At 44.7% G+C, this 117,334-nt stretch overlaps 2 protein-coding genes across 3 annotated transcripts; one reads left to right on the top strand and one right to left on the bottom strand.

Moving 5' to 3' along the window:
• Positions 1-19,926: 19,926 nt before the first annotated feature.
• On the bottom strand, positions 19,927-70,992 carry RPRD1B (regulation of nuclear pre-mRNA domain containing 1B). Its single transcript, XM_008698111.2, has 7 exons — positions 70,439-70,992; positions 65,622-65,751; positions 58,076-58,209; positions 49,889-50,001; positions 48,012-48,138; positions 42,345-42,520; positions 19,927-22,594 (listed from the first exon to the last, which is right to left on the bottom strand). The coding sequence occupies exons 1-7, from the start codon at positions 70,587-70,589 to the stop codon at positions 22,445-22,447; spliced, it is 981 nt and encodes a 326-aa protein (XP_008696333.1). The 5' UTR covers positions 70,590-70,992; the 3' UTR covers positions 19,927-22,444.
• Positions 70,993-71,070: 78 nt separating this feature from the next.
• On the top strand, positions 71,071-115,701 carry TTI1 (TELO2 interacting protein 1). 2 transcript variants are annotated; one of them, XR_005836935.1, is made up of 8 exons: positions 71,071-71,128; positions 87,485-89,820; positions 94,318-94,527; positions 97,460-97,608; positions 100,403-100,543; positions 102,461-102,744; positions 103,033-103,120; positions 114,967-115,021. XR_005836935.1 is itself a non-coding variant. In XM_008698112.2 (8 exons), the coding sequence occupies exons 2-8, from the start codon at positions 87,519-87,521 to the stop codon at positions 115,148-115,150; spliced, it is 3,279 nt and encodes a 1,092-aa protein (XP_008696334.2). In that variant the 5' UTR covers positions 71,071-71,128; positions 87,485-87,518; the 3' UTR covers positions 115,151-115,701. The 2 variants fall into 2 exon arrangements, 1 of the variants encoding a protein (XP_008696334.2); XM_008698112.2 differs by having other exon boundaries at positions 102,540-102,744; positions 114,967-115,701.
• Positions 115,702-117,334: the final 1,633 nt, after the last annotated feature.

Genomic DNA, 117,334 nt, shown 5'->3' with positions numbered 1-117,334 from the left:
TTGCAGATCGTCTGGGCTCACCAGCGGCAGGCCACGGTTCGTCAATATCCTTTCAAGATGGCAGAGGAGACGACTCTCCAAACATGGCTCTCGGCCACTGCTCTGTGTCAAGATGGACACCGGAGGCTTGGAGGGAAATCTCAGTTTCTCTCCATGCCATTAGTCAGTCCCAACTCCACCCCAGCTCCTTCCAAAGTCATCCTGGAGTAGACAGACAGACAGACAGAAGGACCAAGGAGAAATACCGTGCAGGCCAGTTGAAACAAATCTGCTTTCACTTGGTCAGTTAACTCCTCTTACAGATGGGAAAACTGAGGCACAGGTGAGTCAAGGCCAGGCCCACGGTCCCAGAGCCAATGACTGAAGCCCAGCCTGTCCTCTTTCCACTCTTTCTGAATGAGCCTAAGTTCCTACTATGTGCCCAGCCTGTGGCGCTCCCCAGAAGGGATGAGAGATGTCTTGGGACCAACGGTGGGCCGCCCACCTGGGAGTCCGGGGCCTGTGTCCCATCTCCCCCCTTTCTCATGCTGTGTGACTTTGAGGAAGCCACTCGCCCTTTCCAGACCTCTGTCGCACTGGGGCTGCCAATTGCTGCCCTGTTACCGAACCCAGAGCTGTGGTTATGGAAGGGAACAGGCCTTGTATACTGTGAAGGGCTGGGGACACAGAAGCCAACAGGCGCTCTGGCCCCAAGTCTGAGAAAGGTGAGAGCAGGGTAGGTGGCCGAGGCTCATGTGTTCAGTCAGTGCTTGCTGCAGGTGAGCAGGGAGGGGATGAGGGTAGACCGGGGGAAGACTGTGGCCTGGAGCCACTGAATGGGTGTGAGATCCGTCGAGGAGAATCAATCACTCAGCATCTTCTTTGCTCCTGCTCTGTGCCAGGTGCTGCACTCGGCCTGGGGACATGGCAGGGACCATGGCAGACGTGTCCTGTGGAGTACTCAAGCAGATCGTCAGCGTGAGGTGAGGTGTGCCAGGAGAGAACCAAGGCTCATGATAATGGGGGCCATCGTGACCATCTTACAGACAAGGGTGCCAGGCGCCCTTTCGAGTGCATTAACTTGCTGGGTCCTCATGACGCCCCACCACGTGGGAGCCAGCATGGCCTACTTCACTCTACAGGTGAGAAAACTGGAGCCCAGAGAGGTTGTGTGATGTGTCCGAGCTCACACAGCTAGACGACGGTGGAGCCAAGAGGTCAGCCCAGGCAGGCTGGGTCCACGGTGACTGCTCGTCATCTGTCTCAGGACGTGACCCTACAAAATGGGGGTAGAAAAGGCCTCCTGAGAAGCTGACGTGGAAGCTGTGACCCCAGAGAGGAGCAGTCAGGCCAGTAGAAGGAGACGGGCGGGGGCCAGAGGTCCTTTCCCGGGAAGCTGGGGACGCCCGAGCTCTGGGCCCCTCGCTCACGGGGGCCTGTTCACCAAAAGCGGTCGCGCAGCTGTTGAGCAGTCCGGGCAGGGAGGGGAGCCAGGTTGCATCAGGAAGCACTTCAGTGTAAGCATTTCTGGGAAACAGCCTCAAAAATATCTCACGAGAAAGGAATCCGAAGCTTGAAAGTCTACAGAAACTTGTTATGATTTCTTTTCACATTCTTAATAAATAATCACTTTAGTACCCGACGTTGTATCCAAAATGCTATTTTATATTTTTTTCTCTTCAAGATAGTCCCCTAAAAGAAAAATGAAGACCACAATGTGGTAACACAGGCTACTCAGCAGAATGGCTAGAATGAAAGAGGCCATGTGTAGATAATCTCTCTTTCTGTCTGTATCACACACACACACACACACACACACACACACACACACACAGTGTCCGGGAAGGTCTGGAACAAGACCTTTCCTATGTGGCCGGGAGAGGACTGAAAATCGGTAGGACCCCTTTGGGACACGATTTGCGGTATTTCCTAAAGCCAAACATTCATCTGTCCCACTGAGGTGGCAGTTCTTCTCAGGGATGTTTACCCAACAGAAATGAGTCCATGCGTCCTCCAAAAGACACGCGCAAGAACGGCTTATACCCCCAAAGCCGAAAACAACCTAAAGGCCCAAGCCCGGTGGGACAGACGTCTAAGCGGCAGGGCAGGGGCTCTAAGTGCTCGCACGGGGATGAGAAAAGACCACATCTGGCCGCAGGCACGCGTTCGCTTGACTCTCACAGACGTGCCAAGCCAAAGGTGCCAGACACAAGGTACCCACTGAATGATCACATTCATGTGAAGTGCAACGCAGGCAAGACTCCTCTCTAATGTAAGAAGTGGTTGCCGTTGGGGGATGGCTGATAAACGAGAAGCGGCCCCGGAGACAGGTGTCTGGGCCTCGGTAACGGTCTGATTCTTGAGTTCGGTGTTGGTTTATGTGGACGTGTTCAGTTTGGGGGAATTCATCGAGTCGTACACTTATTATGTGTAACTTTTCTATATGTGTGTGATATTTAATGACACACACACATACCCCCCCACACACAATGGTAAAAGCTTCAAGGCCCTTAAAACTGGCACCTGCCCTTGAGACCAGAGAAGGATTTTATCCCCCGGCAGCCATTGCCCCTGGAGGGTTGTGAGCAATGGATGGTCATGACCTCTTGGATGCTTTAGGAAGCTCCCTCCAGCTACTCGGGAGGGAGGGGGAGCACCAGGGTGGAGATTTAGTGGGGGATGTGGAGTGGTCCAGGGAAGGGGGAAGGGCAGAGGAGTCTTCCTTGGTGGGACCTCAAGGGCAAGGCAGGCATCGGGGAGGGGGACGTGGGTGGAGGGATTGTTTGGGCCAAGGGGAGACTGGACTTAAACAGGGACAACCGGTGTGGGGGGCTGAGGGGTAGAAGGAGGTCTGGTCTTGGTGACTTCACCGAGAACCGGGTATCCTGGCACCAGCAGGCCAGGCTCCACCTGGAAGCCAACTCCCCCTTCATTCCTTCCCAGGCCTGGCCAGCCCTGCTCACGCAAGCTCTAAGGGGCCCACAGCCAGCTCCTGGCAGCCGCTCAGACCCTTATAGTCCTGACAGTTTGTTTCTCTTCAGCATGACTCTGGTTTTTCTTTTTTCTTTTTTCTTTTTTTCCTGTTTTATCGATCCAAGCCTTCATGAGGGCCTCCTCAGGGCAGACCTCAAGCTTGACAATATTATATCTCGTGTCATCGAGGCCCCGGCTGGTCCTGGTGAAGTGGGTGGCACTAACCCATTTTATGGGTAAGGATAGTGAGGCTTGATGAGGTGAAGTGACTTGGGGCAAGACCACCCACCTGATAAGGAGCAAAGCTAGATTTACAATGACGTCAATAGCAGCTGCCATCTCTTAGTGCTAAATGGGGCCAGACCTATGCCAAGCACCGTGCATGCGTTCACTCATCCAGTCCCACAATGACGCAGCGGAGGAAGCTGCAATTATGATCAGCCCCTTCAAAAACCTGTTTATGGAAATCTTGCACACGTGTGCAGAAAAGTACACAAATCCTAATAGCCCGATGGGTTTCCACAAACTGAACCACCCAAGGGACCAGCACCTAGGTGAACAAAATAGAACACCTGACACAACACCAGAAACACAAGTGATATATTTATACAGATAAATTGGACTTCATAAACATTTAATACTTTGGTGTTTCAAAGGACACCAGCAAGAAGGTGAAAAGACAACATGTAAGTTGGGGAAAATATTTGAAATCATATAACTCATGACAGTCTAGTAGCCAGAATATGTAAAGAACTCTTGCAACTCAACAATAAAAAGTCAAAGAACCCAATTTAAGAATAGGCAAGGGATTTAAGTAGGCATTTCTCAGAAGAAGATCTACAAATGGCCAATAAGCATAGGAAGAGAGGCTCGACATCATTAGCCACTGGGAATCGAAAATCGAAATCACAGAGATGCCCCTTCACACCCACCGGATGGCTGTGATCAACAAGACAGATGTGAGAGAGGATGCAGAGAAACTGGTGCTCTCAGAGGCGGCTGCTGGAAAGGAGATGGTGCAGCTACCTTGGAAAATAGTGTCACCGTTCTTCAAAAGGTTAAACATGGTTACCATTTGACTCATTCATTCCACTCCTAGTGGAATCAGAAAATAGAAACATACCTGCACACAAAAGCTGAACAAAGATACTTACAGCGGCATTATTCACAGTAGCTAGAAAGTAGAAATAACCTAAATGCCCATCCACTCATGAATGGTTAATCAAATGTGGGGCATTCCTGTAATGGAATATTACTCAGTAACAGAAGGGGATGCGGTGTCACTATGTACTACAACATGAATGCACCTGCCAGGCTTTGCGCCTACGTGAAAGAAGCCAGTCATAAGAGATTAGATATCGGATGATTCCATTTATACAAAATGTCCAGAACAGACAAATAGAAAGTTAGATCAGGGGCTGTCTACGGCCAGGGGTGGGCCAAGGAGGGGGTGGGGTCAAGAGGATAGGGAGTGACTGCTAATGAGTACTTTCTTTTTGGAGATGATGAAAATGTTCTAAAATTAGGTTATGGTGATGGTTGCACAACTCTTAGATATACTTTAAAACCACTGAATTGTACACTTTAAGTGGATGGACTTTCTGGTATATAAATTATATCTCGATAAAGCTGTTTAAACATAAAAAGATCTTCCATGCCTTTGTTCATGCTGCTCCCATGCCTGAGTTGTTCTTACCTTCTTCTATTTCTCTGAACTTCCAAAAATAACTGGGTTCTGAGGCCCAATTCAAATGCCATCCCAAAGATTGCCTGGGTCCATTCCCATCAGACATAATTTCTCTCTCCTCAGAACTCTTGTGGCAACTCACATCATTCACTCAGTGATGATTTATAAAGGCACATATCAGGTGTCTGGCACTTATTATCTTCCACGTGATTATTTAAGTACCCATGTCATCTCTGCTACTATACTGTAACCTTTCGGAGAGAGGAGACTGTATCTTGTTCCCTTCTATGAACTCAGAACCCAGCCATGTGACTGGCACACATGAAAGGTACGTGGAATTCATTCTAAATTTCCCTTTCCTCCCATCACCCTTCCCACTAGGAAACATAAGGATATAAAATGATGGAAAGTAAAAAGATGGAATAAAATATAGCTTGCAAAGGAATTGTGGCATGACTATATTAATATAAAATAAAAGAAGCTTTGTCATTGAAAGTATTACCAGAGATCAGAAGGGCACCGTATGATAAAAAATGTTTTAGTAAACTCTTTTAATTTTATAAACACCTAATGACATAGTTGAAAATGGGCAAAAGAGAAATTGACAGAACTATTAGAAAAATTCAAATCCAAGTCATAATGGAAGATTCAATGTATCTCTCTCAGAATTTGGCCGGACATGGAGGCAAAAAGTCAGTATAGGGATAGGTTATGCAACAGTGACAAAAAAAAAAATTCCCAAAGTCTTGGTGGCTTAATACAACAAAGGTTTATGTCTTACTCACATAGAGTGCAGTAGTGAGACAATTCCTAGGGCAGTTCTCCTCCATGCAGTTACCTAGGGACCCAGGCATCTCTCACCACATGCCCCTGTCTTCTCAGTGTGCTTCTAAAGAAGAAAAAAACGTGGAGGTAGCACACTGTCTCTTAAGTGCCTTGGCCCGGAAGTTAAACATATCACTTCCATTCACATCTCTTTAGCTAGAACTGGTCACATGGCCTCTCTTGTCTCCAAGGGTATGGAAAAGTGTAGTCTGCCTATATCCACCCCCAAAAGAGAAGAATCAGGTAGGAACGAGCATTAACAGTTTTTACTCAAAGGACTGAAATAAATGACATGTACAGATAACTTCATCCAACACCTTATTTTCAAACACATAAGACAATTTACAAAATTTGACTATGACCTGAGCTATAAAGCCAGTCTCACCAAATTCCAAAGAACCAAAACTACACAGAGCATATTATCTAAACTGCTACTCCTTATAACGAAGGTATAAATCAATAATGAGATAATTAGAAATTTTCTACATGCTAGGAAATTCAAAAATAGACTTCTAAATAACCTATGGGTTAAAAGAAGAACTGATAGAGGAAGCTAGAAAATATTTTTAATCAATTGATAATGAAGAAAATTCATATCAAAATTTGTAGGTGTGGGTAAATCAGTATGTAGAGGGAAACTTATAGTCTTAAGTGCATATGTCAGAGAAGTTGAAAACTGATAAACACTCATGCCAAGATATGGGAAAAAGAATCTCAAAACAAATCTAATAAAAGTAGGAGAAAGTAAATGATAAAAGCAAGAACAGAAATTAATAACATAAGAAAGCAAAGATTAAAACAGAGCTAATCCAACAAAGCCAAAGTTGGTTCTTTGAAAAGACAGTCAAATTGATAAACCCCTGACTGAAACTGGTCTAGAGAAAAACATATATGGCCCCTCAAAACACCAATATTAGGAATAAAAAGTGAGCCATCACTACAGATACTGCCACCATTAAAGGATAAAAGAGGATGTTTTGAGCAACATTGAATCAATACATTTGAAAATTTAAATGAAAAGGACAACATCCTAGAAAGGCATAATATACCAATTTTGACTTGAGACAACATAGGAAACCTACATAATCCTCTGACAGTTAAGGATATTGAATCCATTGTTAAACCTTTTCCATACAGAAAACTTCAGCTCTAGATGGCTTTACTGACAAGTTCTACCCAACATTCAAAGAAGAAACTGTTTTTGTCTTTGATGATCTCTTCCAGAGAGTGGAGAAAGAGTGAGTAATCTCCAGTTCGTTTTATGAGGCTAACATAACCTGCACACCAAGACAGGACAGAGATATGGCAAGAAAGGAAAATTACAGGCCAATTTAACTCGTAGCTAGAAATGAAAAATCATGGATAAACTGTTAGCCACAAAAATCCATCAATACACAAAAGGATATCACAACCGAAACAGACTAATCCCAGGAATACAAGGTCAGTTTAACATTAGAAAATCCACTAAGGTTGGGGCACCTGGGTGGCTCAGTCAGTTAATTGGCTGACTCTTGATTTCAGCTCAGGTCATGATCTTAGGGTTGTGAGAGTCTCTCTCTCTCCCCCTCTGCCCCTCCCCTCCCCACTTGTGCTTGCTCTCTCTCTCAAAACAAAACAAAACAAAACAAAACAAAACAAAACAAAACAAAACAGCAGAAAGAAAAGAACAAGAAAATCCATTAAATGAAATGGAATTCAGGCTAATTCAGCACATAAACTAATTAAAGGACAAAACCTACATGCAGAAAACCATTTGATAAAAATTTAACACTTATTCATGATTTAAAACTAACAAAAAATAATCTAGGAAATTATAAACAGAAAGGAATTTCCATCATTGATAAAGATGTCTGCAGCTAACATGGTAAAATACAGCAAGTTTTCCCTTTGGAGATCAGAGACAAGTCAAGATGCCCATTATACCCATTTACTCAACAGTTATTTACTGGGGGTCTTAGCCGCTGCAGTAAGGCAAGAAAAAGAAATGAAAGAGGTAAGATGTGGAGAAAAAAACAAAACTGTCATCTTTCCAAAGTAACATAATTATGTATAGAGAAACTTCAAAATATGCAACTATGTCATTTAAATTGACAAGAAAATTTAGCATTTTTATTGGATTCAAAATAAATATATTAAAAGTATGTTTTTATGTAACAACCCACTGAATTATTGAATGAAGCTGTTGGGGGAAGGTTTGTTTTTGCAGGGCAAGGTCTTCTGAGCACTGAGAGCTGAACCCGTGGGAACAGGTACCTGCGTGAGCTCCCCCCTACTGGAAGGGTTCCAGCAGGAACAGGATGGGCCGTGTCCAGGGGTGCTGGGGAAAGAACCTGGGCTCAGGGTGAGAGGTTTGTCCCTTGCCAGTCTGGGCCTCAGCTCTTTGAACAGCCAGTCCCGGAAGGCAGCCTGTCTTCTCTCTTTTGGCTCCTCTCTATGTCAGCTTAATCCCTTTGGTAAATTGGGTAAAATGAACCAGGATTTACGGCTCCGGGAAATATGTGTAGCAGTTTCTAATCTTATTGCTGTCCACTCCCTCCTCCTAGGCTCTGCTTTCAGAGAAAACCCACAACGGTTATTTCTCGCCCTCTTCCCCCTGTCCCTGCTGCACCAGACTTCTCTTCCTACTTCGAGTCCTCAGTTCAGACCACGCATCCTGAAACACCATGCTACCTGGTTTGTGAAATGCAATTTCACATGGTCCCTTGACGGCACAACCCGGGAGAGGAGAGCTGCTTTCGCTGGAGTTGGATGGGGCCCTGCCTCCTTGGCTCTCCCACCTTACTCCCCGAAGCAGCTCCCCCAACCACTGAGGCGCCAAATCCCTCCTCATCACAGAGCCACCAGAGAGACACAGTGGGTAAGCACACACTTCGGAGTCAGACGCTCTTGTGTTTTCCTGCTACGTGACCTTGGACCTTGGTTCTCTCCCCTGCAACGGGGCGGAGCTCATAGGCAGTCTCACTTTGGCAGGGTTACTGAGAGGGTGAAACGAGGTGATGGCTATAAGGGCTCGTCCCCCAGGAGGTGCTTCGTACACCCATGTAGGTATTGGCCATCTCTGGGATTTGGGGGAGTCCCTCGGCACCTCTCTCTGGACTCAACATAGCAGCCCCGGGGCCATGAAATCCGGGAGGCAGCGTGGTGTGGGAGTGGAGGCAGTGTCCCCCCACTGGGGACACGGCCACAAGGCCCCACTGGCTCTACTTGCAGCTGGCACGTCATGGGCAGATGCAGGGAAGTGAGGCTGTTCATAAATCTGTCCATTTCCAGGACGCCTCCCCTCGAGGGCCCCTGTTATGACAGGCACCGCAGGACGGCGGAGGCCCAGCTGGCTGCAGACCCAAATGTTGGCTGGGCCACTAGATAACTCTGTAATGAACTGTCCCTCAAGCCGGAGGCCTTAACCTTGCTGCTGGCCTGGAGGCCTGGGCTCTGTGGTTAACCCTTCCCTTCCCAGCCCCGAGGAAGCCGAGGGTGCAGCCTGTGTCAGGGAGAGCTGTATTCATCACCTACGGCTGCGCCTAACACATGACCCTGAAATTCAGCAGCTGGAAATAACACGATTATTAACTCTCAGTTTCTGTGGGTCAGGAATCTGCAAGTGGCTTAACGGGGTGGCTGTGACTCGAGGTTTTCCATGAGGCTGCCGTCGCGGTGTCAGCCTTGGTGGCGGTCATCTCAAGGCTTGACTGGGGGTGATCAGATTCCAAACTCACTTAGACAGCTTATGGCAGGCCTCCGAAGATCCACTTCCAAGTGCACTCGCACGGGCCTCTCCCCAGCTCGAGCCATGGAGAGACCGAGAGAGAGCACCAAACAGAGGTCACCGCCCTTTTATAACCCAGCCTCCTCTCCCGTCACCTCTGACATAGTCTTTTGGCTACAAGGCACTAAGTGCAGCCCACAATCAAGAGGGAAAAGCACAAAGTTGTGAAAACCCAGAAGCGGGGGGTCGCTGGGAGCCGTCCCAGAGGCTGCCTACGTCACGGGCTGCTGCTGGGACACGCACGTAGATCTGAGGCCCGCTGGCCTTCAGGTGCACCTGCTCGCACCGCGGGAGTCGGTCCCAACTCTCCTTCCATCTTGCACCAAGGCCGGAGGATTCCAAATCCTAACGCGCCCTCAAGCCTGACCTCTCCCTCTCGTTCAGCTGGCATGGTTCCGGGCAGGCCCCCGTCGTGTCTCCCCAGGATGTTGTCCCTCCGTCACACCACCCCACTGGTCCCTTGAATCTCTTCTGCTCCCCTCAGTCCCCACTCGTCCCTCCCACCATCTCCTGTCTCTTCCCAATAGTACTCAGAGAAGTCTTTTCCAAACGCAGATCAGACTCTGTCTTTCCTTGCTGGAAATCCTCCAGAGGCTTCCCCCATGCTCAGCACCAGCATCCAAGTCTTCTCTAAGGATGACAAGACTGCAGGGTCTGGCTCACCCCGAACCTCGACAGCCTCAGCTCCCAGCAGTGCTGGCTCCTTCCGGTGCCTCTGGTCACAGGCTTTGCACACACTGTTCCTCTTCCAGCAGCGCTTTTCTCGTCCCCTTCGCCTCGTTCACCCCTCAGCACCCTCTAGATCTTGGCTCGAGTCACTTCCTCGAGGAAGCTGTCCCCATCCCGGATGACTAGGTTCCGGTCTCCGGTGGAAAACTTGCGCCCTTCTCACGGTGCTCTGCTAGGCACACTGTTCCCTTACCCGGCTGGTCGTTGTCAGGCCCCCGAGACGGTAGGCGGCATAAGGACAGGTTTGGCTGGCTGCATCCATCATGCCTGTCACCACTGGGTGCTTAAGTAAGAGCTGTCAAATTAAAAAAAAAAAAGAAAGTCTTCGTGCAGATGATAAAACTACGACTTTGCGACATAATTCGTCAGAACTATCGAACTCCGGGGCTCAAAGGGGGCTCAGAAACCAGCCAGCCAACCTCCTCATTTTGAAAGAGGAAACTGAGGCTCAGAGACAGGGAAGGTCTTCTCAGGTCAGAGTGAGTGAGAGCAGAGAGCAGAAGCCAGACCTCTGACGTGACCCTCCGCCTGCCATTCTCCATCTGTCACGGAAGCCCCACTTGCCTCTATCACCAGCCAAACTCACCACCGGTGCTTCGTGAGAGTCAACTGATCACCTCCATCAGCCCTACGCCCTTGGCACAAAGACTGGAAGCTTCTGGCAAAGCCTCCTCTGGGGTAAATTCTTTTCTTAGCTTGAACTCCTTCAAGATGCACCACCAGTCCCGAGGATGGCCATTTCATCCCAAATGAACCACAAGACCTATTCTTTTTTTTTTTTTTTTAAAGATTTTATTTATTTATTCGACAGAGATAGAGACAGCCAGCGAGAGAGGGAACACAAGCAGGGGGAGCGGGAGAGGAAGAAGCAGGCTCATAGCTGAAGAGCCTGACGTGGGGCTCGATCCCATAACGCCGGGATCACGCCCTGAGCCGAAGGCAGGCGCTCAACCGCTGTGCCACCCAGGCGCCCCAACACAAGACCTACTCTTGAAGATTCTCCTTTTGGGTTCCTCCCAGGAACCTGAGACCATTTGAATTATCGGGGACCTGAGATGCTCTGGGCCAATTCCAGAAGGGGAAACTGAGGCCAGAGAAGGCCCAAGACTTTCCCAAGGTCACACAGTGAAGTAGCAGCAGGGCGGGGACCCAGACCTGGGCCTCCTCGCTCTCAGGCCAGCGCTCCTGTCTCCACAGTGGGATCAACTTGAAGGCACCTGCAGGCTCCGACCTCACGCCTACAGATGCTTCTCAGAACAAGGATTCTTTCTCGGCCTGTGGTCAGCTGTGCAGACTCCGGTCACCGGTCTTTAGCAGAGAATAACTCTCTACTTGCAAAAGTGGCCAACACACTGGCATTCTAAAACAAACAAACATTCCGAAACAAAATGATACCGCAAACAAACCGGTATGGCGAAAATGAAACACACTGGCAATTAAAAAAAAAAATCTCCAACTGGCATTCAAATTAGTTGCCAACATTTAAAAATGGAGAGATTTTTACAGACAAATCCAGGTTTCTACCCTCTCCTAGAAAAATCAGACAATCTGGCCGTCGTGGCACTGCCTCCCAGCCTGCTGACCCTCGGCTCACCTGCCCAGCCGTTATCACACACGCCCGTCCGTGGCTGGCCACATTTCTTCCCTTCCACTGCCCTCCAAGGCCTTGAATGCATTCAAGTTTACCGCCTTTCTGCTGTGGGGTTCGAGAACCCCCTCTGTGAGTATTGCCCACGTAAGTGGTCACATAGACACAGTTTGATGCCTCTGGAGACAGAGGGGTCACTACCAGTCTGTTGCATGGCTGGTCGAAGAGCCCTAGTGGGAGCGAGAGCTTGATTTGAACCATGGCCCATTTGAATCCGTGTTTAACAGGTCACGCTATAATTTAATACCAGAGCCTAATAAATTTTTAAGTGCCTCATGACCAGGATTCTCCGTGCTTGTTTTGGCCGAGGCATATAAGAAAGCCACTCTTCGGAATGACTTCACAGACTTCCAGGCCATTGAAAAAAAAGTCCAGATGCCACTGGATTATGTGCAAACACGGGGCCAGGTGTGGACGTCCCTTCTGAAGTTTCAAGGGCAGCCACCGGCAATATCAAAAGAGGGTTTGAAGGTCCATCTTTGGGTTCTTGAGCAATGGCAGCTCTCAAAGCGCCTTTCTATGACCCTGCCAGGAGCTGGAACCACCACCCCCGTGTTTCATAATCCATGGAGGAGGGGGGCTTCATACAGCAATGTGAGGCCACCGGGCACTTCATTAGGAGGCAAGGAATCTGGGCCGACGCTCTTCGTAGAGTTCTTGGCAAGCTTCAAATTTTGCAACTTTAGAATAGCACGCTTATCCATAGTCAAATCTCAAAGCCAACAGAAATACTAGAGTCTGGGACTATTAGATCGGGGCGGGGCCATGTATGTCTCATCTCGAATGACTCTCTACCTTCATTGAGAAGTGCCCGACAGAACCCCAGACAAGAAGGGTCAGCCAGCCGTGGCGGGGCAACCAGTCTTCTTGATGATGGGTCAGAAGTTCTCTCCATTCAAAAGTCCATCTCTTGTCGCCAGGTTGTACCCTCAAAGTCAGAACCATGTTTATGCCTGTATTCATCGACAGCCCTTGAGGACCACCACGCTTGCCCTCCCCTCATCTGCAAGCTAAATCGTCCCAGGTCATCCACTCCTCCCTGGGAGGTCAAGGCCTGCCCACCCTCCTGCTGTTGACCAGCGTCCCCCCCCGCCTTAGCATCCTTTTTCACAACAGCTGTGGCTTTAAGGAGGCGCAGTTCCTGCTCCAGGACCTCCAGAGAGAGAAAGGCTGAGTCCAGCTGTGCCTCATCCCAGGCTCGCGGGCCCAGAGTTTGTAGGGGTTGTTTCATATCAGCACACAGCTTTTATTTATTTAACACATACTCCTGTCGCTCGGCTGACTTTAGCAATATCGATTCATTAAACTGCCATAAACATCTGAGATCGAGTCTATTATCATCCTGAGGATACAGATGATGAAATCAGGATATCAAGATGCAGGGGGAAGTGAAGTCACTCGGTCAGGGTGCCAGGGAGCTGAGGAGACTGGGCCTCGACTCAGACCACTGGAGCCGTGCTGCCTTCCTTCCCTGCGGCTGTCATGTCGAACGTGGGGAGGAAGGCCTCTGGGGAGAACTGGAAACACTGTCTTCCGGATAAGTCAGACTTGCCCTGGGATGTGAAGTGACTTGTCTCAAGTTGGGATTTCACCCAGTTCCAAATTCAGGGCTCTTTGCTCCAGCCTGGAGCACGCTGAGTGGCCTCACCAGGTTTAAGTGAAGTGGAATCCTCCAGGGTAACAATACTACAAAGAACCTATCGAGGGAAGTGAAACTCGCTCTAACCTGGCTTCGAGTCCACACCCACCTCCGAGAGGCCACCATAACCCAGTGAGGCCCTGGGCCAGGGAGGAATACCCAACGCAGGCATCTGATATTTTGGAAGAGTGCATTTTAGGAACGACATGGAGACCTCATTAATTCACGACGCAGCAATCCAGAAGTCATCATGGTCTATGCTAGGCCGATGCGCACAGTACATCAGTCCAGAGATGGGATAAAGAACGCTGGTACCCGGTGCTGGGCACATCACCTCGTCTGGAAGTATCTTGCCCCCTCCGCTGGGCTTGACGTATACTCGTTCGTTCTGCCTGAAGCACGGGCATCATATGGCAGGCACCTGGCTGCTGTCTGCTCCCGGTGGGAGGGAACAGGGTCCTCTGCCTGCAGCACAAGAGGGGAACATGCAGACCGTCCCCGTGGTGGCTGCGGGATGAGAACCGTGGGCCGTGGGGTACTGATGCTGTTGTCATACACCGTTGCTCTTTTGTATGTTATAAACCCCCAATACGTTATTATCTCTGTTTCAACAATTCTCTTTTAAAGATATTTAAATCAAAAGAAAACATGATGCACTCCCCCATGCAGTTTTCAGTGTTCTTCCCTCCCTTCTGGAGATCCAGATTTCCAGCGGATATCATGTGTCTTCTGTCTGACGTTGCTGAGGTCTAGTGGTGACTAATTCTTTCAGCTTTTGTCGCACTGAAAATGTTTTTACTTCGCTTTTATTTTTGAAAGACGCTTTTGCTAAATACAGAATTCTAGTTTGACAGGAGACCTCCCCCCATGGGATGTCATGGGCATTCTCTTCTGGCTGGCGTAGTGTCTGAGGAGAAGTCGCTGTCACTCGGGCCTCCGTTACTCTGCGTTTTCTGGTTTTTACCCCGGCCCAGCACCTTGACTCTGATGTGCGCTGGCACGTGCGGCTTCTTCAGGGTTGTTCTCCCTGACGTGCTCAGCGGGATCAATTGCTTTACAATTCTCATCATAGCTGGGGAACGGCCCTTATTCCTTCAGCTATGTTTTCTCCTCCCCTCTTTCCTTTCCTTCTGATACGGATTTTTGGCAGTCGGTGTTGTCCCGTGGGCTGTTCCGTTTCTTTCTTTTCTGGTATTTTCTCTCTGTGCTTCGTTCTGAATCACTGCTATTTCTGTGTCTTTAATTTCACTCACACTTTTCTTCTGCAGCATCCAGTCTGCGGTTAATCCCACCCTGGCTTGGTTTAGTTTCCGATACTGTATTTTTCATCTCTGGAAATTTGATTTGGGTTTTAAAAATATATGTCCTACGTCTTTCCTCATTATGTTCATATTCTCCTTTATATCCTTGAGCATTTATCACGTTACCAACAGCTGTTTCAGATCTCTGTCAACCACGTCCTTTGTCCGGGCCATTCTGGATCTATTGGTTTATTTTTCTTCTGACTCTGGTCATATTTTTTCTGCCTCTTTGCATGTGTGGTGATTTTTTTTTTTTTTTTTTGGATGCCAAAGAGGACCTTTTACACTGTTGAGTGCTAGGTTTTGTTGTATTTCTTTAAACAGAGCTGGACTTTGTTTTGCCTAGTGGTTCAGTTACAGACCAGCTTGAGGCTTACTATTAAGCTTTATTTATGGTTGGCTGAAAGCAGCCTTCCCTCTAGTCCTAATTTAGTCCAACTACAAAGGCATGACCTTTCTGAGGATGCTGTCCAATGCTCTGTTATGATGAGGCCTCTCTGCTCTGGCTAGCAGAAGCTTGCAGCTATTCCCGGACCTCTGTGAGCAGCGGGAACTAGCGAGGCTGTTGCTTTCTGTTTGTTCTTCCCTTGGTCACACCAACTTTCATCCCACGCCTCCTGCGCAGATCTCACCTAAGGGGTCAAGGGAACGCTCTGCGGATTTTCGGGGCGCAGTGGCTGTGCAGCTACCCCTGTTACTTCTCCCCGCAAATTCCACGCACCGCAACCTTCCTGAACTCTGACGTCTGTCTCCTCAATTCAGTGACACAGGGGGCCTCCGGCTCCCCCGTCTGCACTGTAGATTGGGAATACCCTCAGTGAGTAAGATGGGGCAATCACCTCCCTTATCTGTTTCCCTTCTCTCGGGAACTCACAGTTCTGTGCTTCCTGATGTCCAATGTCTGAAAACATTTGTTTTACATATTTGAATGCTTTTTCACTTGTTTACATGGCGGAGGGTAATTCCCATAGCACTTACTCCTTCAGAGGTGGGACTGAAAATCTCTACCCTAGTTGTTTTCATTTGGGGTTAAACTTCAAAATATCATTTCACTAACAGATGGTGACTTCACTAAAGTTTGCTAGAGACCTTTAAGAAAATTGTGTTTGGAGTTAATTCATGAATATTCTTGAGTTTTACAACTCTACCAGGGAGCCAGGCTCTGTCAAGAATTTATGAAAAGCTGAGCTGGGAAGAGATCTTCAAGGTTAACAAGAGTTGATCAAGAGACAGCCCACTACTTAAGGTAACTCAAAAAGGATCAAAGACCTATATAAAAGCGCTAAAAGTATAAAATTGCAGAAGGAAATATAGCAGTAATTCCTCATGACCTTAGATTTAGCAACGTTTACTTAGATGTGACATCAAAAGCACAAGATGCAAAAGGAAAGATAATGGAATGCATCAAAATTATAAACTTATGTATATTAAAGGATGCTATCAAGAGAGTGAAAAGATGCCTACAAGATGGGAGAAAATATTTATGAATCATGTATCTGATAAGGGCCTAATATCTAGAATATATGAAGAACTCTTAAAACCCACCAACAGAGACAACCCAATTCAAAAATGTGCAAAGGGGGCACCTGGGTGGCTCAGTCTGTTAAGCATCTGCCTTCAGCTCAGGTCATGAGCTCAGGGATCCTGGGATTGAGCCCTGTGTTGGGCTCCCCGCTCATCGGGGAGTCTGCTTGTCTCTCTGCCCCTCCCACCACTTGTGCTCACTCTTTCTCAAATAATCTTTAAAGGAAAATGGGCAAAGGACTTGAATAGACACTTGTCCAAAGAAGGCACATGAAAAGATGCTCACTGCCATCAGCCAGTAGGAAAATGCAAATACCTACCACAATGGTCACTATTATGGGTTGAATTGTGCCCCCTCCTAAAAAACGATAGGTTACAAGCCTAAGTCCCAGTATCTGTGACTGTGACCTTATTTAAAAATAAGGCCTTTGCAGGTTTAATCAAGTTGAGGTCATCAGGGTGGGCCCTCAAAAGAGGTAAATTTGGACAAAGACATAGGGGGAATATGGCCCTGTGAAGACACAGGCAGAGATGAGTTATGTTGCCACGGGCCAGGGAATGCCTGGAGCTACCAGAAGCTGGAAGAGGCAAGGAAGGAGCCTCTCCTAGAGGACTTGGAAGGAGGAGTGTGGGCCTGCAAACATCTCACAACTGTGAGACAATAAATTTGTTGTTTTAAGCCACCTGGTTTCTGGTACTTCTTTGTGGAGCCCTGGGACACAAATACAGCTATAAGTTTTAAAATGGAAAATAAAGTGTTGGCAAGGGTGATGGTTAATTTTATGTGTCAACTGGGCTAGGCCACAAAGCCCAGCTTTTGGTCAAGCATTTTTCTGGATATTTCTGCGAAGGTGCTTTTAGGATGAGATTAACATTTAAATTGAAGGATCAGATGACCCTCTACATGGGTGGGCCTCATCCAATCAGTAGAAGGACTTAAAACAGACTGACATCCCCCTTCAGCAAGAAATGCCACCAGCGGACTGTCTTTGGACTCAAATGCAAATCTTTCTTGGGTTTCCAGCTGCTGGCCTACCCTACAGATTTTGGACTTACCAAGCCCCCGCAATTGCATTTCTCTCCATATTCACACCTCCAGCTCTTAGCTTTCTCCTCCTTAGCACTACACCTTGAGGAGGGCCCTTGCCTCTTGGTTAGGATCTGAGATGACCCCGTGCCAGTTCTCTTGCATACAGCCCACATCCGGTCCTTGGGAGACGGACATCCCTTGACTGACAAACTAGAAAAGGCTGCACCCAACCCAGCCACCTCTCCCTTGCTCCATCATCAAAGCACCTTGCTACTGGCATCCCATCCTTTGGATTTTTTCCAGACAGGGGTCTGTCCTGTGCACTGGATTGTCACCCTACAGGAGACACGTATTAAGCTCTACTGAAGCCCTCTCCCTAGTCTGAAGGTAAGGGGCAGCTGGGATCCGCTCCTGTCCCTTGGGGGACTCCAAACACCGATGGATCTCTTCAAAGAAACCTGCACCCCAAGTCCCCCCACCTTCAACTCTAACTCCTGACTCTTTTATACCTTCCATGTGAGTGAGAAAGTTTAAGTGGGCTACAGGTGTTTTACCATCTCCACTGTAAACCCAGCATATGGTACAGGCACATGGCATCTATCACTGCCTTCCAAAACACATCTACTTTAACATCTCGTTGTATGAGCGTTTAAATGCCTACATTCATTATTGAATCTAGTACAGCTACTGTCGAACCCCTACTTTATCCCAGACATGGCACTAGGCCCTTTTTAAAAACTCCTCCTTTAAAGTTATTAATAGGTATGTTTGTGACCACTTTACAATTCTATAACTAAGAATTCATCCAGATAACTGGCATTTAAAAATCTACGGAGTGCATTGTGCGGGCACTTAAGTAAGATTCTCAGTAGGAGGAAATCCTCTGAAAACCTGGGTGTATTAAACTTTGGATCTGGAAAGAACTTCAGTTACTTAGTCAACCCCCGCCCTCCCCCCATTCGTTCCATTTAAGCAGCAGCTAAGGTCTCTAAAGGCTGAGGGACTCGGCCAAGGTCATCACAGTGAGAGGAGATCAGATGTGGGTCATCACTTGCCACAGCTGTCTCCTATTTATTAGATATTAAATACTAGATAAACTCTGATTCGTACTAATTTTCATGTTTATCCAACCAGTGGTAGAAATTTTAATGCAAAATAACTATTTCAGAGTCTAAAAAATTGAACCAACTGGGCTTTCAACACTGCATGAAGCTATGTGAATCCCAATCTACTGTACAGGAGAATAATGGATTCTTAATTGAATCTGTGCCTTAGAGTGGAAGAATGATTTTTAAATGAAAAACCCCACGAAGGTGGTGATGAGAAATGAGTTTATCCAGATGGATGATTCTGGCAGAAAGTAAGACAGCAAACCAGGCTGGAAAATAGCTTTTTCTTAAAAGATCTCCAATATGCCAAATGCAGATTAATTTGCGCTCAGTGAACGGTGTTTACTCTCATCCTCCTAGTCCTGGACCTGTGTCTTGTGTTCTGATCCTTGTAGACTACAATCTCCAGGGTTCCATTTACGCTCCCTTCTTTTTTTAAAGTAACTATATACAGCACGATGGTGGTATCATTAACCTATCTAACAAGTGTTCCTAGGAACCTAGGATTTGCCATTCAGCGTTCTCAGGCTTTAGTCCTGCATTCTTCTCCCGCAACACAACCACTATAAGCTTTTAGGGCTGGCAGAGAACCCAGAAATAATTTTGTCCAATACCACGTTTCAGAGGTAAGAAAACTGAGGCCCAGAGAGGGAAGTACCTGGCCCAAGAAGGTCACACGGAGAGTTAACGACTCTAATCACAAAAGTGAAGCATTTTGACAGATTCATGAACTCCTAGGCAGTTTCATCTTCAGCTTTGAAGACCTCGCAGTCATATTTTGTAGCCTGCAGTGCTAATTAAACCCGAGGAATTATGGACTTACTATTTATAGGTAGGAGTGGAGGCATTAAGTAGGCCATGAAACCTGGGGCCACAGGAGAGTCTGTCTCCTGAGATTCACATATCACATTCAACCTTTATATTTTAAGGCAGAACTTCAGCAACACATAGTTTCGACTCCCCTGATTCTGGACTTGGCCTTGAGCTGCACTTCAGTCTTGAAGGACCACAGCTACTGTAGTCTTTTTGCATTCCGAGATGGGGAACCCCACTTTTCCTGGCAAATATTGCCAGCACCCAGTGGGAAGGGTAAAATCAGCCTTCCAAAAGGCTGTATTTCAAACTGTTTTTCTATTATTTCAAGTTCTCACCAACAATGCTTAGCCAGTATGCCTTCATTGAGAGTGAAAGGAAAAGAGAAAGGAAACCTACAAAAAAAAAAAAAAGGTTTTTAAAAGACATACCACTTGGATTTATTATCCTCTCACATTTTTCTTCTTTTTAACTGTTCAGAGTGGCTTTCACTGGATTGCCAAAATCAAATCTCTCTCCGGAGACCCAGCAGGGTGAACAAAAGCGCTGAAATCAAAGAATTTCCAAGTCTGAATCCGTCAGAGACTGTGGTACTGGGGAAAAAGTCATTCAACCTCTCTCCATCGGTTCCCACTTCTGTACAATGAGGATAAAACTATGGAGGCACCTCTCCGGGGCACTGTGTGGATTGGCTAATTAAAGCTAATTAAGCCCCTGGAAAGAACTAGAAAATACTATGTAAGTGCCGAGTATTTATGGGCCACTAACAGTCCCAAAACTCCTAAGGGACAAGATACTGTGCAGACAGCACAATCTCTATTGGTGATTACTAATCATCCACTGCTTACAAAGAAAGCATCGGGTGTTCTGTAACAAGGCAGGGAAAAGAAACATCACACGATGTCGTTCAACAACACCATCTTTATTCAAAAATATATATCTATGAGACATTTCAGAATATACTGCTGCCGCCAATGACAGCCTATGCTTCTAAATAAAGTCCTAAATTAATATACAAATTTAAGCTTTAAAAATATTCTTTAAGAAAAAAAACAAAACAAAACAAAGAAGAATGAAGACTTTCTGAGGAATATGACCTAAAGGCAAGGTCCTTTGAGGCCTATGGATGCCCTAAATAAAGAAAAAACACAAAACAAAAACCACCCACCCCACCCCACCAGATCACCTCATACATACAAGGAGAAGAAAGGTTCATTTAAATTAAACAAATGAAGTAATAAGCACACTTGGGGAGGATATGGGGAGAATTAAGATTTAAAAAACAAAAGCATTTCATTAAAAAACAGAACAAAACAAAAAACCCCCAAAACTAACTTCCTCATAGGAAGTCCACTAGTAACAGGTGTTAGGAGGCCAACACACTCATTTACATAATTGCTACAGTTTCATTTTTTTTGCTCTTGCTGTAATAATTATGCACCAATTGCTGGTCAAACGCAATCTGATAAAAAATAGCAGTGGGTGAAATCCGTCATGTTAGAACATTTTCATCTAGCTGGTCAGAGCAAATATCTACTATACCCTTTTGATTCGTGGCTAGTAAAAGTTTGCTTCCTCGGTGAAAGCACAGAGAATGTCCAAGATGGGTCTGTTCCAAAACAAGCTCGCCCGCAGGACTAGAGCAGCACAGCATGGGGGGGGGGGGGGGGGGGCGTGTGCACAAACAGTGAAGACGAGAACTGATCCTGCGATTTTAGTAAAGTCACCTACTGCCCTATGGCCTCTGGGAAGAAAAACTTTATAGTTAGAGACTCATTAATTTAATAATGACAGGACAACAGGCAGTGTCAATAAGCAAACAACACACAGTCCGTATTCAAATCCGAAAAAGAGCTTAAATGCTACTATCTTCTACACAGAGTTAAACTGAACACCTGCTACGACTTTTCATCCCTCTCACTTCATGGCAGGCAGGAGAGCTTCTTAAAGGAAAGCCTGCCACACGTTTAAAACACAGGCTATGTTCCAACATGTTTAACATGTAAAATTACAAGTAATTGGCTTTTTGGTAATCCTGAAAATAATGACTCAAAATAATGGAGATTCTGAAGCCCCCACCACTGAATTCCTTTTTATAGCTTCTGGATTTCAGCCTCTGGGCTCTGACTCCTATTATACCATTGGGGCAAACTGTTTTCTGCCCTTTCCAATGTCAAAAATAAGCCTGCCAAATCAGAATGATTTACAGTTAGCAGGCCTAACCTTCACTAAAAGCAAGGTAAAAATCCTAAGTACATTATATAGTCATAATGTCAGCTGGCATGATAATGGAATTAAAACCCAAAATTAAAATCCCTGACTGCCCCCCTTCCTCCGCCCGAGACCAGCTCTTCAGTAACAGCCGATTGGAGTACTCCTCCCCCTCTGGGCACAAGGACACGTGCAGCGGCCAGTGGCGTAAACAGACAAACATGCACAGAGTGTCGTATTCGCAAGGGAGATATTCGAGTTTACTCACCATACTGTAGACACGCGCCCAGTGAAGGAAATGTTAGTGTGAGCCCTGCTCCCCAAAAGACATGGGCTGAAACAGCAACACCTGTGCAGAGCCCAGACTCTTAGTAAGCCTTTAGCTTTTGGGGTCCACCAGTGCCATTTCTAACAACTGCTTTCACAACGGATTAGGGCCAAAAGATCAGGTTTTTAGGAACGTTTTCTCTGACAGTGGGTGCTTGGGAAGGTTGTTTGTAGGGACCTGAAGCAAATTACTTACGTTTAACTCATGCCTGTGATCCCGGTTATTCTCGTTTCTGAACTGTGACTTTGTCCCGGATCAGCTTTAAATCCTATTGCTAGATTCCCCAGTCTGCTTACAACACAAACGCACCTCACCTCTGACTACACATCACGAGAAGTAAGGGAAAGGAAGGATGAGATTTGGCAAACTCTTTACGGCAAAGCTGCTGGACAGTCGTGCCTCCAACCTTCGGGGTAGATGGCAGCCAGGAAAGTCAATGACTCCAGAGCGAGTCCTTCAGTGAAGGCCTGTACTGAACTTGAACAAGCCCAGCTCAGAAAACAGAAGCTGCTTTCATGACACAATGCTGTCATAAGCGACAAGATTCTTCTGAAAGCTTCCAGAAGTGCACATGATTTTCATAACTTCTTGGGTGTAAAGAGAAAGCTAAGAATGGAAAACCGACAGGGGCATGAAAAAATGCAGTGGGAGAGTTTGTATTCCTTCCACATACGAATCTAAACCGGACTCCACTTGCCACTGTTCTGAATTGTGCTCAAAAAGAGAGGACGGAAAGGAGAATCAGAGTCCGTGGTTCGTTCTTGAGGTTGCGGGACCGGGATGAAGGAGGGACAAAACCAGGGGCCACAAGGTTATTTCCAACCATGACTTGCCCTCTTCTTTCTGCTGGTAGAGATGGGAATCTGGGGCATGACACCTGTCCTAGTCAGTTGAAAACAGGTCACCAGCAGAGGGCAGGGGGGCCAAGCCTCCTGTGACGTTGGGCAGCAATGAGAGGTCTGGCAAGCTCTGAATATGGGACTTCAGTTCCTTGCGGACCTGGGTTACCCGAGCAAGCTTCTGTTTATATTCCTACAGAGACAAAGAGAAGACAATGCAGTTAAGTCTGTGTGTGCTGATGGTCAGGCTTAAGGAGCCAGTACAGATACTCTCAGCTTCTTGCTCTACGTTCTCCCCACCAGACCGCCCCTTCCCCCTTCAGCTAAACTACAGTGCTTGGGTTCTCAAAAGGAAAAAAAAAAAAAACTTGACATAAAAAAGGAAAGCAGAGTTCAATACTGGCAACAGTGAATTAAACGGTATTTAACTTCACACTTGAGATCTGGAAGTAAAAGCAGTGATATTTTGTATTTGCATTCTCCTACGTGGTTCTCATCTATTTCAAAACCCCTTGTAAAATAAAATACAGATGCTCAGGCTTTCCAATTATCCTGAGGGCTCCACCTAGACATGCCTGGAAAAATCACTATAAAGCTCTACCTTCTGAGTTAAACTGAGAGTAATCCAGATCTATCACCTATCACCACCACCAAGCACCGCAGAAGCTCGAAACCCCCACTGCCACTACCTGCATCCAGGACTTCCTCATTCCACACCTGAGCAACTGTAGCGAGGCCTGGAGGAGGTTTTCCAGGAGGCTCCCCGAAACACGCCAGCTTTCCAGAAGCCCAGCTTTCATCAAGCTACTTCCTTGAGAAAGTGAAGCGTGGCACTGCTCTCTCTGTGACTGCTCAGAGTTCTAGATCTGCTAAGATTAGCTCCTGCCCAAATGTATTTCCCGCAGCTTCCCAGCCCCATATGCCCAGGCCACTGCCTGTGTGTGCCATTGGTTTGGGATTCCCCTCAAGCCTGGAGGCGATCTTTCTTCTCCTGGTCTCAGTGATGTTCTGCCTCCCTGTCTCTCCAGGAAAAGCTTTTCTCCTCATCCAGAAGACTGGTCCCCACCCCCACCCGTTCTGGACCTTCCTGCGCACTGAGGTGCACCTGAGCCCCTAACAGGCTGCTCTGAGGTGCTCTCTTCATACATGTTAGACTTCTTTGCTCCTCTCAAATATGACTTCCCTGATGACAGGAACTTGGTATACTATTTTCTTTCCTCCCAGCAAAAGGCACCCTTAGTTAATCTGTATGGGATAACAACCCTGGGCCTTGTGAGGTCTGTTTATGGCCCTCCTTGGGGCTGTTTTTTTTCCCTCTAGCTGTGTCACCCTCAGTCTTCCTGCAAAGACAGAAAGTTCCCGAGGATGGATCCCTGCTGACTAAAGCCTCTCCTGCAGGAATGTAACAGAAAGCACTGGGCTATGAGTCAAAGACCTGGGTTAGTTTTGGCTCTGGCTCTAACTTGCTACGTGACTGTGGGTGTGGTCCCTCTCTTCCTTTGTCCTCACCTTCCTTATCTGAAAATGAAGGAACTGGCCCACTCCTAAGATTGTTCTTCAAATTCTAGATTCCTTTGTACCAGACACCTTCTACACACTAGAGAGGCAGAGAGTTTGAGGGCATATACTTAAGCACTGCTGGGAAGAGTGATAAGACAGGAAAGAGGTTAAATGAAAAACACTTAGTTCAAGCTGTTAAGACAAAGTCCAAGAAAGGAGGGAGAGAAGAGATATGGAAGTCTGGGCTGGGAGGCTCTGTGCCCACATTAGTGCCGGCAGTCAAGACTTCTACCTGAAATGAGAGCTCCTCGCACAAGCCATTGGATGAAGAGACAGGAAGAAAGTAAGCTTGGGTTCCTGGGTTCCTGGTAACCCATTTCTGTCCTTTTGTAGACTTAACACAACTAAAATAATGACTTATGTGAATTATAAATAACAACTCCCCCATCAAACTAATGAGCTTCAGGAGGCTAAGACTGGACCCATCTGCTTTACCCATCATCCACCATGACCAGCAGTGCCCTGGAAACCGTAGGTGTCCAACAGTTGCCCAATAAATTAACAATACATAAAACAAAACATTACAAGCACAACACATTAAGGAATCAGCTTTCATTTTGAAACTGAAAACTAATTTCAGATCTGAGGATCTAAAATGTCAAGGTTCCCTGCCCTTCCCTCTGCAAACATTTTTCTTCTTTGGTTTTGCATACTTCAAGGGAAATTAATAGAGAATACCAATTCTCTATTACTGAACATGGATTCATTTAATGAACTTCTCCCGAATTCTATATACAAAAAGGGTAAAACAGTGACTGAATAGTTATCCCTTGCTCCCTGCCCAAATTCTCTGACCAAAGCTGATAGACGAAAGCCACTCTGACTTGGCGCCATCACTCTTAAAGAGGACTTTAAGCAAAGGAATTCCTTACGAACAGTCTGAAGACCATGAAGTCTCTAATGAGCGGATCTGGAGTCAGAATCCAAGGCTCTGCACTCTTTTTTTTTTTTTTTTAAAGATTTTATTTATTTATTTGACAGAGACAGAGACAGCCAGCGAGAGAGGGAACACAAGCAGGGGGAGTGGGAGAGGAAGAAGCAGGCCCACAGCGGAGGAGCCTGATATGGGGCTCAATCCCACAACACTGGCATCACGCCCTGAGCCGAAGGCAGACGCCCAACCGCTGTGCCACCCAGGTGCCCCAAGGCTCTGCACTCTTGAGTGACCCTCACACTAACTTAGCAAGTCCATCTGAGTTTAAAAGGGAAAGCAGGTGATCTCATTAGATACCACCTTAAGTTCAAATAATCCTCTCCCAGGCAATCTTTAAAAAACAAACAAACAAACCAACAAACACATGCACACACCAAAACAAACAAACCAACAAAAAAACATTTGTTCCTGTTTGGAGGTAGGGAGGTTGGGAGGTGGTATCGAATCATGCTTCGACTGCTACTACATTCTAAGTATCATCAAAGAAACTTCATTTTAATGAAAGGAAACATGTCCCCCATTGGGCCACCTGAAAGCTGACGAATCCCGTACACACCTCCTCATGCCACTGGGTTACTCCTTCCACAGGGATTTCTACTTTCAGAACAGGCGCATGAGCCTAGGAGGGGGGCAGCACCACAGAAAGGACAAGTGGGACTGCCAAGGATAAAGATGGAAAAGCAGAGAGTTTACATTAGCAGCCAGAACAATGAAATACTACTGAGGTATAAATCTAACAAAGTATGTACAAGACCCATATGAGGAAAACGGTAAGACTCTGATACAAATAAGAACTAAATAAATGGGAGATAGTCCATGTTCATGAATCGGAAGGCTCAATATTGTAAAGATGTCAGTTCTTCCCAACTTGATCTATAGATTCAATGCAGTCCCAATCAAAAGCACAGCAAGTTATTCTGTAAATAGAGACAAAGGGCTTCTAAAATTTATATGGAGAGGCGAAAGACTCCAAATAGTTAACACAATATTGAAAGAGAAGAAGAACAAAGTCTGACACTATTCGACTCCAAGACTTACTATGAAGCTACAGGAATCAAGACAATGTGATACTGGCCAGGGAACAGACAAACAGATCAATGCAGCAGAACAGAGAGTCCAGAAATACACCCACATAAATACAGTCAACTGATCTCTGACAAAGGAGCGAAGGCAATACAGTGGAGTATTTTCAACAGAAAAGTTGGATCAACTGGACACCCACATGCAAAAAAACAAATCTAGACATAGATCTTACACCCTTTACAAAAATTAACTCAAAATAATCACAGACCTAAATGGAAAACACAAAACTATGAAATTCCTAGAGGACAGCAGAAGTAAATCTAGATGATCTTTGGTTTGGTGATGACTTTTCGGATACAATACCCAAGTCCCGACCCATGAAGGAACACCTAAGCTAGACGGCGCTAAAAGGAAAATTTTTCTGCTCTGCGAAAGACACTGACTATCAACAGGATGAAAAGACAAGACACAGACCAGGAGAGAATGTTTGTAAAAGATGACATGTGTTATCAGAGAAATGCAGATTAAAACGAGATACCACCACACATCTATTAGAATGACCAAAATCTGGGAACACGAACACCACCAAATGCCGACAAGGATGTGGTGCAAGAGGAACTCTCATACATTCTGGTGGGAATGCGAAATGGTACAACTATTCTGGAAGACAGTTTGGTGGTTTCTTACAAAACTAAACATACTCTTCCCATATGATCCAGCAATCATGCTCATTGGTATTTATCCAAAGGATTTAAAAACTTACGCCACACAAAAACTTACGCTTGAATGTTTACAGTAACATTATTCATAATTGCCAAAACTTGGGAGCAACCACGAAGCCCTTTAGTAGGTGAACCGACTGATAAACTTTGGTATTTCCAAGCAACAGTTATGCAGCATTAAAGAGAAGAGAGATATCAAGTCATGAAAAGACATGGAGAAATAACAAATGTATATTACTAAGTGAGAGAAGCTAACCCGAGAAGGCCACATGCTATATGAGCTCAACTATATGACATTCTGGAGAAGCAATACTATGGAGACAGGAGTTGCGGGGATGAAATAGGCTGAGCACAGAGGATTTTTAGGGTAGTGAAAATACGATAACGATGGGACACATGCCATCATACATTTGCCCAAACCCACAGAACGTACACCACCAAGAGTGAGCCCTACCGTATGGACGCTGGGAGAGCAGGACGTGTCAAGGCAGGTTCATCAATGGTAACAAATGCACCACGCTGGCAGGGGAAGTTGGCGGTGGGGGAGCAGGGGGCATATAGGAAATCTCTGTACCTTCCTCTTATTTTGCTGTGGACCTAAAGCTGCCCTAAAGAATAAGCTAAGAGGTCTAAATGCAACAGCAAGGGTGACTCTGAACATCCAAAGACAGGTAAAGATTGCCTTGGAAACTGTTAGAACACGCGGCTGGCTTAGCGGAGACAGCTAAATGACCTAGCTTACTGCTCTGAGGAGAAATAAGCAGGTAAGAATTCATGGCAAACTCTGATTAGGTCAAACTGGACAGTAATAGTAATTTTATAGTCCCCTATACTAGTAACAGACTCTGATCTCCCACCCTTTTTTTAAATAGATTCAGTCTTTTCCCAAATAAAGTCATCTATAATCGTCACCATGGACGAACAAGAAAATCTCTCTTGAATCCTAACAAAACTATCCTCCCAACACAACTCCAGCTCTCACTTGCCTCCACTTCTCCCGCTCCCAGGCTCCCCCGGTTGGGCAGCGGCACTTCCTCACTAGCTGCCTTTCCACAGTTTTTCTCTTTGGTTCTAACAAGTAGAGGAGACAGACCACGAAAACCCAAGAATCTTTCTTTTCAACCTACCAATCTGTCTTCTGACAAAAGTTCGGTCCGCAAGCTCTGCTGCTACAAGGTTACGAATTGTGCCCTCAGCAGAAATCCAGCTTCTTTTCATGGTATCACTAAAACCAATGTGATGAGACCCATTCAGTCTTCTGACTCATGTAAGCACACTACATCCCACAACCTCTTTAGTACACCAAGTACCACTCAGCTAGAGAAATGATGTGGCAAGGTGGTCACATGCTCCTTGTTTAAAATACCTTACACTTGGGTGCAATAGAGGACTAAGCCTTTTCTCTAGCACTCACGCCACCCTGCCTGGAACAGGAACGCGAGAGATCGGGCCGGACCTGCACAATTTCTATCAGGATGACAGGGCGGCAGCGCTCCTGCTCACTGGGCCTTCTCCCTCTCTTTCTTTCTTTCTCTCGATCATAATTCACCGTGGCTCTTTTTTGTACTCTTGGACTTCAGATACTTGCCATGCCCCCACTCTTATCTTTAACCAGAGGAGACAAGGCAAATCCAAGTGGTCCTGTGGCTCTTCCTTTCCTGCTCATGCATAATTTGTATTGGGGTGGGGGCAGAGGTGAGGGGCTGAGCTACCATTCGGCTGCATACACCTACCGCAGCAAAGCCTACCTCTCCCACGAGAGACTGAGGGGAGCCGTGAAACAGGGGAGGGTTCTACCAGACTTGCGGCTGCTCCCCTCTGTGTCAGGATCCTCGAGGAGGGGAGGGGAAGTGGGCACCTGTGATAAAGTGCCTGGGTTTATTTGACTGCCAAGAAATGTTTAAAACGCAGAGGGTGAGGCCCAGTGTGCAGTTCTGAGATAATGCCTAGGATTTATGCTCCTGGCAAAGCTCTGGAATCCTGCCTCACAGATTCTCTGAACTTGGAGCAGAAAACGTGTCCAACACCCCCTGCTTCCTGTGGATCCAGCAGACACTGTGCGAACACAGACCATCATGGAGCACTAAGACAACCGGCTGAAGGGAGCGAGGCTTCCACATTCTTTGCCTTTTTTGGTTACGAGCAGTAGGCCAGACCTGACATGCTGCAGATGAGCTCTGAGATAAGAGGGTTAGAAATGACAGGGACTGACATTGCGGTGACCTTTCTATAGGAATTTCATTTTCAAAACAAACAAAATTATAAGCTTCTCCTCTAACCAACTCTGTAAGAAATACTAATCAAATGTAAACATTGTCAAATCTACCTTTTTCTGGCTAGGAACTATTTATGTAAGAAAAATTATGTTAGAAAGAACATCATAGGCAGGGGCTTGATTTGATGAGACAAGATTTCCAGTAACAAGACCCATGTTTTCCTTTATCTTGCCCCGTTGTGCTATAGGACATATGGTATATAAAAATCACCCACTGCTCGGCTACTCCCAATTAAGAGTCATAAAGGGTTATTATGCACGAAGCAGTTTATGAAGGACCCTGTTTTAAAGGTGACCTGCCATACTGAATTTAAGTCAAAGAACTGCTTAATCGCATGAAGACTGAGAGCCAAGCAGAAAGGAGAAGCTGACCCTCACCCTAAAATTATTTAACACGCCCAGTCAGTCCCCTTCATCCTGCCAGGAGGCTTATTACTTCTTGCCACTAAAGATCAGAGGATTTACACTTAGAAATCACAGCCTCTACTTAAACCACAATTAATTCACTTCTCTTTCTTTTGTTTTTTAGGGAAAATATATAAATCTTCTGACTGAAAATAAGAATGCCACTTTTAACTTCTCTTCAAGAATCTATGCAGGAACAAAAAACCATAACTGATCTGTACCTCTCCCCCAGCAGCTCTGTGCTCCCATGTGACTCAGTGGCAGCTGCAACATTTCAAAATGATATACTCTACGGTGTCACAGCAGGGCTGGAGCTGCTGAGTAAGATGCTGGGAAGACACAAGAAAAGGAGGAAGCTGTGGCCCCAGCGCCAGTGCTCCGGACCTCTCGGCTCCATTACTAAACCGTAAGTAAGGTAAACAAAAAGTATTTCCCAGAAGGGAAAATGACAAAATGGCTACAATTAGAGGAATGTTCTCAGAGCGATCCAACCCATCCACTGGAGGAGTCCAATGGGAAGGGGCTTTGTAAGCTCGGAATTGTACCACAAAGTGTCTTTAGGATACTTCTTTCTCCCCAGCAGACCCTCTACACAAAAGGTTTAAGGGAGCTTCTACTGCAGCAGCAAAAACTCTGACAGGGATTTGTAGAAGCAAGAGAAGAGGGAAAAAAAAAATAGTGTCTATATATAATTAAATTAATAAAAATGAAACTAACAAAAAAAGTCAATTTTAGGACCGGACAAATTTTCCAACTTTAATGTAATCATAAAGCTAAATATTTACAATTTAACAGATGTCCATAAAATGCTTTTATTTTGGGGCACCTGGGTGGCTCAGTCGGTTTAGTGTCTGACTCTTGATCTCGGCTCAGGTCATGAGTTCAAGACCCACATTGAGGGGCGCCTGGGTGGCACAGCGGTTAAGCGTCTGCCTTCGGCTCAGGGCGTGATCCTGGCGTTATGGGATCGAGCTCCACATCAGGCTCTTCTGCTATAAGCCTGCTTCTTCCTCTCCCACTCCCCCTGCTTGTGTTCCCTCTCTCGCTGGCTGTCTCTATCTCTGTTGAATAAATAAATAAAATCTTAAAAAAAAAAAAAAAAAAAAAAAAAGACCCACATTGGGCAGAAAGAAAGAGAGAGAGATTTATTTTAAGAATGCACCTGGGTCTTCCAAAAAAAAAAAAAGGGGGGGGGAGGGAGAGAGGGAGAGAGAGGGAGAGAGAGAGAGAGAGAGAGAGATTTATTTTGAAAATGCACCTGGGTCCTCCAAAAATCCTTACATTTATGTCACGGATCCCTAATTATATAAAACCAGGTAAAACCATGATACTAGTACAATAAGAGCTATTTACTATTTATAGTTAAGTTTTTTTCTTAGGGGCACCTGGGTGGCTCAGTCAGTTAAGTGTCCGACTTTTGATTTCAGCTCAGGTCATGATCTCGGGGTTGTGAGATTGAACCCCACATCTGCCTCCAAGCAGAGAGTGGAGCCTGCTTAGGATTCTTTCTCTCCCTCTCCTTCTGCCCCTCCCCTCCAGTCACACACTCTCTCTAAAAAATAAATGTTTGGGGGGCACCTGGGTGGCTCAGTCGCACACTCTCTCTAAAAAATAAGTAAGTGTTTGGGGGGGCGCCTGGGTGGCTCAGTCGCTAAGCATCTGCCTTCGGCTCAGGTCATGATCCCAGGGTCCTGGGATCGAGCCCTGCATGGGGCTCCCTGCTCAGCGGGAAGCCTGCTTCTCCCTCTCCCACTCCCCCTGCTGGTGTTTCCTCTCTTGCTGTGTCTCTCTCTGTCCAATAAATAAATAAAATCTTAAAAATAAATAAATAAACAAACAAATAAATAAATAAATGTATGTTTGGGTTTTTTAAAAGTCAAATGTCTAAGTTATATGCAAATAACAAAGCCCCCACAAACTGGCTTCCTTAACAACCATTTTCATGGAAAACCAGGTTATCAATATGCAGACAAACATCAGAGATGCAGGCCTTCCAATGGTTTCTCCTTCTGTGCCAAATGCTGACAGAGTCAAGCCTTCCTGGAGGGCAGTTAAGAAGCAAAGTGTAGAAAGGTAAAGGGCAGTTTCCACACGGAATAGTTTTAGGCGATATTTATTATCATTTTAAGTGCCAGTGGGTCTGCCTGGGGCAAGGCAGCCTGTAGGTTACTGCACTGCATCTGGATACAGCTTTCTCCACAACCAATAAAAAGACCAATTTCTTTCCATAAGCCAAAAAAAAAAGGAGGGAAATAACATTTCCTGGCTCCTCCCAAAAACCGAGGGTATATTGCATCTCTCCCACCAGGAGGAGGTTGCTGTGATAGAAAATAAGGAGTCAGAAAATTCAAGTTCAAATCCTACTCTACCACTTGCCTGTGGTGCACCATATGACTTCACCTTGCTGAGCTAAGCCTCCTTACATTTAGGATGGGAATGGGAACCATGCCCACACCGTGGGGTGATGCCAGATCTGAATGAGACCAGGCACGTGCTAAACTGTTCAATGTGAAGCAGCAGATCTGAGCGGGAAAAGCATCATCACCACTCCCATGTTTATTGTGTTATAAGCAATCCTTAGTCTTCCTGATCTACGTGTTAGAAAAGGCATGCAGAATTGAAGAAAAAGACAAGGGTTAACGGGATAAAAGATCCATATTCCTTATAAGCCATCTGAGTATGTCCTGAAAATTTAGCACCTTTACTAGAAGTTGGTTTGAGCAAATGAAAGAGCCTCCGGGGGCACCTGGGTGGCTCAGTAAGTTAGGCATCTGACTGCGGCTCAGGTCATGATCTTGGGGTCCTGGGATTGAGCCCCACATTGAGCTGCTCCATGCTCAGCAGGGAGTCTGCTTTTCCTTCTCTTCCCCGTGCTCTAATAAATAAATATAATCTTTAAAAAAAAGAAAAAAAAAAGCCTCCAACCTCCAAGACTGTGGGGGAAAAAGTCACAGATTTTTATAACTAGGTAATACCACAGTCCAGTCCCATCAACCTAAAGGCCAAGAGAGAGGAAAAAATGTGTCTAAGCAGTAAAGCCTAGATCTCATGGGAGCATCACTATGAAAGGAATCCCCCCCCAGCAAGATATAGCCTGACTTAGCCTAGATATGAACTGAGCTGCAACCGTACCTGCCACCTGAGATTAGGACACAGTACCAACCAAGCACTAGGATAGGGTTGGGGATGACAGAGTGACAATCCAGACAGGATTTTATGGTCTGGTCAGGGAAATAACGAAATCATCCATCAACAGAATAACAAACCATGTGGTGCTCTGAAGGAAAAAATAGGGAGATAGGACAGTATTTATGGGGGGAAGAGGGCAGAAACCTGGTTTTATGGGGTGGAGATGGGGGTGGGGTCTCGGGGAAATACTGTTTGACATGGAATAGAAATGACGAAACAGGAATCAACAGGGTAAGAGTAACCAGTGGGAAGGAAAGGGGGCAGAGTGTTCTAAGCAGGGGGCGCAGGACATGTAAAGCTGGTGGGAGAAAAGGCCAGCACAGACAAGATGCAATGCAACGTGTTAAGAGAGATGGCTGCTGAGGTCAGCAGGGGCAAGCCATGGGGTGAGGCATGGAGCATGTGGTGGGAATATGCAAGGATTTGGGCTTATATTTCAGGAGCCAGAGGAAGCCATTTAAATGTTTTCACAGGGGAATGACCTGCTCAGAGCTACATTTTGAAAAAAATCACAGGGCTGCCATGTGAAAAATAAGTTACAGAACACAGGAACAAATCCAGGTGGGTCTGCAAAGAGTGAGCAGGGGAGAAGTAGTAGCAGGGGGACTAAGGTGGTAGGCGTGGAGACAGGGAGGAAGAGAAGGGGACAGATTCAAGAAAAACTGAGATGAAAACCACCAGGGCTTGCTGACCACGCCGACGGGGCAGTGGGGCTATGGGAAGCTGTCTGGCAGAGGTACGGCCCGGGGGCTGAGGGAAAGATGGCGACAAGAGGAGGCTGAGAGGTGGGATGAACAGGGAGTGACACTGGATGAGCTCTGGCGTCCGCTTTTGACAAAGAGCAACGCAGGGAAAGAGAAGGAAAGGAAAGGTTAGAAGAAGAGGACTGTTTTGGCCATATGACATTCGAGGTGTCTGTGGAATTAAGATATATGGGTCTGAAGCACAAGAAAGGGTCTGGGCTAAAGATCTAGATTTAAGCCACGAGCACGCAGGTGGTAGCTGAAGCCACTCTGAGTGTGTCACAAGAGGACAGAATCAGAAAAAGGCTAAAGGTATACCAACACTAACAGGGTGGGGATGGAGAAAAGCTTACTAAGAACACACAAAAAAATAAGACTGGAACAGAAACCAGAGAAGAAAAACACATAAAGGGTAACGAATAGTATAAAGCGGTATAGAGAGGGCCAAAAAGAGCAAAGGAAACAAAAGACGGGCGGGGGTGGGGAGAGGGATATGTATCTTGGGTTTGAGTTTGGACCAGTGGCAGGGGACTGGGAAGACAGCCACTTCAGTAGAATGTAGATATGCATGCCAAGCTGCAGTGGGTTCAGAAGTAAAGGCAGAGAGGGAAAATGGGGTTGTTACAAAGGGACAGTGGGAGTGTGCTCATATTAAGAGAGGCACATTAGAGGGGCAAAGTATGCCACCTGCAGAGAATGGCACCTACGGCCAGTCTACTGGAGGATTCTTCCACAGAAAGGAGAATAAAGTGCCCCTGAAGGGCCCGTGCGATAAGGAAAGGCAGACTCTAACAGCTTCAGGTCAGACAAGTGTTAGAGCCTGTTTGCCCCAGCTGAGGGTAACGTTGCTGTTTTATAAATGACAAACCACAGCAAAGATAAAAGTCTGCAAGGACCACTGGCCTCAACAGAGAAAGCCTGGAATGGGGACTAGAGATCCTCATCACTGAATCGTAACTGGGGTAAATGATATCCATGGGAATAACTCCCAGCAAGTCTATGCCTCACGGAACAGAAACACGATGGGCAAAATAAAAGGACCCAGAAAAGGACCCAAATACATCATACCAGACACTTTGAAGAAAGAGTGGACTGAGTCCATTAACCACTATCCAAACCCCAAGAATGCTCAGAAGGCTGCTGGTAAATTTTTGTTGAGTTTAAAACTGCAAAGTTACTCTGCTTAAAGTTCTCCAAGTACCTAATGACTGGATTAAGCAAGAGAGTTGTCCACACTTTTTCCTAAAGATGTTTAAGGATTCTGAATAAGGGAGAAACAAATAAGGAGGCCTGCAAAGTCATAATGACAGCTGGTCCCTTCACCTCTCCACAGGAGGCACGCCACACCCTTGGGAGCTCATGGGCTTTGTTTGCAATGGTTTCTTTCTGATTCCTGATTACAACCACGAACACTTTTGCTATCATCACAGGAAAAGACTTTCTAATCTTAATTCAAGCCCTAAATCTCATAGAGATAAAAACAAAAGTCAGAAATGGAATTTCCAAGATTGCAAAGTATGACACAATCCAATTTTACTTTCTACGAAAATTGCAACTTGACGTGAAGAAGGCCTACCTTAACAGCAGTAGGAATATTCCTAAAGACTAAAATAGATGTCTGCTCAAAATGACATGTATCCACTGGGTCAGATATTTAGACGCTAGAGCTCAAATTTCTGTAATCTGAACCTGCTCTCCAAATGATGCTCACTCAAGTCAGTGTTATAATAAGAAGGAACCGCTATTTCCCACGGCTGTCTCAAATGTAAACAGAACTTCAAACCCAGAAGAGAGCCCCATTTGTCCAATTACACTATTCAATGCTCATTTCTTCACAAAACAATGATTAATCCTTAACTTGGGGATGGATATCTGAATGTTCTACCTGTCTATCTCCAAAACTCTATGAAGTGCCAGACTGCTGAAGATGCTTTGGAAGAGCAAGAACTCCTATAGCAGGAAGGCACATAAACTTAGCACACTTAAAGACACGCAGGCATCTACACGTACACACGGAATCCATTTTTCGAAACTTACAGGAAGGAAATAACCCAATAATGGAAGGTAGCCCAAAGTAAAAAAAAAAAAAAAAACCCAAAAAACAAAACATAAATGCTCAATAACAATAATTATTGATTATCCAACTACAGGTATTCAAGCAACCATTTAAAATGTTTACATAGCTTTCTGTTAATAATGGAAAACGATCACATAAAGTTAAAAAAAAAAAGCATGACAGAAAATTGTCTACACATTACGATCACTTTAATTTTAAAATTGTAGAAAAAAGGGGGCCGGGATGGCTCAGTTGGTTAGGCGTCTAACTCCTGGTCTTGGCCTGGGTCATGGTCTCAGGGTTGTGGGATCAGGCCCCGTGTGAGGCTCTGCACTTGGCTCGGAGTCTGCTCGGCCCTCTCCCTCTGCTCCTTCCCTGGCTCACTCTCTTTTTCTCTCTCAAATCTCAAATAAATAAATACAATCTTTTAAAATAAAAAATAAAAAATAAATAAATAAATAAATAAAATTGAGGAAAAAATAAAGGAAACGTACCAAAATCAAAAGTTCTCTCAGTGGTGAGATAATAATTTTTTAATACTTATTTTCTAAGTTTCCCTATGATGTGTTTGTAATCAGAAAACCAGAAATAAAGAACTATTAGTTGAATAAGAATGAATGTTCTGGCAGGCAAGCAGTGACAAGGAGCCCAGATGCTGTTTTGACTTAACATGTATAGGTACTTTGTAAATATGAAAAATTAGTGCTACAAACACCAGCTAAAACTCAGTGGAGCTATTTTGGAAGACAGGAGGAATCGCCAAAAGTTGGGCTATAAATACAGAAACGATGCTAAGACTAAATGTATGGAATTCTAACTGGGAGAGCTTTGAAATCATGTTACTTCTTTAATGTGAAGTCTCAAATGTTGGTGAACCATGCCCTTAGGTCACCAAGTATGTGAAGTACATTATAATGATTATAATGTGGCATTTCTCCCCCTGGGATGAAAAGAGATGAACAAATACCAAGGTTTTCACATTGTAACAACAACAACAACAACAACAACAAAATGCACACATGAGCACCCCCACACACACACATGTGCACACACGCATCCTCACAGATAAGAGCTCCAGCTGCAAATCTAACCTGAGAGTAAGGGTTGGCAGCAACTGAAAAGAATGGAAGGACTTCAAGGACACAGCCTCTAACCTGCAAATTACTTGCAGAACCATACAACTCAAGAGAAGTCCCCACTTACTGGAAGGATACTTTGTAGGGGGAGGCTCCCATATCAAAGCAGGGATGAAAGAGCAGGGGGCAAGCCATGAGCTGCTGTGTAGGGAAGGATGTGAGTGCAAACCCTCCATGGGGTCACGTGAGCAGTGTAAGCAGACTGACCTTTTCAACAATGGCTGGAACAGCCCATGGTGCTGATAGCACTGCTACTCTAGGGAGGAAAAGAGTTATCTGCTAAAAGGAAGGGCAGTGAGTGTAGAGGACTGTGAGCAGGTGTGGCCAGGCCAGGCAGGGCTATGAGAGGCAGTCTAGGCAGAGCCTCTAAGCTCCCAGGGGAACACTAGATGATGACTAGAGTCAGGCGTCAGGAGATTAGGGTTCTGGTTCTCACCGACTTCCTCTGTGACCTTGAACTGCTCATAGACACTCTGAGCTTTGTTTTCTCATCTAAAATGAGGATTAGATCACCTGCTCCCATCTGCCCTTATTGGAATGGACAATGAGATACTGGCTTTGAACATCATGGGAAAAAGAAGAATTTACTCCAAAGTTGACAAAAAATGGAGCTATCTCCACCTATTGCCTATCCCATTATTGAAATAAATGCATTTAGCCATCTGCACCCCGCAGGGAGGGGGCCGATGCTGCCAAAAACAACAGACGGCCATCAGTTTGGTTTAGTACCTCCTTAGCTACAGCCAAAGAATTTCTCAAGTTGTTATAACCCAACTGCAAACAGAAATATGAAGAGTCACAAGGCAATGTTAGATCCTGTACCATTTCCCCCTTCCAGCTGTACTGTCTGAAGTAGAAGGCTCTACTTCTGAGTATTCATTACGGCCAAGGAGGAGGTGCCAAGCTGGGGAGAAACAGCAGCAGCCCCAAGTTCAATGAGCCAATCACCCCCACCCCCTAGAGCATGCATAGTCCGAGCCAGGAGGGTATTTAGAACCTCGGTGGCAGAATCAGCTCTCTCAAACCTTACAAAGGTTTTCTCAGAGGCCACTCTGAAATGCTTCATGCAACTATTTTAATCCCCCTACATATGATGGCATTTTTCTAAAACAAGGTTCTTGAGGATTGCTGAAATGATTCAACTTTGGCTACTCTTCTGTGTAGGATGTCTTCCGGCTGTTGACCTGATGGAATCAAATTTAAAATAAAACAACAAAGGAAAAACGCAAACCTGGTGGAAAGTTACCAGATGTCTGCCCTGGATTCTATTCCTGGTCTGTGGCAAACTCCCTTCTCTGGGTCTGAGTTTCTTCACCAATTTGGAAGTCAGACTCCATGATGTCTAAGATTCCGTCCAGCTCGGTAGTACTGTTAATGACTTACCCACACATCCAGGCCTCAACGTGCCACTTCATTTTGAGTGAAGAGTGAAGCTGGCTGTCACGGCTGTGCCTTGGTGGCTTTGCTGAACACACATGCATCTGTATGCACGCTTTATAAACCTGGAGGCACACACACCTACTAAAGGGCGGCGCACACTACTGCCCACTCCTGTGGTCACTGATATTCGTGGCACCTAAACAGGGCCTTTGTAATGTCAAATGCACCAGTAAGCAGGCCTCTGACATGCATTTTTAAATTCTGCAGCAGAAATTTTAAAAGATCTAAGGAAACAGAAAGAAATCTTGCGTTCATGGACTGGAAGACTTAAGACTGTTAAAATGGCAATAGTTCCCAAAGCAACCTAGAGATTCAGTGTGATTCCTATGACAGTTCCAATGACCTTTTTTTTTTTTTCTTTCCCTCAGAAATGACAACCAAACACCATGCTGTGAATGAAAATAACTGATATGGTAGTAAAACAGTGAGTACCTGCTCCTTTTTGATTTTTACTCCGGTGTTTGGACAAATAGGTTTGTATTCCCTCTGTCCCGTCCCTTTCCCTCTCCCCCTCATCAGTGATGCCCTGATCACTCAAATGAAGATACCCACATCATGCTTTATCCAACCTGACAAGGCAGGAACTCCATCCAACCCGTCTGACATGGCTTGTGAGCTTCTACCAGACAACCGGGGTAGTCACCTCTATCTACCAGAAACAAACCCTCCCTTTGCTCTAAGAACTGAAGTTTGGAGGCTTTTCTGGTACCTTTGGCCTCTACCTTTTCGAATTAACCTTCTTCTGTACCCTCCACACTTCTTAACCACCTCCAGGCTACCATTTGTGCTTCCTTCCACATGCCCTCTTTCCCATTTCTAGGTTTTCTCATGTTTGTGACAAAAGCATTGCAAATAGATTGGAAGCAGCCCCCTTCTAACCCTGCCTGGAGTTTAAGGGAAAGGTGGTAGGCCAATGTCACCATAACATCCAGAAACAGAAGCAAAAAACAAAAGAACAGGTAAAAAAACAAAATAAAACAAAAAAACCCCCCATCATCTCAAAATGAATCATGATTCTACTTAAAGGGGAAAAAAGCACAAATGAGAAAACCCATAGGAGTTTCTATCAAAAAGTCACCTTTCTTTACCACAAATTAAATCAGATCTGTCAAACCACTTTTCATGCAACTTAAAAAGAAAAAAAAAAAAAAAACACCTGTCTTTATAGAAAAAGATTGCATTGACTGATGGAATTTCATGCACAGAACAAATATTTACTGAGAAACAATTATGTTCCTGGCACTGCAAGAGCAAAAGACCACGTAGGCCAGCAGACTTCAGAAGACCTGCCGAAGGGTATTACAGGGTTCAGAAACTGCCCACGTGTTTAATAATTCTCTCACATTGTAAATAAACTTCTGACCAAATTAGTGTAATATTAACATGTTAATTTTCTCCTGGTCTATTTCAACTTCGACACAGTGAGCTAGGATGTTCCCTTTACTTCTTTCTCATATTCTAACTCTCCGTTCGCTGCTGTTTCTCCCCAAACAGAGGGTAAGCTCCTTGAGCATGTCTTGCTCATCTTTGGACATCTTCTGACTGGCACGGGCTGTGCTGACTTTATCATGAATAAACAAGCAGCTCCTTAAAGAGCACAGAGCCTGGTTCCCATTGGAGGACTGTGACACTTCCCTCCCACCCCTTCTATTTTTTGTCTTTTTTCACACATTTGTCTGCTCCGGTCTGCTTTCCCATTTATAAACATATTTCTCTTCTTCAACTGTGATTTCCTTTTACAAAAAGCCTTCACTGCCTTCCAGGAAGTTTGGATTTGACCTTAAACCACAATCGGAGTGGCCAACTGCCTCCTTAATCTATATTACGTATAATCCCCTGGTTTGGTTTTATGTTCACTGATGCTCTTTATGCCACAATGACTTCCTTGAAGGCAGAAACACAATCTCTCTGTGAGCCGTAACTGCCCCCTCCTATATGCCAGCATCTCAATCATCCTTGGCTCCGAATCATCACATTCCCTACCCCAAAGCTTAGGAGCCACCCAGAAATCTAACGTAAGATTCTTAAGAGAAAGACAAAAAGGTATGCTTGTTACTTGAAGGAAGAGGTGACCTTAAAAAAAAGGGGGGGGGGGACCTCGTTGTTAACAAATTAGAACTTTGGGAAGAAAACAGGCTCTCAAGCAAATCATTACATTTCCAGAGTTCTAAGAATTCCATATTCATACATTAAAGGCAATGAAGGGATTAAAAAATAAAAGCAGATTTCATTTACATTCTGATATGGCATTTTTAAAACAAGGACTAGCAGTGTTAAAAAAGTGAATGTTAAAAAGATAGGTATACTTGATGCACAGCCCTCGTCAAGAAGAGACTGTGAGCATTTAGAAGAATTCATACTGGCTCATGTAATTCATCATCTTTCAAGAGGCATATACTTTGCAAGTTTTGCCATCACCTTAAGGGTATGGTGGAGTAACACCAGTCTGTTATGGAATGTGAGAGAAAAATCATAAATTCGAGAGAGCAGACTATTCACATTTTTAGCAAACATGGATAAAGAAAAAAACTAAAGCCAGCTCTCAACATCTTACGTCGTATCTAGTCTTTTAATTTTTTAAATATGCAAATTTAGCTTCATTTTTACAGTGAATGGATTTGTTCAAGTGGTCAAGTGACATTGTATGAGAAAAGAAAGGACCTTTTAGCTCAGAATCTGTACTTTCTAGTGATGGGAGTCTCCTGCTCTGATTCTGAAGCAATGGAACCCCAATGCCCAGATGAGCAGAGGAATTTGGGCTGGAAAGCTACAGCACAGATCCAAATCTCTGATCCATCTCTGCTTAATGACCTTTCCTGGCATCTCACAAACCACTGGTTCTACAGAAACCAGAATGATCCCCCAAGAAACATAAGGAGTCAAGTGCAACTGTGAGGAAGGGAAATAAACAAAGAGTTAATCCACTCTACCAACCCAATCTCCTTCTCAAAGACTCTGTCCTCTATGGTAGCTTGCCACGTTCCACCCAACAACAGCTGCTCATGATAATCAATGTCTGACAGATCAGAGAAAGCCCTTAATGTGTCGCCAAGGGGCAGTTCAACAGATGGCATGGTGACTTACAACCAGAATCATTAATTACACTCTCTTATTAGTCCCGGGGCACAGTGCTGAAAATGCTTCCTCAGTGAAAGATGAGCATTTCAGATAAATGACCGTCTGGTACTGCCTGTGAAACTCCCTTTAGGATTTCTGGTCAGTGTCGATTTCTAAATCTAAGCCATACTACTTTCACAACCGGATCCCATCTTCCACTTCCAGGACGGCTTATGAAGTTCCCCCAACCACTACCCAGCCCTGCTCCCGTAATCACTGCAGGTAAGGATAGAGTCAAAAGTGCCCATCATTCACTGCCCTCTTCAAGTCAGCGACTGTGTGGAAAGGCAAACATGATAATCTTAGCCACAGGATTAGCTCCGTTTCCCCTCCCTCTGTGTCAGAGAACATGTTTCTTTTTTTTTTTTTTTTAAGATTTTATTTATTTATGCGACAGAGATAGAGACAGCCAGCGAGAGAGGGAACACAAGCAGGGGCAGTGGGAGAGGAAGAAGCAGTCTCATAGCAGAGGAGCCTGATGTGGGGCTCGATCCCATAATGCCGGGATCACGCCCTGAGCCGAAGGCAGACGCTTAACCGCTGTGCCACCCAGGCGCCCCAGAGAACATGTTTCTTGAGTGCTGGGGTGGGGAGGGGAACTATCCCCTCCCTCCCTTACCTACTCTGGTGCTTCCTGTGATATATAACTGACTGTCTGACTCAAAACTGCCCTCACCTCTGAAGCCGCTAACAGCTTAGGGCAAGCAAAGGTTCCCAAATGTCCACACTGCTGGCTGTGTTACGCAAGCACTGATGTTAAACCACTGTGTACTTAATTAAGAAGCCAAATAAATGCATGGCTAGGAACTAGTTCTAAAGCCCCTCCCAAAGGCATTCATTCAGACTAATGTCAACTCAGGGTAGAAAGTAGTTCCTTCTCAACAGTTTGAGAACTGGACTCCATAAACATTAGTGTGAAATTTTAGAACTGATTGCAGACAGAGCTTAGACGCAGACTACTTACTGGCCTTAACCATGGATACAAGTCAGAAATAAATCTCAAAATAATCTAAAAGAAAGACAATGTTAAGTATTTTCCAAATACCACCAAATACACATGCTTCAGTTCTGTCACCCACCTGTTCTTTTTGTACCTCAACTTACAATTAAGATCCTAAATGCTTTAAGGTTTCATTGTTTCTTACATTCCGGTTTGTTCTTTCTTGGACACACAAAAACAGGACTTCCATTTTTACCTTGGTTCAAATGATCACAGTATCTGATGGATGTTCTCAATCTCATCAGACAAAAAAATGTGTTAATGAAAGCATAAAGAAACCTCCTACTGTGGACTATAGGAAGGGAAATGTGGGCAGTCTGGGTCTGCCTCACCATGTACTCACTTCTAGTTTTTTCTCCTTTTCTGACAAAACATCTTTCTGGTTCTGGGTGTACTCCACCAGCATCCGAGCCAGCTGGCGCCGGTCTTCCAGTTCTGCCGCCAGACGCCCGTTATATTCTGCTAGTAACAGACATGCTTCATCTACTGTTTTTGAAAGACGTTCAGCTGCCTCTTTGTCTATGTACAAATGAGAACAAAAAACAGAGACAATATAGAAATCACACAGGCATGATTGCAAACATTTCTGGGGGAGGTTCGCAGTTTCTCTCTCAATGCACAGAGTCCAAGTATAAGCCAGAACCTGTAGACGAACAATGGACTGGCTGACAGAGAAATCCAAAGGCACTCACTCCTGTTAATAAGAAAGGACACCTCTGAATTGCCTGAAGTGAGGCAATTGTACAAGGAGGGGAATCTTGCAAAGGATTTCTAAATGCCTATTCCTGCAAAAGCTCTACAAATAAAGCAAACAGAGATACTTAAGGTCGGATGTGAAATAATTTTTCTGTGCCTTTGAGAATTTTGAAAGCGCTTTCGTATTATTTTAAGTATTCTTTGCACGGTCTTCTGAAATACAAAAGCAAGCACTCATTTCTTGGGTGTGGAAACTAAGACCAAATAAAAGCTATAGGACAGGTTCAATACCATGTGGTTAGCAGAGGAGTTGGGACTCAAAACCATGTCTCTAAAACGGACCTTATAACAGGACTGATACCATGGCAGCCTTGAACCTGGGTAGGAGCTCTCTTCTTCCATTCAACAAAATATAGGGTCTGATGAGAACAGACTTCTTCCAAATTCTTTAAGCATGACCCATGGTAAGAAATACACTTTATGCAAACACATAAAAAGAAATGGAAGTTTCATAAAACAATACTAATCCTTTCTATGTGCAAAGCGTTCCATCTTCTATTCTGGGTTTGTTTGTTTGTTTGTTTATTAATTAAATAAATAAATTTTGGTCATTACCTACCAGACTGATTTCCCATCCAATTAGTGGGTTGTAACTCACTGTTTGGGAAAAAAAACTGTGAAGTATCAAAGTATAAGAAAGGATATCCTTGGGGGGGGGCGCCTGGGTGGCACAGTGGTTAAGCGTCTGCCTTCGGCTCAGGGCGTGATACCGGCGTTATGGGATCGAGCCCCACATCAGGCTCCCCTGCTATGAGCCTGCTTCTTCCTCTCCCACTGCCCCTGCTTGTGTTCCCTCTCTCACTGGCTGTCTCTATCTCTGTCAAATAAATAAATAAAATCTTTAAAAAAAAAAAAGAAAGGATATCCTTGGAAAAGAGGAGATGAACAAGGCTCAACGTGAGGAAATGAGGGGAAGCGACAAAAGGACGAACTGTGTTAGAAAAGAACTGATAAAATTAATTTCATGTGGGTCTGGTGAAATTAGAGCTCTAATATGTATATAGCATTTTCAAAAAGGCCTTTAAGGGTCAAGAGATCACTGCTTTGAAGCCAAGAGCAAGGGCATCCCATTCCCTCTTGTTCACTCCAAGATTCTGCGGCTGTGACTGTCCCTTGTGCTTCCCCACACCTCTCAACTTCTTTCTCTTCCTCCGCCAACACTGTCATCAGCATACAAACATGCTGCTCTACCTTCTGCCCCCATGTCACTCTCTAGCTATTGCCCCATTTCCTTGCCTCCTTTACAGAACTCCTCAGAAGAGCTGACCATTCTCCCGGTACCCACCTCTTTTCCTACCACTGTCACTTAACCCACTCCAATCAGACTGCTATGCCCCAAACCTTCCAGTTAGTTGAATAAATATGTGGACTCCTATTATTCCCAACACCATTCTAGACTCTCAGAGCAGCAGGGAACACAAAGGACAAAAACTCTCTGCCCCCAGGAGTTTACATTCTCAGGTAAGAAGAGAAACAATATGCTACATTTTACTTGTTTATCAGATGAAGATCAGAATTCTAGAGAAAAAAAGGCAGAGGAGAAAGCATGGGACATTCAGAGGGAGAATGTGGTGGTCAGGGTAGGCTTCACTGAGGTGGTATATAAACCGAGGTGTGGAAAAAGTGTGAGAACAAGCCACATGAATGTCACTATCTGGGGAAGATCGTTCCAAGCAAAGGGAACGGCAAGTGCAAAGCCGTAGAAGGGGAAAGTGCCTGGTAAGGAGCCCATAGAACTGGAGTGCTCTGAGCAGAGGGCACATGGTCCAACTTCCATTTGAACAGATCACTCGGGTTACTCTAGTTATGTGGAGGACAGAGTGATGGCTGGGAGTGGGAGATAAGGAGGAAGCAAGGAGACCAAAGGGAAATGACTGCAATAATCCCAGTGAAGATGTTGGTGACTTGCACCAGGTAGTAGCAGTGGAAGTGGTGACAATATCAGATACTGGGGTCAGATACGGGTTTCGGTCCTGATCAACAGGAATGATGAGGGGTCATCTACTGGTAAGGGGAAGACCGTGAGAGCAATGAATTTTGGAGAGAAGATGACAAGTTTGGTTTGAGACAGGTCAAGTCTGAAATGGTTTTGAGACAGCCAACAAGTAACACTAAGCAGAAGGCTGGATGTATGGGTCTCAAGTTCAAGTGACAAGTCAATACTAGAAACATAAATTAGGGAATCATTAGCCTAAAAATTGTTATTCAAAGTCATCAAACTGGATAAGAGGAACTGTCAGTGAAACTACTAGAGAAGAGCGCTAAATACTCAACATTAAGAGGTAAAAGGAGTGAAAAAACCCGCAAGGAGACTAAAGCACCACAGCTAGAGGGAGGAGAGGAAAGCTAGGATAGAGTCCTACTTTCCTGCTGCTGCTGCTGCTGCAACAAATTTACCACCAATTCAGTGGCTGAAATTAACACAAATGTATTATCTTAGTATTTATTATCATGGCCTCCTCCACTATCTTCAAAATGTACCTCTCCAAAGACTGTTTCCAGGGTCCTATCTCCTCCTCTGACTACTACCCTCCGGCCTCCTCTCAGAAGGACCCTGTGACTAGATGGGACCCACCTGAATCATGCAGGATACTCCTCCCCCACCTCAAGATCCATAACTTCATTGCATCTGTAAGGTCCCTTCTGCTGTGTAAGATCACATATTTACAGGTTCTGGGGATTAGGACACGATGTCTGGGTGGGTAAGGGGTATTACTATTCTGTCTACTGCACCAAATCAGAAGAAATGACCAACTGGGCCAAATGTTACTAATATCAAGTTACGATGACCACAAGTGAAGATTGGGCAAAAATTGACCACTGAATTTAGCAACATGGAAGTCATCAACAACACTGATAAGAGCAGCTTCAGTAAAGTGGAACCAAAAGAAAATGGGAAGAGGGGAAAGGGAGACAAATGAGCACAGGCAATCTATTTATGTTTTATTACAAAGAACAGAGAAATAAGGCAGTAACTAGAGGAACATACGGGTCAAGAAAAAAAGTTTTTCCCACATGGAAAAAAGTACACGTTTTTATGCTGTGCAGAATGAGCCAGTAGAGGGAAAAAATGGACAATTGTTGGAGCAATGTCCTTGAGTAGTGAGAAGGAACAGGGCTAACGAACAGGTAGGGAGCTGATTTAGAAAACGGTACGTTCACCACAGAAGTAGGAAGAAAAGTCAGCCTCTGTGTGTTATTCGTTTTTCCCAGCCACACTCAGCTGTGCAGGTCCAGGAAAGAACAGAGGAAAAGCTGGATTTAGGAATGGTGGCCGAGAGGGGGAAAGGAATTGTTATTAAATGGGTATAAAGTTTTAGTTTCGCAACGAAAAGAGTTTTGGAAACTGGTTGTGCAATAATGTGAATGTACTTAGTGCTTCTGAAAGTACGCTTAAAAATGGTTAAGATCATAAATTAGGTGTATTTTATTGCAATTAAAAATCAAAATGAATTTTTTATTAATTTTAAAAAAGTGGGGTGCTCATGTGGCTCAGTTAGTTAAGGTCCGACTCTTGATTTAGGTCATGATCTCAGGGTCACAGGATCGAGCCTGATGTCGGGCTCAGCGGGAAATCTGCTCAAAATTCTCTCTCCTTCTTCCTCTGTGCCCCCTACCCTGCACTCTCTTTCTAATGCAAATAAATAAATATATCTTAAAAAAAAAAAAGGCTATGAGACATGAGACCTTTAGGTCAGTGAAAAGAGAAAAATAAAATCACATACACTGCTAGCTTTATGTTAATTTGCTCCCAATTTTTACAGACTATGATTCTGATAGTAGCAATAAATGAGTTGATCATTGTAATAACCTCAAAAGTTGGACTTAGCCAAGAGAAAAGCTGGGGTTTTGCCAGAAGACTACAGTGAAGAGGAAAGAGAAAAACAGACTGAGGGTGTATGTAAGGGAGTGATTATAAAGACTCTGTGCAAAGTAGAGAAGAAAGTAAGGCCAGAGGGGAGTGGAGGCTGAGAAAAGGTGGAAGGATTAACAGACTGTTAGATCTAGTAGGGTCCAAGTGCTGGAGCTGGGGAGGTAGGAGTGAGCCCAAATGCTGCCTGTAGGATTTAGACAGCCTCCACGTTGAGTCCTGCAGCTAAGCACGCTCCCAACCTGCAGTCTTTATTTGGACTGTACCCTCTGCCTGGGTGGCACTTCCTTCCCTCAGATATCCTCATGGCTTGCTTCCTAATCTTGGGGGGCCTCTGATCAAAGGTCATCAGAAAGGTTTTCCCCAAACACCTTTAAAATACAGGTGTGCCTCGGAGATACTGCAGGTTCAGTTCCAGACCACTGCAATAAAGCAAATTTCGCAATAAAGGAGTCAAATAAGTTTTTTGGTTTCCCAATGCATACAGAAGCTATGGTTACACTATATTGTTCTACTAAGGGTGGGAGAACATTACGTCTAAAAAGAACTGTATACGCTGTAATCAAAAAATACTTTGTTGCCAAAAAATGCTGTCACCTGAACTTTCAGTGAGTCCTAATCACTGATCACAGGTCATCGTAACAAATATAATAGAAAGTTTGACATACTGCAAGAATTACCAAAATGGGACACAGAGACATGAAGTGAGCAAATGCTGTGAGGAAAATGGAGCTGATAGTCTTGCCTGAAGACACCTAACCTCTCAAAGACTCAATTTCCTTCTATGCAATATGGGGATATAGTCAGTGATCTCAAAAGGTTATCAGGAAGAGTAGAAGTATCTGGCACAGAGCATTCTCTATAAATACTAGCTCGTGCTTCACTCCTTCCTTGCAGTTTCCATGCATAAAACAGGAATAATGTTCTGTGTCCCTCCCTGTTTAACTGGAGGTGATCATCAAGAGGGCATGATGACATGACTAACAATACGCACCTGGCGTCCTTGGCATCAAAGGCACTATCGTCTATGCGGTATGTCTGGGTACGGCGTGTAAATCACACAACACTGAATCATCATTTTTTTTAGTAAGAGGAGCATGAATTTAATGTCTTCTCTCCTGCCCCCCACATTGCATACACAATGTGCCCTGCGTTTTCAACAGACCTTACTTAAGAGTGCCATAGGCTGTGGCATGCCGGCATTTCTGCATAGTTCCTAGAATCACCATTGAAGCATGGACTGTCTCAACAGCTTTGCTGTTTGCAAAACCCAATACCACATTGAAGAAGTCTGTATCTGCAGACGTAAGCATGTCCTAGGGTTTGATGCATTAGAGAAATGTCCCACTTCCCTCACCTTTCACCCAAACTCTACCTTCTCACCTGTTATTTTTTCCAACAGAGAAACATCTTGCACTTCCTGGGGCAAAGAAGCAATCTTCTGCCGGACAGTAGCATCCCCTGATGCAGCATTTTCCAGGTCCTGCAAAGCTTTGATCAGTTCCTCAGTCTGTACAATGAAAGCACAAACAACACTGTCCATTAAGACATATGGAATTTAAAGAAAGTTAGCCAGAATTAAATGAGGTGGAGGAAAATTCTAAAAATGATCACTCCTGACATTTACAAAAACATTGCCCTAAATACCAGAGCCTATACTGAGGTTAGTGATTGGATTAGATGATGGATTCTAAGAGAATGTACAAAGTTAATTTTTCTAAGTCAATAGCAGAACATGGAGAAATTCTACATAACCTGAAAAAAAAAAAACTTTTTAAAAGAGCACGTTTTTGGCTCTTAAAAAAAGGAGCCTGGTTCATATCGCTTAGTATAGCATAAAGGCACATGTTTCAGATGTTGAACAACTGTGTGCTGACTGATTAAATGAAACGACACTGCCTACTTCAAGTCTCCCCTGGATTTGCTTTACCAAATGAGTGTCACAAAGATGACAGTTTCCATTTTGGGAGCCACTCTCCAAATTAAATGTGTCAAACTCATTAATTACAAACAAAGGGGAAAAAGACGAGGACAAGAGCAAACCAAGAATGCATACTTTGTACACTAAAAAGGGTAATTTCAAATCATCACAAAATGGGATGCCTGGGTAGCTCAGTCAGTTAAGCCTCTCCCTTCAGCTCATCATTATCCCAGGGTCCTGGGATCAAGTCCCACAACGGGCTCATTGCTCAGTGGGGAGTCTGCTTCTCCCTCTGCCTGCCCCTCCCCCTGCTTGTGCTCGCTTGCTCTCTCTCTAAAATAAATAAATAAAATCTAAAAAAAAAAAAAAAAAATCATCAGAAAACAACAAATACTGACAGGTTCACCAGTCCATAATGACCCAGGAGTAACTGGCAATGCAGACAGTAGTTCAGTTATCCTAAAAGTGAATAATTTAGGCTGGCCTCTTAGAAGTTTTTAAATACAAAGCTATATGGCCTAATACTGTTTTCACTTAACCCACCATCTAATTCAACATTTAAAAGTAACACAAACCAGACATGTTTCCTATTTACACGGGCCTTAGCCACACCCATGTAAAATAAGGTAAAACTGTTTTAGGCAAAATGAGAGGGCATGTAACTCAGTAATGAGCACGGTCTCTGAGGTTAGTCAGGCCCAGATTCCAATTAAGACACTGGGCAAGTTACTTAATCCCTCTTTGAGCCTCACTTTCTTTAACGGTGAGTAAAGTAAATAAAGTAAATTAGTTAAGTAAATAAACAGCAAAAATTAATCAATCACACAGAGCTCACGAGCTAATTTATATGAAGAGCTAAACAACGCATATAATTAAAAACTCAGCTCCATTTTAATATGTAAATAGGTGAGAGTGTAGCAAATTTGCTATTGCCAAACAGACTATCCTAGAAACTAATGAGTTGTCTGTTTATATAAAATAACCACGCTATCTATAGAAGAAAAGCCATGGCAGAGGACATTCAAATGTCTTTGTAGCATTATCTTCTCTTTCACAAAAATCTACTTTTTGAGAATATTTTCAAGTCCTAGGAGTGAAACAAAGCCAAGTCCAAATACTATTTAACACATAAATCCATCCGGACTCACGGCATGCAAAGACAAAGGCAAGCCTGCTATCTGGCAAGCTTCACTGGGTGGATCTTGCACCCAGCGCCCTAAGAGCTGCCCTCCGGTGATTCCGTACTATTGGTCCCTGGCGCCACCCTGTGGCCATAATCTTCAACTAGCGCTCCCTCCACCAAGCCACTGTGTCCTACTCTCTGGGAGTCCTGACATACCAAGAGGGGACCTGCAGAAGGATCTTGGGGAGAGTAGCTTCCAGGGTAGTCATCATCCTCCTCCTCTTGTATCTGCTGAAAAGTTCGCTTCAGAGATTTCTTCTCCTCTGTTGCTAGAGGGAAGAAAAAGGGCACAAATTTGGGTCACGAGAGACTGTGTAGGTAAGAGTCAAAATGCTGTGCACAATGGGTCACATGCAAAAAAAGGGCAAAAGGGGTGTACATTTCCAAAGATGGCTTAACGTTAACCTATATGCTAGTTATTTTAAACTGGTGGTCATTCCCTATATTACTGAAGAGTCAAAAATGGTCTCAGGTCTGTCATCTCAGATTGACTCATTGGAAAAATACTACCAAAAACAAGCACCTAAAAATGAAACTTACCAAACTAAACACATTTAATTAAAAAGGCTATCTCTTAAAAATAAAAGTTCACAAGAGAAGCAAAGTGGTAAGAAACCCATGACACAATATAATGAAGCAAGCCAATGTATGGGAGGGTTTGCAGAAAATACACAGCATATAAAATAATTACACTTTGTAGAATAATTTCAAAAAATAAGAACAGGTATTCCTCGCTATTCTAAAGCTTGCTTTTATGAAAGACCTACAGTAATAGTACCTGTTTTTACTAACCAAAAGAAATTCAAAGAGGATTTTCACTTTCACAAAGAAAGGCACAAAGTGAAAATAGTGGTCAGCATGTGTTTCGCAGGGAGTGGTTACAGAGACAGCATGCACCCCATGCAGCCAGAGCGGCCCTGCCAAGCTCCTTCCCAGCGACCACACTCAGCCTCTCAGCATCAAGCCACCAGAGCTTTGAGCTCTATCTATGAGCATCTGTGCTTTATCTCGATTTATTCTGTGCATCTGTTAGCAAGATGTGGCCTAAGGTATCAGAAAAGCCTGAGAGAGGTTATTTTTGGGGTCTGGGAATGCTCAAAAATTTTTCCATATAAATTAATGGTAACTGCTTCTTCACTTTCTGCCATTCCAGTTCAGGAGATGTTTCATAGGAACAGTCTAATTTCAGACAGGGAAAACGTGTAGAAGAGAGAAACCTATCAATAAAATTGTGTCAGTTCACACACAAAATTCTACACATCTTGTCCTTTAAACCCTCCCTTTAGAAACAAAACAAACCTTTACTTTACCTTCAAATTAAAAATAACCATTGCTGAGAAATATCACTGATACAACTGAGAGAAGTTACTTAAGTCACTATTTTAAAATTAACCACTTTTGAGGCAAATGAGTTACATTTATTATCTGGATTGTATGCTTTTAAATGGCTATGATAAATGTGCCCATTCCAAAATCATTCCCTTTGTATCAAACTGGACGATACAAAATAAATGCCAAACATCTTCAGGCTTGGAGAGTAAGGAAATGATGGTAACATGTGCCAGGCACGGCAACAGTTTCTGTACATTTAGTCCTTCAGGCAACTCTCCAGCTTGCAGGTGAGAAAATGGAGGCCCCGAGAAGTTCAATACTGGTCTGAAGGTAGGACTTTAAAAAATCTGTGCTGTTCCCACTGTAGTCAAATTCCTCAGCAGCACACACTCTCTCATCTGTCAAAGGGGGGTCACCACGCACCTGCCTCAGAACTCTGTGAGTTATACACAGAATAACGTACACTTCTTGTTTAATTAAACATCTTCTCCTGGAACCAAGGATGTAGTTCCTGTTCCTACCTTACACATTAACTGACCAAACTATGCTTGACGTGAAAGCCAAGTCAGTATCGTGGGTTTTATTTTTTCTTAACGCTTTTGTTCCTCTGTTCTACTAAATAAAGAAAACCAGCAACATTTGCATCAAGGCAGCCCTCACTCTGCAAGAGTCTATCATGCACAGATTTGTTACCAAGGTTTAAACACCACCAGTCCCCACTCCCTGTCCCCGACACCAGGGTTCAAACTTCAGTTACTGTGGCATATTCACTCTGAGTAACTGCATAAAGAACAAACTTCGCTGCTAACTTCAGTCCACAAATCACTGTGTAAATAACAGAATGCATCATGATCAGTGACCACATCACTTCTTTCAGGTCACTGGTTGGTCACTGCACAGCTGTTATTTCAGTTCACACACAAATAGCAAAGTGTTTGGTTGTGTTGTCTCCCGGGGATCAAATTCACATGACATTTCATAAAAATGAATAATCAAAACAGGGAACTGACTGAAAATGACGAAGATGAAAGAACAGCCCAGAAACTAAAACTAAAGCTCATGCTAGAAGCGAACGGAACGTAAAGGGAGCTGCAGAAGACACAGCTGGCCAAAGGGACAATGGCACTGCCACACCCTTCCAGAAACTCTAGGTCTGCAGCCGGAATCACCTGGTGAAAGCCAACTTATCAACATAAGTGAAGAAATCGGTTGTGATGACAAGGACGACCGTGTCCCAGAGGAAGCGATGCTGACGAAACTCTTCATCTCATAGGAACTTTCCAACATACCTCACGACACAGAGAACACTAAGGGTAAACTGCCGAAAGCCGATCCAAACTTTGAGGATGCTTGCTCCATACCATGGATTACTCAAGAAGGCAAGCTCTGGTCAAACCCCTCTTGTGAAGTTCATTACAAAGAAAGAGAACCCTTTAATTCTCAATGTTTCTAATGTTTTATGTTCTAGCATGCTAGGTAACTATTAGCGTTACTGTCTTTTTTGTTCCCTATAGATTTGGAATCAACAGTGAGTTTTCAATTCTTTGATAAAAAAATTTTAAAAGTCATAGAATAATCATAACTTTTCCCCTTGATATAAAGATCACTTTGCATGGTTGCGGCTTACAGTCATTTTTACTGTCCTGCACTATGCAAAACAAGGACTGTTATATTTGTAAAACAGAAAAATCTAACAGTATATAATTTACATATGAACAATCTAACAGTACTTAGCACACACTAGCTGCCTAATTAATGTGCAGTGTGTGGTATGACCCTCATAGACACTTAGTCACCACAAAGCATCAAAGTGGCCATGCGTTAGGAGTAACCACTAAAATATAAGCACATAAGCGAAAAAATTTTAATATTTTTTGTTCACTTCCAAGCACCTAGAACAGTGCTCGGTGAAATAACTGAATACACTAAAGAAGGTAGAAAAATTACAAAACTTGAATCCTTCAGTTTTAAACTCTCATACACAAGTTATTATATATAAAAACCACACACCACTTAATACCTCAGGACCCTCAGAATCACTGAATCTGGATAGTGGAAGGCCTTAGAGAGACCTGCATCTTTGCTTTCCCCACCTCATTTTTTTGAGTATACCCAGGCCCACAGGCTGTGGTTTGTCCAAAGTCAAGGAGCTCATCAGTGTATGTCTGGGCCCGAGAGCCAAAGTACTCCTGCCCCCTAAACTGGAGTACTTTCTACGACTTCATACTGGCGCTCAGTCATAGCCTTACAAGACTGAAATCAAACTAATGAAAATAATTGCAGGCCCATTTCTGTCCTTTGCCATCCTGATGGAAGAGGGTGTAATAAGAGATAACCACTGTCATCCTACTTCAGTTCTCGCCTACTTCCACTTGGAGAACCCAAAGGAAATGAATTATTCATCATTTTCTCCATAAGGCTCCTCCTTTCCTGAGCTACCTATTTACACTATGGACACTTCCACTGGCCCCATCTTCCAAGTACAATGCCGTGGAGACCACCAGAATCACTTCTTAAGTCCCAACTTCCAGCAGATTCTACACGTCTGAGATGTATCTTACAGATTTCTCCTTTCTGTTCCTTCCCATTGCCTCCTACCAGAAACGTGCCCTTTTCCATGCCTTATGCAGACCACTGTCCCAACTGGTCTCCCTGCCTCTAGTCGATCCTTTTCCAACTTAGACTACACTCTTAAGAAATGAATCGCCCACTGTGCCTCTACTCAAAAACCTGGAATGGCCTCTAATGATCTGACAGTGTTCACCTAAGCTCAAAGCCTACCCGTGGTAAGGGCAGCAGCATCCTGAGCCTTCACCTCCCTCTACTCCCGCAACGCCAGCCCTTGCTGTGCTGTATGGCCGCCAGCAGGCACAGGCCTCACTTCTCTGATAGAAACATTACCTTATTTCTTTATATCCCTATAATACCTAGGAAAGTATCAACAGACTGAGTTGGAAACTTCTTGAAAGCAGAGGTGGCACAGAGCTTGGAAGACGCTAGCTCTGTACCAAAAATGACCAAATGCCTCTGTTTACACAAACAGGACAGCCTGCTCTGTTAATTGTCCCCTGACTCATCTGTACAAAGTTAGCAATTATAATGCCCAGCATTCTCCATCTAGTCAGGCAGCTATTAAAAATAGCCTCAGAAATCTGTCGGTCCCACTCCTATTACTGAATTTAAGACAAGGCACCCTCCCAGTATCAATTCGGCTTCTGACCATAGCATTTATACTTGGCTTTTTGACTCACTCAACCACTCTGTTTACAGGAAGGGCAAACACTATGGGGGGCCCCCAATCTGCCCGTCCTCGTATTGTACACTCTCTATTCTATCCTCCAATCTGTCCCTGTGTCTCTAGGGGTCTTGTACTTGGCTAACATTCAAGTACTCCTGGTTCCCTAAACATTTATAATATGCCTCTCGGAGACCTGACTGTGGTAGAATTTCAGACACCACAGCAGACTGCAAAATTAACTTTAAGGCAAAAAGTTGGCCTGAAGGCTCTCAAACACTTTATAAAATGCAGCCATCTACCTGTAAAGCTAGGTCTTCCAAAAGAATCCACTTGAAATTTTCTGGGATTAAAAAACAAACAAAAGAAAACAAATAAATAAATAAATAAAAATTAAAAACAAACGGAAAAACCCAAAACCCACAGACTTTATTTTTATAATGAGAAAAAAAAGCAGGAAATATTGTTTGCAACAGCTCCCCATTCTTTGTTTTCTCCCTGCAAAATAAAGGCAACTTTTAAGAGGAGCACATTAAACTTTACTCATGGAAACAGAAAGCTCTACATCCAAGGTCTGGCGCTGGACGTACCGTTCTGAAAGCACTTCACCAGTACCGCCTCAAACTGAGTAGCCAGCTCCAGACTTAAAACTGGGGAAGCTGGGCCTAGAGCTCGTGATCTTAAGCACCGCACCTTCTACTCTTGCACAAAATCTGGGGGACTAAAAATACTAATAAGTCTCCTCCTATGCTTGCCACTGGATCACAGTGAGAAACTCAGAATAGGAGATATCAGGGGGCGCCTGGGTGGCGCAGTCGTTAAGCGTCTGCCTTCGGCTCAGGGCGTGATCCCGGCGTTATGGGATCCAGTCCCACATCGGGCTCCTCCGCTATGAGACTGCTTCTTCCTCTCCCACTCCCCCTGCTTGTGTTCCCTCTCTCGCTGGCTGTCTCTATCTCTGTCAAATAAATAAATAAAATCTTTAAAAAAAAAAAGAAAAGAAGAAGAATATACTTAAAAAAAAGAAAAGGAGATATCAGAAACAGGGGGTCGGGCTCAAATAAATGTCATATCGTCATTTCATTAATAACATCTTGCTTATCTTATCAAGTAATCCTTAGGACAACACTGTGAGGTATTACTACCAATAGCCACATAGTACAGTGAAGAACCTGAAGCTCAGAGAGGTCTAACGTTATGCCCAAGGTCACACAGCTTGGAAGTGACAGAGCTGGGATTCATACTCTGGAAGCCTGGTTTCAAACCCTTGCCCAGAATAGCTAAACTAACTATACTAAGGCCCAGGAAAGTTTGTGACCTGCTCATGAATTCATATCCTAATTCAAATCTACTGAATCCATGTGCTTCCAGGAAAAAGTACGGTGAAAAGAACACAGGCATATAGACCAGAATGTGAATTCTCCACTTATTAATTATATCTACTTGGACGAAATTACTACACCCTTTTAAGCCTTAGTATCTTCATCTGAAATATGAAAATAATACCAAATTCATAGAGGAGTTGTAAGAATCTAAAATAAGTTTACATGAAAAGCAGCCAACAGAGAGGCTGGTACATAACAGATGCTCAATAAATGCTATTTCCTTTGTATCTATCTACCTTTCTTTTCTAAATCCTTCTACAAGTGTAGGATACTGTGTGACCCATGTGTGACTTAAGTAAATAATGAAATTCCATTCAGTCCAGTGACAGCTTGAGTATGCCCAAGAATAGAGACAAGTTTATAACACCTGGGTCTTACACATGGGGAAACGGGTATATAAACCCAAGTTCCACTTTCCTAAAACAGAATTCCTAAGCCCATTTATTCTCCACAAAGTTCCACAGGAAATTTTTATTTCAAAGGTTAAGTCTCAAGTTATCTTAAGACAAAGAAATATCCATGAATCAAAGCTGAAATATAAAAAGAACTATTTAAATTTGGAAATAAACTTCTGGAGAACTCATCAATATTTTGAAAGGATTGAGGTAAAATATGTCGATAATTCGGGTCCAAAGAGGACGGTGAGGAGACAGACGGAGTTAGCTGAGACTAAGACACATGTTCGAACCTTTGGTATGTGTTTCCATCTTTACAGCACAAAGAAAGAGAAATCACCTTCAGATCAGCATTATCCTCCACACTGAAGAATACTGCCTCAACGGCTGTTAACGTCTACATGCTCAAAAAAATCGGAAACCCAAGGGAGCTACTTTCAAATCTACCACTGCCACAAACTCCCCAACTGACTGACTGCTCCCTGAGTGCAAAACTATTTCCCCACCCTCCGCTCAGTCCTACAGCATCAAGCATACATCTACTCAAAGCACACGTCTGGCAAATGCTTGTCGAATTGAATTCAACGCTTAGCTTCCAACATTGTCTTTCAGAGTTCTCCTGCTTGCCCAAAGGTGTTTTTAAAAATCAGCACTGTTTACCAATGAAGTCTAAGAGTAAAGAATACTGAATAATTCTCCAACACTGTGCAGAACACCTCCAAAAGACACAATACAAACACTACCAGAATCTAAAGTAGGGAACACCTTGCTTTTCAGAAGCTACCACCGGTGACCTCGAAATTGTTTCCCATCAACTCTAAGTAAAACAGCAACAACCTGCAGTCTGAAAGCACTTATGTCATTCTTATACAGCCCCTAGCTTGTAGTTTTACAGGAAAGTTGTCCCACTTTAAAGTGCATATAAACTCAGACCTGGAAGAGATCATGAAAGGTATACAATAAAGGGTTGCTGAATGAATGATACTATCAGGTAAACTAACCATGGCTAAATGCTACAGCAGAGGCATATACAAAGTACCGGAGGAACACGGAGGGAAGGGCTACACGCGCCCAGACCAGGCAGGGAAAAGCATTCCCAAAGAAGGAGTTCAGCACCCAGTGAAAGCAGAGGACGTTTCAGGCAGAGGTAACACAAGACGCAAAGGAAGAGGTACCCTGAGAGCATCCAGAAGGGAGCTGAGTATGGCCAAAGACCACAGTGTATATGAGGAAATCGCAGAAGAATCTGGAGAAGTAAACTAGTTCAGATTATAAAGGGTCCTGAGTACCACATTAGTACTTAGACTTGTTCCTCCAGACAATGAACTCGTGTGCAGTCAGATCACATCTGTAGCTCAGAAACATGTCGTGCCAACTAGAATTAAACCGCAACTAACCACAAACCCACGAACCAAACAATGTTTGATCTTACTCCTCTTTAAAGAAAGAAAAGAACATAAACTCTTAAGACGACTTGGTGAGGTTCATACACATACACACTTCTGGAGGATATCCTGGGTTCAGTAAAGACCAAAATCAATTGTAGACAGCAAGCTGACAAACGTCAAAAGTACGTCCCAAACCACATCAATATTTAATGAAACCAAGCTCTAAAAGGGTGAAGGGACATATCCAAGACCCCATAGTAGTCAGTGGCAGGGCTAGGACAAAATCTTAGTCCAAGGTGCCTCCTAGTTCCCCACAGCTAAACGACGTTGTTGTTCCTTTCCCTTGTGCAAGGAAACTCTCTGCAAGGCAGAAGAGAGCCAAGGAGAATACACAGCAAAAGTTAAGGGTGAGATGATAAAGAGCATGAATACCAGAACCAGGCTTACACTCCGCGAGCACTACATAAATTCTCACCATCGTTTATGATCATCTCTCTGAAGAATCATACAATCGCTGGTGGTTCACAGCAACCCCCACTGCAGCTTTTCATATGTGATTCGAAAGTAGGCAAAGACCAAGAGCTGTAAACATGTGGTGATGTTTCTACCTTTGGGGGGAGGGCTCTTGGAGTCCTCCATAGACAGCTTCAGCTGCTGTATGAACTCGCCGCCATACACACTTCTTTCTTGCCAGATGTTCAGCAATCTTTCTAAAGGTTTTTTACAGCCTTCATCTGCCTCTCTGCCCAGAAAAGACGAAAAGATAGATATAAGCTTAAGATTTTTTGTGTTTAATTAGGACAGACCTACTTTAAAAACAGCAACAACTGACTAAATGATTTACATATTTAAACACAAAAGGAAGAGTAAGATACACATTGTGATAAACAGATACCCAAAATTTGACCGGAAACTATTCTTCCTGTGGTGCATAGGGAAGACAGAGGAGTATGTTATAGAAGTAATCTGTCTTTATCTCCTTTGAAAGATGGGGCAAATAGGGCAAAAAGCCAATCACTAATTGTTGCAGGGAATTATCAAAAATTGATCATTTCAAATGTGACAACTTGCTTTTCAAGAAGACATTAATCGAAATGTAGTGCCAGACACTCTGCTGGGAATTAAAGGGGGCCAAAACCTTCAAGGGTAGGAAAAAAATGATTAAAAAAAAACAAATGTTTAAAAACGGGGAGGGGCGCCTGGGTGGCGCAGTCGTTAAGTGTCTGCCTTCGGCTCAGGGTGTGATCCCAGCGTTATGGGATTGAGCCCCACATCAGGCTTCTCTGCTGGGAGCCTGCTTCTTCCTCTCCCACTCCCCCTGCTTGTGTTCCCTCTCTCGCTGGCTGTCTCTATCTCTGTCGAATAAATAAATAAAATCTTTAAAAAAATAAAAATAAAAATAAAAATGGGGAATAAATTCAGCACAACCCAACAATGCTAACACACCAACACCTCTACATGTTTTATAAATACAATCATACACATATACCAAGACTGATCTCAACTTAAATTAACTACTTCGTCATTATTTTCATTCTGGGTGAGGCACACAGTCCCCACTCTCACAAAGGTGTCTAATGGGTAATCTTAGAAGACACTGAGCATAATGTAGCCCTTTGTAATTTATATCTGAGAGAAGCTACACCGTTTTCTTCCTGACATACTGTACTCTGGAAACAGTATTTCCAATGAGATAACTACAACTAGCACTCAGTGTGCAACAGCTGTTTATGGGAAAATGTCAAGACAGCAAGTGGAAGAGTGTGGGAAGACTTTCTGAAAGGAAAACAAATTCCCTCACCATCCACGGTGTTACTATAACTTGTTCAGGTTTGTAAAGCTGTCTGGATGTCAATGATCTTACCCTGAATGACTTCCAGCAAGAAGGGATACCCTGACACCTTAGTTTCTAAGCCAAGATCTTTAACAGGAACTTCAAGAAGAAAGAGGTACAAAGGAAGTATGCCCTGACGGCACTTTTCTAAAACTTATGTTAACACTTGAGGTAACGTGAGGGTTCAGCTTCATCTGATCAAACTGCATTATTTATGAAATATTAGTGGCAAATTTCACTGCACTGGGGTCAAAGTACTAAATCAGGGTACACACAATTTTTTTTTTTTTGGTCAAACTTTTTTTTTAGTCAGAGGTGAAGGGGAAAATAGGAAAAAAAATTTCAATGGCAGTTTATAAAACTTAAAGCTATGACTGAATTATTTGATATTGGTGATAAAAACACTTTTACTCCACTTCCAAAACATATCTAGAAACAAACTGCTTCTCACCTCTTCCTCTGCTGTCAAGCTGGTCCAAGCCACTATGATCTCTTGCCCGATTACTGTCTCCCTGCTTTCACCCTTACCCTCCTACAAGCTAATCTCAAGCTTTAAACATTGTTGCGTCGAGACAGATTATGTCACTCTTTTGCTCAAAACTTCCAATGGTTCTTCCCATTCTCCCCCAGAATAAAAGTCAAAGTTCCAATAAAGCCTACAAAGCCATTCTCAACACAGTTCATTATTACTCTGGCCTCCCCTACCCTCTCCCTTCTTCGCTCCCCAACAGTTAGTTACCCTGGCCCTCTTGCCTTAGGGCCTTTGCACTTAAAGTTCACTTTGCCTGGAACCACATTTCCTTACATGGTGGCATGGCTCAGGCACCCCTTCCTAATCTCCCTATTTAAATTACACTCCCTACTCCCTAAAATTTTTCTCCATACAACTTAGCTTCTGATATGCTATTCAGTTTACTCACTGTTTATATTCTGTCATGTGAATGCAACTTCCACAGGAGCAGCGATTTGTCCTCTCCCCCCTACTGCTACCCATCCTAGAACAGGCACAATATTGGTCTCCTTGTAATCTTTCTTGAAAATTTTTAGTTAGATTTCGATAGGCCATACAATTAGTTACCTTTCAACAATCATCTTCCCACAACAAAGCCATTCATATCAGACATCAGCTAAACACTCATCTATTCATTCAGTGGGGTTTATGAAATACTGTGCTTGTAATACAAAGAACAAGGCCTAGGGCCTGACCTCTAGGACCTGACCCAGCAGTCCCTTCTCTTTCTACACCCCAATCAGGGCACTCAACCATATGTAGCTTCTGCTCAGAACTTGCTCCGTCTTATGCATGTGCCTTTGCTCATGCTATCTCCTCTTCTTTGAATGGAACCCCCAAAGGAGAACAAGGTGAAGAGGGAGAAGTTGGGAGTAATGCAGGTGGCTTAAGTATATAAGGAGTATGTGGAAATAGCGGAGAATCTGGAGGGACAAGGTGGAATTAGATTACGAGGGCCCTGAACACCATATTAAGTATGTGGCCTTTATCCTGAAGGTAATGGGAAGTCTCTGATGAGATCGAATGTATGACTTAGGAAATAAAATAATTTTAACTAGTATAATCATTTCATAACTAATCAGAACTTAACTGGCTGATAACTTTTAACATATAACCTGTTCTCTGCAAATTCTCTGTTCACTTAATAGAAAGAGAAACCTATCCATGACAACAAATTCTTACCAAGGATTAGTTAAGGGAGGGACAGGATGCAGACTAAATATTTGGGGTACAGATTCAGCCACATTACTATATGCAATGGAAACTGATACACAAACCTGTAATAACCAAAAGTCATTTTCAAAAGGCTTTTAACACTAAAGGCAAAAGCCGAAAAGGAGCTCTAGTTTAACTGGTGAATGTAATTAGCCAGGACAGGCTAATTCCTGGAGCAATAGAGTAAATCAAAGTTCCGCTGGGTAAGTTTCAAAGCTACAGATACAACAGTCAAGAAATCGTTTTACTCATGAGGTTTTGCCCCAAGTAGCTCCAATGAACTTAAGTCCCATTAGCACTTGGAACTGGGTACAACTAAAGCAATAAAATAGTTTTATAACAGACAGAACTATCTTTTCAGGTTGCACTAATTCCATTCTAAACTGAAAAATCTTTAAGTGAAAAAAACACCAAAAAAGTCCTTGCCATTAATCAATGAATAAGCAGAAAATGATAAGCAAGTATAACTTATATCAAACACAACTTAGTATGCATTTTTAATTCTAATTATAAATTCAATCACTGCAAAACTGAGCTGAAAAGTATAAACTGTATTATACACACAGAATTGCTGCTTGAAGTGTCAGCTGAGGCCTTGCCAAGTTAGCTTGAGGGTCTTTTCTTCCTCTGTAGTTCTAACAGCACTTCCTTGGTATACCCACTATAATTTGTGTGTTTTTGTCTGATCCCATGCACGGCAGCCCTGTGATAAGCCTACTAAAGGTAGGAATTCTTTCTAAATATCCCCAGCACTTCCAACAGAGCCTCCTGTGAAACTGGAGCAGAAATGTTCCATTGCCAATTGTGCAGAAAAGAGTTAGCATAGCAAGCCTGAAACTGCCACCCTTAGAAAGGCCTGGCCCTTGGCTGGCATCTGGAAACTTGGGTTTCAGGAGTGTTCCTGCAATTTCCTAACTGATAATCAGGGTGGTTTACTGTGCCTAAACTGTTTGTGCAAACAATATAATTTATGCTGAATACCTGCTTTCTGAGAGTTGGGAATTTTGGCAGAGGGTACATGGCCAACGCCAATAAAAACCCTGGGCACTGAGTCTCTAATGAGCTTTCCAGGTACACGACACTTCATACATGTTGTCATAGCTCAGAAATGGAGGAATTTAGTATGCTTTGTGTGACTCCACTGTGAGAGGACTCTTGGAAGCTTACACATGGTTTTCTCTGCACTACGGCCCATGCACCTTTTCCTTTGCTGATTTTGCTTTGCATCCTTTCACTGTTATCAATCACAGCCATAGGCACAACTATACAGTGAGTCTTGTGAGTCCTCCTAACAAGTCACCAAACCTGGACGTGGCCTTGGGAATCCATGACACAATAGTAAGTAAGTTTGTATATGGTGATAACTCCAAATTTATGTCTCCAGAAATTAATTTCCTACTGAGCTTCAGACTATTTCATCCACCTACCTATCTGGCATCACCCCCTTGGAATATGTAGCCACCTCAAACTTAGCATGGCCAAAACAAAACTCCTGACTTCCTCTACCACATCGTTTCCCAAGCTTCATCTCAGCAAACAGCACCAGCAGCCATCCACTTAGTCATGTCAAAAACCTAGAAATAATCTGATTTCTCTTTTCCTTCACTACCAGTTCCCACTCAACTCCCACAAATCCTATCAGTCTTACGTGGGGAGGTGAGGCAAATCCATTCACAAAGTAAACATTTGATATCTGGAAGCTATTACTATCTTCTCACTGCTCTGAATCCCAGCCAATGTCATCTCTAGCCTGTAGTAGAGTAATACCCTTCATACTCAAGTCCCTGCCCCTCCCTTGGCTTTTATAATTCATTCTCCACACCAAGGCACAGGGACCTTTTAACAATGTGATGGACTATATCGTTCCCCTGCTTAAAACCCATCGCTGACATCCCATCAGAATAAAACCCTCTCTCCCAAGGCTTACAAGATGTATGTGACTGGCACCTGCCTACCTCTCTGATCTTATACTGATGCCGCTTTTCCCTTTGCTCAACACAACTGTTCTAACCACACTGGCCTTCAGTGTGGTAATCTGATCTTCTTCACACGCCAGGATTATTTCTACCTTTGGTTCTTTTTAATAGCTGTTTATTCCTACTTCCCATGATTACCTCAAATGTCATTTTCTTAGAGAGGCCTTCCTTAACTGCACTAGAAGAGATCCCACTCCAGATTGTCATTCTATTTCATTACATCCATACTATCACCCTCTGAAAGTATCTTGCTCGTCTATTTGTCTTTGCCTGCCTTGTTCACTGCTGCTCCTCTGCTGTCTGCATCAGTACTTGGCACATGGAAGGCACTCAAATATATGTTCAATGAAAAACAAAGTGCACTGCTATCTCCAAACGCAGAAGAAAATAAGAAGGCATTTGTGTGGGGAAAAAAGTCCAAAGTCTAGTTAATTAAACTGTTATTCAAATTAAATCTAACCTATGAACTTGGTGGTTTCCTCTGACTTGAGAGGTTTGTTTGGAGTTTTTTTGGGGGAGGGGGATGAGGGAGGAGGTAGGAAATTACCATAAAAAGATTCCTAATCAATTCTGGTCAATATTAATGGGTCCACTATCCTTATTCATCAACTGGGCACAGAAAACCACACAGAGTACTTCTTACTATGGATAAGGTACATAAGGATTGAAGTGGAGTAGCTGGCTTTTCTGTTCTAACAATGGTGGGAGGAAAGGGCTTGGAAACACAGGGATCCTGAATCTAACACCCAAAAGGGACCTCAAAGAACAAGAAAAATGAAAAAAAAAAAAGGGAGGGGGAGGCGGATTAGAGCTTTTTTTTTTTTTCATTGAAAAGGACCAGGTTTTCTTTCCCCATAATGCCACCGAATCTGCCAAGACATTTTTACAGAGCCTCCTGGATAGGCTTTAAGATGTTACACCAAGTAGAAAAGGTATTTTCAATCCCAGTATTGCCCATTCCCCTTCTCCTACTTTCTACTTATCCTTTCCTGGTTTGGAGGGCAGTTAACGATTATTGTCCAATTTTTAAATAAAAATGTTATGTGTGCTATCCCCATAGGAAATTATTTTAGTCAATTTCCAATACCCTAATTAATTCATTCAACAAGTATTTACTGAATCCTTACTATGCCAGGGCAGACCAGAGTGTTGCCCAACTCCTGAGACACCAATCACATCAAGGCTACATAAACGGTATTCCCTAAAGCTATGTAACCTGACAGCTCTGTGCCTGACACTTTACTAGGTGCCCGGGATACAGTGAAGAACAAAAAGGAAATGGTCCTTCTCTTCACAAAGTTTAGAATTTAGCATATTTCCATAACTGAGCAAAGACTGGGGACCAAGCACTGTACTACGTGGTTTCAAAACAGACTGGTGTACTTCCACCCCACAACAACTTCAGTTAGGAAACTTGTAACTAAAGCGTTAGTAAAAGCTAAGTAACATGTCCAAGGTCATTGGGACACTGCTGGAGGCAGAGCTACAATCTAAGAAACTGAACTACATCTCCTCAACAAGAAAATGCCTGGCTCCGATTTGAGATAGCTATTCTAGCAGTCTGTTCTAAGCTTACTCTGCTATAAGGATTCAGGATTGTTTCAAGATCAGAATACATTCTGCTTCTTCAGTGTCCATGTTCATCAAAAGTAAGGGCCAGCTACATAGGTGACAAACATCTTTCTCATCTCTAGAAAACTAGATATCATTTCTTTCTTTTGGATTTTTCATTTTATTCCTTCAAACTTCTCAAATCTTTCATGGAATGCTGGACTCATTTACACATTTGAGGCCTTTCACTTATACTTTAGATCTTAGAACAATTTTGTTTAACCAACTGGTCTCCTTTTCTTGCCCTTCCCACTCTCCTCTTGCAAAGATGTTTCTTATATGTTTACTAAATAATATTCTAGTGAAAAATAGTTTTTTTTGCTCCTCCTGGGCAACTAATTTGTATCTACAAAAAAGCAGTTTGTTTTTAAATAAATAAAAATGATTTCTAGAAGTTTTAATCAAATGAATTTCCTGTAATATTAGCTACATGTGTGCTTTGTGCTCTAGTCTTCTTGTTCACAAAACACAATAGTGGCAGAGATTTAATATGATATAGCCTTTCCACACTGATAATTATTATCTTTGCAGTTACAGTAATGACCACTATTTTTAGTAAACGAGACATCTAGAAGGAAAGAAGTAAAAATGAAGGCATAACCAACTAATACCCTGCTATTAAGATTTTGTTACTGGAATGTTTCTTGGTACTATTTAGCTTTGTTTTCTGACCATAAACTAATGAGACAACTCAGCCAAACCAAGGAAAACACCATATTCAAGAAATGAATTCAATAAATGAATAGATCTAGGGAAAAAGATGTTCTACAAGTGCTAGACTCAATCCCTTCAATGCATCAAAATGTTTACACATCTGAGACGGTTCTTAAGGGCCCAGCAAAACATAAAACTGTAGTTTGGCCTCTACAACACCCTGTAAAGCACACCCCTGTAAAATATGAAGTCGTCAATTTGCAAAGGCTCTCCCAGAGAAGGAAAGAATAAGGAGGAAAGCGTAATGCATTTAAATAGCAAACCAAACCAAACAAAAAAACCAGACAACATACCTGGCAACATGAGAAAAAGCATCCACAAGGACAGATTCAAATTCTCTAGTGAATTCAGGTCCTTTCCTTTTACTGTTTTGGATGACATCATTGGCTAAGTACAGAAAAGTAAGCTTTCTATTTGATTTGGCTGGAAAAGAGAAAAAAAGGTAATTTAATTTACACCAAGGAAATTCTCAATCCACAATTCTTCTGCCCTAAGCTACTCCTAAAGGATATTAAGATAAGCATTATTTACTTGAGATCAGGGTTCCTTTATGTTTGAAACAACAACTTAACTTATTGATATCACTAAGAAAACAGGTTTGAGAATACAAGTTTGAAAAACTAAACAAAATAAGAATGGGCCATCTTCATTTCTGTGATATTTCAACCAGAAAAATTGATGGTAAAAAGAAAGATAATCCAAAGAAAATTCCTAAAGGATAAGCACTCAATATCCTCAAGAAGACATTTTAAAACCAAGGTTCTCATTTATTCTTTTGCAAAGAGGAGCATTTTTAATTCACTATTAATTACCAAATACTGCAGAATGAAAAAACTGAGCCAGGTTTCAATTTTAAAATAGACTATTGTAATTTATGTTCCTGTACTGAGATTTCTCTTTGAACATTCCCATAACAATCATCATCAGTCAATGATATCAACTCTACAATCCAGAGAAATCTCTAAATGCACCAATGGATATTTATCTCAAATACAAATATATATTAATGCTACATTATTATTGAAAATATAAAGATGTCTGAATTCTGGATATGCAAAATTATGGCTCCCACAAAAACCATAATTCTTCTCTCTTATACATACTAAATGTAGTATTTCCTATTACTCTATATGGCATCATATATTAAACCATAAAAACCTCATGCACTATGTCTGAGTTACAGTTGCTTGGGGGAACATTACTGAATTTCCTGGCTTCTATGAACATAACTTCTCAACTGTAAAGTTACATCACTATCATTTTTGGCCCCAGTTTTCTTTTAAAAGAAATAAATAAGAATACAATCAGACAGTCCAAAACACTAAGTTTTCTCCAATGCTAAAATACCTGAAAAACTCAAGGCAAGCCTTATTATCAACCTTTACATACCTGAAAAACTAGTCCTTACTCTATTCCTCTCAGAAACCACTTGTTTCTTTTGAAATGCACACAGCATGTATAAATTCTGATACAGCAGGCATAAGATGTGACATTTTTAAAGGTAGCTACAGAAGAATAACCCAAGTTAAAAACAAGATTTTAAAAGCATGTAATAGTTTAAAATGACGACTTAAAGTATTCGTAAAATTAAATATGGATATCCTAAGTTGTATTAACCTTTTGGTAATAACCTAGTTTACATGGCTAAATGATGATAATATTTAATCTTTAACTATTCTAATTATTATTCAAAAGCATATCAAAAGTGTCAATAGTTACAATATTCTGTTGCTACAAAGGTATCATTATGGCAAAGGCTTTTCTTTTCTTAAAGCAAACCTTGTTCTGGGATGTTGCAACAAGTAAAACTACCAAGTCTATAATGCCATGAGTTAGTGGATTCAAAAGTATAACAGAACTTCAAGAAAGGAAATATGACTAAGCGAAGCTTTACAAATGCCATATATTTTATGTTAAAAAACCCAGAATTCATTATATAAAATGTCAATGTGGACAATTAAGACATGAAACATTTTTCAGTGCTGCAAACATGACAGCCAAGAGGCAAGAGAGCCAAAGTTTTCACTACTTACAATGCCAATTAATTTTCACCATCCTCAAACTTTGCAATGGGGATTTATTTAGGGTCAAACTTTATCCCTCTACATCCAGCATCCTGAAGCCAACATAAGTACCACGTGTGTAAAGGTGATATGACAAAGCCCAGAACACTTGAATACTCACACCCTCTACTCTAGTCCCAGGTGACAACTCACTTATTCAGATGTCTTTCCAATACGACATAATAGATCCTTTCACCCCCTACCTATGCTCATGCCAAATGGGATGGAATAGTTATTAGGCAAAATTTATACAACTAGTTGACCAAAAAATTCAACTTGTTTAGCTGGTTTTGACATCTAAAAAAGTTGGGGGAAAAAAAATAAAAGCCTATTTATCTGCATTCAGGCCAAAATAGAAAAGTATTACTGAAAAATATTCATCTAAGAGTATTTTACATGAAAATTCTCCATAAAGAAGGGAAGTTCTACCTAGGACAGAGCCCAAAGGGATAAGTTAAGAATTATTTCTAGAAAGTTGAAAGACAATAACCCACCAAGAATAAAAGTATTTAACCAAAGAATAATGATAATAATTTCCTTAAACCCTCTAAATATTTTGAAGGCGACTCAGAGATAGTCTATAAACATCTTAGGGAAAATGACTTGACCATAGATAGAAATGTCCATTTTAAAGACTCGGGGTGGGCCAGAATCTAAGGAGCTAGTCAATTTGAACATAGGGGCACAAAATCTTTTTCCACTTCAGTGTGGGCGCATTCTCAGTTCATGAAGGAAGCCTGGGTATTAGGAAGCTGTATCCTGATGCCTGGAAGAACATGCTCCACCTTGGCACTATCCAATATGGTAGCTACTAGCCACATATGGCTATTGAACACTTGAATTGTAACTAGCACAATTATTTAAAACTATAGTTCCTTAGTCACACATTTCAAGTGCTCAACAGCCACATGTGCCAAGTGACTACCTTGTTGGGTGTTATGGATATGAAACATTTCAGAGAAAGTTATATTAGGTAGTGCTGTTTGGATCCTCTGCTCAACCATGAAATGACGTTGGAGACGTCCTAACCTATTTTTAAGCTGTGTTAAAAGGCACCATGCTAAATGCTATGGGCATTACAAAGAAACAAGACCTAGTCCCTTCCTCTGAACACAAATCTGGTGAAAAAGACAGAAGTAGGAAGAATGAAACAAATGCTAAATTAGTGTGGGATGGGGTGGGATATAGTGACTAATTCTAATCAACAAAAGGGCTATGGGTTTGGTTGGAGTCAGATGATCACCTTCACTTATTAAAGGGTACTGAGGCACTGGGTACTTGAAAGCACAAATTTTGGCATCAGAGGGCGCTGGGCTGATGCTCCAGCTATATGCTCCTAAACAAAGCACTTAATCTCTCCGTATCTTTACATTCCCATCTATAAAATGGGAGATAATAATGCTGGTCTCCTTAAAACATAAGTTCCATGAAATTAGGATCATATGAAATTAGGGTTAAAGGAGCTTCACAGATGAATGCACTCTCTAAATTATTATTTTCCATAACTCAAATAGGGTACAAGGAGGAGGATCTGGTGGCTCCAGGCTCTATCCCCCAACTGCCCAAAGGGGACCCCTATCTCAGAACAGCACATATTTGTGGAGCGGGGAATCTCTGCTAGAAGGCTATAACCGGGTCTCCTGAACGAATCTTGGATTTTGGTATCTGACAGCCTGATGCAGTCTAGCCTCACCAGTTCTAAGGCATTGAAAACACCATTTAACCACTTAGGTGGGATCTCCAGTTCACAGATAGTGGAAAACACATGTAAAGTTACTTCCTATACCAAACAGGGCCTACTACACAGAGGCTCCCCAAAGTGGCTCTAAGCTCCATTTCCTCAGCTTTCTGCTATGGAATCATAGAGAGTAACAGCTGTGAAGGTGCTTAGCCTTGCCCACCAGACTGTAAGCAACTCTTGAAGGCAAAGACCATGCCTCACATTGAGTAATCAGTAGCCCCATTTCACCATTATTTATGAAATGCCTATACTGTGCTTGACACCGTACTAGATGTTCATTGGGATTATCCTGTTTACTCCTTACCACAGCAAGTTGTTTGAGCCTCAGTTTTTCCTCATCTGCAAAGTTCCTACTCCAGAGAACTCTGAGAATTTAAAAAATGACAATGTATGTAAAGATATCAGTACTGCACCTGGCACATAATTAAAGGCACAGTAAATACCAGTTTTCATCACCTCCATTTTATAGGTAAGGAAACTGAGGGTCAGAGAGGCTAGGCTGCTGGGGTCAGTGAATGGCAAACTTAGGCTAAAATTCCAAGCAGATGGCCTCTGGAGTCAACATGTTATCAAGCATCCAACCCAGTGCCTGGCACATAACAGGCTGAGCTCAATGAATGCCTGTCAGATCCTGAGCAGGGTCTAGAATCAAGGAAAGATGCATGAGAAGAGAAGCCTGAGCGGTAAGGTCTAGGTAGTGTGGCCCCTTAACAGGTCCATAATGGAGGTAATACTACCCACTTCACAGAGCCGTTGTGAGGACTAAGTGTTAGGATATTCGTAAAGGTCTTAGCATAGTGACTGGCACAGAATAAGGCTCTGTGAGTGGCGGCCATCCTTGTCCTCGTTTTATAGATGAGAAAACAGAAGCAAAGAGAGATGAAGAAACTAGCCCAATATCACTCAGCTAATAAGTGGCTAAGCCAGGACTGGATATAGGCAGTCTTACTCCAGAGTCCTCTGGTTCTTACTCCAAATGCCCAGCAAAGCGCCCGGCACACGACAGCCTAGGGCAAGTGCCCTCTACAAGGCTGTCGAGATAATAATAGTCACAAGTGTCAGGAGTACCCCGCGGGGAAAAGGGCTGGATGAACTTGGAGTCTGGGAACCTCAGGCAAGCATCTTAAACCTTCCCGGGCCTCAGTTTCCTTCTCCGAGAAATGGGGTAACGCTGTCCTCAACCTCAGAAGCCCAATGAGAGGCTTGGAAAGCAAGCCTCAACTAAGAAGCTGGAGGAGCCTCGGGAGTGGGCTGGGGAGAGGTCAATCCGGGGGAGGGCCTAGGGGGCTGCACAGGGGGTGTTTACCTTTGCGGAGCTCGCGGTGCCACACAGAGACGATGGGTCCCGCGTGCTTGCGGTGGTGGATGAGCCACAGGGACAGGGTCTGCACGCTCTGTTGAGAGTTGCTCAGCTCCGAGAGCTTCTTCTCCAACGCCGATTCGGAGAAAGAGGACATGGTGGCGGCGGTGGGGCCCTGCAGGGAGCGGCCTGGGCCGCCCAGTGCGGCGGGAAGAGCGACCGCACGAGGCCGGGGCCTCACCTGACTGCCTGCGGGTCTCTTTACTGACTGACAGACCGCCAGGAGGGTAAGGAGGGGGAGGGGATGGGTCTCCGCAGTAACAGCCGCCCGCGCCGCCGCCACAAGATGGCCACCGACCTCTCACCCCGCCGCGAGCAGGGTCAAAGGGCAAGGGCCGGAGTAGCTGGGCACCAGGAGGTGTCAGAACTACAGAAAAATGCCCTTTCAGTGGCGGCGGCCTCCCTGAACTTCGCTCAGGGTACTCCGAAAGCGACAGACAGGGAGGAAAGCGCAGTTCGGCGGCCTCCGGAAGCCGCTTTGACCGCTCGCGCCCGCACGCAGGCGCAGTGAGGCTCACCGGGATCCCTTTCTCCCGCTCGGGCAGAACCTTTCTGGCGCCGTATGGCGCGCTAGTTAGACGTCACTACCGGCAGGGCGGAGGAGGCGGGAGAGTGAGGGAAAGGCTGGAAGACGAGGTAAGGGAAGAGTGGCGGGAGTAAGAGGGAACCAAGCAACGGGGAGCCCTTAGAGGGGAATCCCGAGGGGACAGTGATGCTGAGTGATCAGGACAGGGTACGGGAGGGGGGGCTTTCTCCCTCATCTGGCAGGCCTCAGGCCGCACGTTTCTCCGTACACGTCCTGCTCTCTGGCTGTCCCCCACCAAAAGCTTCCTTTTGGTTGTTCCAAGCCACCCACGTGCACTTTTCATGCTTTGGCTCTTGCTGTTCTTTCTCCAAAGGTGACGCCTCCCCTCCTTCTCACCTGGTGTGCTCCCACTCAACCTCCAGGACCACCCTTTAATGTCCTGTTCTGATGTTTAGTCTGTGACAGCGCCGCCATAAAACACACCGTTGTGCCCTTAATTTTGTTGCTTCTTTCAGGGGATTACATGTTGCCCTTGACCTCTGGGGGGTCTATTTGACTGTTTCTGAAATTTAAGCAATATGTTAACTTTTTTGAGGGTGGGGACAGGGAAGTCAATGGGTTCCATTGACCTCCTTTAAAACACTATTTGAGACTGTGACCTCTTTACCTATTTTTAAAAAGTTTTATATTCCAGTTACCAAATCATTAGAGAAATTTGCCTTTCCAACTGCTGTGGGGTTGGTAGTAGGGAGTTAGGTTATTGTAGACATAACAGTTTTAAAATTTCCTGATGGGCGCCTGGGTAGCGCAGTCGTTAAGGCGTCTGCCTTCGGCTCAGGGCGTGATCCTGGCGATCGGGGATCAAGTCCCACATCAGGCTCCTCCGCTATGAGCCTGCTTCTTCCTCTCCCACTCCCCCTGCTGTGTTCCCTCTCTCGCTGGCTGTCTCTCTGTCACATAAATAAATAAAATCTTTAAAAAAAATAAAAATAAAAATAAAAAAAAAATAAAATTTCCTGATTATCGCGGAACTTAACCAGTTATGGGCAAACTCCAGAGACATTCTTCTAGTTGATGACTGCTGTTCCTCTCCCTGCACCGTATTGTAGTTCTTTGCTTAGATGCCTTCACTCCTCTTTCAGACTAGAATCATCATAATCATCATAATCGTAGCCAACATAGTGAGCAATTGCTATGGGCTAGACGTTGTTTTTACATAGTAACGCATTTAATCTTCATGGCAAAGCTATAAGGTAGTTATTATGTTGTTCTCATTTGGCAAATGAGGAAACGGGACAGAGAGGTTAGGCGACCTACCCAAGATCACATAACTAAGATTGGAGGGAAAGACTGTATCTTACCTATTTTTCTCATCCCGCCACCTTATTCATAGCTGAAATGCCCTAAAATTACACAGTCAATATCTAGTCATAATTGTAACCTAGGGCCTTTGAGTCCAAATCTAGACCATGTTTCTATATTAAGTAGCACTGTCATATACTGACCACTTATACCAAGTCACTTTGTATTAAGCACATTACATGCTTTGTTTCATTTAATCCTTACAACAGTTTTGTGGAATGAGGATTATTATCACTATTTGAAAGATGAGAAAATGTAAAACATGGGTGAGTAATCTGTCCAATATCACTTGGACATAGAAAATGACAGAGCTAGGAGTCAAATCAAGGTTATCTGATGTCTGATTCCAAAGTCTTTACTCCTGAGCCACTGATTCATTCTTTCAGCAAATGATTTTGAGCATTATGTCTCAGGCACTATTTTAAGGGGCACCTGGGTGGCGCGGTTGTTAAGCGTCTGCCTTCGGCTCAGGGCGTGATCCCAGTGTTCTGGCATCAAGCCCCACATCAGGCTTCTCCTCTGGGAGCCTGCTTCTTCCTCTCCCACTCCCCCTGCTTGTGTTACCTCTCTCGCTGGCTGTCTCTCTCCGTCAAATAAATAAATAAAATCTTTAAAAAAAACAAAACAAAAAACAAACACTATTTTAAGCAAAAAGAATCTATGTCCCCAGAAGCTTAAATTCTACAAGAGGAGATAGATTTAAAAAACATGCGAGTATAAAACAAGTCAGAAAATGATAACTACCTTGAATAAAAGTCAAGGAGGGTAAGGAGGCTGAGGGAATGCATTTGTGGGAGGATAGGAGTCTGTTATACATGCTGGTCAGAAAAAGCCTCACTGATAGGGTGACATTTGATCAGAGCCCCGAAAGAAATGAGAGAGCAAGCCTTATGCTGTATGATAGAATGTCGTTCCAGGCAGAGGGAAACCACATGCAATTGTTAAACCATTGTTAGCATTTTTGAGGAATAGCAAGAAGGATGGTAAGGCTGGAGTGATATGAACCAGAAGGCTGGAAATGAGCTCAGAAAAGTAGCCAGGGACCACATGACATGGACCATATCACGTGGGGACTTCTAAGCAATAGGAAGGATTTAGGATAATACTCTGAATGAAATGAGAGTTCACTGACTGCTTTTGAGCAAAAGAGGAGCATTGTGGCTGTTAAGCAGAGAATTGCAAGGCTGCAAGGGTGGAAGCAGGAAGAGCAGTTGAGCAGCTGTTGTAATAACCCAGGTGAAAGGATGACTCAGACCAGGGTGGAGGTGGTGAGAGAAGTCAGATTCCAGGGATAGGAATCTGGGGAGATTCTGTCTTTTAGAAGTAGAACAGGACTTGTTGACAAATTAGATACGAGATGTAAAACAAAGATGAGTCTATGTGGCCCCAAAGGTTTTAGCCTAAGCAACTATAAAAATGGAAGTTTGTATTTACTGCATTGCAGAAATAGCTGGTTTGGGGAGTAAAAGCAGGAGTTTAGATTTGTACATGTCCAGATGGAAATGCCTATCCAGGTAGAGGCTTCTCTCATAGGCAGTTGGATTTATGAGTCTGGAGTTCAAGGAAGAGATCTGATAGAGACAGAGATATAAATGTGGGAGTCATAAGGGGGAATAAGTGTAGAAGAAAGGTTGGGGCACCTGAGTGGCTCAGTCCATTCAGGCTCAGGTCATGATCCCAAGGCCCTGGGATCTAGCCACCAACCCCACCACCACGTAGGGCTTCCTTCTCAGCAGGGAGCCTGCTTCTCTCCCTCTGCCCGTCCTCTCTGCTCGTGCACGTGTTCTTTCTCTCTCTCTCAAATAAATAAATAAATAAACAGAAAGAAAGAAGAGAGGCCCAGTGACTGAGTCCTCAAAGACTTCAACATTTAGAAATCTAAGAGATGAGATGATACAATCATGTGATTTTCTTCTTTAGTCCATTAATATTAATTACACTGATTGATTTTTCAAATATTGAGTCAGCCTTCCATCCCTAGCATAAATCCTACTTTCTCATGGCAGTTAATTCTTTTCACATGCTACCAAATTATATTTTATAATACTTTGTTTAGGATTTTTGCATCTATGTTCATGAAGGAAATTGGTCTGTAGTTTTTTTATTTACGTATTGTCTTTGTTGGGTTTTGGTATCGGTAATACTAGCTTCGTAAAATAGGTTGGAAAGATTTCCTTCTTTTTCTAGAAGATTGTGTAGAATTGATGTTAATTCCTTAAATGGTTGGTAGAAGTTCCCAGTGAAACCATCCAGGCCTGCAGATTGGTTTTCTTTTTCTTTTTTGAGTTTTTAACTGACAAATTCAGTTTTCTTAAAAGTTATAAGGCTGGTCAAATAATTGTTTTCATATTACATGAGCTATAGTAGTTTTTGAGGAATTCGCCATTTCATCTAAGTTGTCAGCTATATGTGTGCGAAGTTATTTGTGGTATTCCTGTATTATCCTTTGATACCTGTCTGTCTTTCCCTCTTGTCAGTCTTGCTAGAAGTTTGTCAATTTTATTGGTCTTTTCAAAGAACCAGTGCTTTGTTTCATTGATTTTTCTCTACTTTCTGTTTTCAATTTCATTGATTTCTACTCAGCTCTTTATTATTTCCTTCCTTCTGCTTGCTTTGGTTTTATTTTGCTCCTCTTTTTCTAGGTTCTTAAGGTGGGAGTTTAGATGATTGATTTGAGACCTTTCTCCTTTTCTAACATATGTATTAACTATATAAATTTCCCTCTTAGCATGGCTGTAGCTGTCTCCCGCAAATTTTGATACATTGTATTTTTGTTTTCATTCATTTCTATGTATCTTTTAAAATTTCCCTTGAGATTTCCTTTTTGATCCATGGGTTATTTAGAAATGTGTTGCTTAGTTTCCAGGTGTTTGGAGATTCTCCTGTTATCCCTCTGTTACAAGATTTCTAGTTTGAAATTGGGGAAGGTACTGTATTCTGTATGTCATGGCCCAGGATATGATCTATCTTGGTGTATGTTCTGTGGGCACTTGAAGGGGTATTCTTCTGTTGTGGATTAGATGTTCTTTAAATGTTGATCAGATCCTGTTGGTTGATGGTGTTGTTGAGTCCTTCTGTTATCCTTGCTGATTTTCTACCTGTTCTATCAATTGTTGAGAGAAGAATGTTGAAGTCACCACCTGTACTTGTGGTGACCACCCATACTTCTCTTCAGTTTTAATGCATTTTTGCTTCACACATTTTGTGGTTTTTTGTATTTAGGTTTTGTGTCTTGACATAATCCATTTAGTATTGCTATGTCTTCTTGATGGGTTTACCCTTTAATGATTATAGAATGTCCTTTTCTATCTCTGGCAATTTTCTTTGCTCTGAAGTCTATCTCATGTTAATATAGCCACTCTTGCTTGCATTTGATTAATGTTTGCTTGATAATATCTTTCTGTCTGTCCTTTTACTTTCAAACTACCTATATAATTATATTTGAAGTGAGTTTCTTGTAGACAACATAGAGTTAGGTCATATTTTGTAATCCACTCTGATAATTTCTATTTTTTCGTTGGTATATTCAGACCTTCTATATTTAATATAATTATTGGTATGTTAGAGCTTAATCTTCCATTTTATTTTTTGTTTTCTGTTTGTTATGCTTTTGTTTCTCTATTTTCTTTTTCCAGCTTTCTTATAGGTTACTTGAACATTTTTTAGAATTCCATTTTATTATCTGTAGTATTTCTGAATGTATCTCTTTGGAACCATTTTAATGATTCTCGGTATTACATTATTTGCACACAACTTATCTTTACCACTACTAATGAAGTATGACAACCTTACTTCCCTTTATGTCTCCTTACCCTCCCCTATTTATAATGTAGTTGTCTTAAATCTTTTCTCTACATATACATTTAGATCCAAATCAGACAGTAATGTAACTTTTACTTGAACTGTCAAACACAATTTAGAAAACTCAAAAGAATAAGGAAATTCTATTATATTTATACATACCTTCACTTACCATGTTTTCTTCCTCTTTGACATTCCAATATTCCTGTTTTTTAATGTCTCCTTTCTGTTTAAAGAATTTCCTTTAGCCATATTTTTAGAGCAGGCCTGCTGGTGATAAATTCTCTTAGTTTTCCTTTATCTGAAACTGTCCCAATTTCCACTTCATTCCTGATGAACATTTTTGCTGGGTATAGGATTCTGTCTTAACGGTTCTTTTTATTTTTCCCCAGCACCTGAAGGTTACTGTGCCGCTTTCTTCTGGCATACATGGTTTCTGATGAGAAATCCATTGTCATTCCAGTTGTTTTCCTCTATAAGCAAGGTATCATTTTTCTCTGGCTGCTTTCAAGATTTTTTTTTGTCACTCGTTTTCAGAAATTTAATTATGATGTCATTATAATTGGTGTAAATCTCCTTGGGTTTATCCTGTTTGGGGTTTGCTAAGCTTCTTGAGTATATAAATTTATGTTTCTTGCCAGATTTGGGGGGTTTTCAACCATTATTTCTTTGAGTACTTTTTCAGACCCACCCTTTTCCTTCTCTTTTTCTGGAACTCTTAGATCTTTTGTTATGGTCCTATGGGTCCCTGAGGCTCTTTTCAGTCTATTTTCTTTCAGTTGCTCAGATTAGGTAATTTCTGTTCTTCAGTTTTGCAGCTCATAGGTTCTTTCCTGTGTCCTCTCCATTCTGCCTTTGAGCTCATCTACTGACCTTTTTGTTATTGAATTTTTCAGTTCTAAAATTTCCATTTTTTCTTTCTATCTCCTGTTTCTTTGCTGAGGCTTTCTATTCTTTCTTTTGCTTCAGGCAAGTTCATAAGTGCTCCTTGAAGCATTTTAATCATGGATGCCTTAATAACGTTGTCAGATAATTCTCACATCTCTGTCATCGCAGTGTTTGATGTATTGATTGTCTTTTTCCTTTCAGTTTGAGATAGATCTTCCTGGTTCTTGGTATGATGAATGATTTTTGATTGGACATTTTTGCATTATGTTCTGACACTCTGGATCTTAATTAAGTCTTCTGTTTTAGCTGGCTTTCTCTGACACCGCTCTGGCAGGAAAACCAAGTGTAGTATAGGTAGAAGTCCAGAGTCTTCATTCAGCCTCCTTTGACACCCAAGGGGAAAGTTCCAGCTCCCCACTTGGTATCCACAGCACTGCAGTAAGGGTGTCCTCATTATCACAGGACAGTAGTGAAAGTCCTAACTGTCCGCTAGGCCTCCTCTGACACTACCCCAATGGTGAGGGAAAAGAGTGTATATTCTTGATGTACACCCTTTTCTAAGTTAAGAACCACTTTTCTAGAATGTACTGCCTACCAGAAAACTTCTTGCCTAGTAGAAGGTATAGGCACATAGTATTAGTGTTTTTACAAGGCACGATTTCACAAATATTCTGAAGAGGACATCTGTAAATGAAATGAGCCTGAAGTAATTTCGGGAAGGATTTATGGGAAGTCCCCTTGATTCCCCTCCTCCACCTCTATTTTGTATACTTCTTAGTGCTCTGTTGTATAATCCTTCCTTGCAGGGCTAGACCCTCCAGTTAACATTGTATCTCCCTTTCCTTGTCAAGAACTTAGCACAGTGCATGGCACATAGTATGTGCTAAAGGAAACGTTTCTAGGTAGAAAGAAGAATGAGTTGGAAGCTACAAAATTTCAGGTATACTGGAGGTTTAATGTTTATCCAGCTTCTTTTACTCATTTATGAAACAAACAGGGAGTGGGAACTGCTTGGCAGACACCATACCAGATGCTGGGAAAAATCGCCAAGTAAAGCTGTAACGCGAGAAAAGTATACTGTTCAGTTGGAGAGGTGCACAAATAAACCAGTCACTTTCACCCAAGGCAGTAGTCCTCCCGCACACTCTGCACGCTACTGCTGGGCGGATCCTGAACAGTACTCCTTTCATCACCTGGTTCTTATTCTTCAGAAGACAGAGTTTGTGTACAATGTGTACAGTGTGGGATTCCCATGCCTGGCTGGTCATCAGACTGACCTTGCAAACTTTCAAAATAGATTCACAAGTGTACCTACCATCTCCCCCACCCCAAAATAGATTCTGATTCAGTAGCTCGGGTGTGGGGCCCAGGAATCTGTTCTTACGTTGTTCCCCCTTGATTCTGATAAACAGACTGGGGGAACCTCTGGCATAGTGGAAAGTGTGCATACAGCCTTTGGAGTCCGACGGGCTTGAGGTGAATTCCAGCTCTGACATAGCTTACTGTGTGACCCAGCATCACTTCACCTTTCTGAGCCTTGTGTCACTCAGCTGGTGTTTGAGGAATTTTTATGTACATAAAATACCTAGTACATGCCTGGCATTTGGTGAGGTATTTTTCAACAAATATTAATTCTCTTCCTTCTGTTCAAGAACTTGTATTGGCAATTCTTATGTCTGAACTCTTGTCTTTGGAATCTAAACCCAGTCTTTGTATCCATATGCTGATTATTCAAAGTTAGAACTTTTGGAGAAAAGTCTTTTGTACCAAGTTTATGTTATATTGAAGAAATTGTAATCCATGTAAATCACATAGCCAGGTGTAGAGTGAGGACTCGAATGCAGATAGTTACATGTGTGTTCTTATTCTGTCCCTGTCCTAAAAACAGCCTAAAAGTAGCCTAGCCAAAGTCTAGAGCTATGATTGCCCCTTAAGAATGAATCTAACTAGATCCTCCCATAAAGGATGATGTCAACTACCTGTAGTAATTACCCCAAGAGAAGAAGAGTATGGCAGTTTTTACCCAGAATTCAGTTCAGGCATAGCTGATATTAAAACTCTACCAACAAGAGAACCAGACATTAGAATATGGCTGTTGACTCAACAGGCATTTATTGAATACCTGCTGTGTGCCAGAAGCAATAAACAAACCTGTCAATTATCACTCTTCTAGAGCCTATAGTCTAGTGAGAAGAGAGAGACAAAAAATAAACAGATAATCTAGTTTGATGGATGGTGCTAAGTGCTATGGAGGAAAACTTTAAAGTCAGGGAGAGGAGATAGGGAGTGCCAGGGTGGGGAAGAGTGAGGATGGATTACAGTTTTAAAAAGGAGTGATCAGAGAAGGCTCACTCAGAATTCATGTTTGAGCAAAGCCCTAAAAGCGATGAGAGAGTAAGTCATGAGGATATATGGTGGAAGGGCAAGTGCAAAGGCCCAGTGATGAGAATGTCAGCACTGGGTGAAGTGTGGCTCACTTGCTGTGATGGCACCTCTGTCTTGTCTCTAGATTTATAAATAAGATGCTTTGACTTTTCTTTCTCCTGGCCTTTGCTTGGAACAGCTGTTTTACCTTGAGCAGCCTTCCTGTACAGCCCCAAACATGTAATCCCCGAATTCCAATACAAATCCCCCTCCCTGCATGAACACTTCACTGTTGATGTTCACTCTTTTTCCAGATGTCTTTTGGACTTCTTTCTTTTTTTCTCCCTTTTTCACTTCCTGATTGTATGATATAGTAAGTGCCTTGTGATCTACCATCTTATCCTTTAAGTGTCTATAAGGTATAGCACCTTATCCTGTGCAGATTACCCCATTTGTCTTCACCACCTGTACGCCATGGCCTAGAGATGGTCCCTAGCCCATCCCTGTGACGAGGCAGAGAGAGGAGGGGAGAATGGGGAGAAGCTGTGGGAGGAACGGGCTCACCCATGTACTATGATTGCAGATCTCTTCCCTTGCCTCTCCAGTGACTGCTTTCCGTGACCACAGTCTGGGTATGCTGAGCTAGGAAAGGTGTAGTTGGCCATCAGCAATTGAGAACTGGTTATTCAGGCTTATGTTTATTCAGTCACCGTCTGCCACAGTTGAACTCTGGGTGGGTTTCTCTACTCAGCCAGAGAATCCACTCTTTCTGAATGTCTCGTCCCAGTGGGCCAGAACGCCCCTGGTGCCGTCAGTTATAGAAACATCAGACTTTGCAGCACCACTTTAAATAATCAGGGTTGCATTTTATAGGAATAGAATCTGGGACTCCCAAGTCTCTAAATCTCTAAACAATTCCTTTTGTAATTGACATATTGTCACACAAGTGTGATTTCATGGCCATCCCATAAAGGTATATGATTGCCTTTTATAGTCATGTCAAAGTAGCAATTTGGTATACTCTCTTCCTTACAAAAAGCTGGTTTATATATTTCTGAGTCTATAACCTGTTCTTTTGAAGATCTCCAATTGCAGTAAATCTTCATCTGTATAATACTCCATTGAGAGAATATACCACAATTTATCCATTCTACTGGAGATGGGCATTCAGGTGTTTTCCGTGCAGGGGCAATTGTGGATAGTGTATTCTTGAACATACCTTTTGGTACATATATATATATTTTTAAAGATTTTATTTATTTATTTGACAGAGATAGAGACAGCCAGCGAGAGAGGGAACACAAGCAGGGGAAGTGGGAGAGGAAGAAGCAGGCTCATAGCGGAGGAGCCTGATGTGGGGCTCGATCCCATAACGCCGGGATCACGCCCCGAGCCGAAGGCAGACGCTTAACCGCTGTGCCACCCAGGCGCCCCGTTTTGGTATATTTTATGTATGCATTTCTGTTGGTTCTGTTGGGTGATTATCAAAGAGTGGAATTACTAGGTCAAAGAGCATACGTATGTTTACCTTTAGAATAATAGATCCTGCCAAAGAGTTTTCCAAGGCAGTTGTACCAATTTATACTCCTACTAGCATTGAATGGGAGTTCTAGTTGCTTCATTTCCTTGCTAAGACCTAGCATTTACTTTGTCTTTTTTTTTTTTTCTCCTGTTTTTCAGCTTAGCCCTTCTGGTGGGTGTGTAATGATATTTTATTGAGGTTTTTAAATTGCATTTTCCTGACTAATGATGTTGAGTGTCTTTTTTCATATGTTAATTAGCCATTTGGACATCCTCTTTTTTGATGTGTCTGCTCAAGTCCTTTTCCATGTTTTTGCTGGGTTGTCTTCTTAATGATTTATGGAAAATCTTATATTATCAATATGAGTGTTTTGTCAGATATATAGCAGACATCTTTCCTCCCTTTATGGGATGTCCTTTCACTGTCTTAATGGTGTCTTTTGAGGAATAGAAGTTCTTAATTCTAATGTAATCCAATTTTATCTTTCTTTTTTTTTTATGGTTAGCCCTTTTCTGTATCCTGTAAGAAATCTTTGCCTACCCCAAGATCACAAAGATGCTCTTCTCTGTTTTCTTACATTTTCTTTACATTTCACATTTAAATCCAGTGTCAGATGGAATCAGTATATACATATTTTTTCATATGGATAGCCAAATGACACAGCACCTTCTATTAAAAAGACTATTCTTTCCACCAGGTCATTTCAGCTTTGCCTTTGTGAGGTACGTGGATCTGTGAGGGGGCTAGTCTGTTCCATTGGTCTGTTTGTCATTCTTTAAGCTAATAATGCACTGACTTTACTTATTGTACCTGTACAGTAAATCTTGAAATCAGATGGTTTAAGATATACTACCATAACTTACTGATCTAATTTCTCTTCTTCACGTTTGGAGCTCCATTGTCTCAGTCGGCCGAGTGTCTGCCTTCAGCTCAGGTCATGATCCCGGAGTCCCAGGATCAAGCCCCACGTCAGACTCCCTGAACAGTGGGGAGTTTGCTTCTCCTGTGCCCCTCACCTCACCTGTGCTCTTTCTCTCTCGCTCTATCAAATAATAAAATCTTACCAAAAAAAAAAAAGATTGTCTTTGCTATTTGAGGCACTTTGCATTCCCATTTCAATTTTAGAGTTATCTTGTTACTTTCTACAAAAATCCTGTAGGGATTTTGATGACTATACCAATAGTTTTCATCCAAGGGCCATTTTTGCTTTCTGCCAGGCATTTGACAGTGTCCGGAGAAATTTTTGGTTGTTGCACCTGGGGCAATGCTACTGGCATCTGGGGGACAGAGGCCAAAGATGCTAGTAAATATCTTACAATGCATAGGACAGCCTACCGCTAACAAATAATTATTAAACCCAAAATGTCAAGGTGCCACTGTTGAGAAAGTCTGCATTAATATAATCACTGTTTCAGTGAGCTTTCTGTCTACCATTTTATTATTTGTTTTTATGACCCACTGGTTTTGCTTCTGTTTTTCTCATTTTTTACCTTTTTTTGGATAAATCAAAAAATGTCTGTTATCCCATTTTTACCACTGTCTGAACTTACTAGGTATATATTCCTTTACAGTTCGTTGGCACTTACCCTACAAATTTCAAGTTAATTGTACCACCTCCTGATGCTACTACACTTCTAATACACATAACTCCTTTTACATCCCCTCCCGTACACCTTTTGTGCATTGTTGCGTTTTGGTTTTGTATCTATACTTAAACTGCAAAAGACATAACTATTGTTTTGTATGGGTAGTATTATTTTATATTGGTATATTCCATTGTTCTTCATTGCCTCCTACATAGCCATGCTTCTGTCTAGGTTCATTTTCTCCCTTTATTATTTTCCTTTAGTGCAGACCTGATAGCAATGGATTCACTTAGTTTTTATCCAAAAACATCTTTATTTCACCTTCAGTTTTGAAAGCTGGTTTCATAGGGTATAAAATGCAAGCCTGCTAGTTATTTCCTCTTAGCGCTTTAAAGATGTCCTTCTACTGTCTCCTGGATTTCATCATTTCTGTGGAAAAGTATCTTGTCAGTCTTACTGCTCCGTTACTTTTAAGATTTTTCTTTTTAGTTTCAGTTTACAAAGTTCAACTATCTGTGTGTGTTTGTCTTTGTACCACCATCCTGGGTTTGCTGAGCTGCTTAAATCTGTGGGGTTGATCTCTTTCATGTGTTTGGACATTTCTCACCCATTTATCCCCCAGCAGCAGCCTTCTCCCAGAAGCCGTGTGTTTTGAGATCTCTAAAAAATGCAGGTTTGTCGCCCCTCACCCCCACATAACCACATTTGAAAAGCATTGTGGTTTCTCTTTCCTCAGTGACAGCTCTTGGCCTTGGCCACACTGTAACCCTGAGCTCATGTCAAGGGTCGACAAATGCAGAAGGGAAATAAAATAAAATAAAATAACAAAGCAAGAGAAACAGCTATCGACTGTTGGCTCACTGAACATTCACCCCTGGCTGGAGTATTCATCCACCTAGTCGTCGTTGCTTCCACAACTATTTATGCTGTAAGAAATTATTTTTGTAATTCATCTGGCTTTTTCTAGTTGTCAGCAGGAGTATCAGCCTGCCAATACCCTATCACATCCAACTTCAAGGCAGAAGGGGCCTGATGTTTTTGAGTGCTTGTCATGTGCCGGATGCCCTTCTAGGTTCGAGGTGCAAGATTGCCCAGTCTAAAGTAGCTAAGACAGACGGATACAAAATCATGCAGCGTACGAAGTTCCGTAGCAGCGGTGTGCACGGTGGTGAATGTGAAACAGGACAAAGGAGGCAGATGCGAAGGAGTGCCACCTGCTTGGGAAATTGTAAGTTTTGTCATTTTACGTGGCTATAGTTTCAGGTGGAAGGGGTGAAGCCCCGAGAGCTGAGGTTGCTGAGATAGGCAGGAGCCTGATAGCCACGGGCCCCGTGTGCCGTGGTGAATAGGTGGGCTAGGGAGCGCAGTTGAAGAATATTAAGCAGCGAAAAGTGTTCAGATTTTTGTTTTAGAAAGATTACTTACATGTCATTGTGAAACGTGGATTCAAGAAGGGCAAGCACGTGAGGCCAGGGGCTCTCGAGGAAACAGTTACAGTCGGTTCAACGTTTAATAGGTGGTTATCACCGACAGATTTGAAAGATGTTGAAGGGTAGAATTGTTGAAATTTAAGAGAATGGTGGAATTAAGAGGGAGGTGGAGGAAAGCGAGGCTAAGCTTTCTGGCTCAGGTGAAGGCCATAAATCACCAAGGGGGCTCCGACGAGCGAGCAGAGTTCTGTTTTGGATGTATTTTGTGCTCTCCTTCATTAGCTCTATGGCAGTTTGTGTCATACAATCTGAGAGCATAGTTCAGGGGGCCCCAGGTGGTCTTCTTGAAGCTCCTGAGATGAATAAGAGAGATGTAGAGCCCCAGGCCATTGCCTTCATTCCAGCCTCAGCGGGACCCTCTGATTTTATCTACCTTGTGTGCTGGGCTTCCACTTAAACATTTTATTTGAAATAAGTTTTCCATGCTAAAAGAAAAAAAAAATCACTAATAGTGTTTCCTTCCTCATTCATCTTCCCGTTTTAGGTCTCTGTTTCAACTTGTTCGTTTGAATGGAACCCTTTCTCAAGTCTCTTCCTCGGGAGGGTGTGTGGATAACGCCCTCTCTGCAACTTGCTCTTGCTCTTGCAATCTGACTGGTGACTGTCTCGGCTGTATACAGGGTTTGGGGGCCACAGTCCTTAACTGCAGTCAGTAGATGCTATTCTGTTGCCTTCTGGTGTCCCTTGTTGCAGAAGAGAAAGCCAAAGCCAGTCTTCTTCTTAGTTATTTGTTTGTTTCCTCCCAAAAGCATGTATAATTTTCCTCTGTCTCTTTTAGCGTACAGGAATTTTACCAGAGTGCGACTAAGTGTATGTCCTTCTGTCTTTTCAGTCTCCAGACAAATCTTCCTGTAGCTCAGGGAAATGTTTCGGTTGTTTATTTGCTCTGGCTCCTCCATCTGGTCCTTTCTCTCTTTCCAGAATTCCCAGCTATTTACATGTTGGTTCTCCAAGTCTCACGAGTCCCGTCTCTTTGTATTTCTGCTCGGAGTTGTAAAGTAGCTCTACTTGATCTTCCAGGCCACTGATGGGATCTCAGGAATTAACTGTCTTCTTTTTTAAAAAAAATCCCACCGATTGAGCTTTTTCAGTGTGGAAAATAATGTTTTTAAAATTCTAAAAGAGGGGCGCCTGGGTGGCACAGCGGTTAAGCGTCTGCCTTCGGCTCAGGGCGTGATCCCGGCGTTATGGGATCGAGCCCCACATCAGGCTTCTGTGCTATGAGCCTGCTTCTTCCTCTCCCACTCCCCCTGCTTGTGTTCCCTCTCTCGCTGGCTGTCTCTATCTCTGTCAAATAAATGAATAAAATCTTTAAAAAAATAAATAAAATAAAATTCTAAAAGAGATATCATTCGCTTTGTGATCAGACTTCTTTATTGCTCTTATTATTTTTCAAGTTCTTGTCTGTGGTCCTTAGTGGTTTTGTTAATCTAAGACTCACCACCTGAGAGAGTGCTCTGCTTGCTTTTCCTGCCTCTGACTGCTGGGTCCCATGAAGTGCTTATCTTCCTTCCCTTCTGTTGTTCCAACTACAGTACCTCAGGCAGGGGACGGCACAGCAGCCTCTGGGTCATGCGTGTGTGAGCTGGTGCAATGGGATGGCAGTAATCCCCGGCCAAGCCTTCTGGCGTCAGTAGCCTGAGATAGGGCAGATTTGAGCTTTCTCACTTCTGCAGCTTCTTGAGGAGTCACGGAGACCAAGGGATATCCTCCCAACAAGCCTCACAGTGACCAGTGTTGCCTTTCCTTGCAACAGTCTGTGGACCAGACTCTCTCCAGGGTTTTAGAGCCTAATTGTTGCCCTGGAGCCCTCTCATGACCCAGGAGGAAAATCTGGCACTGACTCTCTCTCTGGGCTGAGCAAGTCTTGCCCACACTCACCAGGCACCACTTGCCTGCCAGCCCTATAGTTTGTGCGGCTCTGGAGTGTTCATTGGGTTGGGGACAGGAAGGGGCATCATCTCTTCAGAAGCCCCCAGTAAACTGAGCCAAAAGAGAGAGAGAGAGAGATTGGGAGAGACAGACAGACTGACAGACCCCACCAGACTAGACGATCCCTAACCTCCCTCCAGTGCCAACGTTTTACAGTTGTATGCATTTGTGGTCTCCAGCTTCAGCTCAGTCCTCAGTACCCTTGGGCCACACTTTTATGTCTTCCCAGCATGCTCTGCTTCCCCAAAGAGAATATTTGAGACTTTTATTTCTCTCCTCAAGCCCTCTGTTTACCCTGCCCTCCCCCTTCTTGTTCACTGTCAGCCCATGACTTTGAATTTCTCCTCACAGAGAAAAGAGATTCTGGTATTAAGTTGCTCAGTTCCTTCACTCACGTATGAACCTATCTCCTTTCACTGCCTGCCTGCCGTCCATCTTTCCATCGTGCTGGACTCCACATCTTCTCCCATGATTTCTCTGTGCTACTGTTTTTCCCCCTTCTCTGGCAACTCCCTTCTGTTTTGTTCTCCTCCTAGTCACCCAGCTCTGACTCTTCTCCCATATCCCTGGCTGCCAGGGGGTCTTCTCAGTGCATAAAGTTGATCCTATCAACTTCCGCTTAAAACCTGTCCATGACAGGAACAGACAAAATGAATCGTGGTGATAGAAGTCAGAATAGAGGTTACCGCTGGGCAGGGGAGATAGGAATCAACTGTAAAAGGGCTTGAGGGAGCCTTCTAGGGTGCTGGAAATATTCTCTGTCTTGTTTTGGGTGGTGGTTACACAGATCTCTACATCACAAAAATCCACTGAGCTGTACATTAAGACTAGTGCATTTTACTCTGTAAATGTTATACCTCAACCTCAGAAAGATAAAACTGGGGCGCCTGGGTGGCTCAGTCGGTTAACGTCTGCCTTCAGCTCAGGTCATGGGCCCAGGGTCCCAGGATCCAGCCCCGTGCTGGGCTCCCTGCTCAGTGGAGAGCCTGCTTCTTCCTCTCCCTCTGCCTCACCCCACCCCCAGCTCTTGAGCACGCACGCTCTCTCTTTCTCTCTCTCTCTCATAAATAAAATCTTTAAATTAAAAAAAAAGAGAAAAAGATAAATCCTTCATTGGCTCTCCATTTCTACTACAGGTTAGGATCCAGACTCACATAGCTCACAGATTCCCATGATTCCTCCCTCAAGTCTGGCTCACGCATCTTCTTCCTGTGAAACCTACCCTGGCTTTCCCAGGCTTCTGACGCAGAGGTCTCCCACGCTCCCTCAGGACTGCGATCACGGGCCCGGCCCAATTCTTAGCAGCCTGGCTTGTGACTGTCCGGCTGCTTCCCTCACTAGACTGCGGCCCCCTGAGAAGAACAGCCATCTCTCTTCACTTCCATCGCTCCCCTAGCGCCTTGTGCGGTGACTGGCACGTAGGCCCCCACTAAATGTCTGTTGACTGAATAAATGCAGGTTTACTTTGTATCTGCTCTGAGCTTGACCGTTACTGAAAAGTGCTCTTCCTTCGGCCCACAGGATGCTTCCTCAGTGAGAAGAAGGCCGCTGCGCAATGGCAGTTTTCGATACTCCCGAGGAGGCCTTCGGCGCCTTACGCCCGGTCTGTGTTCAGCTCACAAAGACGCAGACAGTGGAGAACGTGGAGCACCTGCAGGCGCGATTACAAGCCGTGAGTGACTCCGCCCTCCAGGAGCTGCAGCAGTACGTCCTCTTCCCTCTGCGGTTTACGCTGAAGACGCCCGGTCCCAAAAGAGAGCGCTTGATCCAGAGCGTGGTGGAGTGCCTCACGTTTGTCCTCTCTTCGACGTGTGTGAAGGAACAAGAACTTCTCCAGGAACTCTTCTCGGAACTCTCTGCTTGTCTGTATTCGCCCAACTCCCAAAAACCCGCCGCTGTGTCCGAGGAGTTGAAATTGGCCGTGATCCGGGGCCTCAGCACATTAATGCACTCGGCTTATGGGGACATCATTCTGGCTTTTTACGAGCCCTCCATCCTGCCTCGTTTAGGATTTGCCGTGTCTTTACTGTTGGACCTAGCAGAACAGGAGAAATCAAAGCAAATTAAAATTGCTGCCTTACAATGTTTACAGGTTCTACTCTTTCAGTGCGACTGTCAAGACCATCCGAGGTCCTTGGATGAGCTTGAGCAAAAGCAGCTGGGGGATTTGTTTGCTTCTTTTTTACCTGGAATCTCAATGGCACTGACCAGGGTGATCACAGGAGACTTTAAACAAGGGCACAGCATTGTCGTGTCTTCCCTGAAGCTCTTTTACAAGACAGTGAGTTTCATTATGGCCGATGAACAGCTCGAAAGGATCTCAGAGGTCCAGCCAAAGGCTGCAGTAGAGCACAGAGTCGCAGAGCTGATGGTTCACAGGGAAGCCAGGTGGGTAAAAAACACCAGCGACAAGCTGACTATCCTTATTAAAAAGATAATTGAGTGTGTTTCAGTCCACCCACACTGGAAGGTGAGGCTGGCACTGATCGAACTGGTCGAGGCCCTTCTTTTGAAGTGCAGTCAGTCCCTGGTCAGATCAGCTGGACCCCTTCTGAAGGCTTTGGTGGGTCTAGTAAATGATGAGAGTCCCGAAGTCCAAGCCCAGTGCAATAAAGCTCTGAGACGTTTTGCAGATCAGAAAGTAGTGGTCGGCAACAGAGCCTTTGCTGACATCTTGTCAGAAAATCTGCATTCCCTCGCCACGTCTCTTCCCCGCCTCATGAACTCCCAGGACGATCAGGGCAAATTCTCTACACTGTCCTTGTTACTCGGTTATCTGAAACTCTTGGGCCCCAGGGTGAACTTTGTCCTCCACTCTGTGGCCCATCTTGAGCGCCTTTCCAAAGCGCTCATCCAAGTGCTAGAATTAGATGTGACTGACATCAAAGTCGTCGAAGAGCGGCGCTGGAATTCTGGTCATCTGAGCGCTTCTCCAGAGACCATGGCTCCGCAGCCGTGGAGCCCAATGCAGAGGAGATACTTCCGCTTCTTCACTGACGAAAGGCTTTTCCTGCTCCTGCAGCAGCTGTGTCAGCTTCTTGGTTTTTACGGGGACCTGTATTTGCTCGTGGATCAGTTTATGGCGCTGTACCGCGAATCTGTGGTTTACCGGAAGCAAGCCGCCATGATCCTGAATGAGCTGGTGGTGGGGGCTGCTGGGCTGGAGGTGGAGAATCTTCATGAAAACCACATTAAGACAAGCCCCGAGGAACTGAGGGAGATCGTGACATCTATACTGGAAGAATACACAAGTCAGGAAAACTGGTATTTGATCACTTGTATAGAATCTGAAGAAGTGGGAGAGGAGCTAACAATGAAGCAGGCAGGCCTCCAGGCCATCACATCTGGTGCACACACCTGCCAAGTTACCTCTTTTCCAGCCTTCTCACAGCCAAGTCCCACTATCTGCTCCATGAACAGCAACATCTGGCAAATATGCATCCAGTTGGAAGGGATTGGCCGCTTTGCGTACGCACTAGGAAAAGACTTTCGTTTGCTCTTGATGTCAGCACTCTATCCAGTACTGGAGAAGGCCGGGGACCAAACCTTGCTCATTAGTCAGGCAGCCACCAGCGCCATGATGGACATTTGCCACGCTTGTGGCTACGACTCTCTGCAGCACCTGATCAATCAAAATTCCGACTATTTGGTGAATGGGATCTCTTTAAATCTGCGTCATTTGTCTCTGCACCCCCATACCCCAAAGGTCTTGGAAGTCATGCTGTGGAACTCGGATGCTAGCCTGCTGCCTTTGGTGGCAGATGTGGTTCAGGATGTCTTGGCCACTCTGGACCAATTTTATGATAAGAGAGCTACTTCCTTTGTCGGTGTCCTGCATGCCCTGCTGGCAGCATTAGGTACATTCAGAGCCCTTTTTAATGCTAATTTGGGGGAAGGCCTAGTACCCTTGTTTGCCTATTATTGTGTGTGTGTGTGTAGTTATGCTATGGAGGACATTACTTGACTAGTTGTCGGTCCAGCCCTACATGTTACGCCAGGGTTCCACTGCTTTTTATATATATATACTTTTAATAACCTCTACCATATATTGAGCTCCTGCTCTGTGTCAGGGACATAAACCCTGCAGACTAAATCTAAACATCATTTTTATTCTACAGAAAAGAAGAACTGAGGCTCACTGAGATTGACTTAGCCAGGGTCACACAGGTAATAAGGAGTAAAGTCAGGATTTATGACAGTTTTGTTCTTTTCAGTGTACCAAACTGCTGACAACACATGGGGTTCACAGTATCTGTGCTAATGGAGAACAGGAGTAACAGGAATTACTCAGTCCACAGAGGAGCTAGAGCATTACTGTCCACTAGAACTTCCTGTGATGATGGAAATATTCTATATATGTTCTGTCCATTACGGTAGCCACCAGATGCATGTGGCTAGTGTAGCTGAGGCACTGAATTCTTTGTTTTAACTTAAATAACCACATGTAGCTAGTGACTACCATGCTGGACAGAGGTCTGGAAACTTTCTTTTAACCTTTTAATTAGTATAAGGTGGTTTGAGTTTCTCTCCTTCCTTTTGGTCCTGTTGGGTGTCTATTGGAGGTGTTAAAATGGCAAAGTTTTGGACAATAAGAAAAAGAATCTCTCAAGTAGATAGTCTTGGAATGAAAAAAATAACGTGCTGTGTACTTGAGTTCCTTTTATCCAAAGACCATATCTCTAGTATTTATCTCAGTACTAATAGCCTCCATGGTAGGGGGAAATGTCACTGACCTCATTTTGTCAGCCAAGAAAGCCAAGATCACGTAAGAAAGTTTGTCACAGCAAGGAGGGCGACTAGAACAGAGACCGTTGTCTGCTCTGTACTTAATACCATTTCCAGTGTTCATTCATTCATTCATGAACATTCGCATGCCATCTAAATGTTCTTTTATTCATTTGTTTAATAAAGAGTGGCTGCCATGTGTCAGACACTGTGCTTAGTAATCAGGATATAGCAGTGAGCAAGACGAATCAACTCATGCAGCTTTCTTGCTCCTGCAAAAGAGATGACAAGTAAATCATTAAACAAGTTCATTTCAGAGTCTAATAAGCACTATGAAGAAAATAGACAACCTGATGCAAGAGAGGAACAGGGCTAGGATACTTAGAGTGATCAGGGAGGGCTTCTCTGAGGAAGCAACGCGAGAGCTGAGACCTGAAGGCTGAGAAGGGCCCCTCAGTATGTATGGAGCTGTCCTATCCTTTTTATGGTTTTTTAAGCACCTTCAGGCCAAAGGAACAGGTGCAAAGATGTGGAGGGAAGAGAGGACTTCAGGGCCTGGTAGAGCGGCCATTGTGGAGAGAGTGATACAAGATAAAGCTGGCAGGCAGGCAGGGCGTGGATAAACCCCGCATGGCCTTGTGGACCAAGGGAAGGAGTTTGTATTTTATTTCCACCACTCGGAAGTCTCTGGAGTGGACTAGTCTCTGGGACGTCAGCAGTGACCGAGAAGGAGTGGGCTCCTGCCCTCGCGGCAGCACTGCTGAGACTGACGGCTTCCGTGGTCCAAAGCTAGCCCAGACTTCCACCTTTAGTGCGTTGGGGAACTAGATTACGTGTCAGTTTGAGATTTTAAAACTGCATTGAGAAAAGGCCTATTAAATATATCCTCTCAGGAGATACCTCAGTTGGGGCCTTGAAAATTGAATTGTCTTGGGTTGCTGATGTCTTTGGTCACCTAGAAAGGAGAAGTCCATGTAGCGCTTTATTTATTTACTTTTTAATTGAAGCGGAAGAGGAAGGGTCTCCACTGTAGAGAAAAAAACAAGGATGGTTAACATTGACTTGAGGGCATCCTAGGGAATGAAGCAAAATGGGGGATGGCTTTCCTGAAAGTGTTGAAATCACCCCAAATATACTTGCATGTGGAACGGTGAGCAGCCCTGAAGTAGAGTTGGTCCGTCGTGCGTGAATCAGAGTGGCACTGCGTGCTGCCGTTTCTGTTTGTCTTTGAGTTGTCTCACCGATGGCCACGCTCTTATTTTTTATTTCATTTTGAGAGAGCAAGAGAAGGGGGGGTGCAGAGGGAAAGGGAGACAGAATCTCAAGCAGACTCCCCACAGACACGGGGCTGTCTGAGATCTTGACCCAACTGATGGCCACTCTGTTAAGATGGGAGTGGAAGCGTGGTCTCAGAGAACCTCTAGAAAGTCTTCAAAGGACCCAGCACGTGTTTTAGGAAACGGAGTTACCGTAAATACCAGTGTTTCACAGCCGTTGGCTAAAAGCGTTAGGTGCCACAGTGAGGGCGAGAGCCCTCGGTTCAGTTACTGCTGAGCACGACCTACCAGTTGGCCAATGACGCAGAGCAACAAGACTAGGGTAGCTTTGTAGGTAAGAAAGAGGCCGTGCCACCCCGCAGCCCTGAGAGGGCTGCCTCCACGTTTTCACGGCTGCATCGGATTCTGTCGTGTGGCTGCACACAGTTTACGCAAATGGTCCTTTCTTGGTGGAGATTTTGATTGTTTCCATTCTTTTGCCACCACCACCAGAAAAAAAAAAAAAAAGCTGCAGGAATATCTTTATAGGTCAATTTGAACATGTCTGAGTGTATCAATAGGGTAAATTCCTAGGGAGGAGTACTAGCTGAGAGGACAGAACATTTAATCTGGTTTTTGATGTTGTTGTTGTTGTTGTTGTTTTTAACTAATCTCTGTTCCCACTGTGGGGCTCGAACTCACAACCCGAGATCAAAAGTCACATGCTCCACTGAGTGAGCCAGCCAGGCGTCCTACATTTAAGTTCTGGATGGAGAGTTTCAAACTGCTCTACAAAGAGGTCGCACCAATTTCAACTCCTATCAGCGGTGTGGCGGAGTGCTGATTTTGCCACACCCTCATCTCCACTATATTCCCGAGCTTTTTGGTAATCCTTGCTTATCCAATCGGAGAAAAATAGCACTTTATTATAGTTTAATTTATATTAAGAGTGTGGCTGAGCTTCTTTTCATGTTTAAAAGCCATTTGTAAGCCAAGACTTTAATGTCTGGTAATAGCCTAATTGTAGAGATCTTTGCAGCATATCTACTTCGAGCATTGCAAATGCTAAGTCCTGATTCTAACTTATTGGGAATGCAATCCCTTGGAGTATACTGGGGCCTGACTTATGTCTGGGGACGGAGCATTGAAGAAATGGCATAATTGATCCCCTACATATAGGACATTTAGGTTCTAGAGTGAAGACTCTCAACCCAGCATTTGCGGTCTGCTGTTCCCATTTGCCTGGCCTTGGCACCTCCCATCTGCTGTTCCTTCGGCTCTGTGCACATGCTCCTTGATAGAAAGGAGATTAGCAGGTGCTAGAGGTTATCGGAAGCATTTTTCCTGCTGTGTGTAAAAAGGTGAAAATTCACACTGGGGTTTTCTGGGAGGGTTTTTTGTTTTTGTTTCTTTAAGTGTTAAGAGCCTTTTTTGAAGCCCTAGGGGAACCCCAGTATACAAAAATAGTTGAAATCAGAGCCATTGGGTTAGAGAGGAGTTAGAAGCCCTGGGCCCACCCCCTGTAGCATGCTGTCTCTTGGGGCCCTCCCTGTTGTGGCCCCGAGACATTCCTGCAGAACCCTTAGGGCTTCTCAAGGCACAGTTTGAAAACCACCGCTTCAGTGATGTTTCAGGCTTATTCTGCGGTGTCACATCAGAAATATTGGCGCATCCTGAAGAAGGAAAAGCTTTGGAGAGACTGTGCCAGCGTTTTCTATCAGAAGTACAGATGTGAGGGGCTGTGTCCATTCCAAGACTCTGTAGAGCGTGTCCTCTGCTCATGAGGAGTGTGCATCCTGTACTCAGAATTCTGTCACTTATATGTATTCTCCAGTCTAGCATATTTCCTCGTTCAGCATACATTTTGAGCACCCACTCCATGCTGGGCATGTTGGATTCCAGTGGCGATCAGTGGAGCATAGAATCTAGTGGGAGATTCAGACACTAAATGGTGCACTCAAGATAAATGTAATTACAAATCATGGCGAGTTGCTATGAAAGGAAAGAAGACGGTACTATATAAGACAGCCTATAGGGACCTAAATTGGATTGGGAAGTCAAGGGATGGCTTTACCAGGCAAGTTCTATGTGTATTGAGACATGAAAGGTGAATTGGAATTAGCCAGGTTTGATGTCGTGGGGAAAGTACTCCAGACAGAAAGAACAGCATATGCAAAACGTTCTGGGGTCAGAAAACACCTGCCACATTGGAGGAATGGGAAGATGGGGCAACTGGGAGTAGTTGGAAGATAAGGTTGGAGAGGCCGGATCACGTGGGGCCACGCAGGCCACGGCAGAGAGCTTATTCTACTCCTAGAGTCCCAGTGCCTATTGTCAATGACCGTGGTGATCGTTATAACATTTTATTTTCAGCCCAGTGGTTCTCAGACACAGGTGACCTCGGGCAACCCCAAGAGCAGAGTGCAGGGGAGGAGGGAAGTCATTTGAGCCGAAGACCAGCAGCTCCTGAGAAAGGACTTGGGAATTCCACCACAGCAGAAGACATTGAACAATTTTTGCTGAACTACCTCAAAGAAAAGGATGTGGCAGATGGAAATGTCTCAGATTTCGATAACGAAGAAGGTAACTATTTATTTTGACTTAGCCAGTTTTTTCTTTATGAAGCAGATTAGTATAAGCACGAGATCTCATTACGGAAAGTTTGGAAATCAGAAAAGTCACTCATCACCCCACCGTGCTCAACAGAAGCATCCTCATTTTTTCGTGCCATCTTATCCCATTCTTTTTTTGTCGCAGACCTGTTTGTATGTGGTCACAGCCACAGTTTAAATGCATTATACCCTTTTTGCACTTACTTATATAATCAGCAACTCTCCACGTTGCTATAGAGTTTTCATAATTAATGTTTTAATAGCTGCTACTAAGTATCCATTCCCCTGTGGGGAGTTCGGGTTGCTTCTAGCTTTTCACTCTAATAAACAGTACGGCAGTGGATGATTCTGTGCACGTGACCTTTTCCCTTTTTTTGCATATTTCTTTATAAATCCCAGAAGTGGGATTTCTGGGTCAAGGATATGAACATTTTTTTAGGCTTGCCAAATTGCCTTCCAGAAAGGTTGTGTCAATTTATACCTTCCCTTCAGCAGTGCGGGATTAACACTGGTTGTACCACAACCTTGCCAACACTGGCCATTACGAGTTTCACTTCTTGCTAAATTAATAGGTGAAAAATGATTCTTGATATTTGACTTTGCATTTCTTTGATGACAGGCAAGGTCGAATATTTTCCTATATGTTCCGTTCCTGACAATGTTTTTCTTGTGCCCATTGTCTATTCATATGCTTTGTCCATTTATTTATTCGTGGGGGGAGATTTCACTGTTTTTCTTACCTATTTATATGATAAAGGAGAAGGGAGTTCAGGCTAGTTGAAGCCCCAGCCTGTTGTTTTATTCACAAGCTCGATCTGGAGCTTCAGGTCACGGAAGGATTAATAAATTGTTAGAATCTCCTCTGCAAATATAAAATGCCAAGTCATAATGAGCTTGGTGGTCTCAGAACTATCCTAAATGGAACTGAGTCCCAAATTAGTTTGTTAGGTTGGAATTGAGCAGGATTCTTTTTCCTTTTTGGTGGTCTCCACTCCGAGGAGACACTGGTGAACTGAAACCAGTACTTCCAGGAGAACAGGAAATAGTCGTTCAATGCAACTGACTACCACCAGTTCCTCTGGTGTGTCAGGGAATTATCACGGAGCCCGGGTAATGATTTATGCGGAACAGAGTCGTTGCCCTCCTCGAGGACAGTTTTCTGATCAGAAGTCTATTATCAGGCCTTTTCTTCTCAGTTTTATTTCTTAAGCCAACCCAGTCTTTCTTTGCCTGACCTGCACCCCACACCAAAACCTGGAGACCCAGAGGGAGGGGAGGCATCCTGATCCCCTGTAATCCAGATTTGCCATTCTTGTTTGAAATTCTGGTATTGTCTGTGAATCCGTTCTTTCACGATGAGGATCTTCTGGTTTGAGTTGATGTTGGCTAGGAGCAGACTGAATGAATCAACCTTTCTCCCAGTAATGGAAAAATCCACATCCCTCAAATAACATTGTGCAATAGGTGACTTTCAAACAACAAATCCTCCTCTGGGAAGAAAAGCACAGCCTTATCATTCTTATAATTATCATTCATCAAGTACACACCACACACTTGGCATTATAAAGAATGTTTGGCTTGATGTTGGTTTGACATGTGTTTTTTGTTTTAGCCACAATGAAAGCACCTCGTGTGTCTGAGGTCCCTTTCTCCAAGAAATCCAAGCAATCTACAAATGCATTTTCATTTATCTTTTCAGCATCTGGTAGAGACAGGTGTGGCCTCTGCTATAAGATTCTGTTTTTTCCAGCAGAGGAAACAGAAATGGGAAGAAGTGAAGGAAACAACGTTCAGCTCAGTGGAAATGAGCACAGCTAGTAGTGGGGGCTGGAGGTGGGTACGGAGCTGGGGGCTGTAAGTTGAGGAAAATTTTTCAGGGTAGGGATTTTGGCCTGGGTTTCATGCAATTCTCAGGTCTTTTCGTTATTTGAATATACGGACTGATACCTATCGTGCAACGCAGCACTCTAGGCAGTGAAAGAATGCTAATAGCTGGTGACATTCCTCTTATTTAACTCCCAACAAGCAAATGAGGTGTGCGTGCTTTATACCTTTTTTCCAGATGAAGTAATGTAGGATGAGAGGGTTGCTAATAGGTGTACAGGCAGGACTTGAACTGACCTCCTTGACCAAACCCCTTCCCTGTGTATTGCGCCAAGCTGCCCTGCTGGTATCTCTCACACAGACATCACTAAGGCCTGATCTTGGCCATCGAAAGATCTCACAGGCTGGTGGAGGAGACACACGAGCCTCTTAGTCTAAGAACGAACCAAGAAGAAAGAAAGGGTAAAGGTCAGAGCAGAGGCCAGCCAGAGAGCTGCCCAGCCTCAGGGCTCCAAATTAGAATGTCGCCCTCTTACATTTTTATTTGAAATATTTATTAATGGAAATTTTAAAAAAGACTGAAGGTACAGGAAAAAAATTAAAATCCTATATGATCTCATGACCCCATCTCTGTTAGTATCTCGTTGTCCTTCCTGCTATGCAAAAAATTTATAGTGCTCCCACTGCGCATGCAATTTTATATAGTGCTTTTCTCTTTTTAACACAATATTCTTTCATAAACGTTTTCCCTTGTTGTTAAAGCCCTCAGTAAACACAAATTTGGGGGCCCTCATGATGTGTCATTATAGGGAGGTACCGTGGCTTATATAATTATTTCCCCTTCAGTGGCCATGGAGGGGTTCTCCCCACCCCACCCCACCCCCGGTTTTTAGCCGTTATAGTTAATGCTCTGGTGACTACCTTGACTCATAGTTTGACCCAAATTTTATATGGTTTCCTTAGGATCAGTTCCTAGACATTTTCCCTTGTAAATGCTGTTCCTGCATCTGAGGCTGGGAGATCGTGTTGAAGTGGGGCGTCTGTCATAAAACCCTGTCCCCGGTTATGCTTTTTTCCAGAGGAGCAGTCAGAGCCTCCGAAGGCAGACGAGCATGACCCTGGGCCCGATGTGGCACCGCCACTGCCGGTGCAGATCCAGATAGCCACACACGTGATGGAGCGCTGCGTCCACTTGTTGTCAGATGCAAATCTGAAAATCCGCTTGAAGGTCAGTGTGCAGCCCTTTCCCTGCATTTGCACGGCAGCAGTGACTGCACGGGTGAGCAAGAGGCTGCCCTTATCTCCTGGCCCATGTGTGGTGGCCAAGAGAAGGCATCAGGAAGAATTTATCTGTGGGGTGACAGCCTCACGTCCTTCTGTGTCAGCTCAGATGCCAAAAGGGAGCTAAGTCCCTTTTGTAGAATTAAAAAACTACATAGTTTTGGGGCGCCTGGGTGGCACAGCGGTTAAGCGTCTGCCTTCGGCTCAGGGCGTGATCCCGGCGATCTGGGATCGAGCCCCACATCAGGCTCTTCTGCTATGAGCCTGCTTCTTCCTCTCCCACTCCCCCTGCTTGTGTTCCCTCTCTCGCTGGCTGTCTCTATCTCTGTCGAATAAATAAATAAAATCTTTAAAAAAAAAAAAACTACATAGTTTTGGACATCCGTTGACTCTCCAAGGGAAAGGAAGTCCTATGCTTTGGAAAGGATATCATTTTCTGGAGTGACTTAATGTGGGAGGCAGGTTTTAATCCTTGGAAGCAGTCATTCTTCCAAGCCTGACTCTGGCCCCATCCCTGGAAAAACACCCACAGTTCTTCATTATACTTCCTCGTTTGCTGGCAGTTCCCCAAGCAGCAGCCCCGTCAGCGAGGACTTAAACCGTGCAATAGTGAAACTGGACAGCGGGGCGGGTGGGCGTGGGGACAGGGCTTTCAGAATCACCTGGGAGAAGCTCTCACAGAAGGGCCTGGTCCTGCCCACCCCCAAGCAGGTGTGAGAAGGACAGCTGCCTCAGTGAGTTACTGTTAGCGAAGAGAGTACGCTGCCCTGCTACAAAACCCCGATCCAGGATCATCTCAGATCTCAGGGTCTGTGCTTTGTGGAATTTGTTTCGTTTTCCCGGAGACACTTCTTAGCATTCATCTCTTGTTCCACTCAGCAAGTACTCTTTGAGTGCCTGCTATATGTGAGGCTTGATTGTAGATGTCTGGGTGATACATTAGCCGAGTGTCTTCCCATTTATGGAGGCTCTGTGGCAGCTGTGTCCACACCGTAGTTACTGAGATCACCAGCGTTAGAGTCAGACCTGCATACCTGAGTTCACATCCTGGCTCTGTCTCTGTGACCTTGAGCACGTTACTTCACCTTTTTAAGACTCTGCTTCTCCTGTAAAATGGATGTGATGGTTCCTGCCTTGCTGGGTTGTTGATTATAAATACGAAACAGTTAGCATCAGTTATGGCACACACACATTCATTCGTTCATTCACCCAGTGTTTATTGTGGGATGCTACAGGTCAGGCAGACGGCGTATAGAAGGAAGTGAAGCAGGCATCCCTGCCTTCATGGAACTTCCTGTCTCTCACAGGGAAATGTACAAACACACACCTAGAAGGTGAAGAAATTTCTGAAGGTAATAAGCAGGCTCTGTGATAGAAAATAGTAATTCACCCATCCAGTGATCATGCGTTAAGAGCCTACTCGGTCCCAAACCCTGTTGAAGAAGACGGAGCTTATGCCCTGATTTCAGCCAGGTCTTTGGGGAAGGCCTCCCCCGACGTGGTGATATTTGAGCCAAGACTTAAAGGCTGAGAAGGAGCCAGCCATGCAAAGGGGCAAGGGCAAGGAGATGAACATTTGAGGCAGAAGAAGGAAATGTCTGTCTTGGAATCAATGGCGTCTGATGTAACTTCCCCAGTTAGTGACAGAACTCACGTGAAGCCAGTGATAGCAGCACCATTTCCACTGGGCTGCTCTGCTGTATGCTATATGCCGACGTTTCTCTTGCTGTCCTGCCTGCCCACCTGTTCCCCCTCACGGGCGGGCCCTCTTTGTTCTTTGTTACTGTTCCAGTCTCAGTGTGACCAGCACATAGTAGACATCCAGCAGGGTTCACTGCTCGATGTTAGACCTCACTGTCTGACTCAGCTGTGCACCCCCCCCCCCCCCCCGCTCTGTGAAGGCCAGCCCGTTTCTGGGAGGAAAGGCCACACTGCTCATCGTCGTGACTCCTGCCAGTGACACTGAGGCAGGCCGGTAGGCTCCTCTGATCAGGACATGTATTCTCAGAGAGGGTAAAAAATCCAGTTTACATCTAGACCACCCCAGACCTTTCTTCTGAGGTGGACCTGTATCTCAGCTGCCTACTTGGCCTCTAGAAGAAGGAGAACACGACCTCACCCAGCCTCTCAGCATCCTCCCCTCCCTAGCTCCTGTCTCCGCCTGCATCCATTCGGTGGCTAAGCCTGACTCCAGGCAGCCCCTTTGGATATCTCTTTTTATTGCCCCCAATATTGGGGGCCACCAGCATCTACACACATTCATATACACACCTCATATACTCATTCCGCACAGACCCACTTCCAGGACAGACCTCAGACCTTCCCTCCTCTGCCACCACCCTGTGGCCGCATCCCCGTCCTCTCCTGCCCGCTTCCTGAGGGGCCTGCTTGCCCGCATCTCTCTCCTGCCGCAGGCCCCTCCCCCACTCAGCAGCCAGAATGACCTTTTTCAGACATTAATGGTATCATGGCACTTTCCTGCTGAAACCATTCTGATGGCTCCCCACTGCACTTAGTACAAAATAAAAAATTCGTAACGTGACACTCTCACGGTCAGGCCCCTCTTACCCCTCCTGTGTCATGCTGCACGCAGCCCTGCTTTAGTTCCCTAAGGCCTGCAAGCCCTCCCTGCTCTGGGTCTTCCCTGCTGCCATTTCCACCTCTAGGAATGTCTGGGAACACTCTCCCACTCTTCCCGTGACGACCTCCTACTCTGCTGAAATCACACCCTCTGCTTTCAGGTCTTGGATGTGCTGGATCTGTGTGTGGTTGTTCTGCAGTCCCACAAGAACCAGCTCCTTCCCTTGGCTCATCGGGCCTGGCCCTCACTTGTGCACCGACTCACCAATGACGACCCCCTGGTGGTGCTCAGAGCCTTCAAGGTAGGCAGACGCCCCACCCGGCCAGCCGTGCGGGGGGCAGGGGGCAGTCAGCACAGAGCGCAGCTGTGTCTTTGGGGCTTCGTGCTCATTTCAGCTGATCCTTGAAGAAAGCATAGCAAAATAAGAAAGGCACAAAGAAGAAAGTAAAAGTCCGTCTCCTCTTGAGTTAGAAGCAGAAGGAAATAGCAGATGAAAAGGATCGCCAGTATTTATCGAGTACCCACTGTGTGCTTGGCACTTCCTCACGCGTGAGCTCATCTCCTCACAGCAGCTTTGCAAGGTAGCTACTATTCTCCCCATTTTTGACAGAGGAGGAAATAAGCTCAGAGAAGTTCAGGGATTTTCTCAAGATCACACAGCTAGTAAGTGATAGAACCCAAATCTGTGAGTTTGTGCCCATGTTCTTTGCACTCCACAGGAGTCAAGGTGAAGGGGCCTAGGTTCTAGCAGTGGTCATCCTCTGTCCAGCCAAGTGACTTTGGGCAGAGCCCACGACCACCCATTTTCAAGTTGGCCTTAGAAGCATGTTTTCCACCTTCCTCATAGTATTGTTGTCAAGGATAAAATGGGACTATTTGGTGAAATGCTTTGAAAAGTTAAAAGCCATAAATATCTATCTATCTATCTATCTATCTATCTATCTATCTATCTATCTATCAGGTATTATTCTCCCTGCCTTAGTTTGGCTTATATCAGCACATGTATTTTGGCGTATTTATTTATATTCTTCCTTATTCTGAAAAGCACTTAAGGCAACCTACAGAGATCTATTTCCCAGGGCAAGCGAACATAAATTAGGAGTAGGCGAGGAACACGAAGCAAAGAAGAAAGATGTGTAGGGACATAAAATGAAGCCAGGAATGCAACTGGTACACTTGGCAAAAGTATTTCGGTTTTCTGTAAGACTCTTCAGCATATTCTGGACCAAAATAGGAGCTTACGTTTAAAACATATAAAATTGTTAATTTTTTCTTCTAATGCAAAATATACAAAATCTCACATGCACACACACACACACACACACACACACACAAAGCGGAGGAGGGAGGCCGGGGGAAGGAGAGAAGGAGGAGGGTCTTGCTAAATCTTATTCAGATGTGCTGCCTTCCTTTATGGAAATTCATAGGTAATCTGAGATGACAGCAGTCATAGAAAAAGAAAAAAAAGAGAAAGATGTGTGCACTGTAACTGAGGCTGCTTTTCCACCCCCAGACACCCTGGTGACATCTGAGGCCTGGAAGGCCTCATGCAGGCCAGCTGAGGGCCCTGCAGTAAGGGCAAACACTCTCTGTGCTGGTTATGCCTTGCTTACCAATTTTTAAAGAAATTCCTATTATCCTGTATATCCAGCCTTGTGCAGCGGGGCAAAACATTTCAATATGTTCTGCTAGAGAAAGTTTAAAACGAGACATGCAAAGAAACCGCCTGTGGTGGAAGATGGGACGAGGGTTACGTACATAGGAGATGGTGCGATGGGACAAGAAGGGCCCTGGCAGGGCCCTGACCACCGGGTCTGTGCCCTGACTCAGTCGAGGGGCCACGGCCAGCCACTGCCCTCCCGGGGCCTGCACGCCGCAGCAGCTGGGCCTCCCTGTTTGTGTTTGTTCAGCTAGCTAGAGTTCAAAGCGAAGTCTTTTCTCAAGGGATGTTAGGAAGAGTCGAGAGATGATCTATGTGAACTGCTTTAAGCTCTCTCTCTCTTTTTTTTAACCAAAAAAGGAAGGAAAATCAAGGTATTAATCATATTATTCATCCAACCCAAGATTCCTTTGAATTATTCCCCGTGTAATCTGTATTTATGGATAGAAGCAGCCATGCCTTGGGAGCAGAGACCTCCGAATTCATAACTGTCAGAATCACAAACCATGGGCAAGGAATTAACAGCAGTAATTCTATTTTTTTTTTTTTTCCAAGAAGAAATTGAATTACCAGCCATTCCTTAGCTCTGTGCTGCCTTGGTGCTGTGCAGTCACCAGACCCGGGGCTGTCTCTGCAGGTCTTGCGTACCCTGGGAGGCAAGTGTGGCGACTTTCTGAGGAGCCGCTTCTGCAAAGACATCCTGCCCAAGCTGGCTGGCTCCTTAGTCACCCAGGCCCCCGTCAGCGCCCGGGCTGGACCGGTGTACTCGCACACGCTGGCCTGCAAGCTGCAGCTGGCCGTTCTGCAGGGCCTGGGCCCCCTCTGCGAGAGACTGGACCTCGGTAGGTACCGGCCACCCTCCCCTGGAGACACGCAGCCTGCGCGCGTTCTCGCCACCACCGTGGCGCCTGGCGCCTAGTCAGGCTGTCTCCTCTCCCTTCGTGCGTACATCCTTCAGTCTTACATTGGCCTCGTTTTCCCACCCATCTTGATGTGTTTTTCTGACCTGCGGGATGGAGTCAAGAGCCCAGGGCATCTCGCCTTGCTGTTCCAGGTTCACCAGACAGCAGTTGCTTCCTGCTTGCCCCAAATGAAGTCTGAGGGCCGATGCTTGTTTTGTTTGTCTGCAGGTGAGGGTGACCTGAATAAAGTGGCTGATGCCTGCTTGATTTACCTCAGCGCCAAACAGCCCGTGAAATTACAAGAGGCTGCCAGGAGGTACGTCTGCTTGATCACCCGCATCTCTTTACGTTTGCTCTAAATTATAGATGATTTGCTAATGGCGAGCAGAGTCAAGGCATCTCTGTTCTTTTCTCTCGCTCTTCTCGCCGGGTTAAGATGGTTTCTTTAACTGGGCCAACTCTAGAGATGGTATTTTTACTAGGTGCATTTCTCTTTGCAAGTAACCTTTTCCTCTGCTGCAGTGTCAGCAGCAATTCCAAAGGGGCAAAAGCAGAAAGGTGGCGTGCCGAAGGGGACGAATCCTCTCCTGGTAGGAGAGAGCTCTGCTTCTTGGCCCTACTCCAGTGACCGAGTGACCCTGGCACCTGTCCGCACCGCAACTCCTTCGTCTGCAAAGCATAAGCATTGGGTTACTGATCTGGCACACCTTGACTCCACAGAGCATCTTAATGAACGTCAGGTGTTCTAAACCCTCGCACATTGTACACAACATGGGGTGTGTACAAGCAGACACTTACATTCCTTTTTCTAGATAGAGTCCACAGCATTCATCTGATTATAATAGGCGTCTGTGAACCAAGAAACATAAAGAATCACTGGACTAATGGTCTAAAGGGCCTTTTTCAACTCTGAAATTAGGTGATTGTCATTTCCAAGAGTTTTGCTTATTCATGAATAGCTATGCCACCTCTAATGGAAAGCTATATCTGGTTCCTTGAGCCCCAAAGGATTTCTCTCAAAAGCTGAAACTCTGAACACAGCAGCATTCCCCACACCTGAGACCAAAAATGCACTCTGGCCCCCTGGCCCCAGCTGGGTAGAGAGCTGGGCCCAGGGGGCCAGAGTGGACCTGCTATCCCCCAGGTGTCTGCTACTGGAACAAAAGTTAGCTTCCCTGGCCTGGCACTGTCTACTACCCTGGGCGGTGCAGCCCCATGTCCCAGAGCAAATCAACAATCCCTCCTACTTCTTAGGCTTCTAGAAATGAGTCCCTGATCTTCCTTGGTGGGGTAGCAGTCCTCTCATTCCCTGAAGGCCTGCAAGGCCGCTCAGACTATGAAATGAGGAAGCTACTTGCTGCCTTATAAACCTTGCACTCTGGGAGTGATGGAAATATCCTTTTGAATTGATTTATTGTCCTTTGCAATTTTTTGCTCTTGATTTCCCCAGTTCCCTTTTTTCTTTCTGTCACTTTCCCGTCACTTCCCCTAGGCCCAGAATCAGTCATGGTTTCTCGAGCACAGGGGCGCATCCCAACCAGCTTCTTATCCTCAGACATTCTTGTTCCTTAAAGCACCAACTTAGGGTGAAAATAGTCCTCCCCGGGGCCGCGTTCCTACAGCTACTCTCGTGCTGATTTCAGGTACATCTCAAGAGGTAATGAATTCATCTTGAAGTGAATTCTCTGTGTGCCTGTTACAACCAAGAGTCACAGAGATCGGACTTTCCCAGTCTCTGTCCCATTCTACTTTCCTACACCCACCCCACGCTTGTCCTTCAAGTTTAGACCCATCAGACAGGCTAATATTCGCCATTCATTATCTTTTCATTTCTAATTTTCTTTTGTGCCGCTAAAAGCAATTAAGCCTGGAATTGGACCTTGCCGAGTCTCGAGTTGGTATTCAGGTGCCTCTGGAGGAGGAGAATGCAGCCAGGCCACTTGACTGCAGCGCCTTTGTTTGCTCTAGCGCGTTCCATTCAGGGTTGAGTCAGATGACCTCCCTCTTGCCAGGCTGGGAGGGGAGGAAGTGCAAGGTTGATTGGTTCACAAACACATCATCTGCAAACTTATTTTGAAGTCAAGGAAAAAAAGCAGTGTTGTCCTTGATCAGGAGCTGATTTAGCATCTTGATTCAGAAATTAATAAGCTCTGTAAATGGGAAAAGAAGCCTGAGACAATGGGAAACCTGGTCTCTTTGTGAGCCTCGTTACTGAAGGAAGGGGGGTAGTGAAACACTCCGTGCCCACGCCTACGGGTGATGTAGCTTCTGCTCCCTCAGCCCCAGGTCCCCTGGCTCAGGGAGCGGCCGCACCTTGCAGTGGTTGTTTGTCCTTCACTTTCCTCTCTCCTCACACACCACATCCATTCCAGAAGGAAGGCCTGTCTACCTGACTTGCAGAATCTCTCTTCAGACTATGCGCATCTCCTCGCCGGCCCCCTCCCCCTACTCCTGCCCCTGTTTATTCCCCACGCAGCAGGTGCTGACTCCCTCCACACACTCATGGGAGAAGGGAAGGCTGTTGTGTTTGTTGCCGGGGCCCAAGGGGGAGCCCTGTAGCTAAGTGTTCAGAAGAGCGGGTGAGAACCAGAGCTGTCCACCGGTGCCCTGGCTTCCCCAGAGCTAGTGAGTGGCCGACGCAGGGTGGATGGCCCTCTGTGTGACAGGGCTGGCCAGGGAGCAGTAAGGGCCAGTGGCTGCTCGGAAAGAAGGAGGGTAAGCAGCCGTGGGAGGGGCGGACGAGGCTTCCTTCTGCCGTACCCTTCTAGGTTCTTTGGCCGGTCTAATAATTGACGTAAGACAGATTAACAGGAGAAAAACACATTTTTTATTTCATACCTAAGGGCCTCTTATAAAAACATGAGACCCAAGGCCAAGGGGGGCAGTTGACGCTTCTTTGCCATGCTGAGCTAAGGAATGGCACGGGGGCCTGGGGCTTCACGGGGAGGAGGGGGGAGGAGGGTGAGTCACCGGACCTAAGAAAAGCAGATGTTTGGTAATTAGATGTTTGCCCTGCCATACACATAGCTTATTCAGATGAAAAGTGATCTCTGCTAATAGCCTCTTTCTGGGCCAGGCCCCCTATTCAAATTCTTCCAGGTAGTTGATGGAGAAGTAAGAATTGTTCTTGAATCTGCTAATTGCCTCGGGCTCAAGTCAGTCCACACGCCAAAGTGGCACTTTTGGGGGCAGCCTTCTCTGCTCCCCTTCACATGTCTGTGGGTCCGGCAGGTGGGGGATGGAACCTCAAGGGGCAGCCCTCCTGGCGTTGGCACTGAGACAAACTCAGCAGCTCCATGAAAGTTCCTCTTTGTGTGCGTTACCGTTGGCTTTTTCCTCCTCCTGTTTGCTTCTCCTGGCTCCAAAGAATGACCAAGCCTGTGTTTGCTTTTTTAATTTGTCATATTAAATAGAGCCTTTGTGGCAGGCTTTTACATCCAGGCTGTAAACTCTAGAAATGGAAATTGATCACGGGGTGGTTGATATAACCAAGGCTGTAAATGCTAAGAACAGAAATGCCATTCCAGTTTAATGCTTTTATCTAGCGAATGTGCCTTGTAAGGAGGGGCATAAATCTTGCAACTTGGGGGAGGGGTGGGGAGTAGGGGTAGGGTAGCACCTCGCCGTATGTTACCACTAGGTGTCACTGTTAACTGGCTATGCAAGAAAAATACCAGCTCCCCCAAAGTCCATCTAGTTAAAGAACTTCAATGGATAACAAACGAGAAAATCTGATTTGGGGTGTGGGAGAAGGGGTCAGCATACCACAAGTTGTAAACCAGGAAGGGTCCCTGAGGGTAAGCATTAGCTTACAAAGAACAGATCAGCCATGCCCCCACCTCAACCATGGCAGAGGCCCACTCAACTGATTGAAATTCCCGAGTAGCCCTGGATGCCTCTGAGATCTCTCCCAGCATGCAGTGGGCCTCCACAGTTCTGTGCCTTTCTGACCATGGAGCTCTTCCTTCTCACACATGAAAGGAATCTGAGATGAGAGCACATACCCCAAATTTCTGTGTTTTTCCTTAAAGCCAGTAAATGCTGTCAGCTTGATTCAGCTCAACTCCGTTGAAACCACGCTCCTTAGGCCTATCTCTGAGCAGCCTCGGAGGCTCCCTGTCTTTTGCAGGGAGGTCTTAAATCATCCAATAAGCCTTCCACCCTGGGGCTAAAGGGAACAAACAATGCAATACCTGTTTTGAAAAAGATGAAGTCCATGCTCCACAGGTCTCACAACGGAAGAACAATGCTTTTAGGCCCCTTGGTCTCCACCCCCAGGCCTGCCTCCACCTGCCAACCCCAGGCCCCACGTGGGGATGCAGGGTGCTGGCAGGTGGTGACTGGCCGGTGCCCCTTTTGGTTGTGCAAGTACTAATGGTGTGGTGGTGGCCGGGGAGGGGGGCTCCCTCCCAGCTTCTTCTGCCTGGCCATTGTATATGAGGGCCGAGGGCACCAGCCTTGGAGACGTTCAGACCTTACTGGCCCTGTGACTTTGAGCAAATGACTTCGTTTCCTTGTGGCTCATCTCCCTCCTCTGTAAACTAAGGGTGGTGGTAAATGAATTGCATTTCTTTAGGAGGGAGGCCACTCTGCGAGTCCCTTCATCCACCTGGCCAGCCGAGGAGCTGCGATGTGCCAGGCATTGTTCTAGGCACTGAAATGAGAGGAGAGCAAGAGAGAGGAGGCCTCTGCCCTCACAGGGCTTGTGCTCTGGAGGTGTATTTGTGTGTGTGTGCACCCCCCGTAAGGGACGTATGTAAACACACCAGATTCGAGATGCAGGATGTATGTGTCATGTGAACGTCTGTGCACTCGGGCATGGTGTGTCTTCTTGTAAGTCTGCCTCGTCTTCACTGAACTCCGAAGAGAGTTTTTCACCCCAGAATGATCTTTTCATGTTAATTGTGCCACCTCCCCCTACCACCCTCTGCGTGAGAAGTCAGGACCGGGTTTCAAGGTTCATTTACTGGCTGACTTCCCCACTTTCCTTCTAGCAGTAGGATCCCAGCCCATCAAAGAACCAGCTGGTGCCTTCAAACCCTGGACGAACACGGACTGCCACGGGCTCGTTCATTTCATCCCCGTCAGAGCCCGGCTCCTCTCTTTACCCACACACGGGCCTATTATATTTGAACAGATCGGGAGCCACAGAGGTGATCCGTTAGTTCAGCTGAGCTTGAAATTAGTAGCTCATCCCCTCAGATGTCGTGGGCAGTTTGTTTGAGCGTGGGCTGCAAAGCTGTTTCCCCCTTGGATCGCACCCAGCATGGAAATGAGGGCGCTCCTAATATTTTTCCTTTTGACATTTGATTAATAGTTGACAAATCCAGACCCAAGTAGTTAGCTTTCCTATTATCCATCTTTTGACAGGCATTGCTGCTTTTCTTTTCCAGGCTCATTGTTCTAAAAATACACTCAGGTCTGAAGCTGTTCCCTGTGCATATACAGGCATGATTTCCTGGTGTCGAAGATAAGAGACCTCTGCCATGCAGATTATAAACAAAGTGGGTTGCTGGGTTTCAGATCTGAAGGCAGGGACCTCCGTGCTGCTTAAGCCGAATGCTGCGCATCCTTCCCCTGCTTCCTTGGTGTTGTGCTGTGATTGATAATCTACCGGGGTCAGCCATGTTACCCCCCAGTGGAAAGTGTGGGGCGTGCCTGCGCGTCTGCACACCGCACTGGGTTGGGATCCAGAATGTGCTTGATGCTCCGGGGAGCAGGACCACCTGCACAAAGTGGGTTTCACATGTCAAAAGCTTTGGCAGCCCACAGGGTACCTGTCTCACCACTTCGCAGGGTCCGCAGTCTGTCCTGAGCACCTAAGAGGCCACTGTGAATGTCATGATCTTAGTACCGAGTAAAGCAGCCAGGAAAATGGCCTTGATTATCTTATTATATGTGTGTTTATTTAATTGACAAGCCAAGTACTGTGTTGAAAGTTGAAAGATTACAAAGATGAATACCAGGTTAGCGCGGGCCTCACGCTGCTGCTCGTTGGCGGCGTAACCCTGGGCCAATCAGTTTACTTCTCCAAGTCTGCGCTCCTCGTCTGCAAGACCAGAGTGAGCGTATCTGTTATCTTCCGCCTAATCAAATTATTGCCAGGATTCAGTAAATTCGTGCATGTTATTCTTCGGCATAAAATGTCCGCACAGAGGAAAAAGTCAGTAGTGGTTGTTAGCATTATTAACTTCCTCCTGATTCCAGAAAAGACCTAGGTCATCTTACCAATTAAGGGGATGCAACAATAACAGTAACAAAAAGAGGAAAAAACCAAGGTGAAGCCAGGGGTGAGGTTAACATAGAAAGTGCACACCTAGAGCTCTGTACTGTGCTGGTCATGAGCCTTCAGGGTGGCCCTCGTCTTCCTCACAGACAGAGCAAAGAGGGCAGTGCATCTGTGGGGCACCTTCTCGGCATCCCTTTGCAGAAAGAGGCACAGCTTTCCGTGGTTGTGAACCCTAAGAAAATTTCTCCGTGGGTCATCTCAGAAGAACACTGGGTACTGTTGTGACTAATGTCGCTAACGTCCTTGCAGTGAACACACAAGTATACCTCCTAGAGCTGCGTCTTCCCTGCATCCATCAGCAGAGGCTGCTGGCTTAGTGCCAAAGCGTGGCTTCCAGGAAAACAGACCGGGGGGGGAGGGGAACCAAATAGGTAGACAGCTACAAAGATGTCTTTATCTTCAACGGTATGCACCTTCGGGGTGAGAGGGTGGGTGTGGAGCAGGAAACGCTGCATGTGGCCTGAGTCAGCCCCCTGGGTGCTGGCACAGGTCCGCTTTGAAATCAGCACCTACCAGCGTCCTGGCTGCTGGGGGGCGGGGGGCAGGGGGGGATCTAGGCCTGTGGGGGGCCTGGAGGTAGGAGAGGCAGCCAGATGGAAGGGGCTGCTTTTAAATCCTGCCCCAGTGGGATTTAAGCCCTTCTAGGTTCTGGCTTATTTTTGAATCGTCTGTAACAGATTGGTCCTCTCAGTGCCGTATCTTTTTAAATATGCACAAAGCGATGGAGTCATTCCACTGCATTTATGATACTTTGTCTTGTGGTACTTTAGGGGTGCGATTAGCATCGTAAGCTTCTACTGGTGTTTATAGTTTTAAATCCTGTCCCCGTTGCATTTAAATATTTTTATTATCGGTCTCTGTGTGAGAATGCGAGATGGAGTTAGATCGATAGATGAATGGTTTTGAACAGGTAAATATAGTTAAGTCTAACGAGTACGTATAGCTGCAGAGGTAATTGGTAGTATTTATTTGGAGAGTAAATCGTTGCTCCAAGTCATAATCCTCCATTTCCAACATTTAGAAACAAAAAACGACCTCCTCGTAAGAGAAGATAGCTAAATTGAATAGCAAGAAAGGACAGCCTTGAAATACTGGTTAACCAATGAACCGAGACCCATTAGAGTAAATTACCAAGATAGAAACATCACCCCACTGCTCACTGGCTAGGACACGTCGACACCCCGAGCATCCATTTGTTTAAAAGGAAACACACAGCCTCATTTGTAGCATCGGCATGCACCGAGTCGCAGGAGAAGAGATGGCCAGAGAAGAAAAGAGTGTACAAGTTCTGCCAGAAAGGGAATAGCAGGGAAGCTGGAATAAGTTTGTGGGTGTGCCTGCTTTCCAACAAGTGAGTTTATTTTCTGATTGCATTTAGTCATGGCCATGTAGAGACAGCTTGTATTATGTTCCTAAGGAGACATCCCTGAATAACTTCTTTAGAAGCCCAAAATAAATAAATAAACAGATCACAAAGCCACAAGTTCTTTACCACTGGCACTTATGCAGACAGCTCATGAGAGCATTTTATAAATCCAGAAAGAGACAAGGAGCAGCAGATCCCTCAAGCAAGTAATTGACAGAGAAAGAATAGCCTGTCACCCAGGAGAGCTGGAAGCTCTGCATTTCACTTAGAGTTTATTTAGCTTCACCAGGCCTGGACTGGCTGGCGGTTTTCTAGAGCTGCGTTTGAGCAGATGCTGTCTAGACCGAGATGGTGAGGACTCACTCTATAATATTTGCATCTGTGGCAGTATGGGGGTGTTGCCACATTTTGGGGCACTAAGGGGCTGTGATCCAGCGCCCCTGCTTGACCCAGTGCCCCAACCACTGGGGACTGTTGACACTGAAAGGGGCCTTAGAACTGATGTTTACCGAGAAGCAGCTTGCCGTGTGCCCTCCTCAAGAGGCCTTCCCCAGCTCCACCCCACATGCGCAGCCCTCTCCACAGTGCACCGTGGGTTTCTCTGCCTAGTCCCTTCTCCCTACGTGAGGCGGAGCCCCAAGGCCGGAACCTCCGTCAATCCATCTCTGTGTCCCACACACCCAGCTCAGTGCCTGGGCTGGAACAGGTGAACCACAACGAGGTGGGACCCGAGCCCTGCTGACCGGATTCTCGTAGCACATTTCCTACCCGTCCCCCCCCAGCTTTGTCACTCGGAGCAGGCCGCTATTGATCATAGAGGAATGAGCTGCTTCTGGTGGTTCGGTGTCTGGAGTTTATTAGGTACTTGCTGATGGCCGTCAATTGTAGATAGGGCTGGAGTGCAGGGAAATGGCTGCCTGCATGAAGCGAAATTCAATAAAACCGCATTTTAAGTGAAAAATCAGTATAAACACCAGGCTTCTTTACCATGGAAACAGAGGTTGCTTAGAAACTGCCTAACGGCGAGTTCTAAATTTTTTAAAGTCAAGTTATCATTTAAGCTACACGGCCCTACAGGTTATTGAGAGATAATCACTCGCCTCAGGACACTCGGAGGCATGAGGCACAGCTGAGTGCCTCCCGAAACTCTGGGGACCAGATAATCTCTTGATAACTGTGCTCCCCGGAGCCACTGATTTGGGCCTGGGGGAAGGAGAAAGAAATTTTTGTTCAGGACTTAAATGGTGTACATATATTTTTTTTAAGTGTTTCTCTTTGGGTTTGAACAAACCTGGAGCTGGCCATTTGGCACGTTCAACGGCCGTCTCTGCCATGTCTCACAATGTATGAGGAACATTTTCCAGGCAGTTACCCCAGTCACTTCAAAGCGGAGGTCCTCTCTTTGTCTTCTGGCTTTTGATTATGCAAAAGGACTTCTAAGGTCTTCAGCTTTGGGCTCTTCACTTTCTGGGGACCCCTCTCCCCAGCTCAGAATGGGTAAGAACTGGCTGCAGGGCAAAGCGGTACCAGAGTTTGGAACAAAGCTGGGCCCCTGAGCTCTTAGACCAAACCGGGGCGTCCGTTCAGCTTCCAGGGGCTTAAAGTGGACAAGGGTTCAGGGTCAGAATGTGTCCGCGTTCAGAGTTCAGCAGGTTGCGTGCCTTTCGCCGAGCAAGAGCACGGCTCCACCTGCCAGCACTTGGTTGCCCAGCATGCCATTTGCTCCCAGCCTCGGGCACACAGAGGGCGAAGAACATTGCATTTGTTTCTTCCTGAAAATAACAGGCGGAAGGAGAGTGCCACTGGCTGAGACCTGGGACCCCCACCAAGTCAGTATGAAGGAAATTGCGAGTGAAACAAAAGACAAATGTTTTGCCCTTTTCAGAGTGTCTGAGAAGTTTCCGTGGTGTGGCGGTGCTGCAGAGGTTGGTAGTGATAATTATTCCTCAGACACACATACTCTCTGGAAGAAGCAATGTTTTCATTATACACTTCAAAGTGTTTTCCTGCACCTCGTCTCCTTAGAGCCTCGCCACAAACTTGTGAGAAGGGCGGGGCGGGTGTGAGCCTCTTCCTTTGGAGAAAGAGGAAACAGGTTCCCGTGGCAAGGTAATTTGCTCCAAGCCCCAGAGGCAGGATGCCTGCCATTCTGGGGAGTCTGCCCCTTTAAGAGCTAAGAAAGGAGACCCAAAATAATTCTTGCAAGAGTTTGGCTCTCACTTAATAAAAGAAGGTGAACTTTGTACACACGTTCTTCCTTTGCCTCCCTGTGAGCATTGTATTTAGAGTTCTCACAGGGCGAGGAGAGTGGCTTCTTTCCCTTTCCTTTCCTGCCAACGAGTTCGACATCTGCATTTAGCATGTTAAAAAGGATTCACAGTGAACATCGCAACGTGTTCGTGCCGTGTTAAGTCAGAGCAGAGCCGTGACTGAGGTGGGCCATGGCCTCACGTCGCTGGGTGTTGCCCACATCAAAATATTCCTCAGTGTGCCAGGCTGTAGCCTGAGAAACCGTTGCAGCTCTGGAAGGGGAAAAAAAAATCAAATGAAACCATTTGCATTCTAACCGTCTTTGGCACCAGGGAAAACTGTCAACTGTGTCACATGTAAATAGAAATCAGCTTCCCATTTTTGGTGTGTTTTTTCATAATTTCCCTTGCCACTCTAATTATCAAAGATATTTTTGTTTTTAAACAAAAATTGTCTCCCACGCAGGCCCCATCTCCTTTCTGCGGTGAAGTGGAAACGATGAATTAGAATATTCTAATCACTTCTCCTGCACCCCCCGCTGAGATTATAAGCACGAGATTATCCTAAGTAAAGAAAACTTAAATTGTGTAGGCACAAACCAGTCCAGAAAAATTTTCAAAGGGCCCCCTCCCACCTGCCTCCCGTGCCTCCTTAGCAGATGTCTATTAAACCCCGGGAAGAAAGCAAAACCGGCTTCCCCCCAGAGTAAAACCCAAATCCCCCAAGGGCACGGGGTTTTCAGATTAACAGAATTAAGGACAGAATTTAGCTCCATTCAGCAAGCATTTAAATTCCTGTTTGCTGTCCAACAATATGGGAGAGGCTCCTAGGTCATCAGGAATTAAATGTGATTCATCAGATATATGCTGTCCACCCTATTACTTGGTAGATAGGGATCACATGGGCTAGATGCTGTGTAGGGCTGGATCTGTTTTGTCATTTAAGCCTCAGCAAAACCCCAAATGAAGTATATCCCCCATTTTTAGCATGAGACTGAGACCAAGCCCACTTGAATAATCTCCCACAGCCACAGGGCAGGGGTGTCCGTGATAACGTGAATCCTCTTGGTATCCTTCCCTCGACCTTCCTTGGTGATGAACACTTGACCTCTCCTTTAGATCCCTTTGTAGGATGTAATTTTCCAGAGAGGTGTGTCATCTTAAGCCATTATCATGCAGTGTCATAAATCACTTCTTAAATGTAAGAACCTGTTGGGTCAGGTATTCGTTGAGAGCTTACCCTATGCCATCCGGGTGCGGCAGTGAAGCAAAAAGGTGTGGTCACAGCCCTCAGGAGCTGTATTGTGAGAAGGGGAGATGGTCAATAGACAGTAAGTGCTGGGAGGGCTATCCTGAAAGAGAAAAATAGGGGGCAGCCGCCTAAGCAAAATGGTCCAGGAAGACCAACCTCTCGGAGCAGGTGACATGTGCCAACAGGGAGCTGCCTATCCGGGGGAGGGTCTCATCCTTCCTGGGATTGAAAAGCCGGACTCTGAATCACTGAGTCATCCAGGGGTATGAAGTTTATACTTGGACTGCTCAGTGCAGTGGCCTTGGGTACATGGTTGGTCATTCAGAAATGGGATATGAACAGATAAGAGAGAGGCAAGGGTGGCAACCCCAAGGTTCAGGCCAAGTTAAAGAACCTCACCCTTAGGGGGCGTATGGTGTTGGGTGGCCCAGGCCCTTCAGCTCTGTCCCTGTCATGTGTAGGACGCCAGTGCTCTGGCTCAGCCGGTTTCTGCTGCAGGAGAGTAGCTGGGTCTGATCCCTGTGTGAGCATGTCCAGACCACCAGGAACCCATGGCTCTTGGTGGCCGGAAGGGGCCGAGCTACAGAGGTCAGCAGCAAGCTGGCGGGCCAGGGATGAGGACCTGGAGACTCCGGAGTGTGGGCTTACCCTGTGAGCCTGGAATGACGGGTAGGCCCTGTCAGTTTTCTTTGAAAACTCCTGCTTGACACCCCAGAACTTAACTGGGTTTCTTCGCCAAGAGCTTGTTTGATGTCAGTATTGTTCTGCTCAGACTAATTTTCTTCTCAATGTCAATGGATATGAAACTCTTCATATGCTGTGGGTCCATCCTCATGGCCCTGTCTTACGAACTACAGTGGCTTTGCTCTGCTGTTCAAAGGGATTTGATGTTATTATCAGGTTCTCCCCCAAATAACCCAGTAAGCAGCGTCTCCGGGAGAACACCAGCCGCTCTCCCTTCTCTCTCTTGAGAGCCCAGCCCACCCTCCCTTCCGTCTCTCTGCAGGGTTTTCCTCCACCTGATGAAGGTGGACCCGGACTCCACCTGGTTTCTCCTGAACGAACTTTACTGCCCCAAGCAGCTCACACCTCCCCACCCCAGCCTCCACCCCGTGCATCTGCGAGGGATCACCGGGCAGGGGAACCCCTACGTGGCCAATGTGCTCCGCCTGCTCCAGGAGCTGCAGTGACCCCCCCACACGCACCTGGATGCTGCACGCAGTATCCCTGTCCCCGCAGGCGGGACTGACCCCACCGTGGCCCCAGGTGGTGGCAGAGAAGACGGCGAAGGTGGATTAGACAGCCAATCGATTTATAAATTGATCGATCACACAACTGCTTAGAAATTGGATTGAAGGAAAGTAGCTGACTGGCTGACTGTTATTTATATTTCATACCTGGTGTTTTCAAATGACATTGTCTCGCAGCTCTAAGGGCTTAACTCCTTCGCTTACCATCTCCTCGGCCCCAGCTGCCCCACAGGCCGTCCTCACCACACATGCACCCCCACACCGAAGAGCCTAGGGGCGTATGGACAGGGGCCTCTACTATGCACCGAGTGTGTCCCCTGAGCACCTGAGGACCACGTGGAAGTACCACGCACCCAGGAGTCTTCAGAACGCAGCCCTGCGTCACAGACACGCACACCTCCTCTCCTGGAACAGTGAGCTGGAGCAAACTCATTGTACCTAACCTGTTATTTGGAAGAAATGAAATAAAGGCACTTCTTGGATGAAAACTATGTTCAAGAGCTCACTTTAAAGTTTGTTATTTAAGTTGGGTGCTTTTTTTTTTTTTAATTTATTTGTCAGAGAGACAGCAGAAAGAGGGGGAGCGGCAGGCAGAGGGAGAAGCAGGCTCCCTGCTGAGCAAGGAGCTGAATGCAGGACTCGATCCCAGCACCCTGGGATCGTGACCTGAGCTGAAGGCGGTGGCTTAAGCGACGGAGCCACCCAGGTGTCCCTAAATTGGGTGCTTTTTAAGAAACGAGTTTATGTTCTTGAATGGGTAATACAGAGCCATGGCGTAAAATCCAAGCAGTACAAAACAGAAACAGTGAAGTCAGTCTCCCCACCTTGTTCCCCAGACATCTGGTTTCCCTCCCCAAAGACAATACTCATGACAGTTTTTTGCATACCTGTTAAGTAGGAGATTGATTATTTTTTACTTTTTATTATGGGCAAGAGTATACAGCAAGCCCCGTGTACCTGTAACTCAGCGCACCAGTTACCGGCGCATGGCAAGCTTCGCTTCATTGCTACCGACCCTCACGCATTTGCCTCCCCCCCAGCTCACCCAGGCTCCGGAATATTTTGAAGCACATCCCAGATGTCCTATCCAAACCTTTTTTTAAAACACAACCACGGGGTGCCTGGGTGGCTTAAGTCAGCCTTCGGCTCGTGTCATGATCTCAGGGTCCTGGGATCCCGCCCCAAGTCGGGCTTCACACCCTGTGGGGCGTCTGCTTGAGATTCTCTCTCTCCCTCTGCTCCCCCTGCTCATGTGCTGTCTCTCTCTCTCTCTCAAATCTTTTTTAAAAATAAATAAACCGTGCAACCACAATAGCATTATCACACCTAAACAAATTAGCAGCTGTCCTTTCATATTGTATGCTGTGTTTGAATTTCCCCAGCGTGTTGAATCAGGATCCAAATAAGGTATATACATTGCTGTTACCTATATGTCCCTTAATAAATCTCTCTTAATTTATAGATTCCCTCTGCACCTCTCTTTTCCTCTCCCTGTACGTTTTCGTTGAGGAAACAAGGTCATTTATCCTACAGCATTTCCCACAGTCTGGATCTACTGATTACATCCCTGTGGGGGTCATTTCACGGGCTGCTCCTGTCGCCTGCATTTCCCATAAATGGGGAGGCAGAGCAAGAAGCGTGATCCAGTTTGGGTTTTTTTGTTGTTGTTTTTGGCAACACTCCTCCATAAGTGCTATTATTTACTCCCATCAGGAGGCGTTTAATATCTGATCTCTAACGAGACCGGCAGTCATTGGCGATTTTCACCTGGATTCACTCCCTCGTGAGGGAGCGCAGAGTAGTGCTGTCCGGTCCCACCGTGCCGGCTTGCCTTTAGCTCAAGTGCTTGTGTAGAGGCAACGTTCCCTGCATTAACCGTGCAGTAACGTTGAGGGAGTTTGTGTAGAAAAGGCAAATGTGCACGTGCACACACACACACGCACACGCGTGCGCTGAAGGATCCTAGGAATGATGAATGCTTCCTCGCCATATGCATGGTGAGACACCATCCGGATGACTCCTCCAGTGATGTGGATAATACCCAAGCTCTATGAAACGCAGAAGGCAGCTGGCATGGGGACATATTGGAGCAATGGCCCCCAGCCAGTTCTGGAGAGGCCCACT

Source organism: Ursus maritimus, unplaced genomic scaffold (genome assembly GCF_017311325.1).
Source record: "Ursus maritimus isolate PB19 unplaced genomic scaffold, ASM1731132v1 scaffold_22, whole genome shotgun sequence".
NCBI classification, from domain to species: Eukaryota; Metazoa; Chordata; class Mammalia; order Carnivora; family Ursidae; genus Ursus; species Ursus maritimus.
This window is presented reverse-complemented; position numbering and strand designations above follow the sequence as displayed.

What these genes read in the sequence shown, in the direction of transcription:
- RPRD1B (XM_008698111.2), bottom strand. Translation starts at nt 70,589, where the DNA reads ATGTCCTCTTTCTCCGAATCGGCGTTGGAGAAGAAGCTCTCGGAGCTG. An exon ending in CAAGAGCCCTCCCCCCAAAG is followed by an intron (nt 50,002 to 58,075) that starts GTAGAAACATCA and finishes TCTTCCCTCTAG; the next exon opens with CAACAGAGGAGAAGAAATCT. An exon ending in TCTGTTGGAAAAAATAACAG is followed by an intron (nt 42,521 to 48,011) that starts GTGAGAAGGTAG and finishes ATTTGTACATAG; the next exon opens with ACAAAGAGGCAGCTGAACGT.
- TTI1 (XM_008698112.2), top strand. Translation starts at nt 87,519, where the DNA reads ATGGCAGTTTTCGATACTCCCGAGGAGGCCTTCGGCGCCTTACGCCCG. An exon ending in TGCCCTGCTGGCAGCATTAG is followed by an intron (nt 89,821 to 94,317) that starts GTACATTCAGAG and finishes TTTTATTTTCAG; the next exon opens with CCCAGTGGTTCTCAGACACA. An exon ending in TTACAAGAGGCTGCCAGGAG is followed by an intron (nt 103,121 to 114,966) that starts GTACGTCTGCTT and finishes GTCTCTCTGCAG; the next exon opens with GGTTTTCCTCCACCTGATGA.